Genomic DNA, 128,616 nt, shown 5'->3' with positions numbered 1-128,616 from the left:
CACATAGTGTTGGAACTAAGAAACGCAGTCTGCCTACAGAGCGATTTATTGTTAGACACTCTGTTCCATTGGCCACTTTAAAATGGACTGTGAAGGGAAGGTGGGTGTTTCATAGTGTCCTGCAGACATCTCTTTGCATGAAGATTGGTGAATATTTATTATTTATCTCATGTATTTATTGTCTTTTTTAATTCAATTAGATTTACCATTGGAGTTTTTTCAGTTTGGTGCAGAAAGTAAGAATTTCGGGGCATATTTACATTGTAAAATGCCTGTCAATGAACTCATTATAATTCTTGGAAATCTTTAATACTTTGTCCAGTGACAAGGATTCTTTTGCAAAGATCAACTGGTTACCTCCAACATTCATACCATTGCACAATTTACAGAGCGCAGGGTTACAAGGAATTAGCTCCAAGAAACGGCGAGTGTTCAAGTGGGAGGGGTTCATTCATGAGCCTGATGGCTGCAGGGAAGGCACTGTCTTTAAGCCTGTTGGTATGTGATTTCACACTTTTGAGCAGTCTCCACAATGGGAGGAGAGAGAAGAGAGAGTATCTGGGTTGGGATGGATCCTTCAGTGTGTTGTAGGGTGAAGGAGGATCTGTTTTGAGGGGAGTCACTTGATGGAGTCGTGGCTGGTCGAGTGGAACCAGCCCTCTCCAGAGAAAAGAAAAAAAAGTTTGAAAAAACAGAGCTCAATAAACATAAAATACAGGAAGAGAAAGATAAAGTTTCAGAGAAGAGACAGAAGATGGGACCCAAAAGAGAAATCATAAGAATAACAGAGAAAAGGGAAGAAGGAAAATCACTGAAGAAGAAAGAAGAAGGCCTTACCTGCACATTGGAGCAGAGAGCCACCGTGGAGAAGAGCGGCCGATCTCTGATGTTCGTGAGTCCCCAGAGGAGTGATGTCCTCCTGACCGTCGGACTTCAAAAATGGCTCTCAGAGCCAAGAAGAGGTGTTCAACTGCACCTGCGCGAAGAGTTGCACGTGCGCCGTGAGCAAGTTAAAGAAAAGGTGAATGCCAGTGGGAGGGGGACTCAGCTGAGGAGCAGCCAGCTGAGAGATGCCCAGTCTCAGGGCGTTCAGCTGGGGGAAGCAAACAAGAAAGAAGAGTGGTGAGAAAGAGAATGAAGGGCAGGAAGAGGATGAGCGGCAACGGGGCGACCGGCAGGGGGACAACCTGCAGCAGGGGGCTCAGCAGTGGGTCGACCTGCAGTGGGACCCCCATCAACAGGTCGACCTGCAGCAGGAGGCCCAACAATAGGAGACACAGCACCTGGAGGCCCAGCAAGGATACAGAAGAAGCTCACCAGAGAAGGATGAAGATACACAGATACAGAGAAGAGAAGAAGATGACACAGAAGAAGAGGAAGAAGACCAAGAATTTCAAAGGAAAGAAGGTAAATAGAAGGACAAAGTTTAGATAAAGCCTTTTTCAAAGAACGTGAGGTCATTAAAAGAATGTCTATCCATTAGAATTTAGTTCAATTAAAAGAAAAATGAAAAGAGCTGAAGACAGAATGCAAAGCTTAGAGTTGGTCATGACTGAAATTGGGAAAAGAGTAGAAAATGTGGAGGAACGAGAAATGGAGATAACTGATTTAAGAGGGAAGTTGGAAGAGAGCAAAAAAAAAAATTAAAGAGACACAAGATTTAGTCACAAAAATTGACGTATTGGAAAACTACAGTAGGCGAAACAACATAAAAATAGTGGGTCTGAAAGGAGGGAAAGAAGGGTCAGATATGAAGGAATCTATAAAAGGATGGATCCCGAAGGTGCTGGGAACGACAGATTCACATGAAGAAATAGAAATCGAAAGGGCACATGGAACGCTAGTACTGGAACCGCCACCACATCAAAAACCGAGATCCAAATTGGTAACATTTCTAAGATAGACGACAAGAGAGAACATACTGGAGCAGGAAAGAAAGAAGGTTAGAGAAGACAATAAGCCATTGGAACATAAGGGACAAAAAATATTTTTTTTTCCTGGTCATAAGCTTCGAACTTTTAAAGAAGAGGAAGAAATTCAACACGGTGAAAACAATCTTATGGAAGAAAGGGTATAACTTTATATGAAGACATCCAGCAGTACTCAAAGTATTTATTCCTGGTGAACGGAATAGACTGTTCTCGGACCCAAAGAAAGCCCAAGAATTTGCTGATCATTTGCAGGACAGGAGAAGAGGAGGAGGAGTGACAAGAATGAAGACCAGCAAGAAAATATACAAAAATATAAAGATAATATATAAAGATTTAAAGATGGATAAGAGAAGGGGGAAAAAAAGAGAGAGAGAGAGCTTTGTTATGTGTATAGGAAAATAGTGTTCTATGGGGGGGCTGTGGGGTGAGAATAATGGTCACTGCGAAATCAGTTGACACTTGCGAGTAAGTTTGCAAACTGAATGGAAAGGGGAGTTGTGGTTGCCGTCAAGGGACAAGGGGCAATCCAAGGAGGGGAGGTTCATTTGGGGTTAAAGGGTTATTGCTTGTGGGGATTGTTGGGGTATTTCATGTCTTAAGTGCGTTGTCATATACTGAGATTAAAAAGGAAAACTTAAAAAAAGAGTCATGGAAAAAAGGGGATGGAGGTGGTGAAGAGGCGGGAAAGAGTGAAAATAAAGATATAAGATGGCCACGTTGGACTATAGGACTATAAACATTAATGGAATATATAACCAAGTTTAAGTGTATCCCATTGGGAAAAAAAAAATCTCATATAATTTAAAAGACAAAGTTCTAATGATTGGGGAAACCTGGGAACCATCTATGGAACATAACAGAAAGAGCAGGCCTTGGACCACCACCACCTAAAATGATAAGAAGATAAACACGATCAGATTTAATGTGAATAAGTAGATGATACGACTTTTTTGTCTGTATTCCTTTTGTAAAAGATATTGTTTTATTGTATTTTATATGTTCAATATTTACTGTTTTTGGAGGGGGGTGGGAAGGGGGAAGGGAGGGATGGGGGAAAAAGAGAAAATGTCACTGTGAATATTTAAAGAGATGCATCTGTAAATATATTGGTTGATATGGTTAGTGCGATAAATAAAGAATTACAACAAAAAGGAGGATCTGTTTTTAAAAACCATATAACCATTTACAGGACAGAAACAGGCCAGTTTGGCCCTTCTAGTCCATGCCAAACATCTTCTCCCACCTTGTCCCACTGACCTGCATCTGGCCCATAAACCTCCACACCTCTCCCGTCCATATACATATCCAACCTTTCCTTAAATATTAACATCGATCTCGCTTCTACCACCACTGCTGGAAGTTCATTCCATACCCCCCCCCCCCCACCCTCTGCATGAAGAAATTCCCCCTCATATTTTCCCCTAAACTTTTCCCCTTCTACACTCAATCTGAGGCCTCTTGTTTGAATCTCCCCCACTCTCACTGGAAAAAGCCCTGTCCAAATTGACTCGATCCGTCCCCCTTATAACTTTAAATACCTCTATCAAAACATCCCTCAACCTTCTATGCTCCAGGGAATAAAGTCCCTGTTTAAACTTTCCCTGTAACTCAAACCCTGAAACCCAGGCAACATTATCGTAAACCTCCTCTGCACTCTCTCTATACTGTTTATATCCTTCCTGTAATTCCCAAGACTGTGTTATATGGCGAGCTCTCCACTGGCCACCATGACAGAGGTGCACCAAAGAAGAGGTATAAGGACTGCCTAAAGAAATCTCTTGGTGCCTACCACATTGACCACCGCCAGTGGGCTGATATCGCCTCAAACCGTGCATCTTGGCGCCTCACAGTTTGGCGGGCAGCAACCTCCTTTGAAGAAAACCGCAGAGCCCACCTCACTGACAAAAGACAAAGGAGGAAAAACCCAACACCCAACCCCAACCAACCAATTTTCCCTTGCAACCGTTGCAACTGTGCCTGCCTGTCTCGCATCGGACATGTCACCCACAAACGAGCCTGCAGCTGACGTGGACATTACCCCTCCATAAATCTTCGTCCGCGAAGCCAAGCCAAAGAAGAAAAAAGAAAAAAAAAAAATTCGGCCACCAAAACTGCACACAATATCCAAATTTGGCCTCACCAATGCCTTAGACAATATCAACGTAACATCCCAACTCCTGTGTTCTACACTCTCATTTATGAAGCCAACGTACTAAATGCCTTCTTCACCACCCCGTCCACATGCGGTTCAACGTTCAGAGTATTATGCTCCGTGACTCCTAAATCCCTTTGTTCCACTGCACTCCTCAATTGTCGACCATTTAACGTGTCTGTCCTATTTTGATTAACCATATAACCGTTTACAGTGTGGAAACAGGCCATGTCGGCCCTTCAAATCCACAGCACTAGCTCCCCTCTCCCACTCTCTGCCCATAACCCTCCAACCCCCTCACCTCCATGTGCACATCCAACCATCTCTTCAATGACAGAAGGGACCCTGACGCTACTATCTCTTTTGGAAGATCATTCCATTCTGCCATCCTCTAATATTTCTCCTAGTTTTCCCCCCTTACTCATGCCCTCTTGTTCCAACCTCCCCTGCCCTCAGGGGAAAGAGTCTATGTATGTCTAGTCTATCTATTCCCTTCTGTCATTTAAGAGAAGGTTGGATGTGTACATGGAGTTGAGGGGGTTGGAGCGGAAGGGTTGAGCAAGTGGAGTTGTTGAAGTGAACTGGTGCAGACTTGAAGGGCCAACATGGCCTGTTTCCACACTGTAAACGGTTATATGGTTAAGTATAATTATTAATTACTACATTATTTTAGATCTCTAGTCTTTTGTGTGCATTAATTTCCTTTGTGGGCTGGCTGCAAAACGTGAACATATGCACAGCTTAGAGGAAACTGCTAACAAGCCAAAATGAGTTTTTTGAGGTGATAAAGGTTATTGATGATGGTCGGGTGGTAGATATTGGGTCTAGAGATTTTAGTAAGGCATTCAACAAAGCTCCCCCATGGTGGACTTGTTCAGAGAGTCATTGGGCATCAGACCCATGGAACCTTGTCTCTGAGGATTCAGAATTGGCTTGGCTGTAGAAGACTGAGGATAGTAGGAAATGGAATGTTTTCTGCCTGGAGGTCAGTTGTGCCATATGGATCTGTTCTGGAACCCTTCCTATTGATGATTTTTATTAATTACCTCGATGAAGAAGTAGAGGATGGGTCTGTAAGTCTGTAGATGACACAGGGTTGGAGGAGTCGTGCATGGTGTAGAAGGCTGTCATAGGATATAATAAGATATAGACAGGATACAGAAGTTGGGCAGGGAACTGGAAGAAGGTGTTCAGTCCAGATAAGTGAGGGGTGATGCTCTTTGGAAAGTCGAACTTGAAGAATGATTAAATGGTTAATGGCAGGATTTAAACAGTATGGAAGAACCGAGGGATCTTAGGGTTCAGGTCCATAGGATCTCTCAAGGTCACCATCCAGGTTGATAGGGTGATTAAAAAGGACTATGGTGTGCTGGCCTTTATTATTCAGGGGATTTAATTCATGTCATGAGGTCATATTGCAGCTCTACAAATCTCTGGCGAGACCACACTTGGAGTATTGTATTCAGTTCTGGTCACCTCATTACAGGAAGGATGTGGAAGCTACAGAGAGGGAGCAGAGGAGATTCACCAGGATGTTGCCTGGATTGGAGAAAGTGTCTTATGAGGCAAGGTTAGCAGAACTGGGTCTTTTCACTTTGGACCATAGAAGTATGAGAGGAGACTTAATAGAGGTCTACAAGATTCTGAGAAGCATAGATATGGTGGACATCCAGCACCTGTTTCCCAGGGCAGGATCAGCAAACACCAGAGAAATGTATTTAAAATGAGGGGAGGGAAGTTTCAAAGAGATGTCAGGTGTTTTTTTGACGCAGAAGAGTAGTGAGTGCCTGGAATGCATTGCCAGGCGGAGGCTGGAACAAGAGGGACATTCAGGAGACTTTTAGACAGGCACATAGATTTAAGAAAAATAAGAGGGTCATGGGTGTGTGATTGTTAAGTAGGTTTATGTAGGTCACACATCGTGGGGTGAAATGTTCTAGGTTCTATTTTCCACAGTTGGGAGGTCAGGGTTCGATGAGTGTACCAGACACTCCACGACCTCTCTCAACAACCTCCTCCTGGGTGGGGTCTTCCCAGCTAAGATGGTGGAAAGTAGGTTAAGCCTTTGTCGGAGTGTTTAATTGGTTGTACTTATTTTCTATCCAGAATGATTATGGAATTTATTATGGGAAAGTTAGATGGTTAATTATCACATTGATAAAATTTAATGATCTAAACAAATATTGTTAAATAAACAAATATTAGGTTTTTGATTTGCATTTATATTTAATGTGTGATCTGTGTATGATGTTGTTTGTTCTATTAGCCAACTGTATGTAGGATTTATATGTTAAACTCTAAATGTATTATGTGATAATAATGGGATATTTATCTCTCAATAAAAATATTTTAAAAAGTAGGTTGACCACACCTCTCACAGGAGTTCCCAACCTTCCCTCTCCCTCCTCACACTCATCTGTTCACCTTCCCTCTGAACCAAATCTCCAGAGGAACCTCATGCTAACATCAACCCCTAAGTAATCTCCACACCCCTCCTCTTTAAACCCCCAGTGATCCAGTCTCCACACCCCTCTTCTTTAAACCCCCAGTGATCCAGTCTCCACACCCCCCTCTTTAAATCCCCAGTGATCCAGTCCCCACACCCCTCCTCTTTAAACCCCCAGTGATCCAGTCCCCACACCTCTCCAGGTTGGAGAATAGTATAGTGTAGTTGGTATAGGTGAGTGACCAATGGTCAGCACTTGCTCAATGACTGAATGGCCTGTTTCTTTGCTGGCCATCAAGGCCAGTTCCTGCCTGAAGCAGTCGTGCTCAAGTTAATGTTTGTCTCCTCAAGCAACCGTCAAACTACTTAAAAACTTTTATTAAATGCAAATATTTCGATGCTGTTGATTAAAATTGGGCAGGAAGGAACGTTTCTGACAACACAAGGCATCGAATACCAAACATTTTCCAGTTAATCACGCGAAGAATTTACAGCAAACCTGCCCCATATCTGCACAGCAGAAGGCATGTGTTAAGAGTTTGAAGTTTCCAATAGTCATGCAGGTGATTTGTTCCAACACCACATGGCGTGGGGCCAGTGACTGACGCAGAGACAAGAGTGCAATGAACCTTCAATCACAGCCTGTTGGAAGGGGAGGAGAGCGGACTGCCCCCTCTAAGGGTGTGCTCCATATTCCCCAACATCATCACCCTGTCTAGCGGACTTCTCCTAGTCCTGCTGCTCCCTGGTTACAGGATGATGTCCCAGCCAGCGATCACGAGGACCACATGGCATTGTGGAACAGTGGGTACTGCCACTGTCTCCCAGCTCCAGGGACATGGGTTTGATCCCCTTCAAAGGCGCTATCTGTGTGAAGATTGCATGTTGTCGCTGTGACTGCATTGGGTTCAATCCCCATCTCTAGTGCTGACTGTGTGGAGTTTGCATGTTCTCACCATAACTGTGTGGGTTTCCAATAGGGGCTCCAGCTAACTCCCATGTCCCACACGTGTGTGGGTGAGGGGGAAGATCTGGGGTGGGGGAGGATCTGGGGTGGGGATGAGAATCTGGGGTGGGGGGAGAAGCTGAGGTGAGGGAGAATCTGGAAGGGCGGCTGGAGGGAAAGATGCAGAATAAAATACATGGAGGAATGGAATGCTGTCAAAGTTGCCATGGACTCGATGGGCTGAATATGCCTGTAAGATTTAAGGAAAATAGTAAAAATGTTCCCCCCCACCCACACAGAGGGAGGGGGTGTCCTGAAACTCACCCCCATTCCCCGCAGAGCCCAGGCCAGAAGGACATCATCAGAATGGCAGCAGTGGTGAAACGTTGTACTCTCCTCCCAGACAAACATGTCTCAGACACCCCCATCTCACTCAGACCCCTCCCCGGTCTCAGCCAGACCCCCTGTCTCAGACACCCCCCTCAGCCAGAACCCCCGTGTCAGTCAGACGCCCCCCCCATCTCAGACACCTCCCGTCTCAGTCAGTCACTCCGCATCTCAGATACCCCCATCTCAGATGACCCCCATCGAGAAACATGCGTCTTGGACAGGACCCCACCCCCCGGACAGAACCCCTCCTTGGACAGACCCCCCTCCCCTCGCCTCGGACAGATCTGTCTTGGACAGACCCCTCTCATGGCACCACTGAACTGAAGACAATACTCTGGGGCATTTTTCTGGAGCCAGTGCGGACAGCACTGCAACCATCAGTACCCTCTTGCATAGCCGACAAAATAGGACCTGCGCCTTGCTCCAAGACTTCCCAAAGTCTCTCCACGTACAGATGTTTGTTTATGCGTGACTTGAGTACATTAAGGGTTAAGGAATGGTATGAGAACCACTGCTTGACATTGCCGGTGCTATGTGACTGTGGAGAAGCTCCAGGTTAGTGACCCTCTTCCTTCTCCCAGTTCGTCTTTCTCAGAATCTTCATCAGGGTCTTGCTCATGAAGTATGGCCTTTCCTCCGAGCCGTCGTTCCTTTCCAAGTCTTCCACTGCGGACAGGACGTACAGGGGTGACTCCCACACAGTTTACACTGCGTTTCTCAGCGTACCCCAACTGCGTTCCTCAGCGTATCTTGACTGCTCACCCACCCTCCCCACCACGGTTACGATCTCGACCTCCTGTGTTGCCTGTGTGGTGTCTGCACGCTCTCCCTGTGACAACATGGGTTTCTCCCCAGGGGGGCTTGATTCCCTCCCACATCCCACAGATCTGTGGGGGGGAGGTGATGGGAATTTGGGGAGAATGGGTGACAGAGGGTATCCTTCTGAGGGGATGGGATTGCTTTGTGATGTAGTAAAGACTTGATGGGTCGAATGGCCTCCTTCGACGTCACATGGAAATTGTGTAAAACTGATAACGCAGGTTCCCTGCTGCCAGACTCACAACTTTCTTAGCCATTCAATGTTATTGAAACAACCCTGTAGACCAGTGAAGAACATCAGAGAGACTGGAGGGGGAGGTGGGGTGTTGTGGGGGGGGATTGTCAGGAGGGGTGAATGTTCATGGAGTGAATGAGGGGGTACTTGTATAATGATGTGTGTTGTGGTTGGAGATGGGATATGTGTGTTCTCGAGATCCATCTATCCTTGCTGGGATGTTCCAGTTCCTGCTCCCACTCACAGCCCTGAATGCTCCAAGTATCTGCACCCACCTAATGCACTGGAGCCTCACTGTCTTGACTGGTGTATGAGGACGCTGGGATGTTGGAAGCAGGTGCAGACCCCTTGGTTCCCCACCGTCCCGCCCTGTGGCCTTAGAACATCACGGACACTGCATCTCCTTTGCGGGACCACAGCCAGGAGTCCCACCCTCACCTCAGTACTGGGACAGCACGGACCTACAATCCCACATGTGGTTGTCCGGAGAAGCGACCGTGCCCTTCTCCCCACCCCCCTGTGTTCCCCTCCCGTGCTACACTGGAGCTTCCTCAGGGGGCAGGGGATGGATGGGCGGGCACAGGGGCTGCAGCAGGTGCTATCCATTGGCTTTCCGCACGGTCTGCTCCTGGCGGCACAGGATGCGGTGCAGGTCCGGAGACATGAAGTAGGGCTTGCTCACTGAGCCATCGTTCCGTTCCAGGTCTTCACCTTGGGAGGCAGCAGCAGGGCGGCAAGAGAAGGGGCGAGAGTGGAAGAGATAGGGTGGGGGAGAGAGAGGAAGGGGTCGAGGTGAGGAGATAGGAGGTGGGATAGGAGGAGGTGGGATAGGAGGAGGAGAGATAGAAGGGGAGAGAGAAAAGAGGGGGAGAGGAAGATGGGGAGAGGAGGGAGAAACAGGAGGGGAGAGAGAGGGAGGGGAAGAAGAAGGAGGAGAGAGGAAGGGGAGAAAGGAGGGAGAAGATAGCAAGGGAAGAGATGAAGGGAGATACGAGGTGGGGAGGGAAAAGATAGAAGCAGAAAGAGGGGGAAAGGGGAGAGATAGGGGGAGAGGAGTGTGAGAGTGGGGGGAAAGAGATGAGGGGAAAGGAGGGGATGAGGGAGAGAGGAGGAAGAGGCGATAAGGTGGAAGGTGGGGAGGGTAGAGATTGGACGAGATTGGAGGGGAGTAATGGCAGAGACAAAGGGAGAGAGATGGGAGCCGGAGGAGGGGAAAGAGTGAAAGGGTGGGAGAGGTGGGGAGGAGAAATAGCAGAACAAGGAGAATGGTGGGAAAGAGGAGAGAGAGCTAAGAGGGGAGGGGCGAGGAGGGTGGACAGAGAGGGAGGGAAGAGGGGGGGTGAGGAAGATGGATGGGATGGGGAGGAAAGGGAGAAAGGGGAGGAGGGTGGGAGAGGGGGAGAGCAGGAATTGCATGAGGGGGAAGGGAAGGGGGGGGTGCAACGAAATAAAATAAAATTGAAAGAGAGATGGCGAAATGAGGAGGGGGGTGACCAGAGATAAGCATTGGAAGGATTTAGTCGGCAGATTTGAAACGAACTCCTTGCACAAAACAACAGTAAAGGAGGGCAGGCAGTGTTACTGAAGGGGTCAGGGCCGAGCATAAGGTGGGTGGGGGTCACACCTCCACCCATCGGGAAGAGGAGACTGACCCACAGAGACCCCCACTGCCTGGCAGCTCCTCGAGGACTACAGGTGTCAGGACACAATGCCAGCAGGTGTTCCTCAGTCACAGCCACAGCTGGCAGAGAGGGCCCGGGGAGGGGGTGGGGGGGGCAACCAGAGGGTCCATGATCAGTCAGAGGGGCAGTTGGTCAGCAGGGAGGTGCCTGGTGGGTTAAGGGGGGGGGGGTTCAGTGGGTCAGAAGATTAGGGGGTCATTGGGACAGGGGGTCAAGGGGATCAGTGTTTGGGGAGGATCAGTGGTGTTGGAAGGACTTGGGGGACAGTCTCCAGGGAAGCCCATTGACCCTGGGGTTGGAGCTGTGATCCAGCCGTCATCCAGTTGGTGTGTGCAGTGCCTTTGGGGGAGGTCATTTACCCAGCGCTTCAGCCACCCTCCCCACAAGCACCTCCCTCCCCACAATCACGTCCCCCAACCCTCATGAGGACAGAGTAAGTCACAGCCCAGCACTCAGCTGAGCCTCAATAATTTAACCCCCCCAGCCTGGGGTAGGGCCACTAGTACGCCCGGAGTCAGAATGGGAGTGTGCCCAGGGTAGGGCTGGCAGGGTGCCCGGGGTCGGGATGGCAGGGTGCCAGCGTCAGAAGGCAGGGTGCCCGGGATCGGGACGGCAATGTGCCCAGGCTCGGGAGAGCAGGGCGCCCAGGCTCGGGACAGCAGGGTGCCCAGAGTTGGGCTGACAGAGTGCCTGGGGTCAGGACAGCATGGTGCCTGGGCTCGGGATGGCAGGGTGCCCAGGCTCGGGCCAGTGGCCGGAGAGAGGTGTGACCCCAGGTAATCTGTCGAGGGTTATAGGTGTACTCACAGAAGCAGAGGAACAGAGTGTCCACACACATTGCATACACACTGAAGAAGCCGTGTGCAATCAAGTAGGAGCCAAATATCACTGTCTGAGGGAAGGAGAACAGTCAGTCAGGGTCTGTAGGACCAGGAGTAGCGGAAAGCCCACCCTCAGTCGTCGGTTGGCCCAACATCAACACCAATCCAATTCCCAGCCCTTGGGTCCACCACCTCCTCGACCTGGTCATCCAAGGTGCCCCCGACCCCCTGCCGCTGTTACACACCATGATCCACCAATAGAGGTGAGGCTGCTATTCTCTCCCTCGACCCTGATATCCTGGCAGAGGCTGAGCTCTGACTGGCCACTGAGCAAGCAAGGGCACCTCCTGGTCCCGCCTCCCAAGCCCTATAGCAGGTTTATGGCATTTGCTGCTTGTAGTTATGTTTACAGAGTCATATAGCACAGAAACCAACCCTTCGGCCCATCGTGTCCCTGCTGCCCATCAACATCAGTCCCATTTCCCCTGCAGTAGGATCCTATCCTCAGTACTTGGTCTGTTCTTGTCTGTCAATAACTCTGAACCCTCCACCTCCCCTGCAGTGAGTTTCAGATGTTGACCATGGTCTGTGGAGAACTCTCCCCTCAATGGGAGGAATGCTCTCTCCCTGTCAGGTCACTCCTTCACCCCAGCCTCTCTCCCCATAACGTCCAGTTTCTACCCGCCTACACTGACGTGATGGACAAGGGGGCTGGTCCACGAAGTACGAACCGCCAGAGGGACCCAGTAATAGTTCAACGACGGTGCTTCCCCTGCCACGATGGTTATCCGGCGTGTGAAGAAGAAAAATGCCAGGACTCCTGTGAACAGAGGAAACGTAAACTGTTAATGGAAGGAAGGTCGGTACCTGACAGACGTTTGCAGTGGGAACAATGGATTTGCAGGTAGGTTGTGCACACTCCATACACAGTCTGTATAGTTCATACAGAGTCCACACACTGTACACACTCCATACACAGTCTGTATAGTTCATACACAGTCCACACACTGTACACACTCCATACACAGTCTGTATAGTTCATACAGAGTCCACACACTGTACACACTCCATACACAGTCTGTATAGTTCATACAGAGTCCACACACTGTACACACTCCATACACAGTCTGTATAGTTCATACAGAGTCCACACACTGTACACACTCCATACACAGTCTGTATAGTTCATACAGAGTCCACACACTGTACACACTCCATACACAGTCTGTATAGTTCATACAGAGTCCACACACTGTACACACTCCATACACAGTCTGTATAGTTCATACAGAGTCCACACACTGTACACACTCCATACACAGTCTGTATAGTTCATACAGAGTCCACACACTGTACACACTCCATACACAGTCTGTATAGTTCATACAGAGTCCACACACTGTACACACTCCATACACAGTCTGTATAGTTCATACAGAGTCCACACACTGTACACACTCCATACACAGTCTGTATAGTTCATACAGAGTCCACACACTGTACACACTCCATACACAGTCTGTATAGTTCATACAGAGTCCACACACTGTACACACTCCATACACAGTCTGTATAGTTCATACAGAGTCCACACACTGTACACACTCCATACACAGTCTGTATAGTTCATACAGAGTCCACACACTGTACACACTCCATACACAGTCTGTATAGTTCATTCAGAGTCCACACACTGTACACACTCCATACACAGTCTGTATAGTTCATACAGAGTCCACACACTGTACACACTCCATACACAGTCTGTATAGTTCATACAGAGTCCACACACTGTACACACTCCATACACAGTCTGTATAGTTCATACAGAGTCCACACACTGTACACACTCCATACACAGTCTGTATAGTTCATTCAGAGTCCACACACTGTACACACTCCATACACAGTCTGTATAGTTCATACAGAGTCCACACACTGTACACACTCCATACACAGTCTGTATAGTTCATACAGAGTCCACACACTGTACACACTCCATACACAGTCTGTATAGTTCATACAGAGTCCACACACTGTACACACTCCATACACAGTCTGTATAGTTCATTCGGAGTCCACACACTGTACACACTCCATACACAGTCTGTATAGTTCATACAGAGTCCACACACTGTACACACTCCATACACAGTCTGTATAGTTCATTCTGAGTCCACACACTGTACACACTCCATACACAGTCTGTATAGTTCATTCAGAGTCCACACACTGTACACACTCCACACACAGTCTGTATAGTTCATACACAGTCCACACACTGTACACACTCCATACACAGTCTGTATAGTTCATACACAGTCCACACACTGTACACACTCCATACACAGTCTGTATAGTTCATACACAGTCCACACACTGTACACACTCCATACACAGTCTGTATAGTTCATACAGAGTCCACACACTGTACACACTCCATACACAGTCTGTATAGTTCATACAGAGTCCACACACTGTACACACTCCATACACAGTCTGTATAGTTCATTCAGAGTCCACACACTGTACACACTCCATACACAGTCTGTATAGTTCATACAGAGTCCACACACTGTACACACTCCATACACAGTCTGTATAGTTCATACACAGTCCACACACTGTACACACTCCATACACAGTCTGTATAGTTCATACAGAGTCCACACACTGTACACACTCCATACACAGTCTGTATAGTTCATACAGAGTCCACACACTGTACACACTCCATACACAGTCTGTATAGTTCATACAGAGTCCACACACTGTACACACTCCATACACAGTCTGTATAGTTCATACAGAGTCCACACACTGTACACACTCCATACACAGTCTGTATAGTTCATTCAGAGTCCACACACTGTACACACTCCATACACAGTCTGTATAGTTCATTCAGAGTCCACACACTGTACACACTCATACACAGTCTGTATAGTTCATACAGAGTCCACACACTGTACACACTCCATACACAGTCTGTATAGTTCATTCAGAGTCCACACACTGTACACACTCCATACACAGTCTGTATAGTTCATACAGAGTCCACACACTGTACACACTCCATACACAGTCTGTATAGTTCATACAGAGTCCACACACTGTACACACTCCATACACAGTCTGTATAGTTCATACAGAGTCCACACACTGTACACACTCCATACACAGTCTGTATAGTTCATACTGAGTCCACACACTGTACACACTCCATACACAGTCTGTATAGTTCATTCAGAGTCCACACACTGTACACACTCCATACACAGTCTGTATAGTTCATTCAGAGTCCACACACTGTACACACTCATACACAGTCTGTATAGTTCATTCAGAGTCCACACACTGTACACACTCCATACACAGTCTGTATAGTTCATACAGAGTCCACACACTGTACACACTCCATACACAGTCTGTATAGTTCATACAGAGTCCACACACTGTACACACTCCATACACAGTCTGTATAGTTCATACAGAGTCCACACACTGTACACACTCCATACACAGTCTGTATAGTTCATACAGAGTCCACACACTGTACACACTCCATACACAGTCTGTATAGTTCATACAGAGTCCACACACTGTACACACTCCATACACAGTCTGTATAGTTCATACAGAGTCCACACACTGTACACACTCCATACACAGTCTGTATAGTTCATACAGAGTCCACACACTGTACACACTCCATACACAGTCTGTATAGTTCATACAGAGTCCACACACTGTACACACTCCATACACAGTCTGTATAGTTCATTCAGAGTCCACACACTGTACACACTCCATACACAGTCTGTATAGTTCATACAGTGTCCACACACTGTACACACTCCATACACAGTCTGTATAGTTCATACAGAGTCCACACACTGTACACACTCCATACACAGTCTGTATAGTTCATACAGAGTCCACACACTGTACACACTCCATACACAGTCTGTATAGTTCATTCAGAGTCCACACACTGTACACACTCCATACACAGTCTGTATAGTTCATACAGAGTCCACACACTGTACACACTCCATACACAGTCTGTATAGTTCATTCAGAGTCCACACACTGTACACACTCCATACACAGTCTGTATAGTTCATTCAGAGTCCACACACTGTACACACTCCATACACAGTCTGTATAGTTCATACAGAGTCCACACACTGTACACACTCCATACACAGTCTGTATAGTTCATACAGAGTCCACACACTGTACACACTCCATACACAGTCTGTATAGTTCATACACAGTCCACACACTGTACACACTCCATACACAGTCTGTATAGTTCATACAGAGTCCACACACTGTACACACTCCATACACAGTCTGTATAGTTCATACAGAGTCCACACACTGTACACACTCCATACACATGCTGTATAGTTCATTCCGAGTCCACACACTGTACACACTCCATACACAGTCTGTATAGTTCATACAGAGTCCACACACTGTACACACTCCATACACAGTCTGTATAGTTCATACACAGTCCACACACTGTACACACTCCATACACAGTCTGTATAGTTCATACAGAGTCCACACACTGTACACACTCCATACACAGTCTGTATAGTTCATACAGAGTCCACACACTGTACACACTCCATACACAGTCTGTATAGTTCATACAGAGTCCACACACTGTACACACTCCATACACAGTCTGTATAGTTCATTCAGAGTCCACACACTGTACACACTCCATACACAGTCTGTATAGTTCATTCAGAGTCCACACACTGTACACACTCATACACAGTCTGTATAGTTCATTCAGAGTCCACACACTGTACACACTCCATACACAGTCTGTATAGTTCATACAGAGTCCACACACTGTACATACTCCATACACAGTCTGTATAGTTCATACAGAGTCCACACACTGTACACACTCCATACACAGTCTGTATAGTTCATACAGAGTCCACACACTGTACACACTCCATACACAGTCTGTATAGTTCATACAGAGTCCACACACTGTACACACTCCATACACAGTCTGTATAGTTCATACAGAGTCCACACACTGTACACACTCCATACACAGTCTGTATAGTTCATACAGAGTCCACACACTGTACACACTCCATACACAGTCTGTATAGTTCATACAGAGTCCACACACTGTACACTCTCCATACACAGTCTGTATAGTTCATACAGAGTCCACACACTGTACACACTCCATACACAGTCTGTATAGTTCATTCAGAGTCCACACACTGTACACACTCCATACACAGTCTGTATAGTTCATACAGAGTCCACACACTGTACACACTCCATACACAGTCTGTATAGTTCATACAGAGTCCACACACTGTACACACTCCATACACAGTCTGTATAGTTCATACAGAGTCCACACACTGTACACACTCCATACACAGTCTGTATAGTTCATTCAGAGTCCACACACTGTACACACTCCATACACAGTCTGTATAGTTCATACAGAGTCCACACACTGTACACACTCCATACACAGTCTGTATAGTTCATTCAGAGTCCACACACTGTACACACTCCATACACAGTCTGTATAGTTCATACAGAGTCCACACACTGTACACACTCCATACACAGTCTGTATAGTTCATACAGAGTCCACACACTGTACACACTCCATACACAGTCTGTATAGTTCATACAGAGTCCACACACTGTACACACTCCATACACAGTCTGTATAGTTCATACACAGTCCACACACTGTACACACTCCATACACAGTCTGTATAGTTCATACAGAGTCCACACACTGTACACACTCCATACACAGTCTGTATAGTTCATTCAGAGTCCACACACTGTACACACTCATACACAGTCTGTATAGTTCATACAGAGTCCACACACTGTACACACTCCATACACAGTCTGTATAGTTCATTCAGAGTCCACACACTGTACACACTCCATACACAGTCTGTATAGTTCATACAGTGTCCACACACTGTACACACTCCATACACAGTCTGTATAGTTCATACAGAGTCCACACACTGTACACACTCCATACACAGTCTGTATAGTTCATACAGAGTCCACACACTGTACACACTCATACACAGTCTGTACATATTTCATACACAGCTTATATACACTTTTCACAGTTTGTATAATTCATACACAGTCTGTACACAGTCAGAATGCTGTCTGTACACAGTTGGAATGCTGTTTGTACACAGTCTGTACACAATCAGAATGCTGTTTGTACACAGTCAGAATGCTGCTTGTACGCAGTCTGTACACAAACAGAATGCTGCTTGTACACAGTTGGAATGATGTTTGTACACAGTCAGAATGCAGTTTGTACACAGTATGTACAGTATGTACACAGTCTGTACACAGTCAGAATGCTGATTGTACACAGTCAGAATGCTGCTTGTACACAGTCTGTACTCACACAGAATGCTGCTTGTACACAGTTGGAATGCTGTATGTACACAGTCAGAATGCAGTTTGTACACAGTATGTACAGTCTGTACACAGTCAGAATACTGTTTGTACACAGTCAGAATGCTGTTTGTACACAGTCAGAATGCAGTTTGTACACAGTATGTACAGTATGTACACAGTCTGTACACAGTCAGAATGCTGTTTGTACACAGTCAGAATGCTGCTTGTACACAGTCGGAATGCTGTTTGTACACAGTCAAAATGCTGTTTGTACACAGTCAGAATGCTGCTTGTACACAGTCAGAATGCTGTTTGTACACAGTCAGAATGCTGCTTGTACACAGTCAGAATGTTGTTTGTACACAGTCGGAATGCTGCTTGGACACAGTCAGTATGCTGTTTGTACACAGTCGGAATGCTGTTTGTACACAGTCAGAATGCTGCTTGTACACAGTCGGAATGCTGCTTGGACACAGTCTGTACAGAGTCTGAATGCTGTTTGTACACAAGGCCCTGCATTGGACCCACTGCAACTGAGCCTCATTAAAGCAAATGACGAAATGCTGGTTACAGAGGCGGGTTGGTAGGAGCACGTTGAAGTTGCTGAGGGCCGGGGAAATTATGCCAGAGCTCGGGGTACTCCAGCTGCAGGAGGAACAGTGGGTTGCAGAGGTGAGGGGAGGGATGGGGCAAGAGATGCTGGGTCATCCACTGATAGGGAACGGTTTCACCAGGAACCAGTCGGAGGAGGGGAAGAAGGGTCTCAACTCAAACCCCTTCTGGCCATTCCTCTTCCCAGATGCTGCCCGACCCTCGTTTATTTGTTGAACTAGGGAACTGGAGTGATTGTGGGAGAGTGGAATGTGTGTGGGGAGTAGAGGCTGACTGCAGGCTCTACAAAGCACTCATGCTGTCTAATACAGCCTCCTCCAGTGCTGTGTCAGTCCTTGACACCGTGGAATGCCTTTCTAGGAGAATTTGAGGAATTCTATGTGGTTAATGTGATTTAGGAGAATTAATGAGAGATTGCAGTGACATATGGACTTACCCACACCCCCAACAATCAAAAGCTTGCCCAGAAACAGCAGGAAGTCTGTCACTTTATCCAGTACTGCAACCCTGCAAGGAAATCAAACACTCGATTCAGGAATCAAAGCAGAAGTGTGCTGTTCCACAGATCTCCGAAACCATAACAATCCCACAGCCAGGTGCAGACTACTGTCCAAGTATTCCAGGTCTGTGAGTGTATGATGAGATGGTGTGGAGGAAGCTTCACTGTGTCTGACCCCAGGAGGGTGTGATGGGATGGTGAGGAGGGAGCTTCTCTTTGTGTCTTACCCTGGGAGTGTGTGATGGGACGGTGTGGAGGGAGCTTCACTCTGTGCCTGACCCTGGGAGTGTGTGATGGGATGGTGTGGAAGGTAATTCACTGGTTGGGGTTACAGGTGTAGGAAGGGTGAGATGGAATTTGTTTAAACATGAGGACGACGGGCAGGGGCACAGCGTTGGTGCCTGTCCTGTTGGTGACAATCTGGTGCAAGCTCTGGCTCCATCCTGGGCCTCCATCTGGATGTTCTACATTCACTAATCCATCTTTTGTAGAGGATTCCCGCGGATGATTCCCACTGGCAAGTGCCTCCACCCACACATACGGCTGACAATGCACCCTCTGTGTAGTTTATGATCGATGAAGGCAGGGCGGGTGGATACAGTTCACCTGGGATTTAGATATTGGACAAGGTCCTGCAAGGAGATCTGGTGCATGGTGCAGAAGCGAAGGTGCAGGGGATCTGACGCATGCAGAGGCATCGAATCCAGAACTGACTTGGTGAGAGGGTAGAGGAGGAGTGTCCGGGATCAGTGGTGTGGCATAGGGATCAGGGCTGGGACCCTGTGTATGTGGTATATAAGAATGACGGATGTGAGGAAGTTTGATTAGCATGTCTGTGGATGTCACACATGTTGGGCAGTGTGGGTGGAGGGGAAGTTGGGCAAAGTTTACAGCCGGATATGGATTCGATGGGAATTTTGGCAGAGTGGTGGCAGATGCAATTTGATCCCAGCTGGGAAAGTGATGTGTTTTGGGAAGTCCTATCAAGGTTGGTGAATAACAGTAAGTGGTCGAGCACCAAGGAATACTGATGAACAAATGCACCTTGGGGTGCAAGTCCATCATTGCCTGGGGAAGAAGGGATATAGCCTGCATGTATCAGGACACAGAATACAGAAGACCATCAGACACAAGAGCAGTAATAGGCCATTCATCCCATCGAGTCTGCCCTGCCTTTGAATCATGAGTTGATCTCTTTTTCCACTCAGCCCCACTGCCTGACCTTCTCCCCATATCCTTTGACACCCTGACTATTCAAGAATTTATCAATCTCTTCCTTGAATACACCCAATGACCCAGCCTCCACAACGGCCCATGGCAACAAAAAATTTCACAGATTCACCCCCCTCTGGCTGAAGAAATTCTTCCACATCTCTGTTCTAAACGCCCTTCAATCCTGAAGTTGTGGCCTCTTGTCCTAGACTCTCCCACAGTGAGAAAACAACCTTTCAACATCTACTCTCTCCACGCTTTTCAACATTCAAAATGTTTCAATGAAATCCCCCCTCATTCTCCTAAATTCCAACGAGTCCAGGCCAAGAGCCGTCAAACTCTCCTTTTGTATATGTAATGTTTGTATGTGTTAGATCTGGTTATGTTTCGTTAGATTCTACTTGTGCAATCAGATACTGTAACAATAAAATTGATTTTTCATTCCCAGAATCATCCTTGTGAACCTCCTCTGAACGTCAGCATATCCTTTCTGAAATGAAGAGCTCAAAACTACCCACAATCCTCCACATGAGGTCTCTTCAGGGCCTTATAAAGCCTCAGCATCACATCCCTGCTCTTAGATTCCATTCCTCTTGAAGTGAACACCAGTCTGCACTGGTGGGACAGTTTGCATCTGAACTGGAGGGGGATTAATATCCTTGCAGGAAGGTTTACGAGTACTGCTCTGGTAAGTTTAAACTAGACTTGCAGGGGGAGGGGAACCAGAGTGCTAGAGCAGATAGAGGAGTGGAGGAGGGAAAAGTTGATGTGAAAATTGCATGTACCATTAGAAGTCGATGAGTTGAACGTGTGGAAATGTTCTCAGGTGCAGCTATCTCAATGCAGGGAGGGTTGTAGGAAAGGCAGACGAGCTTAGAGCATGGATTGGCTCATGGAATTATGACATTGTGGGCATTATTGAAACTTGTTGCAGGAGGGGCAGGACTGGCAGCTCAGTGTTCCGGGCTTCCGTTGGCTGAGACGTGATCGAATAGGGGGGATGAAAGGGGAAGGAGTGGCATTGCTCATCAGGGAAAATAACACAGCTGTGCTCAGAGGGGTTGTATTATAGACCCCCCAATAATCAACGAGAATTGGAGAGTAAATCTGTAGAGAGGTAGCAGACCGATAAAAGAAGCAGAAAGTTGTGATAGTCAGGGATTTTAACTTTCCACATGTTGATTGGGACTCCCACACTGTAAAAGGGCTGGATGCTTGGAGTTTGTCAAATGTGTTCAGGAAAGTTTTCTAAATCAATATATAGAGGTTCCAACTAGAGAGAGTGCAAAACTGGATCTCCTATTGGGGAACGAGACAGGACAGGTGACAGACGTAGGTGTAGGGGAACATTTTGGGTCCACTGATCATAATGCCATTAGTTTCGTTAATTATGGAGAAGGATGGGTGTGGGCCTCAGGTTGAGATTCTAAATTGGAGAAAGGTCAATTTTGAGGAAATGAGAAAGGATCTAGAATGTGTGGATTGGGAGAAGTTGTTTTCGGTCAAGGATATGCGAGGAAAGTGGAGGACTTTAGAGGTGAAATTTTGAGAGAACAAGTTTATATGTTCCTGTCAGGATTAAAGGCAAATTTAGCAGGCAGAGGGAACCTTGGTTTTGGAGGGATATTGGGGATATCGGAAGAAGAGAGAGGTGTATAACAGGTAAAGGGAACATGGAGAAAATGAGGTACTAGAGAATAAAAAATGCAAGAAAAACCTGAAGAAGGAAATCAGGAGGGTAAAGAAGACACGAGGTTGCTTTGGCAGAGAATGTGAAGGAAAATCCTAAGGGTTTCTAGAGGTAGATTAAGAGCAAAAGGATAGTAAGGGAGAAAATTGGTCCCCCTGAAGGTCAGAGTGGTCGGCTTTGTATGGAGACAGAAGAGATTGGGGAGATCTTAAATATTTTTTCATCACTATTCACTCAGGAAACAGGCACAGAGTCGTGGGAAGTAAGGAAAACAAGCAGTGAGGTCATGGAACCTGTACAGATTAAAGGGGAGGGAGTGCTCGCTATCTTAAAGCAAATAATAATGGTGGATAAATCCCCAGGGTCTGACAAGATATTCCCTCAGATCTTGAAGGAAGCTGGTGTAGAAACTGCAGGGGTTCTGGCAGAAATATTTAAAATATCCTTAGCCACGGGTGTGGTGAAGGAGGTTAGAAGGGTAGCTCACATTGTTCTGTTGTTTAAAAAAGGCTCCAAAAATAATCCAGCAAATTATGGAAGGAATAAGTTATTGGAAGGTGTTCTAAGAGTTTGGATATTTGGATAGGCAAGGATTGATTAGGGATAGTCAACATGACTTTGTGTGTGGTAGGTCATGTTTAATTAATCTTGTAGAGTTTTTCGACGAGTTTACAAGGAAAGTTGATGAAGGAAAGACTGTGGATGTTGTCTACATGGACCTTTGACAAGATCCCACATGGGAGGTTAGTTCAGAACGTTCAATCACTCTCTGTTCATGGTGAGGACTGCAAAATGGGAGATGGAATTTAATGCAGATACATGTGAGATGTTGCAATTTTGAAAGACCAACCAAAGAAGGATGTACATAGTGAATGGTCAGGCACTGAGGAGTGCGGTAAAACAGAGGGATTTGGGAATATAGATACACAATTCCCTGAAGTTGGGATGTGATGGTAAAATTGTACAAGATATCGGAGATACCAAATTTGGAGTAATGTGTGCAGTTTTGGTCACCGAACTACAGGAAAGATATCAATAAGATGGAAAGAGTGCAGAGAAGATTTACTAGGATGTTGCCCAGACTTCAGGAACTGAGTTACATAGAAACATAGAAGATAGGAGCTGGAGTAGGTCATTCGACCCTTCGAGCCTGCTCCACCATTCAACGAGATCATGGCTGATCTTAAAGTTCAGTACCCCGTCCCCGCCTTCTCTCCGTAACCTTTAATACCCTTATACAGGGAAAGGTTAAACAGATTTATTCCCTGGAGTGTGGAATAATGAGGGGAGATTTGATCAAGGTATTTAAAATTATGAGGGGTATAGACAGAGTTAATGTAGGTCGGCTTTTCCCACTGAGGGTCGGTGAGATACAAACCAGAGGACATGAGTTAAGGGTGAAAGGGGAAAAGTTTAGGGGGAATATGAGGGGGAACTTCTTCACACATAGAGTGGTGTAAGTGTGAACAAAATGTTCTAGCTGAAATTATGAAGTTTTCACATTTAAGAAAAATTTGGACAGGTACATGGATGGGAGAAGTATGGAGGTCTATGGATTGGCTGTAGGTCAGTGGAACTGGGCAAAAAAATAGTTTGGAACAGAAGAGCTGAATGGCCTGTTTCTGTGCTGTTTTCTCTGTTTCTCACTGACTCTGTGAGCAATTCACATGGAATGAATCTCCCAGTCCCCTCTCCCCTGTACCTTGTCCTGCCTTTCCCCAAGGACTGGCTCTCTCCTTGGGGGTTCCCTTGTCCTTCCTCTCCAGGCCCTGCCTGTGGGCCACGTTTCCGCTCGTACCCAGGATAAGGACTTCGTGGAACTGTGGTTGGACGTACAACTGTGCACCCGTGTCTGATGGGACATCTCACCACCCTGTCAAATCCCGAGAGGCCTCCTGTTTCCATCCCCTGCAGTGCCAAGTGACAGCATTCCCAAAGGGAAGTGTTTCAGTTCCCAAGGACAGGAGGTCGAGTGGGAATTTGTGCCAGATCTCACCTCACCACATTCCTCATCAGTAGAAAGAAAGCTTCCTTGGCCGAAGTACAGAAGTTTTTACCATATATGGCAATCTGCAATGGAAGGAACATTCATTGATAGAGATCAGTTGCATAGCAGAGAAAAGCCCTTCGTCCCTGCTGATCCTCACCCACCAATTCACACTGACCTCACTCTATTCCCTCCATATTCCCATCACCTGTCCCATATTCTCCCCTTCACCAATATACTGGGGGCAATTAACCCACTGACTCACATGTCTGGGGAGCATGGAACCGGGATCACAGGGAGAACGTGCAACCTCCACACAGACAGTGCCAGAAGTCGGGGTAGAACCCAGTCTCTAGGCTTTGAGGCAGCAGCACTACCTGCTGCACCTCTATGCCGTGACATCAAGTCTTTGCAACTTCAAACAGCTCTACGTTGTAGGTGAGGTCTCTGTTGTAATGTAGAGAGCAGCAAAATATCTCATTTAAGGCTGTGTGGTGCAGGGGTTACAGACGCTGCCTTCCTCAGAGCAGGGTTCTCAGTAATACACCACCCACAGTACCCCCCTCCCTCAGTACCACCTCCCTCAGTACCTGCTCCCTCAGTATCACCTCCCTCAGTACTCCTCCCTCAGTACCATCTCCCTCAGTACCTCCTCCCTCAGTACCTCCTCCCTCAGTATCACCTCCCTCAGTACCTCCTCCCTCAGTAAAGTCCTATGCATTTGGGCTTTGTGTTGTGTGTGAAGTGGGAGTGAACCGAGTCTATATTCTGGGGTTGGGGCATAATCCCCCCCTCGAGCTTCTCGAGCTGGTGTGGTCAGTGCTGGTTAAGTGACCATGTCAGCCCTGAAATGCCACCAATCGCTCATGACTCACCATTATATACGCGTTTCTGTTCAGAAGCTTGATGAATTTCTCCAAACACCAGAAGCAGCACTTGAGACAGCACAGCAGGAACTTGGCAAACTGGTTCTGTGCCCCTGCAGAAGGATTCAGAACCAATGATCGTTGAGTGATGTGTCTGTAGCCCTTTCATGCCAGGCCTCTGCCTGGAGGCTGGCTATAAGTATGGAAGGAAAACATAAACTTACCTTCCAGACAGCAGCCCTAAAAGGCTGCTCCAGCATCTCATTCTTGTTGAGTGGAACCTCGTAGCACCCTCCGGACCCAATGGAGGTGGGGCGACTGGTGCCGTGGCACCACCCATCAAAATACGTGGCAGAGCAATGGCCGTCTTCTCGACCCATAATCCCCCACGCAGCTGGAACCGCTCTGAGCTCCCAGAACATCTCCAGCTGAGGGGGATTATAGGTCGGGAAGACGGCCATTGCTCTGCCGCGTTTTCAGCCACAAAGAGTGGCCCCGAAGCCCAGAGCGGCTGGTGAGGCTGTCGTAGCCTGCACCGGCTGCCCCCTGATGGCCCCCACCGGCCGCCCCTGTCTTGAGGGGGTCATGGAGAGGGGTGAGAGAGAGAGAGAGAGAGGAGGGGGAATTGGGTCACGGACTGACAGCTTCATCGCCATGTCATCAGTCCACCCCTAGCCATTCACTTGCATCAGCTGTACATTCACATGAGGATTATCCTTCCCTGAGAGGGATTGCAGTCAGCATCTTGGAGCCGGCCACGGCACATTCGTAGAGGTCAGTCTCCCAACATAAGGGTGGAGAATATCCTCCTGTAGTCGGGCTTCTTCACTGCATGAAAGAGGCTTGTGAGTCATCTTTGAACCCACCATCTACCTGCAAGGGTAGCGGGGCAGTGGGACAGCCCTTGCTCTCTGGAGGGTCCCTCCAACTTGTCCACCATCCTTCCATTTTCACTCTGGGATGTGGGCTTCCCAGGCGGAGCCAGCATTTTAACTGCCCCCAAGAAGGGGGTGAGAGCTGCTTTACTGATCCTTGGTGTGAGGGTGTCCCCCTCAGTGAGGTCAGGACCAATCTTCATGTCCCAACTGTGTGAGGATGTTCCAGGATGGGGACATAGTGATGATGAAGGAATGAGGAGACGTTTCCCAGACAGGATGGGGTGTGACTTATTAGAATATCCGGGGGTGGGAACTCCATGTCCATGCTGCCCTGCTCCTTCCAGCTGGTGGGGGTGGGGATTTGGAAGGTACTGCCTCAGGGATCTCGGGGAGTTGCTGCAGTATATCCTGTCAACAGGAAATAGCTCATCATTCTTTCACCATCGCTGGCTCTGAATCCCCTCCCCAGCAGCCCCTCCCCAGATAGACATCTCTCGGTGGTGTGAACTGATATCAGCGACTGCCCAAGGTCCATGATACAGTCCACCCTCATGGTAGTCATTGATTGGAGGGGTGAACGACCAACGACAGGGCACTGGCAGAGGACTCTTGGCTCGTACCCACTACACCTCATCACTGACAACCATTTCCCACCTCATCACCAAGCCCTCCATCAAGGAGAGCTCACTATGTCCCCACTAAAGGAGAAATCCTCCTCTACAGGTCCCCACTGTGGGAGGGGACCCTCCCCTACAGGTCCTCACAATGGGAAGAAGTCCTGTGTTCACATTAAGAGGAGGGTGCTTCACATTCCCAGAATTTCATGAGAGAAAGGGATCCTCACATTCTGACCATATTCCCAAACGTCTCTCAGCGAGTGACTCTCTCTCGTGGGAGGGGAGCTGTGTTTCCCCGATACCTGTCCAGGGAGAGAGGGCTGGATGGACAACGATCCCCGACTCACCCTTCAGTTTATTGTCCAGATACTCCAGAACGACTCTGATCATCTGGACCAGGGCGAGGATCAGTGAGCCGAGGGCCAGCGAACCCGTGTGGTACCTGGAGCACACAGTCAGATGCACAATCACCGTTCCACGTCCGGCACTGCCGAGGTCTCCTCACCCCATTCCCTCCAGCACTCACTCTGTTCAGCCTCGACCAATCACTCTGGCCTAGACCTCAACAGAATCCCACATCCAGAACCTTCATCCTTCACCCTTCACCTGGACCTTCACCTGGGGTCATGTTCCACCTGGGGTCTTGCTCCATCATTCACTGTGATCATGGCTGATCTTCTCCAGACCTCACCTCCTCTTCTGTCCCAGTCTCCCATCCCCCTCAATTCCCCTATCTCTCAATCCTCACACACCTCCTCTTTAAATCCTGTGATTCAGTCTCCACACCCCTCCTCTTTAAATCCCATGATCCAGTCAGCACACCCCTCCTCTTTAAATCTCCCAGTGATCTAGTCTCCACTCCCCTCCTCTTTAAGTCCCGTGATCCAGTCTCCACACTCCTCCTCTTTAAACCTCCAGTGATCCAGTCTCCATTCCCCTCATCTTTAAATTTCCAGTGATCCAGTCTCTACTCCCCCCATCTTTCAATCCCCCAGTGATCCAGTCTCCACTCCCCTCATCTTTAAATTCCCCCAGTGATCCAGTCCCCACACCCTCCTCTTTAAATCCCCCAGTAATCCAGTCTCCACTCCCCTCCTCTTTAAATCCCATGATCCAGTCTCCACACCCCTCCTCTTTAAATCCCCAGTGATCCAGAAGGAGGAAACAGGAGCCCCTGGGTGAACGCCACACAGTTATAGCTTGAGCGTGTTCCACACGGACAGCACCTGAGACCGGATTTGAACCCGTGTCACTGGACTGAGGGGCAGTGGCTCTACCTACTGTGCCAGGGCACTACACTTTTTGTTGCAAACAATGGGATGGTGCTATGCCATTTTCTGGATGACACACATCAGGGACCAGAGCCGTGAGGGTGGGACGCCTGGTGCTTCACCTCAGGGAGCGTGCGAAGGAGGCGAAGAGTGGGTACGATGGCATGTCTGCCGGCTTCTTGAAGGCCCAGTAGTAGGAGGCGAAAGCGCCAGCCAAGGTGCACTGTCCCAGAGCGATGGCAAAGTTCACCAGCCACAGGAAGACAAAGAGGTTGCAGATCTGGAGGATGAAGATGTACTTGTGGTAAACGGTTTCTCCGCCGTAGAAAGCAAAGGCACATTGTGCGCCAGGGCACAGCCTGATGACGTTGCTGGTGTTGAAGATCTGTTGGAGGCAGGGAGAAAGCATTGGTGTCAGATTCCTTAGTGCCACAAAGACCCACCCTGTCCTGCCCCATGGCACACAGCCAGCATCCACTGCTTGCCTTGTGCCAAGCCCATGCTGTGATCTGCCTCCTGTGGAGACTGCTTTGTCAAGCATTCAGGAGCTGACCGCACACCATGGAGGACTCAAGTCTCCTGGAGTGCCAATGCAACCTCACTCTGACCCCTCTCCCTCCCCACATCACCCATCCCTGACTCTTCTCGACTTTCATCCAGTTTGCATTAATGACCTGGGGAAGCTACCGTTGACAAATGTTCTCTGCACACAGAGGGAGGGGAGCCAGGGTCCATGGGGCAGAGGGATCTTGGCTGCAAGTCTATAGCTGTCTGGGAGAGGCCACCCAGGTAGAGTAGGTGGTGAGGGGCTACAGGATTGGGTTCAGACATTGGGCAGTCACGGCGAGGCCACATGCAGGGTATTGTGAGCCCTCTGGCCACCCATCACAGGAAAGATGTTGAGGGCATGGAGAGAGTGCAGGAGAGGTTCATTTACCATTATAGGACAGTACAGCAAAGGCCCTTCGGCCCTCAGGATCTCACCAGAGATTTGTAGAGTTGCAACATGACCTCTCTACTCCTGAACTCAGTCTCCCAGATAAGAGAGGTTGAGTGATGCGAAGAGGTTGGACAACGGGTTGATTTTTCCGGAGAGTGGTAGGCTAAAGGGAGGCTTGTTGGTGGGTTATCAAATTGTGAAAGGATTGGATGAGGTTGATAGAACCTTTTGCTCAGGGTGGGAATGTCAAACGCTGGATGGAACAGTTTCAGGTGAGGGGGAGAGTTCAAAGGAGAGTTACGAGGTGTCTTTATTCAGAGTGGTGGGTGTGTGGAACCAACTGACAGGGAAGGTTTAAGAACACCCCCTCCTCTGGACCTTGGGGGATGTGGTCAGGCCCTGGTGGTCAATCCTGGACCCTGGAGGATGTGACCAGGACCCATGTGGTAGGTCCTAGACTCTGAGGATGTGATTGGACCCTGGGGGATGTGACCAGGCCCTGGGTGGTCAGTCTTGGACCTTGGAGAATGTAACCAGGACCCATGTGGCCAGTCTTGGACCCTGAGGATGTGACTGGACAGGGGACGTGGCCAGGCCCTGGGTGGTCAGTCCTGGACCTTGGAGGATGTGACCAGGACCCATGTGGCCAGTCCTGGACCCTGAGGATGTGATTGGACCCTGGGGGATGTGACCAGGCCCTGGGTGGTCAGTCTTGGACCTTGGAGAATGTAACCAGGACCCATGTGGCCAGTCTTGGACACTGAGGATGTGACTGGACAGGGGGGATGTGGTCAGGCCCTGGGTGGTCAGTCCTGGACCTTGGAGGATGTGACCAGGACCCATGTGGCCAGTCCTGGACCCCGAGGATGTGACTGGACTGGGGGATGTGACCAGGCCCTGGGTGGTCAGGCTTGGACCTTGGAGAATGTAACCAGGACCCATGTGGCCAGTCTTGGACCCTGAGGATGTGACTGGACAGGGGGACGTGGCCAGGCCCTGGGTGGTCAGTCCTGGACCTTGGAGGATGTGACCAGGACCCATGTGGCCAGTCCTGGACCCTGAGGATGTGACTGGACTGGGGGACGTGGCCAGGCCCTGGGTGGTCAGTCTTGGACCTTGGAGAATGTGACCAGGACCCATGTGGCCAGTCTTGGACCCTGAGGATGTGACTGGACTGGGGGATGTGACCAGGCCCTGGGTGGTCAGTCTTGGACCTTGGAGAATGTGACCAGGACCCATGTGGCCAGTCTTGGACCCTGAGGATGTGACTGGACTGGGGGATGTGACCAGGCCCTGGGTGGTCAGTCCTGGACCTTGGAGGATGTGACCAGGACCCATGTGGCCAGTCCTGGCCCCTGAGGATGTGATTGGATCCTGGGGGATGTGACCAGGCCCTGGGTGGTCAGTCCTGGACCTTGGAGGATGTGACCAGGACACATGTGGCCAGTCCTAGTCCCTGAGGATGTGACTGGACTGGGGGATGTGACCAGGCCCTGGGTGGTCAGTCCTGGACCTTGGAGGATGTGACCAGGTCCCGTGTGGCCAGTCCTGGACCCTGAGGATGTGACTGGACTGGGGAACGTGGCCAGTCCTGCTGGATTGTGATGGAGTGTTCAGACCTCCCATCACAAGCAGAGTGGAGATCATCTGCCCTCTGATCCAGGTTGGGCTTCCTGATGACTGCAGCCTCTCTGCTGGCTATATGGTACAGTCATGGTTCGCACTTACCTGGGGATTGCACGTTGTATTTGCATATTTACAGTGACTCTGTGGGGCCAGGACCTTGTACACTCCCTCCCCAGAGGTAGAGAGGAATCTGAAGGGTTGTGTTAAAGAAAGCTTTGCTTTGCCTCACCCTACATGTGGCAGCAGAGTTTGAGTTGTGAGGTACAGAGGTCTCTGATGGTGAACACTCACAACTCGAACCTACAAGCAGGCCGTTTGGCCCCTCAAATCTGTGCTGGTCACCATTGTCTCCCCTCATTCTCTCTCCCCACACCCCTGCACATTGCTCCCTCTCCCAGTATTTCTCCAACTCGTTCCACAGGTTGAATCCGCCTCCTCCATCCTCTCAGGCAACCAGCTGGGGAGATGGTCTGCTCTCCCCTCTGCTCAGCCCACCCCCTTTCATTCTACCTCCTCCTCCCATTGCCCAGTCTCGGTTCTTCACGCAGGACGATTTTTGAACACCCCCTATAGTAAATCTCCCTCCTCCCCTCCACCGCCACCCCTTCTTCAGTCTCCCCACGATTTCAATCCCACACCCCTAGGCTGTCCAATTAAATCTCCTCCCTGATACAACTTGCTCATTTCAACTGGCTTCCTCCGGAGCTGTTAAATGGAAGGTTACGTTGATAGGGCAGCCATTTGCTGCCTGGTTCTGATCATTAGGGTTTCCGACCTCCTGTTCTCTGAAAGGATACATGGCTGTAACTGCCCAGTAGCAGATGCAGATGGCAAGGAGCATGAAGGTGATGATGGGGTAGAAGAGGGTAGACATGATACATCCAATGGCTCTGAGGACAAGAGAAACAAGATAAGATGAAGCAGATCCCATTCACTGTCTCAATGATGAGAGAGCGCTCAGCACAAGCCCAGGCTTTTCATCCTCTGCAATCCATGCTGGTCCCTCTCCTCTTCCCCCATCACCCCCAGTTCTATTTGTCCAGCTGCCACTGTACTGTTACTCCTCCAACCTCCCCTTCATCTCTTCACACCAGTCCTTCCCATAACTCTTCCTGCTCTGCACCCCAAACCTTCCCCTCCTTCACAGAACATTACAGCACAGTACAGACCCATATAAAGCCACATAGCAATCCAAACCTTCACCACCTCACACCCATAACCATCTGCCTGTCTGAGTCTTTTACATGTCCCTATTGTACCAGCCTCTATCACCATTTCCAGCAAGACATTCCTGGCCCCCATAACTCTCTGTGTAAAAACAACCTACCCTTGATGTCTCCCCTAAACCTCCCTCCCTTCACTTTGTACACACGTCCTCTGGAGCTTCCTGATACTGCCCTGGGAAGCAGGCGCTGGTTATCCACCCCATCTAAGCCTCTCAGAATCTTATGGACCTTTATTAAGTCACGCTCCATGAGAGTGGGTTCTACTTTCCCCCATTCCTTGGGGTAAGAGGTATTTCTCGAATTTCAGATCAGATATTTACAAAGAACTGACTCTGAGTTTTAAATCTTGAGAGTTTTAAATCTTGAGAGTTTTTAAAAATCTTTTTAAATCCAGAGTATTATGACCCACCTTGGCCCATGATTGAACACAAAGACAGTCTCAGATAAAACAAAGTTTAACTCAATGCGGGGCAGAGGGTAGTGCCATAGCCTCAGCGTCAGAGACCAGGGTTCAATTCTGACCTCTGGTGCTGTCTGTGTGGAGTTTGCATGTTCTCCCTGCGACCACATAGGTTTCCTCTGGGGGCTCTGCTTACCTCCCACATCCCACAAATGTGCGGGTCGGTGGGCTAATTGTCCCCAGTTGTGTAGGTGAGGTGGAGAATCTGGGGAGAGTCGATGGGAGCGTGTGGGGAAAATTCATTGGGACCAGTGGAAAGGGATCAGCATAGACTCGATAGGCCAAAGGGCCTGCCAGTATATTAACAGGATCTATTGGAAAGTGTAGTGTAGAGGGAACTGAGCTGAGATGAACTGGGTCAAACTGAGGCCACAATATTTGGATGACACTGCAGAAGGTATAACTTACAAAATCATCCAGGACTTTGGACAGACGACTTTGTTGTGATCCACAATGGAGCAGGAAGTGAGTTTAATTTTAAATGTAGACATACAGCATGGTATCAGGCCCTTTCGGCCCACAAACAATTATACCCAATTAGCCTACAATCCCCAGTAAGTTTTGGTGGGAGGAAACAGGAGCCCTCGGGGAAAACCCATACAGACACAGGGAGGACGTACAAACACCTTACAGACAGCATGGGATTGGTACCCGGATCACTGGTACTGTAATAGGGTCATGCGGAAACCCACACAGACACGGGGAGAACATACAGACATGGGGAGAACGTACAAACACCTTACAGACAGTGCAGGAATGGTACCCGGGTCACTGGTACTATAATAGGGTCTTGCGGAAACCCACACAGACACGGGGAAAATGTACAGACATGGGGAGAACGTACAAACACCTTACAGACAGTACAGGAATGGTACCTGGATCACAGGTACTGTAATAGGGTCATGCGGAAACCCACACAGACACGGGGAAAATGTACAGACACAGGGAGAACGTACAGACACGGGGAGAACGTACAAACACCTTACAGACAGTGCAGGAATGATACCCGGGTCACTGGTACTGTAATAGGGTCATGCGGAAACCCACACAGACACAGGGAGAATGTACAGACACAGGGAGAACATACAAACACGGGGAGAATGTACAAACATCTTACAGACTGCGTGGGCTTGGTACCTGGGTCACTGGTACTGTAATAGGGTCATGCGGAAACCCACACAGACACAGGGAGAATGTACAGACACAGGGAGAACATACAAACACGGGGAGAATGTACAAACATCTTACAGACTGCGTGGGCTTGGTACCTGGGTCACTGGTACTATAATAGGGTCTTGCGGAAACCCACACAGACACGGGGAAAATGTACAGACATGGGGAGAACGTACAAACACCTTACAGACAGTACAGGAATGGTACCTGGATCACAGGTACTGTAATAGGGTCATGCGGAAACCCACACAGACACGGGGAAAATGTACAGACATGGGGAGAACGTACAAACACCTTACAGACAGTACAGGAATGGTACCTGGATCACAGGTACTGTAATAGGGTCATGCGGAAACCCACACAGACACGGGGAGAATGTACAGACAAGGGGAGAACATACAAACACCTTACCGACAGTGCAGGAATGGTACCCGGATCACTGGTACTGTAATAGGGTCACGCGGAAACCCACGCAGACACGGGGAGAATGTACAGACACGGGGAGAACGTACAAACACCTTACAGACAGTGCAGGAATGGTACCCGGGTCACTGGTACTGTAATAGGGTCACGCGGAAACCCACACAGACACGGGGAGAACGTACAGACATGGGGAGAACGTACAAACACCTTACAGACAGTGCAGGAATGGTACCCGGGTCACTGGTACTGTAATAGGGTCACGCGGAAACCCACACAGACATGGGGAGAAAGTACCAACACCTTACAGACAGTACAGGAATGGTACCCGGATTACTGGTACTGTAATAGGGTCACGTGTGGAAACCCACACAGACACAGGGAGAACGTACAGACGTGGGGAGAATGTACAAACACCTTACACACAGCGCGGGATTGGTACCCGGGTCACTGGTACTGTAATAGGGTCACGAGGAAACCCACACAGACACAGGGAGAACGTACAAACACCTTATAGACAGTGCAGGAATGGTACCCGGGTCACTGGTACTGTAATAGGGTCACGTGTGGAAACCCACACAGACACAGGGAAAATGTACAGACACAGGGAGAATGTACAGACACGGGGAGAACGTACAAACACCTTACAGACAGTGCAGGAATGGTACCCGGGTCACTAATACTGTAATATGGTCATGCGGAAACCCACACAGACATGGGGAGAACGTACAGACATGGGGAGAACGTACAAACACCTTACAGACAGTACAGGAATGGTACACGGGTCGCTGGTACTGTAATAGGGTCATGCGGAAACCACACAGACACAGGGAGAACGTACAGACATGGGGAGAATGTACAAACACCTTACAGACAGCGCGAGATTGGTACCCGGGTCACTGGTACTGTAATAGGGTCACGAGGAAACCCACACAGACACAGGGAGAACGTACAAACACCTTATAGACAGTGCAGGAATGGTACCCGGGTCACTGGTAATATAATAGGGTCACGCAGAAACCCACACAGACACAGGGAGAATGTACAGACACGGGGAGAACGTACAGACACGGAGAGAACGTACAAACACCTTACAGACATTGCAGGAATAGTACCCGGGTGACTGGTACAGTACAAGGGTCACATGTGGAAACCCACATAGACATAGAGAGAATGTACAGACACAGGGAGAACATACAAACACGGGGAGAATGTACAAACACCTTACAGACTGCGTGGGATTGGTACCCGGGTCACTGGTACTGTGATAGGGTCATGCGGAAACCCACACAGACATGGGGAGAATGTACAGACGTGGGGAGAACGTACAAACACCTTACAGACAGTGCAGGAATGGTACCCAGGTCACTGGTACTGTAATAGGGTCACGCGGAAACACACACAGACACGGGGAGAACGTACAGACATGGGGAGAATGTACAAACACCTTACAAACAGTGCAGGAATGGTACCCGGGTCACTGGTACTATAATAGGGTCATGCGGAAACCCACACAGACATGGGGAAAATGTACAGACACGGGGAGAATGTACAAACACCTTACAGACAGTGCAGGAATGATTCCTGGATCACTGGTACTGTAACAGGGTCACGCGGAAACCCACACAGACATGGGGAGAACATACAGACATGGGGAGAACGTACAAACACCTTACAGACAGTGCAGGAAAGGTACCCGGGTCACTGGTACTATAATAGGGTCATGCGGAAACCCACACAGACATGGGGAGAATGTACAGACATGGGGAGAACGTACAAACACCTTACAGACAGTGCAGGAATGGTACCCGGGTCACTGGTACTGTAATAGGGTCACGCGGAATCCCACACAGACATGGGGAGAATGTACAGACATGGGGAGAACGTACAAACACCTTACAGATAGTGCTGGAATGGTACCCGGGTCACTGGTACTGTAATAGGGTCACGCGGAATCCCACACAGACATGGGGAGAATGTACAAACACCTTACAGACAGTACAGGAATGGTACCCGGATGACTAGTACTGTAATAGGGTCACGTGTTGAAACCCACACAGACACAGGGAGAATGTACAGACACGGGGAGAATGTAGAAACACCTTACAGACAGCGCGGGATTGGTACCCGGGTCACTGGTACTGTAATAGGGTCACGCGGAAACCCACACAGACACAGGGAAAATGTACAGACACAGGGAGAACGTACAGACACGGGGAGAACGTACAAACACCTTACAGACAGTGCAGGAATGATACCCGGGTCACTGGTACTGTAATAGGGTCATGCGGAAACCCACACAGACACAGGGAGAATGTACAGACACAGGGAGAACATACAAACACGGGGAGAATGTACAAACATCTTACAGACTGCGTGGGCTTGGTACCTGGGTCACTGGTACTGTAATAGGGTCATGCGGAAACCCACACAGACACAGGGAGAATGTACAGACACAGGGAGAACATACAAACACGGGGAGAATGTACAAACATCTTACAGACTGCGTGGGCTTGGTACCTGGGTCACTGGTACTGTAATAGGGTCATGCGGAAACCCACACAGACACAGGGAGAATGTACAGACACAGGGAGAACATACAAACACGGGGAGAATGTACAAACATCTTACAGACTGCGTGGGCTTGGTACCTGGGTCACTGGTACTGTAATAGGGTCATGCGGAAACCCACACAGACATGGGGAGAACGTACAGACATGGGGAGAACGTACAAACACCTTACAGACAGTGCAGAAATGGTACCTGGGTCACTGGTAGTGTAATTGGGTCACGTGGAAACCCACACAGACACAGGGAGAACATACAAACACTTTACAGACAGCGCGGGATTGGTACCAGGTCACTGGCGCTATAACTGTGCCACCTGAATTTGTTTGAGCTTGACTCCTGGAGCTGGTGATCTGAGGCGACTGTGCACACACTTACTTGCTCCCTTCCCTGAGGAGTGCGATGGCGATAGAAATTCTTTTCCGTAGGAAAATCAGCATCAGGAGAAGTGCGAGCTCCAGGATGCAGAGTACAATCACTGAAAAACAGCAGGACCACGTGGCAGGTTAAACTGGAACGTCGCAGGTGCTGCAGAAAAACTCAGCAGGTCAGGCACCATAAAACTGACAAAGGGGCCAAGCCCAAAAAGTTGGTTAGCCATGACTTCCTCGGGATGTTGCGTGACCTGCTGAGTTTCTCCAGCACAGTTGTGTGTTGTACCATAGGAACATAGGAAGTAGGAACAGGAGTAGGCCAAAAATGGCCCATCGAGCCTGCTTCGCCATTCAATACGATCATGGCTGATCCACCATGTGGCAAGAAAGGAACTGTGAGAGAACAGGGTCAGGAGTTCTCCTTCAGTCACCTTGGGGGAGGACCTGGACAGCTTGGAGAGTCTCTGCTCCTCTCGATGTGTTCCACTGCTGGTTCAGCTGTTCAATTACCAGCTTGATAAAGCAGAGATGTTCAAATCCTGCGAAAGTAGTGGTGGGATTTCATTCAAATTCAGAATCAGAATTTATTGTCATGAACAAGACATGAAATTCGGTGTTTCCCAGCAGTGTCATAGTCCAAACATTCATATTATAACCATCTTATGACATTCTATAAATAAAAACAATAGCAGTGCATGAAAAGTGAGGCAGTGTCTTGGGTTCATTGATTATTCAGGAATCTGATGGCAGCAGGGAAGAATCTGTCCTTGTGCTACTGAGTGCTCGTCCTTAGGCTCCTGTACCTTTTCCCCCAGATCTCCATCACCTCTCCCCAGACCTCCTCCACCTCTTACCAGATCTCCAACATCTCTCCAAGGATCTCCTACACCTCTTCCCAGATATCCAAAACCTCTCCCCCAGTTCACCAACACCTCTTACCCAAATCTCCAACATCTCTTCCCCAAATCTCCAACACCTCTTCCCCAGATCTCCAACACCTCTTCCCCAGATCTCCAACACATCTTCCCAGATTTCCAGCACCTCTCCCCCAGTTCGCCAACACCTCTTCCCCGGATCTCCTACACCCCCAGATCTCCAACACATCCCAGATTTCCAGCACCTCTCCCCAGATCTCCAATACCTCTCCCCAAGTTTGCCAACACCTCTTCCCCAGATCTCCAACACCTCTTCCCCAGAACTCCTACACCTCTTCTCCAGATTTCCAACACCTCTTCCCCAGATCTCCAACACCTCTTCCCCAGATCTCCAACACCTCTTCCCCAGAACTCCTACACCTCTTCTCCAGATTTCCAACACCTCTTCCCCAGATCTCCAACACCTCTCCCCAGATCCCCAATGCCTCACCCCTAAATCTCTAACACCTTTCCCCAGATAGAACATAGAACATTACACCACAGTTCAGGCCCTTCATCCCTTGATGATGTGCTGATCTATAGATTCTTTGCTAAAGATGTACTAAACCCTCCATATCCCATAACCTATTTTCTTTTCATCCATGTGCCTGTCTTAGAATCTCTTAAATGCCTCCCATGTTGCCTCCCCCATCATCCCTAGGAATGCATTCCAGGCCCCCACAACTCTGTGTAAAAAAACCTACCCCTGACATCTCCCTTAAACTTCTCTCCCTTCACTTTGTACTCATATCCTCTAGTGTTTGCTAATCCTGCCTTGGGAAACAGGCGCTGACTGTTCACCATGTCTATGTCTCCCAGAATCTTGTAGATCTCTATCAAGTCTCCTCTCATCTTTTTACACTCCAAAGAGAAAAGTCCAAGCTCTGCTAAACTTGCCTCATAAGACTGGTTTTCCAATCCAGGTAACATCCTGGTAAATCTCCTCTGCCCCCTCTCCGTAGCTTCCACATCCTTCCTGTAATGAGTTGACCAGAACCAAACACAATATTCCAAGTGTAGTCTCACCAGAGATTTGTAGAGTTTACCATAACCTCTCTACTCTTGAACTCAATACTCCAGGCCTTATTAACTATCTTATCAACCTGTGCAGTGACCTTGAGAGATGTAGATCTTCAACATCTCTTCCCAGATCACCAACTCCACTCCCTAAATTTCCAACCCCACTTCCCAGATCTGCAACACCTCACACCCAGTTCTCAACACATCTCCCTGAGAACTCCAACACCTCTTCCCCAGATCTCCAACACCACTTCCCCAGTTCAGCAACACCTCTTCCCCAGATCTCCAACACCACTTCCCCAGTTCAGCAACACCTCTTCCCCAGATCTCCAACACCACTTCCCCAGTTCAGCAACACCTCTTCCCCAGATCTCCAACACCTCTTCCCCAGATCTCCAACATCTCTCCCTAAATCTCACCTCACCCAAGAACCTTTAATATCTGCAATTCAAGCCGCATTAGCTCAAACTACTCTAATACCCCAACCCAAGTTTCAGTCTTCCAACTTAAACTCCATTACCCTAAACCAAACTCCAACACCTACCACCCAAAACCAATATCCCAATCGTCCAAACACCTAAGCTCAACTCCCAACAAACCCAATCTCAGTATCCCCAGTTTCTAATGCTCCAGCTGAAGCTCCCAACATCACATCCAAAACCTGCTATCGCATCAATACACCTTGCACCAATGCTCAGTGCACCCTATTGTCCTAAACCCAAGCACAATATTCACAACCCAAACTATTGAACTTAAACCCAACTCAAACGTATCTTAAATCAAATCCCCACAACCCCAAACAGATTGGAAAAGAACATATCTAAATGTATTCTGTGATTCACAATAGCCCAACCCCTTCATACTTTAACCCTTCCCCAATACATCATAACCAGACCCCACCCTAATACACCCAACCCAAAGCAAATAAACAATAAGCCAAAGACTCGTGCACATTATCCCTGCACCTTTTACACCTAAGCCAAGCCTCAAGACATGCCAACTCATTCCATTACACCATAATCCCAATATCCCAACACACCAACCTTAATCTCACCTTAACCTGAACCCACTGTAGACCCAATACCTCAACCCAAACCCCAATACAGCAGCTCAAACCCCATTACCCTCAATACCCCAAACAAAGCCCCAAACTTCCCAACACAAACCCTGCTAACCAACCCCAAGCCCCAATACTCCTTTCCCAATCCCTAATGCCCCATTCCAAACTCCAAATCATCCTGACCTGGGCAAGGGAGGACTGGATGATTGGGTGAGGGAGGGGTAGGTAGATGGAGGGCAGTCTGGGAAGTGTATGATATGAGGGTACTTTGGGGTTGGGCTGAAGTGGTTCGGGGGTTAGGTTAGGGATCATTGGGGATGAATAAGAATGCTTATAGCCCCTCAATGCACGTCATTCCCAAACCCAATGTATTGTGATCCAACATTGCCAATACAACTCAATTCCCAATGCAGCCTGAACCAATCCCTATTCACTCTATCTCAACTCCCTCTGCACCCCAGTAGCTCCCTGATGTCACTCTTCCTACCCTAACAAGTGCTGGAGGTGGTCCACCAACCTAGGGATATCTGGGTTGAGTCTGTGTCAACGAGCCAGAATCAAGGCAGACTTACTGAATGCCAGCCAGGTCTGCCGGAGCTGCAGGTACACCCTGAGGTCCGTCTGGAAACCGATGTCATAGATGGGAATGTCGCTGCCGGGCTTCCCCTTCAGGCTGCTGTATTCCCAGTAACAGTGCCAGATGCCTGAAACACAGAATGAGGGGCTCAGACGGCAAGCCGTAGACAATCAAGCCCGACTTCCCCACAGCCACAGGACTCTCTGTGGCACAGGGTGATGTGATTAGCTCAATGCTATTGCAGTGCCAATGACCTGGGTTTGAATCCCACACTGTCTGTTTATGTTCTCCCTGTGTCTGTGTGGGTTTCCTCCAGGTGCTCTGGTTTCCTCCCACCCTTCAAAACAAATGGGGTTTGTAGGTTTATTTGTCACATGGGTGTAAATGAGCAGCACAGAATCAGGGGCCAAAAAGGCCTGTATCTCTAAATTTAAAAAAAATATTTATTATCTATCTATCTTGTGTGTTTATTGTCTCATTTTAGTTCAGTTTAGTTTTGTGCAAAATGAGGGGAGATTTGATCGAGGGATTTAAAATGATGAGGGGGGACAGACAGAGTAAATGTAGACGGGCTTTTTCCACTGAGGGTAAGTGAGATACAAACCAGAGGACATGGGTTAAGGGTGAAAGGGGAAATGTTTAGGGGGAACTTCTTCACGCAGTGAGTGGTGGGAGTGTGGAACGAGCTGCCAGCTGAAGTGGTGAAAGTGGGCTCATTTTTAACATTTAAGAAGAATTTCGACAGGTCCATGAATGGGAGAGGGATGGAGGGCTAGGGACTGGGTGCAGGTCAGTGGGACTAGGGAAAAAAAATGGTTTGGCACAGACTAGAAGGGCCAAAGGGGCCTGCTTCTGTGCTGTAATGTTCTATGGTTCTAAACACTTCAAATGTGGTCAGAGTCACTCCAGGTATGAAGTCAGAGCCAGTCCAGATGTGGTCAGAGTCACTCCAGGGGGGTGAAGTCAAAGTCAGACCGAGGTGGAGTAAGTTTTTGACAATGAGGGTATCAGGGAGCCCTGAGTGAACCAGGTCAATGAGACTCAGGAGAAAACTCTCTGATCCCAACATAAAGGGGGTCACTGTGGTGGTTGGAGTGAGTATTTTTGCCCCAGAACATCTCTGCAGGAGCTCTTTTGGGCCCATGTCCTGCAACCAACCATCTCCTGCTGCTTCACCAGTGAACCATCCTTCAGTCGTAAGGTCAGGAGGGGGGGTGTTCACTGATGAGTTCACCATTCATGACTCCTCCGAGAATGAAGCAGTCCACATCTCATAACACAAGTCTATATCAAGGCCAGAGCTGTTCAGTGGAAGTAACGTAGACACCAGACAAGGTGCAACGGGAGGAAATGTTGCTCTCACCCTCTGATGTTCACCATCCCTGAATCCCCCACTGCCGATACCATGGGCTCACTATTAACCAGTAAAAACACAGAGATGCTGGAGGAACTCGCCAGTCTCACTGCATCCATAGAAGGTAAAGATATATTACCAACGTTTCGGGCCTGAGCCCTTCCTCACGGTATGTTGGTGAAATATATTTACTACCCATGGACACTGCAAGATCTGCTGAGTTCCTTCAGCATTTCTGTGTTTGTTCTACAATCACAGCGTCTGCAGACTTTTGTGTTTCTCAGTATTCACCAGAAATGGGACTGGAGTAGCCCACACACACAAGAGCAACTCAGAGGCTGGGGGGTCCTGCAGTGGGTAACTCAATTCCTAACACCCCAAAGCACTTCCACTCAGAGGCTGGGGCACTCGCAGAACGTTTTGATGTTCAAAAGACATTTGAGCAGAGAAGAGCTTTGAGGAACATGAGCCAAATGCAGGCAAGTGCAACTATCCCAGAATGCCAATGTGGTCAGCATGGACATGCAGGGCTGACAGGCCTGTCCTGTGCTGTAAAACTATCAGCCTGTGACTCTGGGCCAAGGGAAGTAGTCATTCCTCTCCATCCCGTCTTGGCCTCTCATCATTTTATAGCCATCATTCAAAACCTCTCCTCGCAATGGTAAACTCCAGTCTGGTCCTGTAAAAGAGTCTTTGACCAGAAGTGTTTCTCCTTCCATGGACGCTGCCTGACCCCGGGAGCATTACCAACGTTTTGATTTTGGACTTGTGGCCACTTTTGGTCAATGCTCCTGATCAGATGTAAAGTTTGGAGGCAGAATTGACCTCATCCTGGAGCTCAAAGGGTGGCCACAGAGTGAACATCACAGGCTCCCTGCTAACCCAATGCTTCACATTAATTATTACCAGCGGTGAATAAACCAACAGTGTGAAAGGCCAAAGGGTTTTCATCCTGTCAACCTGTAAGCTGCAGTCACCCAGCGATAATATTGAGGATGTAAACTGGTTAAACTTCTCCGTGGTTATTTAGAACATGGAACAATACAGTACAGTACCGGCCCTTCAGCCCTCAATGTTGTGCCGACCTATATATTCCTACCCAAAAAAGTACTAAACCCTCCCTATCCCGTAACCCTCTATTCTTCTTCCATCCACGTGCCTGTATAAGTGTCTTTTAAATGCCCGTAATGGTCCAGCCTCCGCCACCATCCCCAGCAAGGCATTCCAGGCCCCCACAATTCTGTGTGTATAAAAACTTCCCCGTGACGTCTCCCCTAAACCTCCCTCCCTTTACCTTGTAAACATGTCCTCTGGTTTGGCTGATTCTGTCCTGGGAAACAGGTGCTGGCCGTCCACCCTATCTATGGCTCTCAGAATCCTGTACACCTCTATTAAGTCTCCTCTTATCCTTCCATATTCCAAAGAGAAAAGTCCCAGCTCTGCCTCAATCCAGGCAACATTCTGGTAAATCTCCTCTGCCCCCTCTCTGCAGCATCCACAACCTCCTGTAATCTGCTTGGGAACATTGCCTGCTCTCTGCACAACCTGGCACTAAATGTTGCTCACAGGGGCAGCTCAAGGCTGGGTGCTCAATTCCTTCCAAACCCACAATTGCATCACCAGATTCAGCAATAATCAAGGTATTCGCTGACAACACCAGCACTGTTGGCCAACTTACAGGAAAGGATGAGTCAGATGACAGGATGGAGAATGAGAACCTGGCTGTGGGGCTATAGCAACATCTTGCTCTCCACGTCACCAAGAGCAAGGAGCTGACCGCAGAAGCTGTGGAAACCACACCGAATGATTGCATCACAGCCCGGTGTGGAACTTGGGTGCCCAAGAACATAGAAATTTGTAAAAAGAGGCAAACCTTGCCAGATCTATCATGGCCAAATTTGGAGCATTGTGTGCAGTTTTGGTCACTGAACTATAACCATATAACCATATAACCACTTACAGCACAGAACAGGCCAGTTCGGCCCTACTAGTCCATGCCGTAACAAATCCCCACCCTCCTAGTCCCACTGACCAGCACCCGGTCCATACCCCTCTAGTCCCCTCCTATCCATGTAACGATCCAGTCTTTCCTTAAATGTAACCAATGATCCCGCCTCAACCACGTCTATCCGAAGCTCATTCCACATCCCCACCACCCTCTGCGTAAAGAAATTTCCCCTCATGTTCCCCTTATAATTTTCCCCCTTCAATCTTAAACCATGTCCTCTAGTTTGAATCTCCTCCTTAATTGAAAAAGCCTATCCACATTTACTCTGTTTGTCCCTTTTAAAATCTTAAAAACCTCTATCAAGTCCCCTCTCAATCTTCTACACTCCAGAGAAAAAAGCCCCAGTCTGCACAACCTTTCCCTGTAACTCAGACCCTGAAATCCTGTCAACATTCTCGTGAACCTTCTATAACCATATAACCACTTACAGCACAGAACAGGCCAGTTCGGCCCTACTAGTCCATGCCGTAACAAATCCCCACCCTTCTAGTCCCACTGACCAGCACCCGGTCCATACCCCTCCAGTCCTCTCCTCTCCATGTAACGATCCAGTCTTTCCTTAAATGTAACCAATGATCCCGCCTCGACCACGTCTGCCGGAAGCTCATTCCACATCCCCACCACCCTCTGCGTAAAGAAATTTCCCCTCATGTTCCCCTTATAATTTTTCCCCTTCAATCTTAAACCATGTCCTCTCGTTTGAATCTCCCCCTTTCTTAATTGAAAAAGCCTATCCACGTTTACTCTGTCTGTCCCTTTTAAAATCTTAAACACCTCGATCAAGTCCCCTCTCAATCTTCTACGCTCCAGAGAAAAAAGCCCCAGTCTGCACAACATTTCCCTGTAACTCAGACCCTGAAATCCTGTCAACATTCTCGTGAACCTTCTCTGCACGCTCTCTATTTTGTTTATATCTTTCCTATAATTTGGTGACCAAAACTGTACACAGTACTCCAAATTTGGCCTCGCCAATGCCTTGTACAATTTCATCATAACCTCCCTACTCTTGAATTCAATACTCCGATTTATGAAGGCCAACATTCCAAATGCCTTCTTCACCACACCATCTACCTGAGTATCAGCCTTGAGGGAACTATTTACCACAACTCCTAAATCCCTTTGTTGCTCTGCACATCTCAATAGCCGACCATTTAATGCATAGGACCTATTTAGATTTTCCTTTCCAAAATTTAACACCTCACACTTATCTGTATTAAATTCCATCAGCCATTTCTCAGCCCACACCTCCAGCCTTCCTAAATCACCTTTTAATCTACGGTAATCTTCCTCACTGTCCACAACACCACCAATCTTTGTATCATCCACAAACTTGCTTATCCAATTCTCCACCCCTTCATCCAGATCGTTAATATATATAACAAATAATAGTGGACCCAGGACCGATCCCTGAGGAACTCCACTAGTCACTGGCCTCCAATTGGACAAACAATTTTCTACCACTACTCTCTGACACCTCCCATCCAACCATTGCTGAATCCATTGCACTACCTCCTTATTTATACCTAATGCCTCCACCTTTTTTCCTAACCTCCTGTGGGGAACTTTGTCAAAAGCTTTACTAAAGTCTAAATAGATAACATCCACAGCTTTCCCTTCATCAACCTTTTTTGTAACCCCCTCGAAAAACTCAATCAGGTTTGTCAAGCATGATCTACCCCTGACAAAACCATGCTGATTACTCCCTATCAATCCCTGTACCTCCAAATATTTGTAAATACCATCCCTCAGAACACTTTCCATCAACTTACCCAGCACAGACGTCAGACTCATGGGCCTATAATTCCCAGGTTTATATTTGGACCCTTTCTTAAACAGGAAAGATCTCAATAAAATAGAAAGAGGGCAGAGAAGATTGACTAGGATGTTGCCCGGACTTCAGGAACTGAGTTACAGGGAAAGGTTAAACAGGTACGGACTTTAATCCCTGGAATGTAGAAGAATGAGAGGAGATTTGATCAAGTGATTTAAAATTATGAGGGGCAAAGACAGAGTAAATGTTGACAGGCTTTTTTCACTGAGGGTGGGTGAGATACAAACCAGAGGACATGGATTAAGGGTGAAAAGGGAAAAGTTTAGGGGGAACTTCTTCACACAGAGAGTGGGGGTGGGGGGGGGGTGTGGAATGAGCTGGCAGCTGAAGAGGTGAATGTGGGCTTAATTTGAACATTTAAGAAGAATTTGGGTCCCAGCTCTGTTAATCTTGTCCCATAAGACATTTTCCAATCTAGGCAACATCCTGGAAAATCTCCTCTGCACCCTCTCCATAGCCTACACATTCTTCCTGTAATGAGGTGACCAGAAATGAACACAATACTCTTAAGTGTGGTCTCACCACACATGACCTCTCTACTCCTGAACTCAATGCCCCTATTAATGAAGCCCAACATCCCATAGACTTTCTTAACTATCCTATCAACCTATGCGGTGACCTTGAGGGATGTATGGATTTGGACCCCAAGGTCCCCTTGTTCATCCACACTCTTAAGAAACTGACCATTAACCCTGTGCTCAGCCTTCTGGTTTGTCCTTCCAAAATACATCACCTCACACTTATCCAGATTGAACTCCATCTGTCACTTTTCCACCCAACTCTACATCCTGTCTATATCCTGTTGTAACCTTCAACAACCAGCTCCATCCACAACTCCTCCAACCTTCTTACTGACCCATCTAATTAGTTACTGATTAATGCTCCCCTACCCTGGGGAAGGATTGTGACCTTTCATCTTGACCCATATCTATCGTGCCTTGGGAGAAGAGTTGGAGATGCCCACATCCAGGTCCGTAGACATGTCCCCTCACACTTGGGTCCCGCACAGGTGGATGGGAAAGTCCGGAGTAGGTCAGTCTCCAACCGCCTGCATGACCTCTTGTACATGGATACATACGGCAAACCGGCAGGTGGACGCACCGTATCCAATCACCGTGATCACCGCGAAGATGACGAACCAGAAGAGAACGCCAGCAGTGAACCGCAGCAGGAGGATGAAGACCAAGCTCAATACCATGGCGATGACCAGGCCTCTGGGGACAGACACAAGCATGTGATTGGCCAGCCCTCCACACACCACAGGCCTGTACACACCACAGGCCTGCACACGCCACAGGCCTGCACACACAACGGGCCTGCATGCACCATGGGCTTGCACACAACACAGGTCTACACACACCACAGGCCTGCATGCACCATAAGCCTATGCTCACCATGGACCTGCACACACAATGGGCCTGCACGCACCACAGGCCTACGCACTCCATGGACCTGCACACACAACAGGCCTGCACACACGGTACAGCATGCATCACAGGCCTGCACACACCACAGGCTAGCACACATGGCCCAGCATGCATCACAGGCTTGCATGCACCATGGGTCTGCATACACCACAGGCCTACACACATGGCCCAGCATGCACCACAGGCCTGCACACACCATGGGCCTGCAAGCATCACCTCCAAAAATGCTCCACAAAAAAGCCTGCCCTGGTACACCCACAAACCCAGAAGCAGTACCACCATCAGAGATAGCAGTCCCTTCCAACACCAGTCACTGGGGTCACACCCAGCTGGACCAGCAGTGAAAGGAAGCACCCCTCAGTACTGCGCCTCCCACAGTACGCATGTTTAAGCTATACCACTGTGATGCTGGAATGTTCCGGACTCTCTCGCCAGTACTCACATTAGAATCCAGAACCAGGAGTTGGTGTAGTCTTCAAATATCTTCATCCCAACCTCACGAGCATCCAGCACGTGATTTATTCCCCTGCAATACATTGAGGGTAGATTAGACCCTCACTAGTCCTGAGCAGAAACATTTCCCAAAGCTTCAGAGACAGCTCAGAGTGAGTGGCAAGGGTTAATACAGTCTCCATGTACAAAGCAGGGCATTAGATGTGGTTCAGCAAGATTACGTTATGGTCAACGCCAGAAGCCAGTACATACTCTCCCACCCCCCTCACACCAAGCTCATAATTTACTTTAACCTGCTAGCAATAGCCTACATGCTTTTTTTGCCTTTTTGAAGGTAAATCGATATTGCCCCTTTATTATTCTTTAACCCAATGTTACTGGTATGATATTCGTTTAAATTCAGGCTTTTCACACAAAACATAACTGAAACATGATTATCTCCGTCACTGGTGTCAAACCCTCGGGGAGCCAAATGTTCCCAGAGACCCTCCACACTGCCCCCATCTCCAGGGATACACAGCCACACAGGTGTCCTCAGAAGAGGGGCAGGCAGTCAACCTGAGCTGAACCCTTGACTGCCCGCTGCCTGGGTCCATGGATGGCCATCCTGGCCGTGCCCAGTACCAGGCCGACGAGTACAACTGTCAACCAACCCTCCCTCCCCCACACTGGGTGCCCAAAGATCAGGGGCAGGGACTGAAATGCAGCCAGAACTTGAGGAGCAACACCTTCAAACACACGAGCAGGGTCTGCACCCTCACACACTCCATATCCCTGTGAAACACAGTCTCAACCAAACCGCTGAAGTGAAAGATGGCTGGTGAGTCTGTGAATCGACTCAACTCATGACGAGACCCACCGCCTTCTCATTTTGTAGGCACATCATGGATTTTCCCTCCATTTTCACACTCACTGTAATGGCCGGGGTCCCATCGCTCCCCACTGTTGCCTCCGTACATTTTCCAACTGTGATAGTTGGGGACAAGGAGCAAGACCACATTCTCATCTTCCAGAGAAAGAATTTCTGACCACAGGGGTCATTGACGTCACCAGCCCAGCGCAACTCCTGTAGGGCCCAGGTCCCAGGTGCCAGAAGATTGGAGAGTTGCTCATGTTGTCCTGTTGTTAAAAAAGGCTCCAAAAATAAGCCAAGTAATTATACGTCGGTGAGCCTGACGTTAGAATAGTAGGTAAATTATTAGAATGAGTTCTGAGAGATAGGATATATAAGTATTTGGACAGCTATTGGGCTGATTAAGGACAGTCAGCATGGCTTTGTGCGTGGTTGGTTGTGTTTAACAAATCTTGTAGAGTTTTTCGAGGTGGTTACCAAGAAGATAGATGAAGGAAAGGCTGTGGATGTTGTCTACATGGACTTTAGTAAAGTCTACGACAAGGTCCCACATGGGAGGTTAGTTCAGAAGGTTAAGACACTAGGTATCCATGGTAAACTGGATTCAAAATGGGCTTGGTGGAAGAAAACAGAGAGTGGTGGTGGATGATGCTTCTCAGACTGGAGGCCTGTGACTAGTGGTGCCTCAGGGATCGGTGCTGGGACCATTGTTGTTTGTCGTCTATATCAATGATCTGGATGATAATGTGGGAAATTAGATCAGCAAGTTTGTTGATTACACAAAGATTGGAGGTGTCGTGGACAACGAGGAAGATTTTCAAAGCTAGCAGAGCGATCTGGACCAACTGGGAAAATGGGCCAAAAAATGGCAGATGGAGTTTAATGTATACAAGTGTGAGGTGATGCATTTTGGAAGGGCAAACCAAGGTAGGAAAATAAATGGACAGGTACTGAGGAGTGCGGAGGAGCAAAGAGACCTGGGAATACAGGTACATTGTTCCCTGAAGATGGTGTCGCATGTGGACAGGGTTGTAAAGAAAGCTTTTGGCATCTTAGCCTTTATAAATCAAAGTATTGAGTACAGGAGTTGGGATGTTATGTTGAAGTTGTGTAAGAAATTGGTGAGGCCAAATTTGGAATATTGTGCGCAGTTTTGGTCACCGAACAACAGGAAGGATATCAGTAAGATTGAAAGAGTGCAGAGAAGATTTTCTAGGATGTTGCCGGGTCTTCAGGAGTTGAGTTACAGGGAAAGGTTAAACAGATTAGGACTTTATTCCATGGAGTGAAGAAGAATGAGGGGAGATTTGATAGAGGTTTACATGATTATGAGGGGTATAGACAGAGTGGATGCAAGTAGGCTTTTTTCACTCAGATTGGGGGAGATAAATACAAGGGGTCATAGTTTTACGCTGAAAGTGGAAAGGTTTAGAGAGAACATTAGGAGAAAGAGGTGGGAGTGTGGAATGAGCTGCCTTCTGATGTGGTGTAAGTGGACTCGATCTTACGTTTTAAGAATAACTTGGATAGATACATGGACGGGAGAGGTCTGGAGGGTTATGGAATGGGATCAGGTGAAATGGGACTAATGGAGAGGTAGTTGGCACAGACTAGAAGGACCAAATGGCTTGTTTTCTGTGCTGTAGCGTTCTATGGATCTATGGAAGACGGGTCTGGGATATTTATGAAAAACAAACCAACTAAGCCAATTGTCCACCACAGGAGAGGGCAAGTCTCATGTGCTAACACAGTCCTCCTCAGACCCCACCATCCCGTATTCCCCACGTGGAAACGAAAGTCCACGATGCAGGTCCTTTATCCGGACAGTGAGACAGCAGAGCAATGAACAAAAATCCCTGGATGCTTCATGAACTGGCTCCCTAGCAAAACACCAATGGCTCCCAAACTCCTCGAGGGTGAGGCCAAGGCTCCCAGGCCTTTAAGATACTATTGAAAAGTCATTAACAACCGACCACTGAGTTAATCAGTGATGAACCGGTGGTGGAGTCACCGATGTTCAACTTTTAATGAGAAAATTAGGTGAAAGATAGTAGTTTCACGGTGGAGTAAACCCACCCTGGAAAACTGCCAGCTGATTCCTGGAACTGCGTAGTTGGAGAGAGCAGAGTTTTATTCACAAGCAGCGGACTTCTGAACAACAAGTCTGGCCGAGTCCCACACCTCACACACAAAACCTACTTTCATTCAAATTCTAGTTGACCTGTTAAATCATTTATCTTTCTCCATCTTCCCAGCGGTGGAGACCGGACTTCTGCCCTGCCGCTGCCACCATGTGAGGATCAATGTGAGATCGTACTTCCCACCTGTCCTTCGTTCAGATCAGCCCAGTGCGGGGGGAGGGGGAAACATCATCACTTCACTGGCAGATACCTCAGGACTTTGTGCATCCTGGACCAACTCAACTCAACATACCAGAGGCTCTGCTCTGCATCTCACTCCCCTCCCATACGCCATGCAGTCCCACCAACACTTTGTAGATTGGGGATACAAGCACAGCTGCTATCAGACTCCAGAGTGAACCTCACCTGGTAAAATGACGCTGTCTTTAGGTACTTAGATACCAATGGATCTCTCTCTGTATCTCAGCATTTAGAACCAGAGAACATTACAGCATATAAACATCCCCCTTCGGCCCTTTAAGTCTGTGCCAAACCATTATTCTCCTTAGACCCACTGACCTGCACCCAGTCCATATCCCTCCATACCCTTCCCATCCACATACCTGTCCAAATTCTTCTTAAATGTTAAAATTGAGCCCCCATTCACCACTTCAACTGGCAGATTGTTCCACACCCCCATCACTCGTGAAGAAGATCCCCTTCATGTTCTCCCTAAACTTTCCCCCTTTCATCCTTAACCCATGTCCTTTGGTTTATATCTCACCCACCCTCAGTGGAAAAAGCTGACCTACATTTATTCTGTCTGTCCCCCTCATAATTTTAAATACCTCCATCAAATCTCCCCTCATTCTTCTACGATTCAGGGAATAAAGTCCTAACCTGTGACTCGGTTCCTGAAGTCCGGGCAACATCCCAGTAAATTTCTCTGCACTCTTTCTATCTTATTGATATCTTTCCTGTAGTTCGGTGACCAGAACTGCACACAATTCTCCAAATTTGGCTTCACCAATGTCTTAAACAACTTTACCATAACATCCCAACTCCTGAACTCAGTACTGTGATTTATGAAGGCCAAGATGCCAAAAGCTCTCTTTACCCTGAGACGCCACTTTCAGTTTCTGGACTGTGTCTTGCTTGTACTCTGTATGGGATGTCGAGCTAGACTGCATGCAAAACAAACTTTATCACTGCACCTTGGCATATTCACAATAAATGAACTTGATCCTGAGTAGTATCAGTGATTCCCCAATACCACTTTCTCATTGACCTCTCCATCCTGTCGACCTGTATGGTCACTTACAGAGACCACCAGTACTCTGAAGTTTCCCTGCCCATGACACACCGGATCCGGGGCCCTATCATTCACTGGATAAGTCTTGCTTTAGTTTAAGAACTAAAATGAAGACTGGAAATGTGCACAGTGATCCAGGTTTTCCTGAAACAATAGAGTAAAACCCTGTTATCCAGCACCTATGGTGATTGGTAGATATCGGATAAGTGAATTTTCCGGTTGCTTGAGATTGCGTGTTGTGTGATTGACCAATTAATGATGAAGCATGTCGATTTTAAAGTTTGTATTTTTTTACCTATTTATTTCTTGTGATTATTTTCCGGTTGCTTGAATTCCGGGTAACAGGGGTTACATGGATACAGAGGTTAGGAATCCTGCAGTGAGGGACCCACATCCCCACTCCCCAAAGTCCATGCACCAACGACAGGTCAGGAGTGTGAGTACAAGTTGGAAGCAGCTGTCATTGGGTAGGTCCACATCTGTCATGTGGGAGATGCTTGAAGAGCAGCTGGTCAGAAAGCAGGACTACACCCATATCCCAAAGAGGAACAAAGATGAATAGCAAGGTTTGGGAAACTTGGATGATGAAGACTGGAGGTGTTGTGGACGGTGAAGAAGGTTTTCAAAGCTGCAGAGGAATCTGGACCAGCTGGGAAAATGGGCTGCAAAATGGCAGATGGAGTTTAATGCAGACAAGAGTGAGGTATTTCATTTTGGAAGGACAAACCAAGAAAGGACGAACACGGTGAATGGTTGGGCAATGAGGAGTGTGGGAGAACAGAGGGATCTGGGAATACAGATACATAATTCCCTGAAAGTGGTATCACAGGTGTAGAGGGTTGTAAAGAGAGCTTTTGACATATTGGCCTTCATAAATCAAAGAAATGAGTACAGAAGTTGAGATGTTATGGTAAAGTTGTATAAGACATTGGTGTGAGGCCATATTTGGAGTATTGTGTGCAGTTTTGGTCACTGAACTACAGGAAAGATATCAATAAGATAGCAGAGAAGATTTACTAGGATGTTGCCCGGACTCCAAGAACTGAGTTACAGGGAAAGGTTAAACAGGTACGGACTTTATTCCCTGGATCATAGAAAAATGAGGGAGATTTGATAGAGGTAATTAAAATTATGAGGGGGACAGAGAGTAAATGTAGGTCGGCTTTTTCCACTGAGGGAGGGTGAGATACAAACAAGAGGACATGGGTTTAGGGTGAAAGGGAAAAAGTTTAGGGGCAACATGAAGGGGAACTTCACACAGAGAGTGGTAGGAGAGTGGAATGAGCTGCCAGCTGAAATGGTGAAAGTGGGTTGGGTTTCCATATTTAAGAGAAGATCGGACAGGGACATGGATGGGATGCGTATGAGTGCAGATCGGTGGGCCAAGGCAGAACAGTAGTTTGGCACGGACAAGTAGGGCCAAAGGGGACTGTTTCTGTGCTGTAACATTCTGTGGTTCTGCATGTTGGAAATTCAAAGTGTGAAAGGAGGCAGGTGTTTGATTCAGGAAATCATACAAGCCATTAAGGACAATTGCTCAAACTGGTAATTAGGAGGCCAAAAGGGGCCATAAAATGCCTGCAGTAGTTGGATTAAGGAAAATTGGGAATAGGGGTAGGGCTACTCGAGGACAATGAGGGAATTTATGCTGGAGCCATAGGAAGTGGCTGAGGTACTAGATGAGGCATGTGCATCAGTGTTCACCAAGGAGGACAAGGGGTCAGTGAGGTGAGGGAGGGAGAGGGTGATATTCTAGGGCATGAGGAAGAACTGCTGGGCCAACTGAAGGATATTGAGGTGATGAAGTCTCCAGGGTCTGATGAGATCTCTTCCCCAGTTATTGGGTAGACAAGAGGGAAGATACCTGAGGCCTGGATAGTGATCTTTGTATCCCCCAGAAAGCTGGAAAGTATCCAATGTTGGTTTTTCTTTGTTTAAGAACAGCCATAGAGAATGCCCAGCCATAGAGACTGCCCAGCCATAGAGACTGCCCAGCCATAGAGACTGCCCAGCCATAGAGACTGCCCAGCCATAGAGAATGCCCAGCCATAGAGAAAGCCCAGCCATAGAGAAAGGCCAGCCATAGAGAATGCCTGGCCATAGAGAATGCCCGGCCATAGAGAATGCCCGGCCATAGAGAATGCCCAGCCTTAGAGAATGTCCGGCCTTAGAGCATGCCCGGCCTTAGAGAAAGCCCGGCCGTAGAGAAAGCCCGGCCGTAGAGAAAGCCCGGCCGTAGAGAATGCCCGGCCGTAGAGAATGCCCGGCCGTAGAGAATGCCCGGCCGTAGAGAAAGCCCGGCCGTAGAGAATGCCCGGCCGTAGAGAATGCCCGGCCATAGAGAATGCCCGGCCGTAGAGAATGCCCGGCCGTAGAGAATGCCCGGCCGTAGAGAATGCCAGGCCGTAGAGAATTCCCAGCCAAGTATCAGCTGGGCTTACACCAGTCAGAGGGAATTTCTGGATACGATTCTTAGGGGTGTGATTCACTAGCATCTAGAAAAGCATGAACTTATTTGGGTAAATGAGCATGGCTCTGTGTCAGGCAGGTCCTGTCCCACCAACTTGACTGTGCTTTTGAAGAGGTGACATGATTGACGAGGGCAGAAGGTGTTGTCCACATGGCATTCAATGAGGTGACTGCTCTTCCAGATTAACTGGAACACGGAAGTGTGCAAATGTGTGATTGTAGTAAATACACCGAGGAGCTGGAGGAGCTCAGCCGGTCTTTTCTGCATCTAGAGGAGACAAAGATATATTGCCGATGTTTCTGCTTATTAAAGTGTTCAGGTCCAAAATGGTGGCAGTAGGTCTTTGTCCTCTGGACACTGCAAGATGGGCTGAGTTCCTCCAGCATCTCGGTGTGTTTTTACTATTTCCAGAAGATTAAGGCATGCAGAATCCACGATGACCTTGTGGATTGGATTCTAAATGAAAGGCACAGTAGTGATGGAGAGGTATTATTCTGAAGGGAGTTCTGAGACCAGTGGGATCGGTGCTGGAACCTCAGTCACTTATGGCATATCTCAGTGATTTGGACAGAAATGGGGATTGGCTCATTCGTAAGTTTGCAGACAAAATTTGGCAGAGTGGAGGGGAAGATTCCCAAAGGATACAGCAGAATATAAAGTTAAACGCAATCTGCTCGACCCACTGAGTACTGGAAGACCGCTTCAGATACCGGCTGCTGCCGTCTCCTGAGTGTTTCCCGCAAAATATAAATCAGTTGGGTGGAGAAATGGCAGATGGAGTTTACTCCACACAAGTGTTGTACTTTGGGAGGTCAAATATAAGAGGGAAGTGACCATCAATGGAAGGACCACCAAGTCCTTTGAAGGCTTTTGGATACATCTCCTTGAAAGTAGTAAGGAAGGTGGATGTGGGTTGGGGCACCGACTACCAAGATCGAGAGTCTTGTAGCAGCTGTATTAAACTCTGCTTAGGCCACATTTGCAGTTTGACTTGCGTCCTACAGGATAGAGACTTTGGAGATGGTGTCAAAGAGGTTTCCCAGGTTGGAGGGTATGAGGTGAAAGGAGAGGTTGAACAAATGGGTCATATTCTCCAGAGCATCGGAAGCTGGGGAGATAGAAGTTTATAAAATTATGCGAGGCAGTGATGGGGGGCAGTCATTACTTACTCCAGGATGGAATTGTCAAATTATACAGGACAAGGGAAAGTTCAAAGGAGATTTGCAAATCAGGATTTTATGCAGAGAGTGGTGGTTGCAAGGGGAGGTGGTGGAACCAGATACAATAGTGATGTTTTAAAAGGCATTTAAAGACATCCATAAACGGGCAGGAGATGAATGGAGAGAGATCATGTGCAGGCAGGAAGATGATAAACTGACATCATCGTTACACAGTCACCTGCAGACAGATATTTAATGCCCCCTCATCAATATAAGAGATGTGAAATGTACACGGTGCTCCCCGTCTGATACAGAGATAGGACTGTACATGGTGATCCCTGTGTAATACAGAGACGGGACTGAGCCTGGTGCTTCCCATGTGATATAGTGACAGGACCGGTCACGGCACTCCCATGTGATACAGTGACAAGACCGTGCATGGTGCTCCCTGTGCACAAACAACATGCTCATAACTTTTATATAAACCATATAGAACCACAGTGGAAGGTTGAATAAACGATTTACAAGGATCAGCCCACAGTATAAATGAGATTGCATTGTTTACCAATGACTTCATAGGCTGGTGCTGTTTTCTCAAGGGTGGAGAAGGCTTTTGGATTATGAAAGGTCTGCCAGGGAAATAGAGGAAATATTTTCCAGCTCTTCTCCCTCCAGGGATAAGGCCTGGTGCCCTCCACACAGTCCCAGAAGGTTTGGCAACTGATTTGGTGTGGACATGATGTTCATCAACATGATGTAAATCACTTAGAATATTGTGTTCAGTTCACCTCTTTACAGGAAAGATGTGGAAGGAATGCAGAGGGTGCAGAGGATGTTGTCTGGATTGGAGAACCTGTCTTATGAGGCAAGGTTGGCAGAGCTGGGGTTTTCTCTTTGGAGCGTAGAATAATAAGAGGAGACTTGATTGAGGTCTACAAGATTCTGAGAGTCATATATAGGGTGGACGGCCATCACCTGTTTCCCAGGGCAGGAATAGTCAACCACTGCTTCAATCTCTGCTGAATGAGATCCCAAATACACAGTCAGTGGCAGGATATGTCTTGCCCTGAGGATGAATGAACCAGATTACCACCACAACCGAACAGCTGACCTGTCAGAACCAGGAAAAACACATCGAGATGCTGGAGGAACTCGGCTGGTCTCGCAGCGTCCACAGGAGGTAAAGATGTTTCGGGCCTGAGCCCCTCCTCAAGATGTGAGTGAGAAGTGTCAGGGTTCGGAGTAATGACTGGGAGAGAAAGGGGGAAGAATGGCAGGGGAAGGAGTACAGACCAACAGACATGTGTACAAAGTGAAGGGGAGGAAGTTTAGGGGAGGTGTCAGGGATAAGTTTTTATACACAGAGAGAGTTGTGGGGCCCTGCAAGGCTTTGCCAGGGATGGTGGTGGAGGCTGGAACATTAGGGGCATTTAAGAGAATCTTAGACAGGCACATGGATGGAAGAAAAATAGCGGGTTACGGGGTGGGGAGGGTTTAGTACTTTTTTGGTAGGAATACATGGGTCGGCACCACATCGTGGGCTGAAGGGCCTGTACTGAGCCATCATGTTTCCTGACCACGTGCTGCTTTGTGAATGAACAGTGTTACAGACAGAGCAGCAGCCCACATGCACATCAGCCGATTGCAAGTTTAGGGACTTTAAGCAAAACCTGCTGGATCTGTGTTGGATGGTGTTCACTTTGCTGTAAAGAAAAAGACTCATTATCACACACAAAATAAGACCAACCCCCCACCATGGTTTTTAACCTTGGCCACTTGAACAAACAATTGATTAAACAGAAGCCAAAGCGGTTGAGACCTACTGGTTTCCAGGGGCCTATTCTATTGATCTACACGCTCATCGATCCATTGAGATACGAGTTCGAATCCCACTGTGGACATTAATTACATTGATTGTTTGTAAGTTATGTAACACGGCTGGATTGTAAAAGACCCATCTGGCTCACGAGTGTTTTCTGGCCCTCAGCAACATTGTCACCTCTTCGCTGCCTTCTCGGGGGCAAAGAAGGAGTTGGTCACAGCTGCCTGCCGTGCACGAGGTGTTCACCCCCCCCCCCCCCCCACCCAGTAATGTGGAGCCCAACAAATTCAAGGAAGGAAAAATATGAGCAGTTCCAAAAGTGAATTTTGAGGTGAACGTTATTCATGCCAATGTCCATATGTGAAGGGAGGCATCCCCTTGTATCCCACTGAGGAGATGTGGTTCATTCATGGCACACTGTTGTTAGTATCTGAGTATCCACACCCAGAACAGAGATGAGTTTGTAATTGTGTTCCCTGTCAGCCAGGCACTGCCCTGTGGCGGGTGACTGGTGGAATTTATAGAACGTAGAACAGAGCCACACAGTCCAGGCCTTTCGGCCCACAATATTGTGCCAGCCAGTGTAAATCGACTCCACAACAACCTAACCCTTCCTAACCACACACCCATAACATCCTGTTTTTCTTCAAAGCAAGGTTGCGTCCATTATACATCTCATTCAGGTGGCACGGTTAGTGCATCGGTTAGTGCAACGCTGTCACTGCACCAGCATTCGAATCCCACGCTGTCTCTAAGGAGTTTGTACGTTTTCCCCGTGTCTGCGTGAGTTTTCCCGGAGGACTCTAGTTTCCTCCTACTGTTCAAAACATACTGGGGGTTGTAGGTCCATCAGGTGTAATTCGGCAGCAAGGGCTCGTGGGCCGGAAGGACCTGTTACCGAGCTGTATGTGTAAATGTAATTTTTTTATAATTTAAAAATTACCCTGAACATACACAGAAAGTTCATCAGGTCAGTGCTTTGTTGACGTGGCACAGATGCGAGGAGATTCAAACTTGACATCAGAATCAGGGAACTCCCTGCACACAGACCAGGGCCTTTGTCAACCACTGCTTCAATCTCTGCTGAATGAGATCCCAAATACACAGTCAGTGGCAGGATATGTCTTGCACTGAGGATGAATGAACCAGATTACCACCACAACCGAACAGCTGACCTGTCAGAACCAGGAAAAACACATCGAGATGCTGGAGGAACTCGGCCGGTCTCGCAGCGTCCACAGGAGGTAAAGATGTTTCGGGCCTGAGCCCCTCCTCAAGATGTGAGTGAGAAGTGTCAGGGTTTGGAGTAATGACTGGGAGAGAAAGGGGGAAGAATGGCAGGGGAAGGAGTACAGACCAACAGACAGAAGGTGTTCATTGGATATGACAAGTGGAAAGGTGAGAATTGATTTTGGCTCTGTGAAAGGAAACAGGGAAAGGGGGTAGAGAAAGAGAGAGAACAAAAGGAAAGGAAACAGGGGAAGAAGATGGGAAAGTTCTGGCTAACAGTCATGATGCGGGGCGGTACATCACAGTCAGGCGCCCCTTCGTTCAATGTTAAATCCATGGACTCGTGAGATTCAGTGTCCAGGTCTCTCCAGCAGCTCTTGCTCAACTGGAGGAGAAAGGAGGCTGATGCAGGACAACACTGTCAGCTGCTACTTCCCCTCCCAGTACACACCATTCTCCCTGGTAAAGATCTCACCATTCCTTCACTGTCACTGGGTCTAAACCCTGGGGTCTGTCCCCACCGGCACCCTGAGAGTCTCTTTTCCAGAACTGCAGAGGATCTTGAACACTCCCAAGTTCTCAAGTGAGGGATGAATATGCATTCACACGGCTCCCTGTGAACATCACTGGTCACAGACACTGAATAGAGGTCCACAAGATTCTGAGAGGCATAGATAGGGTGGACGGCCAGCGCCTGTTTCCCAGGGCAGGATCAGCAAACACCAGGGGACATGTGTACAAAGTGAAGGGAGGGAAGTTTAAGGCAGACGTCAGGGTAAGTTTTTTACACCGAGAGTTGTGGGGGCCTGGAATGTCTTGCCAGAGGTGGGGGTGGAAACTGGAACATTAGGGGCATTTAAGAGACTCTTAGACACATGGATGGAAGAAAAATAGAGGGTTACAGGGTTTGTTTTTTTTTGGTAGGAATATATAGGTTGGCACAACATCAAGGGCAATAGAGCCATAGAACACTGCAGCACAGAACAAGGCCCCTTCGGTCCCTCTAGTCCCACTGACCTGCCCTCATTCTATTCTCCAGGGAATAAAGTCTAACCTGTTTAACCTTTCCCATAACTCAGTTCCTGAAGTCTGGGCAACATCCTAGTAAATCCTAGTCGACAATGGTCTATGTTCAAACTTCAGTCATGATTAGGACTCGGAATGAAGTCTAGTCCTGCACAGCCAATCACGTGGACTGTGCCAACTACCTCACGCTGAGCCAACAGGTTCCATGCCAGACTTTGGTGGCTCAGGCAAAGACTCTCCCTCCCCCAATTCCAATGTCCGGTCCCTTTTCCCGCCTCTGCAACTAGTTTTTCTCCTCACCACATTCCCCCCACCCAAACAAGGACCGGGTCCTCACTTCCCTACAGCCCCACCCCGTGCACGGCCTCCAGCCAAATGCAGACTCACTTGGCCGCGTCCCTCAGCTCAGTGACATTCCGGGTCTTCCCAAGCCCATCGCGGAAGGTGGTTTTGTTGGCCACGGTCAGGATCCCGTTCCGGGTGGTGAAGTCTGGGAAACATCGACGGAGAACTAGGGAGGGAAGGGGAGACAGAGGTCACAGAGAGGCAGATGGGAGATATTCAGCTGTAGGCCCACACAGCCCTACACCCACACCCCAGGGCCTCCACTGCTGAGGGCTCCTCACTCCCCCAGGGCCTTCTTCCCCACCAGTGCCCCCATGGCCCTATGACCTCCCCAGAGCACATCCCCCACCAAGAACCCATAGCCCCATGTCCCCCCCCCCCAGTGCTCTCATCCCCTTCACCTAGAACCCCCATGGCCCTCAGGGCCACCCAACCTTTCCAGGTCTCAATCATCAACCCCCCGACCCTCACCCCATGGCCCCTCACATCCCTCCCAGGCCCCTTCAACCTCCAGAAACCGCAGGGCCTCCCAGGGTCCCTCCACACTCCAGGGCCTCACATCCTCACAGGATCTTCACACACCCCCAGGGCCTTTATTCCCAGAGACCCCCACATCCCCCACAGGGTCTTCATCCACTTGGAGCCCACTGTTGCCTCCAGAGCACTCATGGCCCTCAAGATACCCCAACCTCCAAGGCCCTACACCCCGCTCTAAGGTCCTGACATCCCCCCAAACTTCCCCCCGGGACCCATCACCCCTGAGAGCCCCTCAACTTCAAGGGCTCTACCAACCAGGGCCCCTACCCTTTAGCTGGAAGCCCTCTCCCAAAGCCAGAGCCTGGAAGCAAGGAGACCTCCAACCCTACACCCACACCCAGGCTCCCCAGCATCGTTGCCCAATCCCTCTCGTGGACTGTCTATGGGAGAATCAGAAACAATCCTGGTACGTACACGGTCGACTGGGGATGATCATTGACGGGCAGTCTTCATCTCGCATCACCTGGGCAGCAGACTGCAGTGAGAGGGGAAACAGGAGGTTAAAGCAATGCCAGTCCTTCTCTGCATGTTTGAGAGAACAGAATTATCCTCCACTCCTGGGGTGTGGGCTTCCCAGCTGAGCCAACGTTTAATTGCCTGTGAGAAGTGGGTGGGAGCTTCCTTCCTGAACCTTGACATAAGGGTGTCCCCGCAGTGAGGTGAGGACCACCCTGTGGGAGGGAGCCAGGGGGGGCCCTGGTCTTTCCATTGGGTGGGGATGTGAAAGATGCTGCCTCAGGGAACTTGGGGAGTCGCAGCAGTTCCTGTAGATGGGACAGACTGCTGCCCCTGTGTGCGGGAGGGGGAGTGGGTGTGGGTGAGGGAGTGGGTGGCTGTTGTGTTGAAGGGAAAAGTTTGGTGAGTCTGGACACAGGCTGAATGCAGAAATAATCTTTATTGAAACACGTAAGGGGATCACAACGGAGATAACACACGTGAATATTCCCGATCACACAATCCAGTTACATCAGACTTAACATGACCAACACCCAGCAACAGTTTATACAGTTCCTTGTCTAACATGGGCACGGCTCAGATGCTGTCTACAACTACAGCAGTATACCACACTCCCCCCATCCTGAGGGAGTGAACAAGTCACCAACCTCCAAAGTTATCCACAGCAGGGTTCGTCTCAGGGCCAAAGAGCAAAAGAGGAAGAGCTACTGCACATGGTGGATGTTATAGTGCAGTGAGCTGCAGGATCCAGCCCAGGTAATCACCAGGTGAGTTAAAGGGGCCAGTGGTCAGGTGTACACTAATGGGTGGGCAGAGTCAACCTTGATTGGCAGGTGATGCGACATAGAACTAGGTTCCAGGCGGAGGTCACATGACCCTCCACATTCCGCACTACAAGGGCCTATCAAGTGGCTGCTGTGTCCTGGATGGTATTGAACTCCTCAAGTGTTGGAGCTGCCCTCAGCCAGGCGACTCAGGAGACATTTCTGATGTATCGTTGGAGGGTGGAGTTTGGAGAGTGGGGAGATGTCACTTACTGCAGGATCCCTGGCCCTGACCTGCTCCTGTGACCACATCCTCGACTTAGAGAGGGTCAAAGTATCAGGTTCCAACCTGCAAATGGTGGAGGGCTCATCCATTCTCCTCTCACCCCTTTCCCCGTATCACCTTGGGATCAGAGTTCCCATCTCTGTCACACCAGGAGCACCGTACACAGTTCCAAGTCTATAATCTGCAAGACCTTTATAGACTGTACATGAAAGTCAGAAGTTGGTGCATGAGGAAAATCTAGGGTTGTGTGAAAATGGAGAAAGGTAGAACAGTTCTGGTGGGGCCAGGGCTGCTCAAGGGTTGTCAGCTGGGTACGGGAGAGGACTGCGAAGAACTGATCTGTGATGATGAATACGGTTCCAGTTGGAATTTCCATCACCAAGGAGGCAGAAGGAATAAGGGACCATCACTAATGGAGCAGCTGCGAGCATGACTGAGGTAGGGGAAGTAGGTGAGGAGGCAGGCAGGGGTATTGCAGGGTGGGGCAGGGTTATCGTGGGCTGGGGCAGGGTTATATCAGGAGATGGGGATGGGGAATGGGTATCACAGGGGTGGGGGATTGGGCAGGGGTATCGTGGGATGGGGCAGGGGTATCGCAGGGTGGGGAAAGGGTATTGCGGGGTGGGGCAGGGGTATCACAGCATGGGGCAGGAGTACTGTGGGGTGGGGCAGGAGTAACGTGAGGTGGGGCAGGGTAGGCACACCTCTGGACCAAAACCACCAGCTGTGGCCAGAGGGTTGAGCAGCCTGTGGCTGGGCAGAGCTCGTGATACTGGTTGGACTCACCTTTCGGGGGCTGTTGAAGCCCGGCTTGCAGAACTGGCGATAATACTCCCAATAGGTTCTGTTCACTCGGAAGGGGGATCTGACGTTGATGAAGGTGGCAAATCGATCCGGGCACCTCTCCACGCAAAGCTGTGGGGACAAAACTGAGGAGGTTCACACCTGAGGAAGCTGGATCCCTCGATGGGGCAGGACAGGGGAAGGGGGAGAGGGAGGATGAAGTAGAGGGGATTGATGGGGGAGGGGCAGGACCTGGGTAGGGGCACACTGTCCAACTTGTAGCTCACCTGTGTTGTCGGACACTGGAGACTGGTCAGCACGACCGGGCTGGCGCACTTCAGGATATTGAAGTAGAATAAAATTGTCTTGTTCCTGTCAGGGGAGAAACAATCCTCAGAACCGGGTGGACACGTCCCCCGACACTTCTTCCTGTAACCCATGTACCCTATCGCACGCCCCAACCCCTTCCCGTATACCCCTGACCGTTCCCCACACCCTCCTGATCCACCCACATCTCCCATAATCTCCTGCATCCCCTCCCATTGCCACATCCCCCCCACACCTCCTCCAGCAAATCCCCACACCCCATTCCCCAACCTCTCACCTGATGCTGAGATCACCCCAATCCCTACCCCCTCACATATGATCCTGAGACCATCCCACACCCCCCCTACACTGGATCCCAAGGTACCCCCCCACCACACCCGATGCTGAGACCAACCCCACTCGGCCTCCTCTGATAGGCAGAGGTAATCACTCACTCATTGGCGCTCCCCTTCTGCCCACAAAATTGGCCTCGGCTGTCCGTGGGGTACACCACTTTCTTTGGATCTCCATGGACCCAGGCTGAGAAGACAGGACACACAGAGAGTCAGTGGCCCTCACCGTCAGAGACCCCTCCCCTCCCTTGCCAAGGCAGGGGCACATGGTACCGATACCCCTCACATACACCATGAGTGGCCCTGAGTCTCCAAAACAGCTGCTCCTCAGGTTCTGGCTGCATTTCAGCCCCACACTCCTGATCGACTGTCATCCGGTGCGGGATGGGGGTGGGGGAGGGGGTGGGGTGTCGTTTGGGGGATCTCTCGGACCTTTTGCTCCTGGGCCTGGCCAAATGGCCATTCATGGGTCCAGGAAGCAGACACTCAAGGGTTTGGTCCAAGCTGACTGCCTGCCCTCTCCAGGGGGTTTCATCCATGCTTACGTGTCCCTGGAGGAGCACGTGGTATCCATGGGTAAGATGGGGCATTTCTGGGACCAGTGAGCATCACAGGAGGACACGAGAGAGTGCTGAACCGTGCTGACTGTGTTATTATTTAAATGAGTAAGGAATGTGTAACAGAAATACTGCAATATTGTGTTACTGTCAATTCCTGTAACCTCCTTTGTAAAAGGGAAAAAGAGTGTGGCCCTGAATCCTTCAGGAGCGAACACATCAGCAGCGCCTCATCTCGATACCCAACTCAAACAGTGCAGTGTGGAGCTGGTCCTTTTCTCTCCCCAGGAACATGGCAGGGAGTGGTGAACGTTGTCAAGGAGGGAGCACAGGCCAGACAGAGCAGATGAGGAGGGGAGATCCCACCACAGGAAACGGTGTCTGGGTGGAAGAGACGAGGGCAGATCCCACCACAGGGAACAGTGTCTGGGTGGAACAGACAAGGGCAGATCCCACAAAAGGGAAAGGTGTCTGTGTGGAACAGACGGGGGCAGATCCCACAACAGGGGACGGTGTCTGGGTGAAATAGACGGTGATAGATCCTACAATAGGGAACGGTGTCTGGGTGGAGCAGGAGAGAGGAGATCCGACAACAGGGAACAGTGTCTGGGTGAAAGATACGGGGCAGATCCCACCACAGGGAATAATGTCTGGGTAGAAAAGACAAGGGCAGGTCCCACCACAGGGAACGGTGTCTGGGTGGAACAGACGGGGGCAGATCCCACAACAGGGAACAATATCTGGGTGGAACAGATGGGGGGAGATCCCACCACGTGGAACGGTATCTGGGTGGAACAGGAGAGGGGAGATCCCACAACAGGGAACTGTGTCCGAGTGGAGCAGGAGAAGGGAGATCCGACCACAGGGAACGTTGTCTGGGTGGAACATACGGAGGCAGATCCCACCACAGGGAATGGTGTCTGGGTGGAACAGACAGTTGCAGATTCCACAACAGGGAAGGGTGTCTTAGTGGAACTGATGGGGACAGATCCCATCACAGGGAACGGTGTCCGGGTGGAACAGACTGGGTCAGATTCCACAACAGGGAACGGTGTCCTGGTGGAGCAGGAGAGGGGAGATCCCACAACGTGAGCAGGAAAATATGTCTCTATCCCTCGAGGTCTTCCTCATTCACTGTGATCATGGCTGTCCCTGTCTCAACCTGCTTCCTTCCAGCCCAAAGACCAATTTGCAGTTGAGGAGCAGAGAACCCCACAGGTCACTGCTCTCTACAAGAAGAAACCTCTCCTTATCTCAACCTTAAAGAATGTAGAGATGCAGCATGGTTACAGGCCTTCCAGCCCACAGGCCTGTATTGCACTGCACAGGCCAGAGGCCTGCCCACAGCATGGTGACAGGCCTTCCAGCCCACAGGCCTGCATTGCACTGCACAGGCCACAGGCCTGCCCACAGCATGGTGACAGGCCTTCCAGCCCACAGGCCTGCATTGCACTGCACAGGCCTCAGGCCTGCCCACAGCATGGTGACAGGCCTTCCAGCCCACAGGTCTGCATTACCCAAATACCCTCTTGTGACCAATGAACCTACTGTCCAGGAACTAGTTTGGGATGTGGGCGGAAACCAGAGCCCTGGGGAAAGTCCACACCGATACAGGGGGATAGCCATGTTGACACCATCCACAGAGGAAAGGGCTCACACTCTCCCCTCTCACTGATGTAGGTGCCTGCCCGTCAGAGGAACAGAAGCAGACCACCATCCAGGCGTTGAGCAGGAGCCTAGCCACTCCACAGGAGGGAGAGGGCCATCCTCAAGTCTCACTATGCCCATGGGAACGTCAGAATGGTACTCTGCCAGAATTAACCTGGGATCAATCCCTCAGGCATCCCTGGGAGATCCGTGCCAGGATTGGAGTTGACAACCCTTCCATTTCCATCACTGCCACTCAACAGCACCCTCACTCTACACAGCAGGATGAATGTCAGAGATAGAAGGAGTGTTCACAGGACTTGGGGCTTCAGCCAACCAATCACATCGTGATTCATCAGCAAGAACAAGTAAACGTGAAGTGGGCATAAGCAGAATGACCATTGTTGGTGAAACAAGAGTGGAGTGGGGTGGAGAGGGAGTTGGCCAGTGTGGGAGTGGGCCAGAGTGGGTGTCAGCCAGTGGTGGAGTGGGCCAGAGTGGGTGTCGGTCAGTGTTGGAGTGGACCAGAGTGGGTGTCGGCCAGTGTTAGAGTGGGCCAGAGTTGGAGTGGGCCAGAGTGGAAATGGGCCAGTGTTGGAGTGGGCCAGTTTTGGAGTGGGCCAGTGTTGGAGTGGGTGTCGCCAGAGCGGGAGTGGGCTAGTTTTGGAGTGGGAGTGAGCCAGAGTGGGAGTGGGCCAGTGGGAGTGAGCCAGTGTTGGAGTAGGCCAGAGTGGGAGTGGGCCAGTGTTGGAGTGGGCCAGAGTGGGAGTGAGCCAGTGTTGGAGTGAGCCAGTATTGGAGTGGGCCAGAGTAGGAGTGAGCCAGTTTTGGAGTTGGCCAGAGTGGGAGTGAGCCAGTGTTGGAGTGAGCCAGTATTGGAGTGGGCCAGAGTAGGAGTGAGCCAGTGCTGGAGTGGGCCAAAGTGGAAGTGAGCTAGTGTTGGAGTGGGCCAGTGTTGGAGTGGACCAGTGTTGGAGTGGGCCAGAGTGGGAGTGGGCCAGAGTGGGAGTGGGCCAGAGTGGGAGTGGGCCAGAGTGGGAGTGGGCCAGTGTTGGAATGGGCCAGTGGGAGTGGGCCAGAGTGGGAGTGGGCCAGAGTGGGAGTGGGCCAGAGTGGGAGTGGTGAGCTGAGGTTCTGTAAAGTAGGTTTAGGTAGTTAGGAAAGAAGCTGAAGAGCACAACCTTTGAGGTGGTCATCACTGGATTACTCCTGGTGCCACAAGCTCCAGAAGGTCAGAACAGGAATATCATGCAGACAAAAAAGTGACTGGGAATATGGTGTAGGGGGCTGAGTTTCAATTTCTTGGATAATTTAAACCTTTTCTGGGGAACATTGAACACTACAGCACAGTACAGGCCCTTCATACATTAATCGGACCCATATATTTCTTCCAAAAAAAGTACTAAACCCTTCCTACCCCATAACCCTTCATTTCTCTTTCATCCATGTATCTGAGAGTCTCCTGTTTTTTTTAAATTTTATTTTTTATGTCAAAACATATACATTATTTATCCATAACATAAGAATAATAAAAACTATGACACAAAACTAATACAGTTTTTATATACTTTCTCCACCTCCACCCACCCCCACCCTTCCAAAAAAAGTGCAAAAAAGGAAAAGGGAAAAAAAAAATTGTGTCTAATAAACCTATATCTTTTAATTAATTATTTGGAGTTTACTTAACTAATTAGAGCGGGTTGGATGGGGCCATGGTGGATGCTGCAGGCAAAGTCGTAGCAATAAAATCCATGTAGGGTTTCCATATCCTATCAAATTTTTCTGGTTGATTTCATAAATTATATATTATTCTCTCTAATGGTATACAATTGAATATTTCCATTCGCCATCTATTCAACCCCACAATATCACCCGATTTCCATGTTACAACTATAGATTTATTTGCTATTTGTTACACTTAAAAACTTCTTTTAATAAATATCTAACTTCACTGGGAAATATCTCCCAATAAAAATACTCTGGGATCCTTCAAAATTTGCGTCTTCAAAACTTGTCCCAATAAAATACTTGTATCCTTCCAAAACGTATCTACCTTTTCACATTGCCAGACTGCATACATGAAAGATCCTACTTCTTTATTACATCTAAAACATTGATCAGACAATTCAAATGAAGTGCATGTAATTTGTATGGAGTACAATATAATTGATGTTAAAAAAAATTAAATAGTACCATTTGATATTTAACATTAATTATATTAGTTACACTTTCATAGCATAATTTTGACCCTACTTCTTCTTGAATCTGTGTATTTAAATCTTTTTCCCATCTGGATTTAGATTTGAATAAATCCTTTTTCTGAGTAGTCTCTTGGAATTTGATATACATATTAGTAATGAATCTTTCAATAAACATATCGTCATTAGATATTCAAATGGACTTTGTTCCGGTAATTTAATATTCCCCCCTAACTTTCTTTTTTAATATGATTTGTTGATAATAAGAAAAAATAGTGTTATGTGGTAAATTAAACTTAATTTTCAATTGGTCAAAAGTAAAAAAAAATGGATCCCAAAAAGCAATCTCATTTTTTTTATTCCACAATTATATCAAACATCAAAATAACGATTATTAACTGTAAAAGGAATTAAAAGGTTTTGATTTACTATCATTTTAGCCAACTGATAATTCTTCATTCCTCTTTCTACATTAACTCCATTCCATACTTTAAGCTTCAAAACTAGTGTAACAGATTTTCCTTTTAATAATCCCTCATGCCATTTATATAAAATGTGTTCAGATTTACGTTCTCCTATTTTACTCATTTCGATTTGCGCCCATGCTATCTTTTCATCGGTCTGATAACAAGAAGACAAAAATCTAAGTTGAGCTGCTTCCTAGTAATTTTTAAAATTAGGCAATCGAAATCACCCTTGATCAAATTTCCAAGTTAATTTTTCCAGTGCCATCCGAGGTGTTTAATCTTCTTTACACTTTTATTTAAATCCTGAAAAAACATTATTGGTACAGCAATTGGTAAGGACTGAAAAAGGTATTGTATTCTAGGAAAGATATTCATCGTCACACAATTAATCCTTTCTTTTAAAGAAACTGGAAAATCCTTCAATTTGAATAAATCTTCTTTAATTTTCCTCAATAAAGATATGTAATTTAATTTAAATAAATTAGTTAAATTCTTATCCATATTAATTCCTAAATATTTAATTGCACCAGTCTTCCATTTAAATTTTGTCCTTTTCTTAACTTGAACCTAGTCTGTCTCGATCATTGGCATCACTTCACTTTTATCAATATTTACTTTGTAACCTGATACTAACCCATACTCTGCCAATCGATCATTTATTTTATTAATGAGCTTTCAGGGTTTGTAAGATATAGTATTACATCATCTGCTAAAAGACTGATTTTGTGCTCTTTATCATTTATCTTAAAGCCCTTAATCTCATCATCACTTCTAACCACCTCATCTAAAGGTTCTATAGCTAACGCAAATAAAAAAGGAAATAATGGATAACCTTGTTTAGATGATCTTTCCAACAAAAACGATTTTGATATTTGTCTATTTGTAATCACTTTGGCCTTTGGAGAATTATATAATGCTCTTATCCAATTTATAATACTTGTCGGAATTTCAAAAACCTTCAGCACTTTAAATAAATAGTCCCATTCTAATCTATCAAACACCTTTTCTGCATCTAAAGCTAAAGCCATTGATGATATTTTTCTTTTCTGAGCCATATCTATTAAACTTAAAAATCTAACAATATTATCTGCTGATCTTCTATTTTTAATAAAACCTGTTTGGTCCATATTAATCAATTTAGGTAAACATTTAGCTAATGTATTACTTTGAACAATATTTTATAATCAGTATCCAATAGTGAAATGGGTCTATATGAAGATGGAAGCAAAGGGTCCTTCCCTTTTTTTTGGAATAACTGTTATTAACGTAGTTTTAAACGACTCACATAAGTCCCAAAGATCTTCCAGTTGATCTAACAACCCCATAAATATCTTTAAATTCTTTATAAAACTCTGGAGAGAAACCATCCTCCCCTGGAACCTTATTGTTTGGGAATGACATCAATATGTCATATAATTCTGTAACTGTAAATGGATTTGTTAATTCAGTCTTTTCTATGTTTAACTGTGGTAAAATAATTTTGGACAAATATTCGTCTATTTTATCCACATCTTTCAAAGCTTCTGATTTGTACAATTTATTATAAAACTTCATAAACACATCATTAATACCTTGTGTTTTATAAGTAAGATGTCCCGAATCTTCTTTTGCTACTATTGTCCTCGATACTTGTTCAGTTTTCAATTGCCATGCTAAAACTTTATGAGCTCTATCTCCCAATTTATAATATTTTTGTCAGGTCCGTCTTATATCCCTCTCTATTCTATATTTTTCTTTGTTCATCATTCCCTCGATGTTTGCAATTCTTTTTCCATCTTTATTATTTCCTTTTCCAAAGACTTAACTTCAGACATGTATTTTTTTTAACCTTAGCCATATAACTTATTATTTGTCTGTTTAAATAAGCCTTTAGGAATCCCATACCACAAACTTATTAGTTACAGAATGTTCATTCAGGTCCACAAAGGTTTTATCTGTTGCCTGATAAATTCACAAAAATCTTTCCTTTTTCAGCAATGCTGCATTAAACATCCATCTATAACTTATATTTTGTTCCTCCTCCATTAAAACTGAGATAACTAAAGGTGAATGGTCAGACAATATCCTCGTCTGATATTAAATACTATGAACTCTTGTCTGGGGTTGAGAGGCAATTTTAAAGCATATCTATATAGGAATATGTATTATACCTATAAGAATAAAATGAATAATCTCTAATATCTGGATGCATCCTCCAACTATTTCATTCATAAAATTTTTCACATCTTTTGTTACCTTATTTTTAACCATAATTCCTCCTGATCTATCCAACTTGGAATCAAAGGTAAAATTAAAGTCTCTTCCCATAATTATTTTTCCTTTTGCATTAGCTTTTATATATTAATATCACTACTCCTCTAGATATTTAGAATTAAATGAAGAGAATACCCCCCTACCCAATCTCTCTTTAATTTCATATGTTCTATTTCTGTTAAATGAGTTTCTTGTATAAAAGCCACATCTACTTTAAATTTTTTCATATAGTTCAATAACCTTTTCCTCTTTATCAGATTCTGAATTCCATTAATATTAATACTAATAAATGACAATTTCCCTACCATTAGACATCAAAATTAAAACCTATATCCATCCAGCATCCTAAGAGTCTCTTAAATGCCTCCACCACCATCCCTGGCAAGGCATTCTAGGCACCCACAACTCTCTGTGTAAACAATTTACCCTTGATGTCTCCCCTAAACTTCCCCCCTTCACTTTGTACACATGTCCACTGGTATTTGCTATTCCTGCCCTGGGAAACAGGTGCTGGATGTCCACCCTATCTATGCCTCTCATAATCTTGTCGACCTCTATTAAGTCTCCTCTTATCCTTCTATGATCCAAAGTGAAAAGTCCCAGCTCTGCTAACCTTGCCTCATAGGACTTGTTTCCCAATTCAGGCAACATCCTGGTAAATCTCCTCTGCACTCTCTCTATAGCTTCCACATCCTTCTTGTAATGAGGTAACCAGAACTGAACACAATAATCCAAGTGTGGTCTTACCAGTTTTTAGTAGAGTTGCAACATGAACTCTCAACTCCTGAACTCAATTCCCCCATTAATGAAACCCTACATCCCATAGGACTTCTTAACTATTCTATCGTCCCTCTGTTCATCCACACCCTTAAGTAACTGACCATTAACCCTGTACCCAGCTTTCTGGTTTGTCCTTCCAATATGCATCACCTCACACTTAACCAGATTGAACTCCATCTGCCACTTTTCTGCCCAACTCTGCATCCTGTCTATATCCTCTTATAACCTTCAACAACTTTCAGCTCCATCCACAACTCCTCCAACCTTTGTGTCATCTGCAAATTTACTGACCCATCCTTCCAACTCTTCATCCAGGTCATTTATAAAAATAACAAAGAACAGGGGTTCCAGAACAGATCCTTGCGGCACTCCACTAGTCACCAACCTCCAGGCAGAATACTTTCCTTCCACAACTACTCTCCGCTTTCTTCCTACAAGCCAAGGGTGATTTGTACAAGTGGGACGGTTGGACCTGGACCCAAGGGAAACCAATATCCTGGCAGGGAGGTTTGCAAATGCTGTTTGGTTTGGGGGTGGGTGTTAAACTTGATTGGCAGGGAGGGGGAGGGGTGGGAACAAAAGTGAAGGGGCAGTTAGTGCACAAGTAGAGACAGCCAGTAGGGAGTTTATGTAGAAGGACAGGCAGTTAAGGCACAATTACAGGCATTGGGATGAGATGCAATGCAACAGGGACAGAGTAAAAAAAAAGTAAATACAGGGCCAAAGGTTTTATATTTAAATGCACACATCACAAGAAATAAAGTAGATGACCTTGTAAGACAGCTACAGATTGGCAGGTCCCATCATAGAGTCATGGCTAGAGGATGGGTATCATTGGGTGCTGAATGTCCAAAGGTGCATGGTGTATCGAACAGGCAGGCAGGTAAACAGAGGGTGGGGGGGGGTGGCATGGTGCTGTTGGTAAGGAATAACATTAACATTGGATCAGAAGAAAAAGATCAGATATCAATCTGAAGATTCAGTTAAGAAATGGCAAGGGTAAAAAGGCTCTGTTGCTCTTATGGACAAACCTCCAAACAATAGTTGTGACGTGGACAAGATTGCAACCGCAGATAGAAAAGACCTGTTAGAAGGGCAATATTATGGTGGTCACGGGGGATTTTAACATGCAAATAGATTAGGAAAACCAGGTTGGGACTGGATCTCAAGGGAGCAAATTTGTAGAAAGCCTATGAGGTTTTTTTTAAAGCAGCCTGTTGATGAGGCCATGAGAGGATCGGCTGTACTGGGCTGGGTGATGTGTAATGCACCTGAGGTGATGAGAGAGTTTAGAGTAGAGGAACCATGAGGGAGCTGCGATCACAATGTGATCGAGTTCAATTTGAGATTTAACAAGGAGAAAAGTCAGATGTTGGTATTTCAGTGGAGTAAAGGGGATTACAGTGACATGAGAGAGGAAATGACCAAAGTCAATTGGAAGGAGGCACGAGTAGGGAAAGGGGGCACGAGTAGGGAAAGGGGCAGAGCAGCAAGGGGTGGAGTTTCCGCTGAAATGGGGAAGGTGCAGGATAAATACAGACTAGAAAGGTATAATTGCAAAATGAAATGAATGGCTTTGCGGCCAAGTTTGTGAATGATACAAAGGGAGGTGGAGGTGCAGGAAGTGCTGAGGAAACATGGAGGCTGCAGAAGGACTTAGACAGTTAAGGAGAATGGGCAGGGAAGTGGCAAATGAAATATAATGTTGGAAAGTGGACATCATGCACTTGGGTAGAAAAAATAAACTAAATAGGGAGAAAATTGAAAATTCCCAAATGCAAAGGGACCTGGGAGTCCTCGTGCAGGACGGCCTGAAGGTAAACTTGAAGGTTGAGTGGGTGGTGAACAAGGCAAATGTAATACTGGCGTTCACTTCAAGAGGAATGGAGGAAAAAATAACATATAATTTAAAAAATAAAGTCACATTATTTGAACAAATTTGGGAACCGTACATGGAACATAACAGAGAAGTCCTACCGCAGACCTCCACCCCCTAAAATGATAGAAGGAGAAGAAGACGAAATGAACTGACCCAGTGTGTAAAAGTAGATGACACGATTTTCTTATTTATTTTCATTGTGTGATGAGATTGTTTAATGGGTTTATTGTATTGTATATGTTGAACGTTTAGTGGGTGGGGAGGGGGGTGGGAGGGAGGGAGGGAAGGGAGGGGGGGAAAGGGGAGAAAATGACACTGTATATTCAAGAGGGAATGTTTGTGAGTATTTTGTTCATAGTGTGAAAAATTTTTAAAAATTAAAAAAAAAAGAGAAATAGAATCTAAGAGCAGGGATGTGATGTTGGGGGTTTCTAAGGCCCTGGTGAGACCTCATGTGGAGAATTGTGAGCAGTTTTGGGCTCCTCATTTAAGAAAAGATGTGCTGATGTTGGGGAGGGTTCAGAGGAGGTTCACAAGGTTGATTCAGGGAATGAAAGGAAGAGCGTTTGACGGCTCTTGGCCTGTACTCGTTGCGATTTAGGAAAATGTAACATTGCGAATGTTGAAAGGCACAGACGGAGTAGATGTAGAAAGGTTGTTTCCCCACGGTGGGAGAGACCAGGACAAGAGGGCACAACTTCAGGAATGAAGGACGTCCACTTAGAACAGAGATGTGGAGGAATTTCTTCAGCCAGAGGGTGGTAAATCTGTGGAATTTGTTGCCAAAGGTGGTTGTGGAGGCCAGGTCATTGGGTGTATTTAAGGCAGAGATTGATAGGTTCTTGATTAGCCAGGGCATCAAAGGTTATGGGGAGAAGGCTAGGCAGTGGGGCTGAGTGTGGAAATGGATCAGTTCATGATTAAATGGTGAGGCAGAATTGATGGGCTGAATGGCCTATTTCTGTTCCTGGATCTTATGGTTCTTTAACCTGTCAGTCTGTTTACAGAAGAACCCTCTTCCCTCTCCCAGATGTTTGAGACAGATAAATGTCGAAGGTTTAATCGCCTTGAAGTGACACTGCATTTCTAGACAGACTGGAGATTTGAATGGAGGAACACGGGAGTAGGGGAGGCCACACATACCCTCTTGTTCAATATGAATTGCCCTGGGCCAGTTCTCTGATCTTCTGGATTTAATCTACTTCGTATCTCCCCATTGCTTCCCCATCTGTGGGACTGAGGATAAAGCATCGTACTCACCAACCACTCCCAGGGCAATGTAACCGAGGATCACCAGGACAAATAACACACAGCACAGAACATCCGTGCAATGCCTGAGGAGAGAGGCAAAGGTTCAGTCAGAGCACAGTGGAGTGAGTGGAGCCCAGGGCTCTTGGAGTGAGCTGTGGATTGTGTGACCGGCCGGCGTCAGTGTTCCTGACCTGTTCCATATCCACACACAATACACAGCAGGTGGAATTAATACCTTACCTGTTTAATAAGTACGCCACAGAGGAAGTAAAGTGAACACCAAGACCTCTGTAGTAAAGAGTACGGGAACCCAAGCATCAGCATTGAAGTTCAGAGGGCAGCCCCTGGGAGAGAGAACCCATGGCTGTGAGACCATACTGGAGGGGATCGGAAACTGGATGAGGTCACAGTTAAATGAGGTAATAGAGACGGGGAAGCACAGAATGGAGGCAGTTAGATCCAGGGAAGGTGTGGACCCAGGGAAGGTGTGGACCCAGAGAAGGTGTGGACCCAGGGAAGGTGTAGACCCAGGGAAGGTGTGGACCCAGGGATGGTGTAGACCCAGGGATGGTGTAGACCCAGGGATAGTGTGGACCCAGGGAAGATGTAGACCCAGGGAAGGTGTGGACCCAGGGATGGTGTAGACCCAGGGATGGTGTAGACCCAGGGAAGGTGTGGACCCAGGGAATGTGTGGACCCAAGGAAGGTTTGCTAAAAGCAAAACATGGGAAGAATCATACGATTGGGGAGGAACTGATTAAACCTGCAATATCATTGTTTCTCAAAAGGATGAGAAAGATGTCTGAGCAATGCCATTGAGTAATAGAACTGTCTGCAACAGAATAGATGACATGGGTCAAGATGTTGAAAAACAGCTTATTGAGAAGTTGAAATTACAAAAGTTCTCAGTACAACTGGATGAATCTGCCATACGGGACAGTGAGGCTCTGTTATTGGCATATGTGAGATATATTGATCAGGAAGAGCTTCAAGGAGAGACGTTATTTTGTGAATCATGAGAAACAACCACTACGACTGTTGAATCTACAGCAAGCTCAAAAATTATTTGGATGAAAATGAAATAGCAAAAGGAAACATTGTATCTTGTGCTGCAGATAGTGGACCTGCTATGATGAGTTTTAAAAAAACAGGATGTGAACAGGATGTGAATGAGAACGTCTGTTTAAGCAGTTTTGTGTCGATAAAAATGCAGAACATGAGATTATTGCTTCACACTGAAGTAAGGTGGTTGTCAAAGGGAAACTGCTTCAAAGGGTTTATGGCACTATTTGATCACTTAGTGAGTTTTTGAAGGACAAACCTGAAATGAAGCTCTTGCTAACAACAGATGACAAAGCTGATGTGAGTGACTTTTTTTTTTTTTTTTTTTTTTTTTTTTTTTAAATTTTTTTATTTTTCACACCATAAATCACATTAGCCATGATATACACTATTTCTTTTCACACATATACAGTGACTTTTTCTCCCCCCCCCCCTTTCCTCCCAAACCACCCCCCCACCCCCCCCTCTCATCCATTTTAGGTATACAATCTAGGTTGCATTAAGCCAGTCAGACAATGTTGTCATTCAACCAAATTACACCAGAAATTCTACTGAGTCCATTCTTTTCTTTCCTTCTCCTTCCATCAACTTAGGTAATGTTTGTCCCCGGTAGGTTTTTGCTATTGTATTTAATGTAAGGCTCCTATACTTGTTCGAATATTTCAATGTTATTTCTTAACCAATATGTTATTTTTTCTAATGGAATACATTTATTCATTTAAATTTGGTAGTTTCTTCCTTTTAATTTGGTTATGTATTCCATTAATATTTAAAGACATATAGTTCAGCGTAGCCCTTTTATATTTTGTTTATCTTCTCTTTCCGTTTTTCCATCATTACCTTTCCTCCTTTTCCATTTCTGTTTTCTTATTTTCAACTCTTTATAAGACAACATTCCTACAACATCTAACATTTTCCTTATTCTCCTATTTCTATCTTATTTATCCCCAATCTCCCCTTCACCTCCTGAGTTGTCCTATTTCCCTTGTCGGACAACCACATTGATGTGAGTGACTTGATGGACATTTTTGAGAAACTAAGTACATTGAACAAGTAAATCCAAGGACCAAATATGACACTCGTTGATTTGGATTCAAGACACTTCTAGAATTATGCCAAAGGAATATTTCTGGAAGAAATTTCAATCAATTCTATTGGTTGAATAAGTGTGAGGTGACTAATGCTGCTACAAACATCATGGTTGATTATTTGAAAATGTTGGTTACCAACTTCAATGATAGATTTTGTGATTTAAAGGCAATGGATTTTCCCTCTTGGTGAACTCAGCCATTGCTGGTGGACTTATCTGAAGTTCCAGTGCAATTCCAAAAGGAGTTATCTGAGTTGCCACATGATGAATCTGTTAAAACTCTTCAAACTGAAAGGAACCATGATGTGGCTGTCTAACAAGATCAAAAAGGAATACCCAAACTTGACAACTTTAGCAAGGGAACTATTGATACATTTTCCATCGTCTTATTTAGAACGGTCAACCAGTTTACCTATCTCGGCTGCACCATTTCTTCGGATGCAAGGATCGACAACGAGATAGACAACAGACTCGCCAAGGCAAATAGCGCCTTTGGAAGATTACACAAAAGAGTCTGGAAAAACAACCAACTGAAAAACCTCACAAAGATTAGCGTATACAGAGCCGTTGTCATACCCACACTCCTGTTCGGCTCCGAATCATGGGTTCTCTACTGGCATCACCTACGGCTCCTAGAACGCTTCCACCAGTGTTGTCTCCGTTCCATCCTCAACATTCATTGGAGCGACTTCATCACCAACATCGAAGTACTCGAGATGGCAGAGGCCGACAGCATGGAATCCACGCTGCTGAAGATCCAACTGCGCTGGGTAGGTCACGTCTCCAAAATGGAGGACCAAGATCTTGTTCTATGGTGAGCTCTCCACTGGCCACCGAGACAGAGGTGCACCAAAGAAGAGGTACAAGGACTGCCTAAAGAAATCTCTTGGTGCTTGCCACATTGACCACCGCCAGTGGGCTCAAACCATGCATCTTGGCACCTCACAGTTCGGCGGGCAGCTACCTCCTTTGAAGAAGACCGCAGAGCCCACCTCACTGACAAAAGGCAAAGGAGGAAAAACCCAACCCACCAATTTTCCCTTGCATCCACTGCAACCGTGTCTGCCTGTCCCACATCGGACTTGTCAGCCACAAACGAGCCTGCAGCTGACGTGGACATTACCCCTCCATTTAATCTTCGTCCGCAAAGCCAAGCCAAAGAAGATTTAGTAGAATGTGGCTTCAGTGCTGTTAGTGACTTCCTACAAGCTCAGAGAAACCGGCTGGAAATCATAAAATGTGGAGATTTAAGATTGAAACTAACAAAATTAGTCCTTCAAATCAAAAAAATCTGCAGCCAGGTCAGGGGCAAGGTTCCCACTGATGTGTCGACAATTGTTGAATGTGTGTTTGAGATGGTTGACATATTGAAGAAGTAGTTGAATATGAAATATGTGTTCCAGTGCATTCCTGACCTTAATTGCATTGAAATACACTTGCAGTAAATGATTTAATTAAAACTACTTTTGAATATATAACTTTTTACCGCTAATGGTGGAAAATATGATTAAAAAAAAAATTAAAATGGAGCCTAAGGCAAAAAAGGCTGAGGAGCACTGGTGTAGACCCAGGGACGGTGTAGACCCAGGGAGGGATGCAGTCCCAGAGGGTGTGTACCCAGGGAGGGGTGTAGACCCAGGGAGGGGTGTAGACCCAGGGAGGGGTGTAGTCCCAGGGAGGGGTGTAGTCCCAGAGGGTGTGTACCCAGGGAGGGGTGTAGACCCAGGGAGGGGTGTAGACCCAGGGAGGGGTGTAGACCCAGGGAGGGGTGTAGACCCAGGGATGGATGCAGTCCCAGGGAGGGGTGTAGACCCAGGGAGGGGTGTAGACCCAGGGAGGGGTGTAGACCCAGGGATGGGTGTAATCCCAGGGAGGGGTGTAGACCCAGGGAGGGGTGTAATCCCAGAGGGTGTGTACCCAGGGAGGGGTGTAGAACCAGGGACGGTGTAGACCCAGGGAGGGGTGTAGTCCCAGGGAGGGGTGTAGTCCCAGGGAGGGGTGTAGTCCCAGGGAGGGGTGTAGACCCAGGGAAGAGTGTATACGCAGGGATGGGTGTGTACGCAGGGAGGGGTGTAGTCCCAGGGAGGGGAGTAGACCCAGGGAGGAGTGTATACGCAGGGATGGGTGTGTACGCAGGGAGGGGTGTAGTCCCAGGGAGGGGTGTAGACCCAGAGAGGAGTGTATACGCAGGGATGGGTGTGCACGCAGGGAGGGTGTAGACCCAGGGAGGGGTTTAGACCATGATGGTGTTCAACTGGAAGAAAGTGTTGGACCATTTGGCCCATGTCTTTCTGTAGCTTTCTTATCCATGTCGCAGTCTAAATGTCTTTTAAATATCATCGTCACGAAATATTCGAACAAATATGGGAGCCTTACATTAAACACAATAGCGAAAACCTACCGGGGACAATCACTACCTAAGTTAACGGAAGGAAAAGGAAATGAAAAGAATGGACTCAGTGGAATTTCTGGTGTATTTTTATTGAATGACAACATTGTCTGACAGGTTTAATGTATCCTAGAGTTTATACCTTAAATGGACGGGAGGGGGGAGGTAGGGAGGGTGGGATGGGAGGAGGGGGGGGGAGAAAATGGCACTGTATATGTGTGAAAAGGAAAAAGTGTGTATCATGGTTAATGCGATTTATGGTGTGAAAAATAAAAAATAAAAAATAAAAAATCATCGTCACCACCTTGACCACTTTCTCTGGCAGCTCATTCCACACACTCTCTCCGTGAAAATCATGCCCCCCATATCCCTTTTAAATCTTTCCCTGCCTTGGTAAACCTATCCCTTTAAGTTTTTAACTCCTCTACCCTCGGGAAATGATGACGATTCACCTTATCTACGCTCTTTCTATTGTATAAACATCTGTATGGTACCATTTTTTATGAGAAGGATTATGTGTGTGTGTGTGTGTGTGTGTGTGTGTGTGTGTGTGTGTGTGTGTGTGTGTGTGTGTGTGTGTGTGTGTGTGTGTGTGTGAGATTGCCCAGTTGAAGAAGATTGCAGTGGTCTCGATGGACTGTGAAACCTCTATGGGAGGGGGTGTGGAATGTTTGGCTGGTCACCTATGAGAGTGTGTGTGTGTGACATACATGTATTAGACATATGTTAAATGAGTGCTTTGATATGTTTCCTAAGGCGTGATGTTGAGCCACTGGAACATTTAATTGAGGACTGACTGCAGATAATTATTGGTCACCTATTAAATGGAAATGTAAGAAAGTAGAAAGTAGAGCAGGGAGCTGAGAGTTTGAAGGAGGACTACAAGGAGTGTAGAAGGAATCTTAAGAAAGAAATTAGAAAGGCCAAAAAAAGGCACGAAGAGGCTTTGGCTGACAGAGTAAAGATAAATCCAAAGGGTTTCTATAAGTACATTAAAAGTAAAAGATTAGTGAGAGATAAAATTGGACCCCTTGTAGATAGCGAGGGTAGGCTGAGTGAGAAGTCAGAGGAAATTGGGGAAATTTTGAATGATTTCTTTGCCTCGGTATTCACTAGGGAAAAAAATATTGAACCAGTTGAAGTAAAGGAAAATAGTGGGGAGGTCATGAAGCATATAAGGATAACCGAGGAGGTAGTGATGGCTGTGTTGAAAAAGATAAAAGTGGATAAATCTCCGGGACCGGACAAAATATTCCCAAGGACACTCAGGGAGGCTTGTGGACAGATAGTGGGGCCATTAACAGAGATATTTAGGATGTCACTGGCCACAGGGGTAGTGCCAGAGGATTGGAGGGTGGCGCATGTGGTTCTGCTGTTTAAGAAAGGGTCCAAATATAAACCTGGGAATTATAGGCCCGTGAGTCTGACGTCTGTGGTGGGCAAGTTGATGGAAAGTGTTCTGAGGGATGCTATTTACAAATATTTGGAGGTACAGGGATTGCTAGGGAGTAATCAGCATGGTTTTGTCAGGGGTAGATCATGCTTGACAAACCTGATTGAGTTCTTCGAGGGGGTTACAAAAAATGTTGATGAAGGGAAAGCTGTGGATGTTGTCTATTTGGACTTTAGTAAAGCTTTTGACAAAGTTCCCCACAGAAGGTTGGAAAAAAAGGTGGAGGCATTAGGTATAAATAAGGAGGTAGTGCAATGGATTCAGCAATGGTTGGATGGGAGGTGTCAGAGAGTAGTGGTGGAAAATTGTTTGTCTAATTGGAGGCCGGTGACTAGTGGAGTTCCTCAGGGATCGGTCCTAGGTCCACTATTGTTTGTTATATATATTAACGATCTGGAAGTAGGGGTGGAGAATTGGATAAGCAAGTTTGTGGATGACACAAAGATTGGTGGTGTTGTGGACAGTGAGGTAGATTACCGTAGATTAAAAGGTGATTTAGGAAAGCTGGAGGTGTGGGCTGAGAAATGGCTGATGGAATTTAATACAGATAAATGTGAGGTGCTACATTTTGGAAAGGCAAATTTAAATAGGTCATATGCATTAAATGGTAGACAATTGAGGCGTGAAGAGCAACAAAGGGATTTAGGAGTTGTGGTAAATTGTACCCTCAAGGCTGATACTCAGGTAGATGGTGTGGTGAAGAAGGCATTTGGAATGTTGGCCTTCATAAATCGGAGTATTGAATTCAAGAGTAGGGAGGTTATGATGAAATTGTACAAGGCATTGGCGAGGCCAAATTTGGAGTACTGTGTACAGTTTTGGTCACCAAATTATAGGAAAGATATAAACAAAATAGAGAGAGTGCAGAGAAGGTTCACGAGAATGTTGACAGGATTTCAAGGTTTGAGTTACAGGGAAAGGTTGTGCAGACTAGGGCTTTTTTCTCTGGAGCGTAGAAGATTGAGAGGGGACTTGATAGAGGTGTTTAAGATTTTAAAAGGGACAGACAGAGTAAACGTGGATAGGCTTTTTCAATTAAAAGTGGGGGAGATTCAAACTAGAGGGCATGGTTTAAGATTGAAGGGGGAAAATTATAAGGGGAACATGAGGGGAAATTTCTTTACGCAGAGGGTGGTGGGGATGTGGAATGAGCTTCCGGCAGACGTGTTCGAGGCGGGATCATTGGTTATAATTAAGGAAAGACTGGATCGTTACATGGATAAGAGGGGACTAGAGGGGTATGGACCGGGTGCTGGTCAGTGGGACTAGGAGGGTGGGGATTTGTTACGGCATGGACTAGTAGGGCCGAACTGGCCTGTTCTGTGCTGTAAGTGGTTATATGGTTATATGGTTATATGGTTAAGATAAAGAACAGATGTTTAACCTTAGTTTGGCATTAAATTCAAAATCTGTGGGAACTTTTAAAATAGCGTCTTAATCCTGGAACCAGAGAACATGACAACACAGAAATTGCACAGACCATGCTGAAATATTTATTCCACCGAGTCCAACTGACCTACACCCAAACCATGCCCTCCATATCCCTCCCACCCACAAATCTATCCAATCTTCCACACACTCACCAGTCTCTCTGTGAAGATGTTCCCCCTCATGTTACCCTTAAACATTTCACCTTTCACCCTAAAGCCATATCCTCCAGTTCTTGTCTCACCCAATATTGTCTCAGTGGAAAAAGCCAACCTACATTTACTCTGTCTGTCCCCCTCATAATTTTAAATACCTTGATCAAATCTCCCTTATTCTTCTAAGCTCCAGGGAATAAAGTCCTAACCTGTTTAATCTTTCCCTGTAACTCAGTTCCTGAAGTCCAGGCAACATCCTAGTAAATCTTTTCTGCTCTTTCTATCTTATTGTATCTTTCCTGTAGTTCAGTGACTAAAACTGCACATAATGCTCCAAATGTGGCCTCACCAATGTCTTAACAACTTTACCATAACATCCCAATTCCTGTTCTCAATACTGTGATTTATGAAGGCCAATATGTCAAAAGATCTCTTTATAACCCTATCCACTTGTGACACCACTTTCAGGGAATTGTGTATCTGTAGTCCCAGATTCCTCTGTTCTCCCGCACTCCTCATTGCCCAACCATACACCGTGTACGTCCTTTCTTGTTTGTCCTTCCAAAATGCAACACTTCAGACTTGTCTGCATTAAATTCCATCTGCCATTTTGCAGCCCATTTTCCAGCTGGTCCAGATCCCTCTGCAGCTTTGAAAACCTTCCTCATTGTCCATAACACATCCAATCTTAGTGTCATCTGCAAACTTGCTAATCCACTTTTCCCACATTATCATCCAGATCATTGATACAGATGACAGACAACAATGGTCTCAGCACTGATCCCTAAGCCACACCTCTCATCACAAGCCTCCAGTTGGAGAGGCAACCATCTTCCACTTCTCTCTGGCTTCTCCCATAAAACCAATTTCGAATCCAGTTCACTACTTCACCATAAATTCCTAGTGTTTGAACCTTCCTGACTAACCTCCCATTTGGGACCTTGTCAAAGGCCTTACTAAAGTCCATTTAGACAACATCCACAGCCTTTCCTTCATCTACTTTCCTCATGGTAACCTCACCGAAAATCTCCATAAGACTGGCATGCAGAAAGTCCTGCCCCCTCTCCGTAGCTTCCACATCCTTTCTGTAATGAGGTAACCAGAACTGAACACAATTCTGTAAGTTTGGTCTCAGCAGGATACAAGAAAAATAGAGAGTTATGAGGGAGGGAAGGAATAGGTCAGTGGTTCCCAACCAGTGGGCTATGGCCCAGGTGGGCCACAACGTTTTCCCATATTTGTTCTTTAAAATTGTTCAATAAAATACTTTAAATTAGATAAAGATGTGTTTCCTATGGAGCTGCCCTTGACTTGAAAACATTGCTCAGTCATTGCCACTAGTGGGTCATGGCATGTTAGGCCAGATGCCAGGAGGATCTCAGACCAAAAGAGATTAAGAACCACTGGACTAGATGGTTGTGGAGTAGATTTTCACTGGTCAGCACAGCCTGTACTGTGCTGGAATGTTCTGTGTTCTTTAAGACAAGACACAGTGCAGAATAGAGTTACAGAGAGACATGATTATGGAGTAGGATTAGGCCTCAGTACTAGCTTTGTTTCAATTCACTCTGTCAGAGAAAGCAAGAACCACAAATTTGATTCAAATGTGATTGACGTCAAAATAGTCTTTGTGTGAGTTTTCAAAAGTCAAAAAACCAGCACAGAGGAGTTAATTTATTCCCCCATCAGGATCCACAATGCTGGAAATGTCAGCAGTGTGAAGTGAAGCGTACCCACTCACAGGCCCTTTGTTCTGCTCTGAGCAGAGTTTAACTTGTGGAAACTGGGACCAACTTCGACCACAGCCGTCTGAGCAACAAAAGGGTTAGAAACGGAAAATGGTCAAACTCCCACTGAATCCAGAGAGATTGGGATGTTTCTGGGATAAAATTTGCCAACTGATCTTCATCTCATTTTGAACTGGGAACAGAGTCTTGAAAGGTGATCATTACATCCCTTGGAGCAGTGTTGTTCCCGTCCATCAAAACGAAGCAACACTCTACAAGGAGGCTGCTGTATGCGATGCTCATGAGAGTTGCAACTGGTGGTGGAAGTGGAGTGGATGGTGAGGGACAGGTCTCCAATACACTGATGCTTCACACAAAGTGTGTGTGTGTGTGTGTGTGTGTGTGTGTGTGTGTGTGTGTGTGTGTGTGTGTGTGTGTGTGTGTGAGAGAGAGAGAGAGAGAGAGAGAGGGGGGGGGGAGAGAAAGAGAGAGGGGGGGAGAGAAAGAGAGAGAGAGAGAGGGAGGGAGAGAAAGAGAGGGGGGGGAGAGAAAGAGAGAGAGAGAGAGAGCCCACATATGCCTATCTGCGAGTGTGTACATTCATGTATGGGTGTACATGCTACAGACTAGATTTCCACAATGGCCATGTTTGTGTGTACACTCGTATGTGTATTTGTGTTCACATGAGGACACACATGTATGTGTGTAGATGCTACAGCTGAGTGTTCCACAATGTGTGTGTGTGTGTATGGGTGTGTGTTTGTGTGTGTGTGTGTGTGTGTGTGTTTGTGTGTGTGTGTGTGTGTGTGGGGTGTGTGTGTGTGTATGGGTGTGTGTGTGTGTGTTTGTGTGTGTGTGTGGGTGTGTGGCTGTGTGTGTGTGTGTGTGTGTGTGTGTGTGTGTGTGTGTGTGTGTGGGGTGCCATTTGGCCAACAGCCTATACTGACCATCAAACAGCCACTAACATAGCACTTACCCACTCAATATGGAATCATAGAAAGGTACGGCCCTTCGGCCCAACTCATCCATGCTGACTGAGATATGTATCTACACCACTCCCATATGCCACATTAGGCCCATGTGCTTCCACCCCGTTACTTCCCAGGTACCTATGCAAATGTCATTGACACCCTGGAGTTTGTTCAGACTCCAGCATCTCTTCTGCAGCTCATTCCATGTACCACCACCCTCTTTGTGGAAACGTTACCACTCAGGTCCTTGTTAAACTTCACCCCTCTCAGTGGAGTCCAGTTCAAGATTCTGCTCTCTGTCCCATCTATAACCCCTCATTAATTATAAATCTTGAAAGGTGACCCCTCCACCAGTGAGAATAGTTCATCCCACCCAATCACTCATTCGAACTAACACCCTCCATTCCAAGACACATCTGGTGAGTCTCTTCTGCACTCTCTCCTTAGCCACCACACCCCTTTCCTATAGTGTGGAGACCGGAACTGTGCACAGCATTCCATATTAAAATTCTGACCAATGTTGTACATACTTGCAACATGATGCCCCGACTTTTAAGCTCAAAAGAACATAGAAAACTACAGCACAGTGCAGGCCTTTCAGCCCTTGATGCTGTGCCAACACATATATTTCTTTAAAAAATCCTAAACCCTCTCTACCCTGTAACCCTCTATTTTATTTTCATCCATGTGCCTGTCTCAGAGTGTCTTAAATGGCCCCAGTATTCCAGACTCCTCCACCACCCCTGGAAAGGAATTCCAGGCACCCAGAACTCTCTGTGTAAACAAACTTATCCTTGACGTCTCCCCTAAACTTCCCCCCTTCACTTTGTACATGTGTCCTCTGGTGTTTGCTGATCCTGCCTTGGGAAACAGGTGCTGGCCATCCACCCTATCTATGCCTCCCATAATCTTGTAGACCTTGATTAAGTCTCCTCTCATCCTTCTACACACCAAATAAAAAATCCCCAGCTCTGCTAACCTTGCTTCATAAGACTTATTTTCCAATCCAGGCAACATCCTGGTAAATCTCTGCACTCTCTCCAGAGCTTCCACATCCTTCCTGTAATGAGGTGACCAGAAATGAACACAATACTCTAAGTATGGTCTCACCAGAGATTTGTAGAGTATAACATGGCCTCTCGACCCAATCCCTCTATTAGTGAAACCCAGCATCCCATTGGCCTTCTTAACTCTCCTTTCAACCTGTGCAGCGACTTTGAGGGATGTATGGATATGGACCCAAAGGTCCCTCTGTTCATCCACACTCCAAAGTAACCAACCATTAAATCTGTACTCTGGCAGAAATATTTAAAATGTCCTTAGCCATGGGTGAGGTGCCTGAGGTGTGAAGAGCAGATCATGTTGCTCCATTGTTTATAGAAGGGTCCAAAATTAACACTGGAAATTATAGGACAGTGAGCCTGATGTCATTTGTAATTAAAATATTGGAAGTTGATCTAAGAGATCAGATAGAAACTTATTTGGATAGTCAGGAACTGATTAGAGATAGTCAACATGGTTTTCTTGTAGAGTTTTTCGATGAGGAAAAATAGACAAGGGAAAGTCTGCAGATGTTGTCTACATAGACTTTTGTAAGGCCTTTGTCAAGGTCCCACATAGGAGATTAGTCAGGAAGGTTTAGACGCTGGGTATTCATGGTGAAGTAGTGAACTGGATTCAAAATTGGCTTTGTGGGAGAAGCCAGAGCAGTGGTGGATGATGCTTCTCAGATTGGAGGCCTGTGTGTAGTGGTGCCTCAGGGATCGGTGCAGGGACCATTGTTGTTTGTCATCTATATCAATGACCTGGATGATAATGTGGTAAATTGGATCAGCAAGTTTGCAGATGACACTAAGATTGGTGATGTTGTGGACAGTGATGAAGGTTTTCAAGGCTTGGGGAGGGATCTGGACCAGCTGGAGAAATTGGATAAAAAATGGCAGATGGAATTTAATGAGGTGTTGCATTTTGGAAAGACAAACCAAGAAAGGACGTACATGGTAAATGGTTGGGCACTGAGGGGTGCAGGAGGACAGAGGGATCTGGGAATACAGATACATAATTCCCTGAAAGTGGTGTCATAGGTGGGCAGGGTTGGAAAGAGAGCTTTTGGCATATTGGCCTTCATAAATCAAGTATTGAGTACAGGAGTTGGGATGTTATGGTAAAGTTGTATAAGACTTTGGTGAGGCCAAATTTGCAGAATTATGTGCAGTTTTGATCACTTAACTACAGGAAAGATATCAATAAGATAGAGAGAATGCAGAGAAGATTTACTAGGATGTTGCCTGGACTTTAGGAACTGAGTTCCTGAGTTCAGGAAAGGTTAAACAGGTTAGGACTTTATTCCCTGAGGCGTAGAAGAATGAGGGGAGATTTCACTGCACACATCCTACCTGGATTAAACTCTGCCCAGTTCTCCATCTGATCCATGTGGCACTGTAACCTTGGACAACCTTCTTCGCCATCTACAACCCCACTGATCCAACTTACTGATCAGCCACTCTCATTTTCATGTAAGTTGTTCATATCCATTCTCACTGCTTCTTGTGAACATCACTGGTCACAGACACTGAATAGAGGTCTACAAAATTATGAGAGGCACAGATAGAGTGGAAGGCCAGTGCCTTTTATGCCAGGGCAGGATCAGCAAACACCAAGGGACACGTATACAAAGTGAAGGGAGGGAAGTTTAGGGGAGAGTTGTGGGGGCCCAGAATGCCTTGCCAGGGATGGTGGTGGAGGCTGGAATATTAGGGCCATTTAAGAAACTCTTAGGCACATGGATGGATGAAAAATAGAGGGTTACGGGGTAGGGAGGGTTTTGTACTTTTTAAAGTAATATATGGGCTGGTTCAACATGGAGGGCAGAAGGGCCTGTACTGTGCTGTAATGTTCCGTGTTCTATGACACACCCCACCTCCCCCACCCTCCTCCTCCTTCAGATCCAGTGTGCCAGCACACCCCAGTTCCCTGGTACCAACCTCCTGGGCCAGCCAACGATGTGGGACTGAAGTGCGTGTAAACCATGTCCACTGTTCTCTTTCAACAGTTTTCCAAATCACCCTGTCTAAAAGGCCCCATCAGATTGGTGAGCGAACAAACCAGGCTCACTCCTCCTGATCAATCTCGGCCTTTCCAAGTTAATCTGTCGCCAACAACCCCCCCGCCACGGGCCTTTCGGCCCACCATTCCTGCTGACCAGCAAGCATCCACTGACCCCATTCTCCCTACACTTTCTATCCCTTCACCCGCACACAATGAGGGACAATTAACCCACTGATATGCATGACTGTGAGATGCGGCAGGAAACCAGAACCACAGGCGGTCACAGGAGAATGTGCAAACTCCACACAGACACCGCCAGACGTCTGAATTGAATCCGAGTGCCCGGGGCTGTGAGATAGTGGGAACACCTGTGTCTGTGAAGAGAGAAATGTGGAGGATCTGCGTGTGCTCAGAAGACCAAGGATGAACATGTATGTTACATTCTAAATGTAGTATTACATGACAATAATGTAACGTTCACCCTGAAGGAGTGGCCCAGTGAAAAGGCAGCCACTGTTTGCCCAGTCTTACATCACAGCTCAGGGCCTGGCTGGGTCAGCATTCTCCATTCATAACTTTCACTGAACAAAGTGAAAATGAGGATATAACAGCTTTGCTTCCCTGAAGGACATCAGTGAACCCAACAGTGTTTCCACGAACCAATCACTCCACAATCTCTGGGATTGAGGGCAGATTTAGATCTAGATTTCAGTAGTGATGAATTTAAATGGGCTGTGAGCATCCAAAGCCAGGACTCGGTACCTCTAGATCATGAGAAACCAGGACAGAAGAGCCTGCCTCATGCAGAGCAGACCGTGCCTCCCTCTAGACACTGTTCAGGTGTACTCCCCTTAACTCTGGGAGGTGGCCAACACCCCTCTGCACACAGCCCAGCCTGACTGTAGAACCACAGAACATACAGAAAACAGGACCTTCTGCCCTTATCTGTGCCCACTTATAATTCTGCCTCACCCATATCCCTCCATACCCATCCATGGACCTGTCCAAATTCTTCTTAAATGTTAAGATTGAGCCTAAATTCACCACTTCAGCTGGCAGCTTGTTCCACACTCCCACCACTCTCTATGTTAAATTCCCCCTCATGTTCCCCCTGAACCTTTCCCCTTTCACCCTTAACCCATGTCCTCTGGATGTATCTCACCCACCCTCAGTGGAAAAAGCCTGTCTACATTTACTCTGTCTGTCCCCCTCATAATTTTAAATACCTTGATCAAATCTCCCCTCATTCTTCTACACTCCAGGGAATAAAGTCTTAACTGGTTTAACCTTTCCCTGTAACTCAGTTCCTGAAGTCCAGACAACATCCTAGTAAATCTTCTCTGCACTCTCTCTATCTCATTGATATCTTTCCTGTAGTTCGGTGACCAAAATTGCACACCATAACGTCCCAACCCCTGTACTCAATACTGTGATTTTGCCAACATGCCAAAAGCTCTCTTTACAACCCTCTCCATTTGTGATGCCACTTTCAGGGAATTATGTATCTGTATTCCCAGATCCCTCTGTTCTCCCGCACACCTCAGTGCCCGACCATTCACCGTGTACGTCCTTTCTTGGTTTGTCCTTCCAAAATGCAACACCTCACACTTGTCTGCATGAAATTCCATCTGACATTTTTCAGCCCATTTTTCCAGCTGGTCCAGATCCCTCTGCAGCTTTGAAAATCTTCTTCACCATCCACAACACATCCAATCTTAGTGTCATCTATAAACTTACTGATCCGGACCAACCATCCATCACCTCCAACATTCCTAACCACCAGCACTGTCACACAGTCCTCGAATTCTGAATCCTCGTCCCTTGCTGGGAAGGAATGGGGCAGATGCATCAGAACTTATTGCATCCACTCTTTGCATCCCGAGATGTTTACACCTACCACTCGAAATCTGATCCTCAGGCACACCTCAGGCACAAACATGCTCAAAATCCTCTGTAACCCCCTCCTGTCCCATGCACCCCTCCCATTCTATGTAGCTCCCTCTGGTCCCTAACACCACTCCCCATCTTTGTAACCCCTTCTGGACCCCTACACCCCTCCCCATCTCTGTAACCCCCCCCTCTGGTTCCCTACACCCCTCCCTGTCTCTGTAACCCCCTAAGGTCCCCTACACCCCTCCCTGTCTCTGTAACTCCCCCTCTGGTCCCCTACACCTCTCCCTGTTTCCGTAACTCCCTCCGGTTCCCAACACCCCTCCCTGTCTCTGTAACCCCCTACGGTCCCCTACACCCCTCCCTGTCTCTGTAACTCCCCCTCTGGTCCCCTACACCTCTCCCTGTCTCTGTAACCCCCTACGGTCCCCTACACCTCTCCCTGTCTCTGTAACTCCCCCTCTGGTCCCCTACACCTCTCCCTGTCTCTGTAACCCTCCTCTGGTCCCCTACACCTCTCCCTGTTTCTGTAACTCCCTCCGGTTCCCAACACCCCTCCTTGTCTCTGTAACCCCCTCTGGCCCACTACATCCTCCTTGTCTCTGTACCCCCTCACTCTCTCTGTAACCCTCACCAATCCCTACACCCCTCTCTCTCTTTTTAACCCCTTCCAATCCCTGCTCCCCTCCCCATCTCTGTCCACCCCTATAGTCCTCTACACGCTGCCCCCCCCAACTCCCCTCTGCCCCTTCCTATATATCAGGATCATCCCCACCTCTCCCCACTGGTGCCGTCAGCAGCCTGGTTTTCAGTTCTCTCAGTTCTGGGTAAACCATGGGACATTGCGCGGCTGGTCTCGACACCCTGATGGTTTCGTCAGTGAGGGGTGGTATGCTGGTCAGCAGACGGAAAAGCTGTCAGCTCACCTGTTATGAATGGGCCCCTTAAACGTCGGGTCAAATTTCCGGGGTTCCCCTGAAAGAGAATGAAAATGAATTTAATCCATTTAAATCCCTCACTGCAATCGAAGGATCACACAAACGAGTGCTAGAGGGGTTTGCCGCCCATCGTGACTGTGCCCCTGTTTATTAACTAAAGTTTATTTAAATGACAACTTTCCAAAACACAAACTATACACGGAACATCTGAACACATTATTTACACTGGTGGAAATTGGCGATAAGCGGTCAATCAATCCCTCCCCTCCGGTACATACACTTTACATATTATGATCTCGTTGTCTACAACATGCGATCCCCTGGGGGCTTCACCGTTCTCAGAACTTGTCCGCCAACCCCGCGTATAGCCCACGCTCCAACACCTCACGGGTCCGGATGTAACCTTGAGGGGCGAGCAGGCAGTCAGCTCTCCCCACACCCTTGACTGCCACTCCCGCACACCTCAGTGCCCGACCATACACAGTGTAGGTCCTTTCTTGGTTGGTCCTTCCAAAATGCAACACCTCACACTTGTCTGCAGTAAATTCCATCTCCCATTTTTCAGTCCATTTTTCCAGCTGGTCCAGATCCCTCTGCAGCTTTGAAAACCTTCTTCACCGTCCACAACACGTCCAATCTTAGCGTTATCTGTAAACTGACTGATCCGGACCAAGCGTCCACCACCTCCAACATTCCCAACCACCACCACTGTCACACAGACCTCGAATGCTGAATCCTCATCCCTTGCTGGGAAGGAGTGGGCCAGATGCATCCACTCTGCCTCGACCCGTGTTTGGCCAAGCCCAGCTCAACCCACAAGCAGATCCTCTGCACCCGTCGATCAGGAGAATGGGGATGATGTGCAGCCAGAACTCGAGGAGAAACCCCTTCGGGTCGATGTGCAACCTCACACACTCCACGGATACATGTGACTGTGCCCCTCTCAGAGTGAGACCCTCCCTCTCTGTCCCACCCACAGGGTGAGACCCCCCTCAATCCCAGCCACAGGGTGAACTTCAGTCTCACCCACGGGGTATGACCCCCCCCCCCCCCCAACGGGATGACAGACTCAGATTTCCACCACATTTTCATGCCCCTGTCCTCGTTCTCAGGGATCGGTGGGGTCGCATTTCCCCTGTGACAAGGGCATCGTTCCTCGGGTACAAAGGTGGTCGCTGTGTGACCCACTCTGTTGACTTACCCATGCTCTGTACACGGTACCGAGATCCAACTGGTGCCCATCCCTCTGCTCCCCCTCCAGCTTCAAAACAGCTCCCGATAGGACCTTCACCCAGACCCCCACCCTGGCCACCACTCGATCTGTCTGCACCGTAACTGTGTCATTGATCAGTTATTTATTCTTTCTTTCCAAACTGCGGTGATGTCAAGCTTTACTGTCATGTAATGGAACAGAACGTGTAATATTACACAAAATTGCCTTCGACCTGCCATAAGAATCGCCATCAGTGTCCCCCGGCGCCCCTTCGACCCCTTCAGGGTCACTGAGCTCCCGCAGCCCCCGTTCGATCCATCGGGAACCCGAGCTCCAGATCAGCGCCCTCTCGAATCCCGGTTCCCACCAGCAGCCCTGTCGTGCCCCGACCCCCAGTCGCCCTCAGCCTGTGTGGGACCCTCAGCCGCTGAGCCCCCCACGGGTCCGCCGCCGTGGACACCGTCCTGTCGGGTCGACTCCTTCCCAACGGGTGTCCAGTGCCGGTCCGCTGCTCGCCCAGAGTCTGCAACCCTTCGCGGTCGCTGCCGGCCACAGACCCCGCAGCCACAGACCCCGTCGGCTCCTCTCTCAGGCCGTCTAGGACTGGGCGGTTGAACAGGGGAGCACTGCCTCTCCGCTCTCTGCTCTCCCGGGTCCGCGCCGGCGGCAGGTGCAACACTTCGGGCCGTCGCTTTTGGGTCGTTTACATAGAACACGCCTGTGCGTCTGCAGCAGGTCAGGATTGTCGCGGGCACTCGTGTACATGACAGCAAACATTGCAAAGTTGCTCCTGGTTGGTGCTGTCAGCAGCCTGGCACCAAACTATCTTCTCAGTGGAAGGACACAGGGAGATGGCAATCGGTGACCAAACCACAGCAACTTGGAGGAGGAGTATTTATAGTAAAAAGGGTCATTCAGCCCATTGGGTCTCCTCACTCCCATTCCCACACTATATTGGCCTGGAGCCCAGGAATATAATTTTTCCCATTGAATCCTTCAGATTCTCCCCCTCACCCGTGCCACCCAATTCACCTACATCCCCCAGAAAGTTTTGAACTCCTCGCAGACAGCGCGGGATTCAAAACCAGGTCGCTGGCGCTACAGTAGCCATGTCATCCTGGGGGTGGAGATCAAGTGGACTATCCCCCAAGGCAGAGGTGTCTGAAATCCAAAGCACATGTTCAGGGTGATGGGGTAAGGTTCAGAGGAGTTGGGAGGTGGAATACCCTCCTCCTGCCATCGCTTGATGAGGGGAAAAACTTTGGTTCTATATCTTTATCTCTACTACCTAGTGCCCTGTGTGACCTGCTGAGTTTCTCTACAGGGCTGAGGGGCCTAGAATCTGGAACTCCTTGAGGGGGAAGTGGGGGCAGAGATTTTCCCCAGCATTTAACAAAGGGAGGGGTGGGGAGTCTTTGAGGGATGGAGCCAGAGTTGAGCATGAATTCAATGGGCTGAAGGGCCAGTGTCTGAGCTGTATGAAGTTATGAGTCCTTGACTTTGCTGACCTTTCAGTCCTCCCACTGGTTGCCCCACTGTAACTGGACAACCCAACCCATGCAGCTCTCGGTGTCTTCCTGCACATGAAGGGGTTAAAGCAGGCCTGCCTGAGTCCACCATGTAGGGAGGAGACCCCCATCCGTGGGCACGAAGAAGCAGTGCCAGACACTCACCATGTTTGCCATAGTAGTGTGCCTCTTCCCTCGCCATGGCGACTCTGAGCTCCGTCCCTGCCGCCGTATCTGCACCACTTCCTCAAGCACAGTGCACAGCGCAGATTAATGATTAAACAGAGAGAGGGAGGGCACTACTCCCACAAGGGTTGCGAAAGAAGGCTGTGGCCTGGGCTGTGGAGACTGGAGTTTGGCCAGTTCAACAATGAGCAGGGAAGGTTTGTCCTCGCCCCACACCAAGGACATGCCATCCAGCTTGAAGCCAAGGCCTTCACTTCAACCCTGGCTCAATGTGGGATGTTGAAACCCTGGTCAACTCTGCCCAACACAAACACAAACTCAGTTTCAAACCCTAGGTTCTGGTCCCTCCCCCAGTCCCACAAAGGCTCTCAGTCCCAGCCAGAACCACTGAACCCCAATATCACTAAATCTTCCCTCACCCTCCCCACCCTTCCCTGCTCTTTAACCCACTCTGGTCCCCTACACCCCTCCCCATCTCTGTAACCCCCCCCCAACCCCTATACCCCTCCCTGTCTGTGTCACCCCCTCCGGTCCCCTACACCCCTCCCTGTCTCTGTCACCCCCTCTGGCCCCCTGCATACCTCCCCATCTCAGTAACCCCACTTCTGGTCCCCTGCTCTCCTCCCTTTCTCTGTATCCCCCTCCAGTCCCTGACACCCCTCCCTGTCTCTGTAACCCCATCCAATCCCCACACATCTGACAGCACATTCCCCAAATCCACTACCCTGGTATGGATGTTGCCCCTCAGTTCCCTTCCAAGGGAAGTTCTCCCCTCTCCCCATCAGCCTGTGCCCTCTTGTTTTAGACTCCCTGTCCCTGTGGAAAATACTATGTCCATTCTCCTTACCTCTGCTTCTGCCAATTTAGTAAACCTCTCTATAGTCCCACCGCAGTCTCCAATGGGACCACGAATACCATGGAAAGGTATTTGGGATTGATTCAAGAGGACCAGTTTGGAGGGATAGGAGCAAGTAGGACAAGCTCAAGTAGGCACTTTGGTCAGTCTGGACATGTTGGGCCAAAGGGCCTGATTCTGTGCTGTACAATTCCATGATATCATGACAGAGGATCTTCCCAGGATGTTGGGCTGGAGCAGAACAAGGGGACACTGGGGAGGCTGGGGGATCTTCCCCGGTGGAGACTGAGGGCCTGTTGGGGCTGAGGAGTTATAATGGAGGGGGGCTGATGGAGAGGGGTGATGGAGGGGGGGTGATGGAGGGGGTGATTGATGGAGGGGGGTGATGGAGGGGGGTGATGGAGGGGGGTAATGGAGGTGGGGATGGAGGGGGGATGGACGGGGAGGGAGGAGGGGGGAGATGGAGTGGGTGATGTGCAGGGGGTTATGAAAAGCATGGACAGGCTCAGTAGCAGGAAGCATTCCTCGGTGTCAGAGTTGATGAAGGTGGGAACAGGACAGGTTTATGAAGGGGTGGGGGGGGGGGCAAAGAGGTTCAGAGGGGATCTGAGGAAGACATTTTCCCAGGGGCTGGGATCTGGAATGTGCTGACTGAGGGAGAGGGGGAAGCAAAAATCACCCCTCATCCTCCTGCGCTCCAAGGAATAAAGCCCAGCCTGCTCCACCTCTCCCTCTTGCTCAAGCCCCCGAGTCCTAGCAACCTCGTCATAAACCTTCCGTGCAGCTTGACGACCTCTCCCCCTGCCCAGTGAGGTTCAGGTTCCCAGCGTGCTGGTGAAGCCCTGGCAGCTGCTCTGCTGACTCAGGCTGGGGGTGGTTTCACACAAAGCACAGCCAATCCTGCTCTGAGAACCGAGCCAAGCGTGAGAGGCGAGGACTGAATCTCACACAGTCTGCCTCTGGTCTCCCTGCCAAACCCTGTCGCTCAGAGAGGGAGGCTATTCGGCCCCTTTCCAGTGAGCCATCCCATCAGATCCCATTCCCCAGAGCCCCAGTATGAGGGGATTGGATCCTCCTCCTATTCACTGTGCACTTTTCCCTTGTATTCAACCTCCCAATGTGTAACACCCCACAGATTGAACTACCTGTGGTTTGAATAGTCTTCTGATAGGACAAACTTCTCTCTGTTCTCGGTCCAGACCTGTCCACCTTATGGTAGAACATAGAACATTACAGCGCAGACACAGGGCCCTGCAGCCCATGGTGTTGTGCTGACCTATATAAACCAAGAATCTTTGAGCACTACAGCACAGGCCCTTTGGCCCATCTAGTTTGTGCCAAACTATTTTTCTGCCTAGTCCCACTATTTTCACCTAGTTCATATCCCTCCATATCCCTCTCATCCTTGGACCTGTCCAAATTCTTCTTAAATGTTAATATTGAGCCCACATTCACCACTTCAGCTGGCAGCTCATTCCACACTCCCACCACTCTCTGTGTGAAGATTTCCCCCTCATGTTCCCCCTAAACTTTTCCTCTTTCACCCTTAAACCATGTCCTGAAGTCCGGGCAACATCCTAGTAAATCTTCTCTGCACTCTTTCTATCTTATTGACATCTTTCCTCTAGTTAGTTCAGTGGTTCTCAACCTTTTTTTTTCAATTCACATCCCACTATGTCATAGGTGCTCTGTGATTAGTAAGGGGTTGCTTAAGATGGTTTGTGAGTGGAAAGAAAAAGTTTGAAAACCCCTGTTTTAATCGTCCCTCATTGACTCGTTATGTGCAGGGTTTCAGAACTCCAAAGGAAATGGGCCAATGACCATTTTTCTCAAGCAAATTATATCACATTGGGTCTAGAGCAGTGATTCTCAACCTTCCCTTCCCACTCACATCCCACCTTAAGCATCCCTTACTAATCACAGAGCACCGATGGCAGGGGGATTACTTAAGGTGGGATGTAAGTGGAAAGATAAAGGTTGAGAACCACTGAGTTCGGTGACCAAAACTGCACACAATTCTCCAAATTTGGCCTCACCCATGTCTTATACAACTTTACCAATAACATCCCAACTCCTGGACTCAATACTTTGATTTATGAAGGCCAAGATGCCAAAAGCTCTCTTCACAACCCTGTTTACCTGTTACATCACTATAAGGGAATTATGTATCTGTATTCCCAGATCCCTCTCCGTGCCTGACCATTTACCATTTCACTGTGTGTACGTCCTTTATTGGTTTGTCCTTCCAAAATACAACATCCCCCAATTGAATGCATTCCAAAAATCCATTTACATCACATCCACTTCCGTGCCTTCCTCAATTTATTTTGTCACCACCTTGAAAAACTCAGTTAGACTCAAAAAGCACAACTGCCCCTCACAAAGACATGCTGACTACCCTGAGAAGACTTTGCTGCTCTAAATATTCATAAATTCTGTCACCTGGTATCCTCTCCAATAGTCTGCCCACCACTGTCTTAAGGCCCACGGGTGTAGAGTGTGCTCCAACACATGAACCTGCTCTACACAGACCTCTCATTCACCATGGTCCCCTTCCCAAGTGAATGCTGAAGCAAAGTATTCACTGAGGACCTCCCCAACCTCTTTTGCCTCTCCCCCCATTTATTTATTTATTTATGTTTATATAGGAGTTGGGAGGTGATGTTGAGATTATATAAGACGTTGGTGCGGCCTAATTTGGAGTTCTGTGTGCAGTTCTGGTCGCCTAATTATAGGAAGGATATAAACAGAGTGGAGAGAGTGCAGAGAAGGTTTACCAGAATGTTACCTGGGTTTAAGCATCTAGAGTATAGGGAGAGATTGGACAGATTAGGTCTTTATTCTTTGGAGCGTAGAAGGTTGAGAGGGGATTTGATAGAGGTATTTAAGGTTATGAAAGGGATAGACAGAGTGGATGTTGATAGACTATTTCCGTTAAGAGTAGGAGAGATTGAAACAAGAGGACATGAGTTAAGAATTAAGGGGCAGAGGTTTAGAGGTAACATGAGGGGGAACTTCTTTACTCAGAGAGTGGTAGCCGTGTGGAATGAGCTTCCGGGAGAAATAGTGGCGGCGGAGTCAATTGTATTATTTAAGAAAAGGTTGGACAGGTATATGGATGAGAAGAAGATGGAGGGTTATGGGCATTGTGCAGGGAGGTGGGACTAGAAAGGGGTGTTTGGTTCGGTGCGGACTAGAAGGGCCTAATGGCCTGTTTCCGTGCTGTAATTGTTATGTTTATGTTATCTTATTAAAAAAATTAGACGTACAGCGCAATAATCGACCATTTCGGCTCACGAGTCCGTGCCACTCAATCACATCCAATTAACCTACAACCCCCGGTACATTTCGAACGGCAGGAGGAAATCGGAGCCCCCGGGGAAAACCCATGCAGATACCGGGAGAACGTTACAAACTCCTTACAGACAGTGCGGGATTCGAACCCTTAGCACTGTAACAGTGTTGTGCTAAACCTGCTGCTCTCTGATTGGTTCTACCCTAACTCTTGTCATCATATGTCCAGAACATCTCAGGGTTTTTCTTTGTCTGACTTGCCAAGCCTTCTCAAGCCCCCTTCTAATGCTCTGAAGCCCTTTCCTAAGTTCCTTCCTGCCGACCATAACATTCTCACGCATCCCTCCTGACTTTTCTTTCCTCCACCTTATATATGCGTCCATCTTCCTCTTGACGAGCTGTCAACCTGACTCCTTTACCCTACCATCTTTTCCCTGTGCATGTGGTTCCCTAAACATCCTCCACATTCCCACTGTGCATTTCCCCAAGTACATCTGTACCCAGTGAACTCTCTCCTGTTCCTGCCTCATCCTGATTGCAGCAAAGCACAATGGATGATCAATGACTGCAGCTCTCAGTAGATCATGGTGCATCTGTGACTCACACTGATGGATCAGATGATGCTGATCCATCTCAGCAGATCCTGATGGATCCAACCTTTGGAGGATGCAGTCTCTGCTGCCATCACAGGAATGATGGGGGGAGATGCCTTACTGGCCCAACAAGTCCTGAGTATTTCTGGTCGAGGTGAGGTGTGTTCCAAGTCCTTGAGGTGGGGGCGGGGTGAACTCACAACACCCCAGGTGCTTCTCAACCAATGAAAGCCAGTTACCTATATACAAAGTGCAGCAGCCAATTCCTGCAGAGAAAGATCCCACGAGAGAAGTCACCAGATACTTCTGAGGGATATGGATGTCAATGGGAATCCCAGCAGATTTTGTCCGGCTACAATTCCTGTTGGAATGAGGGAACTGGGAGGGGAGAGACACCATTGGGTCTGGAGTCACATACCGAGCCCACGGATCTCTCCCCTCCCCAGAGGCAGTGAGAGCACCAGGTTTACATAAATGTGGTCGATTCATGTTGTCAACATTCCACTTTTATTTAAATTCCCAGCTGCAAAGGGACCCACTGTCCCTGGAGCAGAAGGATCTGTCTGCAGCTCAGCTGCCTGCCACACTGCAGATCACCTCACACTTCCGCAATTGTAAACCCTGCACAACATGTACTGGTTATCAGGGATAGAACCTCACCCAACACCAGACTCCCTGGACCAACCTCCTCCTCCCAACACCCAGGCAGCGGGGAAGGAAGGGCGTGCATTTCCACTGTGCCTCTCACAGATTAAACGTGGAGCACAGAGCTGGAATGGAGGAATGGCAGCAGCTAATCAGTAGTTAACCCCACCCCCACCACACCCTCCACACAGACAGTGACGGAGATGGGGATTGAACCCAGGGCTCTGGAGCAGCGAGACAGGAGTCTGCCTCAACATCTGGGGACTGGTGTGAGTGGGGAGCTGAGTCCCCCACACACACACACAAACACACACACACACAAACACACACACACACACACACACACACACACACACACACACGCACACACACACACATCAGCAGGTGTCTCACTGCTCGACATGATAGGACACAGAGGCCTGGTCGACTCAGTCACCCCCACCTCTCAGAGCGAGAGGGGAATTCAGCAGATGTTTCTGAGACCTGCTACTCACACCCGCTTAGTCACTCCCTGACAGTTGTGTGAGAGGAAAGGGTCATGTGTAACCATGCCACTGCCTCATAGCCTCAGAGACCTTGGTTCAATCCCAACCCCCAGTGCTGTATATGTGGAGTTTGCATATTCTCCCTGTGACCGTGTAGGGGCTCCGGTTTCCTCCCACATCCCACAGACATGTGGGTCAGTGGGTTAATTGTCCCATGAGTGAGGGGGAGGGGGCGATGATGGGAATGTCCAAGGAATAAAGTGGTCATAAAATGGGGAGAGTGATGGTCAATACAGACTCAATGGGGTGAAGGGCCTATGTCTGAGCTGTAGCTCTCCAAAATGTTCACTTTTCCATCACCTGGAAAAACCCCAGGGGTTTAATCAAACAAAGTCTCATCCACAAGTCCAGATGGCTTTCCACTAGAACTGGGAGGCACACTGAAGATTCAGTGGGGTAGATTTAGGACTGAGATGAGGAGGATCTGCTTCTTCCAAGGGGTGGCGAATCTGTGGGAATTTCTGCCCAAGATAGCAGTAGTAGCTGCCTCATTAAATGTATTTAAGGCACAGATAGACAGGTCTTTGGGGAAATTAAAATACTGGGGAACGTGCGGGTAGGTGGAGTGAATCGATGGCCACATCAGCCATGATCTTATTGAAGAGCAAAGAAGATTGGACAGGCCAGATGGCCGACTCCTTCTCCAATTTCTTACATTCTTCTGTCCCCCATTGAATACTGACTTGGACAGTTGGCAACTTCCTCCTGAATTATTCCCAAAAGCAGTGACATTAGCCACCCCTCAATCTGCACCTTCACTTTCTTCAGAGCGTAACAGTTCTAAACCTCCCCTTCACTGGCACATCCAACAAGAACTGCACAGCAACCCTGACAGGACAGCCCCTTCAGTCCAACTTCTTCATACCGTCCATGATGTTCGTCTATGCCAATCCCGTCTGCCTATATCAGGTCCCTGCAACCTCCTGATCTAATGACCCCTTCACTGAGATGTCCTCAACTGCTGTAATGGCAGCTCTGGCACTGGTGCAGAGCTGGCAGAGAGGGGAGTGGAGACACAGCGCTGCTCTGAAGAGTTCAACTGCCAGCCCTAAAGCCAGTAGCTCCGTACAGACGTTAAATGGCCTGTTAGAGTTGGCAGTGAATGGAAGTAAATTCCTGCGACTGTGGGGACGCCCAAGATGACGGTGTCTGTGCTCGGCAGTGACCACAAGGGGTTGCAGTCTCCGGGGAACCAGCAGACTGGTGTAGGGCACCAGAAACAGGGTGAGCACCACCTCCCCCCCCTTTTGAGAAAGAGGAGCAGAGGAGACAACCCTAAAGGACGGTGACCACGTCGGCAGACCAGCGAAGGGCTTAGCGACTGAGGGACCCGCATGGGCTGCAGGTGACGTGGTTAGGGGACCTGCACATGCTGCTGGAGACGGGCTCATGGGAACCAGATATAGGAGCCAGGATTTGAGAGGGTGCTGAGGGCAAGAAGGGCTCCTGAAGGGCTTTGGGTGCTGAAGGCTTCCTGATCAGGTCAGGGGTTTGGTCCTGCAGCTCAGGCGCCGATGGATTGAATGGGAGTCCGAGCGGCTGCAGAGGCTGCGGGAGGTGAATCCACGGACACTCAGTGACTCTGAAGGGACTCTCCTTTGCTTCTCTTTCTCTCGTACTAAGGGGCACCAAGTGACACTAATGGCGACTCTTTGTCTGCCTTACGGCAGGAAGAAGGCGATTTCATGTAATATTACACGTTCTATACCATTACATGACAATAAAGGAATGTTGAATCTCTACATCGGAGTTCTCCCCATTGAGGCTGTGGCAGTCAGTGAGTCAGAGGGATGCAAGAACATCAGAAATAGTAGCAGGAGCCGGCCATTCGGCCCATTGAGCCTGCTCCACCATTCAATGTAATCATGGCTCATTTCCACCTACCTGTCTTTTCCCCATATCCCTTCATTCCCCAACTATGTTAAAATCTATCCAAATTTTTGGAGGCGGTCGCCTCCACTACTTCAATGGGCAGTAAATTCCACAGATTCACCCCCCACCCGGGAAAAGCAGTTCCTCCTCATCTCCATCCTAAATCTGCTCCCCTGGATTTTGAGGCAATGTCCCTAGTTCTGGTCTTCCCCACCAATGGGAAGAACTCACCTACCTCTATCTTATCCATGCCTTTCATAAATTTACATGTTTCTACCTGATCCCCTCACATTCTTCCGCAAGAGATCCCATCTCCCCACCCATTGAGTGAAGCTGCTCCTCTTTTCCAACACTTTCTATCGCAAGGGTTGGGCGTTAGAAAAGGAGAAGTTTTGCGACGCAGTGTGGGTTTTGGTTCCCTTATTTATGAAATTAGCAGGAAAGGTTCACCAGGCCATGTGTAGCATTGAACAGCCCTAAAGGAGAAAGGAGAAGATCACAGTTGGAAGGCAATCTCAGTAATGGGTGCACACTCAGGGAGGGTGAATGGCCTTAAAGCCTGATTTGAACCAGGCAGAACCTGACAACCAACCAATAAACAGCAGGAAGAGTTTGAAGCTTTTTTTCTGTCTGGAATCGTGGAATGAGGCTCTCTCTGCCACCCCACCTCTGCAAATGTAGGAGGTGGTCTCCTCGAAGTGCAGGAGTTCAGAAGAGAGGGAATAGAAGGTTCCAAATCCAGAGGGCACAAAGGGCAGATTCAGAACGATCCCTGCAGATCTGGGACCATTTGCCTGGAAGATTCAACGAGAACTTGTGAAGAGATGGGGAGAAACACCACGGAGGGACCTTGGCACGGAGGGTAATGTCTCCCAGCACCAGGCTCCATCCTGGCCTCCGGTGCTGCCTGTGTGAAGTTTTCTTGTTCTCTGTCTGAATGCAGTTTCACAGAAGATAAAACAGCCCCGCACAGGAACAGGCCCTTTGGCCTGTGCTGAACATGATGTTCAAATCTAACTGAAACACTGTCACTTGCACTCGATCCACACCCATCCATCCCCCTCAGGTCCATGTGTTTATCAAGAAGCCTCTTAAACATTTGTTAGATCTGCTTCCACCACTACCCCCAGCAGCCCATTCCAGGCTGGGTAAAACACGTACCCCCTCATATCGCCCTTACATGCCCCCTCCTCACTTTAAACACGTGTGACACTTTTACCCTGGGGGAAAAATTCTGACTTTCCATTCCATCAATGCCTCTCATAATTTTATATGACAGACAAATACAAACTCCGTGTAATGTTGCCCTGACTTTGTAACATACCAATAAGTTGAATCTTAAATCTTGAATAAACCTCTCTCAGGTCTGCCCTCAGCTTCCCACACTCTAGAGAAAACAACCCAAGTTGGTCCAACCTCCCCCCATAACTCATCCCCTAATCCAGGCAACATCCTGGGGAACCTCTTCTGTCCCCTTTCCAAAGCCTTCCTGTAATCGGGTGACCAGAACCATGTGCAGCCAAACCAATGCCACATGGCCTCCTTCTAGAGCAGGGATGTGATGTTGAGGCTTTTCAGGCCCCGGTGAGAATTGTGAGCAGTTTTGGGCTCCTCATTTAAGAAAGGATATGCTGATGTTGGAGAGGTTTCAGAGGAGGTTCACAAGGATGATTCCGGGAATGAAAGGGTTATCGTGTTACGGAACAGCTGAAATCCAGTACAACCTGGAAATCCCTGTTCTTCATGCAGCCAGGAAGGTATGACCTCATGCCTTCCCAAAATACAATTGTCAATAACTTGGCAGTGTCATTGATGAGAAATCGGTGTTGTTGTTGACTAGAAAGGTGTGACATCATTTGCCAGAAAGAATGTAATCCAATCACATAAAAATGGTGGTGAAAGAGGCCATTCTCCCCATTGTTTCCATGCTGGCCATAAAACCATAGAATCATAGAACACTACAGCACAGAGAACAGGCCATTCAGACTTATCACTCTGTGCCAAAACATCATTCCTCTCGTCCCATTGAACTGTTCCCATCCCATAACCCTCCAGACCTCTCCCATCCATGTATCTATACAATTTATTCTTAAAACGCAAGAACGAGCCCACATTTACCACATCAGATGGCAGCTCATTCCATACTCCCACCACTCTCTGTGAAGAACTTTCCCCTAATGTTCCCCCTAAACCTTTCCTCTTTCACCCTAAAGCCATGTCCTCTCCTATTTATCTCCCCTAATCTAAATGGAAAGTACCTATTCACATTTACTCTGTCCGAACCCCTCATAATTATGTAAACCTCTATCAAATCTCCCCTCATACTTCTACGCTCCAAGGAATAAGGACCTAACCTGTTTAATCTTTCCCTGTAACTCAACTCCTGAAGATACGGCAACATCCTAGTAAATCTTCTCTGCACTCTTTCAATCTTATTGATATCTTTCCTGTAGTTCAGTGACCAAAACTGCACACAATCCTCCAAATTTGGCCTCACCAATGTCTTCAACAACCTCACCAGAACATCCCAACTCCTGCACTCAATTCTTTGATTTATGAAGGCCAAGATGCCAAAAGCTCTCTTCACAACCCTGTCCACCTGTGACATCACTTTCAGGGAATTATGTATCTGTATTCCCTGATCCCTCCATTCTACTGCACACCTCAGTGCTCGACCATTCACCGTGTACGTCATTTCTTGGTTGGTCCTTCCAAATTGCAACACCTCACACTTGTCTACCTCTCCCTTTATACATGCGTTATAGTTTTGCTGGTCCATTTGCATTCCCTGGATTGGTGTTCTGGGTTGGGACTATGTTTCGACAGTAATACACTGGACTGAAACACAAGGCCTCTCATGGCTGAGCTTTGTTCTTGTGATGCAGTTTGGGGACTGAAGCCAGCTACATTTTTCTGGACAAGTCCCCTTTCAATATAAGGTGGTTGTCAAACCATCTTATCAACATATTGGAAAAGCCCTCACCCTTGGTTATTCATGGTCTCAGCACGAGAGGGTGGGAGGGGCAGGCGATCAGCCCACAGGCCCTTTGGCCCATCCGTGCTGACCCTTAAACATCCATGTACACAAACCCTATAATAATCCCATTCCCATCACCTCCTTCCCACCCACACATTGACTCACATGTTTGGGGGGTGTGGGAGGAAACCAGAGCCCCCGGGGGAATCCACACAGTCATAGGGAAAACGGGCAAACTCCACACAGACAGGACTGGAGGTCAGGATTGAATCCACAAGGTCACAGCGAGAATGTGCAAACTCCACACAGACAGCTCTGTAGGTCAGGATTGAGCCCCACAGACACAGGAAGAACATGCCACACAGATGGCACCCAAGGTCAGTATCGAACCAGCATGGTCACAGGGAGCACAGCACCAGGATAGGGGGAAATGGAAAATCTGGGGCTCCTCAACCCACCAGCTTGACTCAAGAGAATGATTCCTTCAATGGACAAAGTCTTATTCAACTGCAGAGTCTCTCAGCACATGGAGAAGTTCTTGCCCATCCTTCCTGGGTGAAACAGCCTCGAATTCAATCCCCCCCTCCTCCCTCAGCCCCATTTTGTTTAAAAAGTTAGTCCGCTCCCTTTGCACAGCTCTTGTTGAATCTGCTCCCACCTGAGAGACGGGCTGTGAGTCCCAGATAACTCAACACCCTCCCACCTTTGCCCTTCTGCCCTGTGTCCTCGGCTAACCCATCCCCTGCTCCAGCAGCCTCCACCTTCGTCCATCTCCTTCAAACTCATCCTGATTTTGAGTGCCTTCACCACCTCTCCTGCAACCTCTTCAACTCAGAGGAGAACCTCTCATCCCATCTCCCCACACCCTTGGTCCTTCTACCCTGGACCATGTCCCACACCAAGGGAGGGGCACCTGGCAGCTCAGTCACATCCCCTCCCTCTGCAGCTCAGCCAGGGGGTTACAAAGGCTGAAGAAGAGCCTCTGCATCAGACCTCACTGCCTCGGCCAAAGTGGCACAGACTCTGGGAAACAGCTTCCATGTTGGTGAATCGATTGGGAAGTGGGAAGGGGCTGTGGGACTGCAGAAACAATCTCCCTGTGAGAGAGGGAGAGAGAGAGAGAGTGAGAGAGAGAGAGAGAGAGAGAGAGAGAGGGACAGAGAGAGGGAGAGAGAGAGAGAGGGACAGAGAGAGGGAGAGAGAGAGAGTGAGAGAGAACAGGTTAACAAGAGCAACAAAGCGGGTCACCTGAGTCCTGGGTCTCCCTCCCCCCCAACTCCCCACTGCCCATTTTCGTGATCTACTGGGATACTAGTTTAAAGAGACCTTTTAAAATCATTCAAAGGGGAGAGAGGGAGCGAGAGAATGAAAGAAGGAGAGAAGCGAGAAACATTCTCCAAACAACTTCCACTTTTAAAATAAAACTGAAAATGGATTTTCTTTGGCATAGTCACTGTAGAAGTGATCAAATAGCCACTGCACAAAACACATCTGTACCCCCCATGGTGCAGGTCTACTGATGGACAACCCCATTCACTGCTCCCAGTGGGATAAGGAGACAGGAACTGTGCTCCCAGTATGATACAGACACTGTGCTGCTTGTATAGTTAAACCTCCACCACTTTTCAATTCAATCCCTTTGCGTCATTCATGATTGTCACTTTGGTTTGCCAGTTATTTGGGTCACCATCTGAAATGGTGTCAGACAGGTGTACAGCACAGGAACTGGCCCTTGCACCCAAATTACACTGGACAACCATTTGTTTCAAAAGGTTCGCTTCCTGGGAATTATGACAGACAACTTCAAGCTAAACACAAAGATAATTTAGATTTGCCATATCATGTAGGAAGATGGATAAACATTAAATTAACCTTGATTGAATTTAGCATGTTTAATCACATAATAATGCTGAGACATTGCGTTTTGCCACTGATTGTTGTTTGTACTCAGCATCTGATGCCTCTCATGTCAGTGTCCAACAATAGTCGGCCAGCATGGATGTATTCCCATTGCCCTGATACGTTTACCATAGTCACAATGTCCTGGTGAAACATTTCAACGTACTTGTCAGGGACTGCACCAAGACTTTCAATGACATGTTGGACTTCATGGATTTGAATGCTTGAAGTAGACCTAAAATTTGACAGGAAATCACACAAGTAGGTTCGGTCGAAAAAAAGGTACGTGATGTGAAAATTTTGAGGTGACTTTCATGATTAGAAGCTCAAAATCCATAAACTGCACCCAAACATGTTCAGGAAAGCAAAACCTTGGTTGACCAGTGTTAACTGTAACTCAGACAAAACGTGCTATTATCTGAAACTCAGACATAACCTGCTGTTTTCTGTAACTCAGACATAACCTGTTGTTTTCTGTAACTCAGACATAACCTGTTGTTTTCTGTAACTCAGACATAACCTGTTGTTTTCTGTAACACAGACATAACCTGCTGTTTTCTGAAACTCAGACATAACCTGCTGTTTTCTGTAACTCAGACATAACCTGCTGTTTTCTGTAACTCAGACATAACCTGCTGAAAAAAATTACGGGGCGATTTAGAGCATTGGAAAGATTTACCACTAACACTAATAGGAAGGATAAACTGTATTAAAATGAACATTTTCCCAAGGATACTATACCTATTTCAGGCATTGCCAATACACTTGACAGAGAAATTCTTCAAGGAGTTAAAGAAAATAATAAGAAAATTTTTATGGAAAGGGGGGAAATTGAGGATGGCACAAGATAAATTAACAGAATGGTATAAACAAGGACGCTTACAATTGCCAAACTTTAAAAATTATTATAGAGCCGCACAATTAAGATACCTATCAGATTTTTATCAAACAAGGGAAAAGCCAGATTGGACTAGATTAGAACTAGATAAAATAGGGGAAAAGATACCTGAACACATATTATATAAATGGGATGAAAAATTGGTACAACGTAGGAGTTCTCCAGTATTACATAATCTGCTCAATATTTGGAAGAAGATTCATATAGAAAGGAATAAAACAAATTACCAATTAACAAAACTAATAATAACGCAAAATCAGTTACTCCCTTTTACAATAGATAACCTTTCCTTTAGAGAATGGGAGAAAAAAGGGATCAAAAGAATAGAAAATTGTTTTTCAGGAAATAGATTATTATCCTTTCAACAAATGAAGGATAAATAAAATATAACTCAAGATACAGTGTTGGCATATTATCAATTGAGATCCTACTTGAAGAACAAATTAGGAAGCAGTCTGAGGTTACCAGAGGGAAGTAACTTTGAATATGTGATTACAGATACAAAGATAATCAAAAGATTTAAAACAAATATGTATATTAAGCTGCAAGAAAAGGAGAATGAGGAAACAAATGGTAAAACTAAACAAAAATGGGAACAAGATTTAAATATAAGGATAAAGAAGGAAACATGGGAGAAGTTATGCTCTGAAACGATGAGAAATAAAATAATTACGAGGTTACGTATGATACAATATAACTGGATACACAGGCTATACATTACACCTCAAAAGTTAAATAAATGGGACCCAACAGTATCTGACAGATGTTTTCGTTGTAAAAAAGAAATGGAAACAACAATTCATGCAATCTGGACATGTGAGAAAGTAGAAAAATTTTGGGAAGATCTAAACCAGATATTAAATAAAATTACAGAAAACAATATACCAAAATACCCAGAGATCTTCCTCCTAAGTAACATAAAAAATAAAGAATTTGGACTTGATTTGGATGGTGCACAAAAAAGATTTGTTAAGATAGCTCTAGCCGTAGCAAAAAAATATATTATGTCAACCTGGAAATTGGAAGATAATTTGAGAATACAACAATGGTATATAGAAATGAATAAATGTATTCCATTAGAAAAAAATAACATATAATTTAATAAATAATATTGAAATATTTGAACAAATATGGGAGCCTTACATGAAACACAATAGAGAAAACCTACCGGGGACATCTACCACCTAAATGAACGAAAGGAGAAGGAAATGAAAAGAATTGAATCAGTGGAATTTCTTGTTTATTTTTATTGAATGACAACATTGTTTGACTGGTTTAATGTGTCTTAGATTTTGTACTTTAAATGAATGGGGGGGAGGTAGGGAGGGTGGGGAGAAAATTACACTGTATATATTTGAAAAGGAAAATGTATGTATCTTGGTCAATGTGGTTTATGGTGTAAAAATAAAAAATAAAAAAAAACTCAGACATAACCTGCTGTTTTCTGTAACTCAGACATAACCTGTTGTTTTCTGTAACTAAGACATAACCTGTTGTTCTCTGTAACTCAGACATAACCTGTTGTTTTCTGTAACTCAGACATAACCTGTTGTTTTCTGTAACTCAGACATAACCTGTTGTTCTCTGTAACTAAGACATAACCTGTTGTTCTCTGTAACTCAGACATAACCTGTTGTTTTCTGTAACTCAGACATAACCTGTTGTTTTCTGTAACTCAGACATAACATGTTGTTTTCTGTAACTCAGACATAACCTGTTGTTTTCTGTAACTCAGACATAACCTGCTGTTTTCTGTAACTCAGACATAACCTGTTGTTTTCTGTAACTCAGACATAACCTGCTGTTTTCTGTAACTCAGACATAACCTGCTGTTTTCTGTAACTCAGGCATAACCTGCTGTTTTCTGTAACTCAGACATAACCTGCTGTTTTCTGTAACTCAGACATAACCTGCTGTTTTCTGTAACTCAGACATAAACTGTTGTTTTCTGTAACTCAGACATAACCTGCTGTTTTCTGTAACTCAGACATAACCTGTTGTTTTCTGTAACTAAGACATAACCTGTTGTTCTCTGTAACTCAGACATAACCTGTTGTTTTCTGTAACTCAGACATAACCTGTTGTTCTCTGTAACACAGACATAACCTGTTGTTCTCTGTAACTAAGACATAACCTGTTGTTCTCTGTAACTCAGACATAACCTGTTGTTCTCTGTAACTCAGACATAACCTGTTGTTTTCTGTAACTCAGACATAACCTGTTGTTTTCTGTAACTCAGACATAACCTGTTGTTTTCTGTAACACAGATATAACCTGTTGTTTTCTGTAACTCAGACATAACCTGTTGTTTTCTGTAACACAGATATAACCTGCTGTTTTCTGTAACACAGACATAACCTGTTGTTTTCTGTAACTCAGACATAACCTGCTGTTTTCTGTAACACAGACATAACCTGCTGTTTTCTGTAACTCAGACATAACCTGCTGTTTTCTGTAACTCAGACATAACCTGCTGTTTTCTGTAACTCAGACATAACCTGTTGTTTTCTGTAACTCAGACATAACCTGCTGTTTTCTGTAACTCAGACATAACCTGCTGTTTTCTGTAACTCAGACATAACCTGTTGTTTTCTGTAACTCAGACATAACCTGCTGTTTTCTGTAACTAAGACATAACCTGTTGTTTTCTGTAACTCAGACATAACCTGCTGTTTTCTGTAACTCAGACATAACCTGCTGTTTTCTGTAACTCAGACATAACCTGCTGTTTTCTGTAACTCAGACATAACCTGCTGTTTTCTGTAACTCAGACATAACCTGTTGTTTTCTGTAACTCAGACATAACCTGCTGTTTTCTGTAACTCAGACATAACCTGCTGTTTTCTGTAACTCAGACATAACCTGCTGTTTTCTGTAACTCAGACATAACCTGTTGTTTTCTGTAACACAGATATAACCTGTTGTTTTCTGTAACTCAGACATAACCTGTTGTTTTCTGTAACTCAGACATAACCTGCTGTTTTCTGTGACTCAGACATAACCTGTTGTTTTCTGTAACTCAGACATAACCTGCTGTTTTCTGTGACTCAGACATAACCTGCTGTTTTCTGTGACTCAGACATAACCTGTTTATTTCTGTAACTCAGACATAACCTGTTGTTTTCTGTAACTCAGACATAACCTGCTGTTTTCTGTGACTCAGACATAACCTGTTGTTTTCTGTAACTCAGACATAACCTGTTGTTTTCTGTAACACAGATATAACCTGCTGTTTTCTGTAACACAGACATAACCTGCTGTTTTCTGTAACTCAGACATAACCTGTTGTTTTCTGTAACTCAGACATAACCTGCTGTTTTCTGTAACTCAGACATAACCTGTTGTTTTCTGTAACTCAGACATAACATGTTGTTTTCTGTAACTCAGACATAACATGTTGTTTTCTGTAACACAGACATAACATGTTGTTTTCTGTAACACAGACATAACATGTTGTTTTCTGTAACACAGACATAACCTGTTGTTTTCTGTAACTCAGACATAATCTGCTGTTTTCTGTAACTCAGACATAACCTGTTGTTTTCTGTAACTCAGACATAACCTGTTGTTTTCTGTAACACAGACATAACATGTTGTTTTCTGTAACACAGACATAACATGTTGTTTTCTGTAACTCAGACATAATCTGCTGTTTTCTGTAACTCAGACATAACCTGTTGTTTTCTGTAACTCAGACATAAGATGTTGTTTTCTGTAACTCAGACATAACATGTTGTTTTCTGTAACACAGACATAACCTGCTGTTTTCTGTGACTCAGACATAACCTGTTGTTTTCTGTAACTCAGACATAACCTGTTGTTTTCTGTAACTCAGACATAACCTGTTGTTTTCTGTAACTCAGACATAACCTGCAGTTTTCTGTAACTCAGACATAACCTGTTGTTTTCTGTAACTCAGACATAACCTGTTGTTTTCTGTAACTCAGACATAACATGTTGTTTTCTGTAACTCAGACATAACATGTTGTTTTCTGTAACTCAGACATAACATGTTGTTTTCTGTAACTCAGACATAACCTGCTGTTTTCTGTAACTCAGACATAACCTGTTGTTTTCTGTAACTCAGACATAACCTGTTGTTTTCTGTAACTCAGACATAACCTGCTGTTTTCTGTAACTCAGACATAACCTGCTGTTTTCTGTAACTCAGACATAACCTGCTGTTTTCTGTAACTCAGACATAACCTGCTGTTTTCTGTAACTCAGACATAACCTGCTGTTTTCTGTAACTCAGACATAACCTGTTGTTTTCTGTAACTCAGACATAACCTGTTGTTTTCTGTAACTCAGACATAACCTGCTGTTTTCTGTAACTCAGACATAACCTGCTGTTTTCTGTAACTCAGACATAACCTGCTGTTTTCTGTAACTCAGACATAACCTGTTGTTTTCTGTAACACAGATATAACCTGTTGTTTTCTGTAACTCAGACATAACCTGTTGTTCTCTGTAACTCAGACATAACCTGTTGTTTTCTGTAACTCAGACATAACCTGTTGTTTTCTGTAACTTAGACATAACCTGCTGTTTTCTGTAACACAGATATAACCTGTTGTTCTCTGTAACTCAGACATAACCTGTTGTTTTCTGTAACTCAGACATAACCTGTTGTTTTCTGTAACTCAGACATAACCTGTTGTTTTCTGTAACACAGATATAACCTGTTGTTTTCTGTAACACAGATATAACCTGTTGTTTTCTGTAACTCAGACATAACCTGCTGTTTTCTGTAACTCAGACATAACCTGCTGTTTTCTGTAACACAGATATAACCTGCTGTTTTCTGTAACTCAGACATAACCTGCTGTTTTCTGTAACTCAGACATAACCTGCTGTTTTCTGTAACTCAGACATAACCTGCTGTTTTCTGTAACTCAGACATAACCTGCTGTTTTCTGTAACTCAGACATGACCTGCTGTTTTCTGTAACTCAGACATAACCTGCTGTTTTCTGTAACTCAGACATAACCTGTTGTTTTCTGTAACTCAGACACAACCTGTTGTTTTCTGTAACTCAGACATAACCTGCTGTTTTCTGTAACTCAGACATAACCTGCTGTTTTCTGTAACTCAGACATAACCTGCTGTTTTCTGTAACTCAGACATAACCTGCTGTTTTCTGTAACACAGACATAACCTGTTGTTTTCTGTAACTCAGACATAACCTGCTGTTTTCTGTAACTCAGACATAACCTGCTGTTTTCTGTAACTCAGACATAACCTGTTGTTTTCTGAAACTCAGACATAACCTGCTGTTTTCTGTAACAGACATAACCTGTTGTTTTCTGTAACTCAGACATAACCTGTTGTTTTCTGTAACTCAGACATAACCTGCTGTTTTCTGTAACACAGACATAACCTGTTGTTTTCTGTAACTCAGACATAACCTGCTGTTTTCTGTAACTCAGACATAACCTGCTGATTTCTGTAACTCAGACATAACCTGCTGTTTTCTGTAACTCAGACATAACCTGTTGTTTTCTGTAACTCAGACATAACCTGTTGTTTTCTGTAACTCAGACATAACCTGCTGTTTTCAGTAACTCAGACATAACCTGTTGTTTTGTGTAACTCAGACATAACCTGTTGTTTTCTGTAACTCAGACATAACCTGCTGTTTTCTGTAACTCAAACATAACCTGCTGTTTTCTGTAACTCAGACATAACCTGTTGTTTTCTGTAACTCAGATATAACCAGCTGTTTTCTGTAACTCAGACATAACCTGCTGTTTTCTGTAACTCAGACATAACCTGCTGTTTTCTGTAACTCAGACATAACCTGTTGTTTTCTGTAACTCAGACATAACCTGTTGTTTTCTGTAACTCAGACATAACCTGTTGTTTTCTGTAACTCAGACATAACCTGTTGTTTTCTGTAACTCAGACATTACCTGTTGTTTTCTGTAACTCAGACATAACCTGTTGTTTTCTGAAACTCAGACATAACCTGTTGTTTTCTGTAACTCAGACATTACCTGTTGTTTTCTGTAACTCAGACATTACCTGTTGTTTTCTGTAACTCAGACATAACCTGTTGTTTTCTGTAACTCAGACATTACCTGTTGTTTTCTGTAACTCAGACATTACCTGTTGTTTTCTGTAAATCAGACATAACCTGCTGTTTTCTGTAACTCAGACATAACCTGTTGTTTTCTGTAACTCAGACATAACCTGTTGTTTTCTGAAACTCAGACATAACCTGTTGTTTTCTGTAACTCAGACATTACCTGTTGTTTTCTGTAACTCAGACATAACCTGTTGTTTTCTGTAACTCAGACATAACCTGCTGTTTTCTGTAACTCAGACATAACCTGCTGTTTTCTGTAACTCAGACATAACCTGTTGTTTTCTGTAACTCAGACACAACCTGCTGTTTTCTGTAACTCAGACATAACCTGTTGTTTTCTGTAACTCAGACATAACCTGTTGTTTTCTGTAACTCAGACATTACCTGTTGTTTTCTGTAACTCAGACATAACCTGCTGTTTTCTGTAACTCAGACATAACCTGTTGTTTTCTGTAACTCAGACATAACCTGCTGTTTTCTGTAACTCAGACATAACCTGCTGTTTTCTGTAACTCAGACATAACCTGCTGTTTTCTGTAACTCAGACATAACCTGCTGTTTTCTGTAACTCAGACATAACCTGTTGTTTTCTGTAACTCAGACATAACCTGTTGTTTTCTGTAACTCAGACATAACCTGCTGTTTTCTGTAACTCAGACATAACCTGCTGTTTTCTGTAACTCAGACATAACCTGTTGTTTTCTGTAACTCAGACATAACCTGTTGTTTTCTGTAACTCAGACATAACCTGTTGTTTTCTGTAACTTAGACATAACCTGCTGTTTTCTGTAACTCAGACATAACCTGCTGTTTTCTGTAACTCAGACATAACCTGTTGTTCTCTGTAACTCAGACATAACCTGTTGTTTTCTGTAACTCAGACATAACCTGTTGTTTTCTGTAACTCAGACATAACCTGTTGTTTTCTGTAACTTAGACATAACCTGCTGTTTTCTGTAACTCAGACATAACCTGCTGTTTTCTGTAACTCAGACATAACCTGTTGTTCTCTGTAACTCAGACATAACCTGTTGTTTTCTGTAACTCAGACATAACCTGCTGTTTTCTGTAACTCAGACATAACCTGTTGTTTTCTGTAACTCAGACATAACCTGCCGTTTTCTGTAACTCAGACATAACCTGCCGTTTTCTGTAACTCAGACATAACCTGCTGTTTTCTGTAACTCAGACATAACCTGTTGTTTTCTGTAACTCAGACATAACCTGTTGTTTTCAGTACCTCAGACATAACCTGCTGTTTTGTGTAACTCAGACATAACCTGCTGTTTTCTGTAACTCAGACATAACCTGCTGTTTTCTGTAACTCAGACATAACCTGCTGTTTTCTGTAACTCAGACATTACCTGTTGTTTTCTGTAACTCAGACATTACCTGTTGTTTTCTGTAACTCAGACATAACCTGCTGTTTTCTGTAACTCAGACATAACCTGTTGTTTTCTGTAACTCAGACATAACCTGCTGTTTTCTGTAACTCAGACATTACCTGTTGTTTTCTGTAACTCAGACATAACCTGTTGTTTTCTGAAACTCAGACATAACCTGTTGTTTTCTGTAACTCAGACATTACCTGTTGTTTTCTGTAACTCAGACATAACCTGTTGTTTTCTGTAACTCAGACATAACCTGCTGTTTTCTGTAACTCAGACATAACCTGCTGTTTTCTGTAACTCAGACATAACCTGTTGTTTTCTGTAACTCAGACACAACCTGCTGTTTTCTGTAACTCAGACATAACCTGCTGTTTTCTGTAACTCAGACATTACCTGTTGTTTTCTGTAACTCAGACATTACCTGTTGTTTTCTGTAACTCAGACATAACCTGCTGTTTTCTGTAACTCAGACATAACCTGTTGTTTTCTGTAACTCAGACATAACCTGCTGTTTTCTGTAACTCAGACATAACCTGTTGTTTTCTGTAACTCAGACATAACCTGTTGTTTTCTGAAACTCAGACATAACCTGTTGTTTTCTGTAACTCAGACATTACCTGTTGTTTTCTGTAACTCAGACATAACCTGTTGTTTTCTGTAACTCAGACATAACCTGCTGTTTTCTGTAACTCAGACATAACCTGCTGTTTTCTGTAACTCAGACATAACCTGTTGTTTTCTGTAACTCAGACACAACCTGCTGTTTTCTGTAACTCAGACATAACCTGTTGTTTTCTGTAACTCAGACATAACCTGTTGTTTTCTGTAACTCAGACATTACCTGTTGTTTTCTGTAACTCAGACATAACCTGCTGTTTTCTGTAACTCAGACATAACCTGTTGTTTTCTGTAACTCAGACATAACCTGCTGTTTTCTGTAACTCAGACATAACCTGCTGTTTTCTGTAACTCAGACATAACCTGCTGTTTTCTGTAACTCAGACATAACCTGCTGTTTTCTGTAACTCAGACATAAACTGTTGTTTTCTGTAACTCAGACATAACCTGTTGTTTTCTGTAACTCAGACATAACCTGCTGTTTTCTGTAACTCAGACATAACCTGTTGTTTTCTGTAACTCAGACATAACCTGTTGTTTTCTGTAGCTCAGACATAACCTGTTGTTTTCTGTGACTCAGACATAACCTGTTGTTTTCTGTGACTCAGACATAACCTGTTGTTTTCTGTAACACAGACATAACCTGCTGTTTTCTGTAACTCAGACATAACCTGCTGTTTTCTGTAACACAGACATAACCTGCTGTTTTCTGTAACTCAGACATAACCTGCTGTTTTCTGTAACTCAGACATAACCTGTTGTTTTCTGTAACTCAGACATAACCTGCTGTTTTCTGTAACTCAGACATAACCTGCTGTTTTCTGTAACTCAGATATAACCTGTTGTTTTCTGTAACTCAGACATAACCTGCTGTTTTCTGTGACTCAGACATAACCTGTTGTTTTCTGTAACTCAGACATAACCTGTTGTTTTCTGTAACTCAGACATAACCTGCTGTTTTCTGTAACTCAGACATAACCTGCTGTTTTATGTAACTCAGACATAACATGTTGTTTTCTGTAACTCAGACATAACCTTCTGTTTTCTGTAACTCAGACATAACCTGTTGTTTTCTGTAACTCAGACATAACCTGCTGTTTTCTGTAACTCAGACATAACCTGTTGTTTTCTGTAACTCAGACATAACCTGCTGTTTTCTGTAACTCAGACATAACCAGTTGTTTTCTGTAACTCAGACATAACCTGCTGTTTTCTGTAACTCAGACATAACCTGTTGTTTTCTGTAACTCAGACATAACCTGTTGTGTTCTGTAACTCAGACATAACCTGTTGTTTTCTGTAACTCAGACAAAACCTGCTGTTTTCTGTAACTCAGACATAACCTGTTGTTTTCTGTAACTCAGACATAACCTGCTGTTTTCTGTAACTCAGACATAACCTGCTGAAAAAAATTACGGGGCGATTTAGAGCATTGGAAAGATTTACCACTAACACTAATAGGAAGGATAAACTGTATTAAAATGAACATTTTCCCAAGGATACTATACCTATTTCAGGCATTGCCAATACACTTGACAGAGAAATTCTTCAAGGAGTTAAAGAAAATAATAAGAAAATTTTTATGGAAAGGGGGGAAATTGAGGATGGCACAAGATAAATTAACAGAATGGTATAAACAAGGACGCTTACAATTGCCAAACTTTAAAAATTATTATAGAGCCGCACAATTAAGATACCTATCAGATTTTTATCAAACAAGGGAAAAGCCAGATTGGACTAGATTAGAACTAGATAAAATAGGGGAAAAGATACCTGAACACATATTATATAAATGGGATGAAAAATTGGTACAACGTAGGAGTTCTCCAGTATTACATAATCTGCTCAATATTTGGAAGAAGATTCATATAGAAAGGAATAAAACAAATTACCAATTAACAAAACTAATAATAACGCAAAATCAGTTACTCCCTTTTACAATAGATAACCTTTCCTTTAGAGAATGGGAGAAAAAAGGGATCAAAAGAATAGAAAATTGTTTTTCAGGAAATAGATTATTATCCTTTCAACAAATGAAGGATAAATAAAATATAACTCAAGATACAGTGTTGGCATATTATCAATTGAGATCCTACTTGAAGAACAAATTAGGAAGCAGTCTGAGGTTACCAGAGGGAAGTAACTTTGAATATGTGATTACAGATACAAAGATAATCAAAAGATTTAAAACAAATATGTATATTAAGCTGCAAGAAAAGGAGAATGAGGAAACAAATGGTAAAACTAAACAAAAATGGGAACAAGATTTAAATATAAGGATAAAGAAGGAAACATGGGAGAAGTTATGCTCTGAAACGATGAGAAATAAAATAATTACGAGGTTACGTATGATACAATATAACTGGATACACAGGCTATACATTACACCTCAAAAGTTAAATAAATGGGACCCAACAGTATCTGACAGATGTTTTCGTTGTAAAAAAGAAATGGAAACAACAATTCATGCAATCTGGACATGTGAGAAAGTAGAAAAATTTTGGGAAGATCTAAACCAGATATTAAATAAAATTACAGAAAACAATATACCAAAATACCCAGAGATCTTCCTCCTAAGTAACATAAAAAATAAAGAATTTGGACTTGATTTGGATGGTGCACAAAAAAGATTTGTTAAGATAGCTCTAGCCGTAGCAAAAAAATATATTATGTCAACCTGGAAATTGGAAGATAATTTGAGAATACAACAATGGTATATAGAAATGAATAAATGTATTCCATTAGAAAAAAATAACATATAATTTAATAAATAATATTGAAATATTTGAACAAATATGGGAGCCTTACATGAAACACAATAGAGAAAACCTACCGGGGACATCTACCACCTAAATGAACGAAAGGAGAAGGAAATGAAAAGAATTGAATCAGTGGAATTTCTTGTTTATTTTTATTGAATGACAACATTGTTTGACTGGTTTAATGTGTCTTAGATTTTGTACTTTAAATGAATGGGGGGGAGGTAGGGAGGGTGGGGAGAAAATTACACTGTATATATTTGAAAAGGAAAATGTATGTATCTTGGTCAATGTGGTTTATGGTGTAAAAATAAAAAATAAAAAAAAACTCAGACATAACCTGCTGTTTTCTGTAACTCAGACATAACCTGTTGTTTTCTGTAACTAAGACATAACCTGTTGTTCTCTGTAACTCAGACATAACCTGTTGTTTTCTGTAACTCAGACATAACCTGTTGTTTTCTGTAACTCAGACATAACCTGTTGTTCTCTGTAACTAAGACATAACCTGTTGTTCTCTGTAACTCAGACATAACCTGTTGTTTTCTGTAACTCAGACATAACCTGTTGTTTTCTGTAACTCAGACATAACATGTTGTTTTCTGTAACTCAGACATAACCTGTTGTTTTCTGTAACTCAGACATAACCTGCTGTTTTCTGTAACTCAGACATAACCTGTTGTTTTCTGTAACTCAGACATAACCTGCTGTTTTCTGTAACTCAGACATAACCTGCTGTTTTCTGTAACTCAGGCATAACCTGCTGTTTTCTGTAACTCAGACATAACCTGCTGTTTTCTGTAACTCAGACATAACCTGCTGTTTTCTGTAACTCAGACATAACCTGTTGTTTTCTGTAACTCAGACATAACCTGCTGTTTTCTGTAACTCAGACATAACCTGTTGTTTTCTGTAACTAAGACATAACCTGTTGTTCTCTGTAACTCAGACATAACCTGTTGTTTTCTGTAACTCAGACATAACCTGTTGTTCTCTGTAACACAGACATAACCTGTTGTTCTCTGTAACTAAGACATAACCTGTTGTTCTCTGTAACTCAGACATAACCTGTTGTTCTCTGTAACTCAGACATAACCTGTTGTTTTCTGTAACTCAGACATAACCTGTTGTTTTCTGTAACTCAGACATAACCTGTTGTTTTCTGTAACACAGATATAACCTGTTGTTTTCTGTAACTCAGACATAACCTGTTGTTTTCTGTAACACAGATATAACCTGCTGTTTTCTGTAACACAGACATAACCTGTTGTTTTCTGTAACTCAGACATAACCTGCTGTTTTCTGTAACACAGACATAACCTGCTGTTTTCTGTAACTCAGACATAACCTGCTGTTTTCTGTAACTCAGACATAACCTGCTGTTTTCTGTAACTCAGACATAACCTGTTGTTTTCTGTAACTCAGACATAACCTGCTGTTTTCTGTAACTCAGACATAACCTGCTGTTTTCTGTAACTCAGACATAACCTGTTGTTTTCTGTAACTCAGACATAACCTGCTGTTTTCTGTAACTAAGACATAACCTGTTGTTTTCTGTAACTCAGACATAACCTGCTGTTTTCTGTAACTCAGACATAACCTGCTGTTTTCTGTAACTCAGACATAACCTGCTGTTTTCTGTAACTCAGACATAACCTGCTGTTTTCTGTAACTCAGACATAACCTGTTGTTTTCTGTAACTCAGACATAACCTGCTGTTTTCTGTAACTCAGACATAACCTGCTGTTTTCTGTAACTCAGACATAACCTGCTGTTTTCTGTAACTCAGACATAACCTGTTGTTTTCTGTAACACAGATATAACCTGTTGTTTTCTGTAACTCAGACATAACCTGTTGTTTTCTGTAACTCAGACATAACCTGCTGTTTTCTGTGACTCAGACATAACCTGTTGTTTTCTGTAACTCAGACATAACCTGCTGTTTTCTGTGACTCAGACATAACCTGCTGTTTTCTGTGACTCAGACATAACCTGTTTATTTCTGTAACTCAGACATAACCTGTTGTTTTCTGTAACTCAGACATAACCTGCTGTTTTCTGTGACTCAGACATAACCTGTTGTTTTCTGTAACTCAGACATAACCTGTTGTTTTCTGTAACACAGATATAACCTGCTGTTTTCTGTAACACAGACATAACCTGCTGTTTTCTGTAACTCAGACATAACCTGTTGTTTTCTGTAACTCAGACATAACCTGCTGTTTTCTGTAACTCAGACATAACCTGTTGTTTTCTGTAACTCAGACATAACATGTTGTTTTCTGTAACTCAGACATAACATGTTGTTTTCTGTAACACAGACATAACATGTTGTTTTCTGTAACACAGACATAACATGTTGTTTTCTGTAACACAGACATAACCTGTTGTTTTCTGTAACTCAGACATAATCTGCTGTTTTCTGTAACTCAGACATAACCTGTTGTTTTCTGTAACTCAGACATAACCTGTTGTTTTCTGTAACACAGACATAACATGTTGTTTTCTGTAACACAGACATAACATGTTGTTTTCTGTAACTCAGACATAATCTGCTGTTTTCTGTAACTCAGACATAACCTGTTGTTTTCTGTAACTCAGACATAAGATGTTGTTTTCTGTAACTCAGACATAACATGTTGTTTTCTGTAACACAGACATAACCTGCTGTTTTCTGTGACTCAGACATAACCTGTTGTTTTCTGTAACTCAGACATAACCTGTTGTTTTCTGTAACTCAGACATAACCTGTTGTTTTCTGTAACTCAGACATAACCTGCAGTTTTCTGTAACTCAGACATAACCTGTTGTTTTCTGTAACTCAGACATAACCTGTTGTTTTCTGTAACTCAGACATAACATGTTGTTTTCTGTAACTCAGACATAACATGTTGTTTTCTGTAACTCAGACATAACATGTTGTTTTCTGTAACTCAGACATAACCTGCTGTTTTCTGTAACTCAGACATAACCTGTTGTTTTCTGTAACTCAGACATAACCTGTTGTTTTCTGTAACTCAGACATAACCTGCTGTTTTCTGTAACTCAGACATAACCTGCTGTTTTCTGTAACTCAGACATAACCTGCTGTTTTCTGTAACTCAGACATAACCTGCTGTTTTCTGTAACTCAGACATAACCTGCTGTTTTCTGTAACTCAGACATAACCTGTTGTTTTCTGTAACTCAGACATAACCTGTTGTTTTCTGTAACTCAGACATAACCTGCTGTTTTCTGTAACTCAGACATAACCTGCTGTTTTCTGTAACTCAGACATAACCTGCTGTTTTCTGTAACTCAGACATAACCTGTTGTTTTCTGTAACACAGATATAACCTGTTGTTTTCTGTAACTCAGACATAACCTGTTGTTCTCTGTAACTCAGACATAACCTGTTGTTTTCTGTAACTCAGACATAACCTGTTGTTTTCTGTAACTTAGACATAACCTGCTGTTTTCTGTAACACAGATATAACCTGTTGTTCTCTGTAACTCAGACATAACCTGTTGTTTTCTGTAACTCAGACATAACCTGTTGTTTTCTGTAACTCAGACATAACCTGTTGTTTTCTGTAACACAGATATAACCTGTTGTTTTCTGTAACACAGATATAACCTGTTGTTTTCTGTAACTCAGACATAACCTGCTGTTTTCTGTAACTCAGACATAACCTGCTGTTTTCTGTAACACAGATATAACCTGCTGTTTTCTGTAACTCAGACATAACCTGCTGTTTTCTGTAACTCAGACATAACCTGCTGTTTTCTGTAACTCAGACATAACCTGCTGTTTTCTGTAACTCAGACATAACCTGCTGTTTTCTGTAACTCAGACATGACCTGCTGTTTTCTGTAACTCAGACATAACCTGCTGTTTTCTGTAACTCAGACATAACCTGTTGTTTTCTGTAACTCAGACACAACCTGTTGTTTTCTGTAACTCAGACATAACCTGCTGTTTTCTGTAACTCAGACATAACCTGCTGTTTTCTGTAACTCAGACATAACCTGCTGTTTTCTGTAACTCAGACATAACCTGCTGTTTTCTGTAACACAGACATAACCTGTTGTTTTCTGTAACTCAGACATAACCTGCTGTTTTCTGTAACTCAGACATAACCTGCTGTTTTCTGTAACTCAGACATAACCTGTTGTTTTCTGAAACTCAGACATAACCTGCTGTTTTCTGTAACAGACATAACCTGTTGTTTTCTGTAACTCAGACATAACCTGTTGTTTTCTGTAACTCAGACATAACCTGCTGTTTTCTGTAACACAGACATAACCTGTTGTTTTCTGTAACTCAGACATAACCTGCTGTTTTCTGTAACTCAGACATAACCTGCTGATTTCTGTAACTCAGACATAACCTGCTGTTTTCTGTAACTCAGACATAACCTGTTGTTTTCTGTAACTCAGACATAACCTGTTGTTTTCTGTAACTCAGACATAACCTGCTGTTTTCTGTAACTCAGACATAACCTGTTGTTTTTTGTAACTCAGACATAACCTGTTGTTTTCTGTAACTCAGACATAACCTGCTGTTTTCTGTAACTCAAACATAACCTGCTGTTTTCTGTAACTCAGACATAACCTGTTGTTTTCTGTAACTCAGATATAACCAGCTGTTTTCTGTAACTCAGACATAACCTGCTGTTTTCTGTAACTCAGACATAACCTGCTGTTTTCTGTAACTCAGACATAACCTGTTGTTTTCTGTAACTCAGACATAACCTGTTGTTTTCTGTAACTCAGACATAACCTGTTGTTTTCTGTAACTCAGACATAACCTGTTGTTTTCTGTAACTCAGACATTACCTGTTGTTTTCTGTAACTCAGACATAACCTGTTGTTTTCTGAAACTCAGACATAACCTGTTGTTTTCTGTAACTCAGACATTACCTGTTGTTTTCTGTAACTCAGACATTACCTGTTGTTTTCTGTAACTCAGACATAACCTGTTGTTTTCTGTAACTCAGACATTACCTGTTGTTTTCTGTAACTCAGACATTACCTGTTGTTTTCTGTAAATCAGACATAACCTGCTGTTTTCTGTAACTCAGACATAACCTGTTGTTTTCTGTAACTCAGACATAACCTGTTGTTTTCTGAAACTCAGACATAACCTGTTGTTTTCTGTAACTCAGACATTACCTGTTGTTTTCTGTAACTCAGACATAACCTGTTGTTTTCTGTAACTCAGACATAACCTGCTGTTTTCTGTAACTCAGACATAACCTGCTGTTTTCTGTAACTCAGACATAACCTGTTGTTTTCTGTAACTCAGACACAACCTGCTGTTTTCTGTAACTCAGACATAACCTGTTGTTTTCTGTAACTCAGACATAACCTGTTGTTTTCTGTAACTCAGACATTACCTGTTGTTTTCTGTAACTCAGACATAACCTGCTGTTTTCTGTAACTCAGACATAACCTGTTGTTTTCTGTAACTCAGACATAACCTGCTGTTTTCTGTAACTCAGACATAACCTGCTGTTTTCTGTAACTCAGACATAACCTGCTGTTTTCTGTAACTCAGACATAACCTGCTGTTTTCTGTAACTCAGACATAACCTGTTGTTTTCTGTAACTCAGACATAACCTGTTGTTTTCTGTAACTCAGACATAACCTGCTGTTTTCTGTAACTCAGACATAACCTGCTGTTTTCTGTAACTCAGACATAACCTGTTGTTTTCTGTAACTCAGACATAACCTGTTGTTTTCTGTAACTCAGACATAACCTGTTGTTTTCTGTAACTTAGACATAACCTGCTGTTTTCTGTAACTCAGACATAACCTGCTGTTTTCTGTAACTCAGACATAACCTGTTGTTCTCTGTAACTCAGACATAACCTGTTGTTTTCTGTAACTCAGACATAACCTGTTGTTTTCTGTAACTCAGACATAACCTGTTGTTTCCTGTAACTTAGACATAACCTGCTGTTTTCTGTAACTCAGACATAACCTGCTGTTTTCTGTAACTCAGACATAACCTGTTGTTCTCTGTAACTCAGACATAACCTGTTGTTTTCTGTAACTCAGACATAACCTGCTGTTTTCTGTAACTCAGACATAACCTGTTGTTTTCTGTAACTCAGACATAACCTGCCGTTTTCTGTAACTCAGACATAACCTGCCGTTTTCTGTAACTCAGACATAACCTGCTGTTTTCTGTAACTCAGACATAACCTGTTGTTTTCTGTAACTCAGACATAACCTGTTGTTTTCAGTACCTCAGACATAACCTGCTGTTTTGTGTAACTCAGACATAACCTGCTGTTTTCTGTAACTCAGACATAACCTGCTGTTTTCTGTAACTCAGACATAACCTGCTGTTTTCTGTAACTCAGACATTACCTGTTGTTTTCTGTAACTCAGACATTACCTGTTGTTTTCTGTAACTCAGACATAACCTGCTGTTTTCTGTAACTCAGACATAACCTGTTGTTTTCTGTAACTCAGACATAACCTGCTGTTTTCTGTAACTCAGACATAACCTGTTGTTTTCTGTAACTCAGACATAACCTGTTGTTTTCTGAAACTCAGACATAACCTGTTGTTTTCTGTAACTCAGACATTACCTGTTGTTTTCTGTAACTCAGACATAACCTGTTGTTTTCTGTAACTCAGACATAACCTGCTGTTTTCTGTAACTCAGACATAACCTGCTGTTTTCTGTAACTCAGACATAACCTGTTGTTTTCTGTAACTCAGACACAACCTGCTGTTTTCTGTAACTCAGACATAACCTGCTGTTTTCTGTAACTCAGACATTACCTGTTGTTTTCTGTAACTCAGACATTACCTGTTGTTTTCTGTAACTCAGACATAACCTGCTGTTTTCTGTAACTCAGACATAACCTGTTGTTTTCTGTAACTCAGACATAACCTGCTGTTTTCTGTAACTCAGACATAACCTGTTGTTTTCTGTAACTCAGACATAACCTGTTGTTTTCTGAAACTCAGACATAACCTGTTGTTTTCTGTAACTCAGACATTACCTGTTGTTTTCTGTAACTCAGACATAACCTGTTGTTTTCTGTAACTCAGACATAACCTGCTGTTTTCTGTAACTCAGACATAACCTGCTGTTTTCTGTAACTCAGACATAACCTGTTGTTTTCTGTAACTCAGACACAACCTGCTGTTTTCTGTAACTCAGACATAACCTGTTGTTTTCTGTAACTCAGACATAACCTGTTGTTTTCTGTAACTCAGACATTACCTGTTGTTTTCTGTAACTCAGACATAACCTGCTGTTTTCTGTAACTCAGACATAACCTGTTGTTTTCTGTAACTCAGACATAACCTGCTGTTTTCTGTAACTCAGACATAACCTGCTGTTTTCTGTAACTCAGACATAACCTGCTGTTTTCTGTAACTCAGACATAACCTGCTGTTTTCTGTAACTCAGACATAAACTGTTGTTTTCTGTAACTCAGACATAACCTGTTGTTTTCTGTAACTCAGACATAACCTGCTGTTTTCTGTAACTCAGACATAACCTGTTGTTTTCTGTAACTCAGACATAACCTGTTGTTTTCTGTAGCTCAGACATAACCTGTTGTTTTCTGTGACTCAGACATAACCTGTTGTTTTCTGTGACTCAGACATAACCTGTTGTTTTCTGTAACACAGACATAACCTGCTGTTTTCTGTAACTCAGACATAACCTGCTGTTTTCTGTAACACAGACATAACCTGCTGTTTTCTGTAACTCAGACATAACCTGCTGTTTTCTGTAACTCAGACATAACCTGTTGTTTTCTGTAACTCAGACATAACCTGCTGTTTTCTGTAACTCAGACATAACCTGCTGTTTTCTGTAACTCAGATATAACCTGTTGTTTTCTGTAACTCAGACATAACCTGCTGTTTTCTGTGACTCAGACATAACCTGTTGTTTTCTGTAACTCAGACATAACCTGTTGTTTTCTGTAACTCAGACATAACCTGCTGTTTTCTGTAACTCAGACATAACCTGCTGTTTTATGTAACTCAGACATAACATGTTGTTTTCTGTAACTCAGACATAACCTTCTGTTTTCTGTAACTCAGACATAACCTGTTGTTTTCTGTAACTCAGACATAACCTGCTGTTTTCTGTAACTCAGACATAACCTGTTGTTTTCTGTAACTCAGACATAACCTGCTGTTTTCTGTAACTCAGACATAACCAGTTGTTTTCTGTAACTCAGACATAACCTGCTGTTTTCTGTAACTCAGACATAACCTGTTGTTTTCTGTAACTCAGACATAACCTGTTGTGTTCTGTAACTCAGACATAACCTGTTGTTTTCTGTAACTCAGACAAAACCTGCTGTTTTCTGTAACTCAGACATAACCTGTTGTTTTCTGTAACTCAGACATAACCTGTTGTGTTCTGTAACTCAGACATAACCTGTTGTGTTCTGTAACTCAGACATAACCTGCTGTTTTCTGTAACTCAGACATAACCTGTTGTTTTCTGTAACTCAGACATAACCTGTTGTGTTCTGTAACTCAGACATAACCTGTTGTTTTCTGTAACTCAGACAAAACCTGGTGTTTTCTGTAACTCAGACATAACCTGTTGTTTTCTGTAACTCAGACAAAACCTGTTGTTTTCTGTAACTCAGACATAACCTGCTGTTTTCTGTAACTCAGACATAACCTGCTGTTTTCTGTAACACGGACATAACCTGCTGTTTTCTGTAACTCAGACATAACCTGCTGTTTTCTGTAACTCAGACATAACCTGTTGTTTTCTGTAACGCAGACAAAACCCGCTGTTTTCTGTAACTCAGACATAACCTGTTGTTTTCTGTAACTCAGACATAACCTGTTGCTTTCTGTAACTCAGACATAACCTGCTGTTTTCTGTAACTCAGACATAACCTGTTGTTTTCTGTAACTCAGACATAACCTGCTGTTTTCTGTAACTCAGACATAACCTGCTGTTTTCTGTAACTCAGACATAACCTGTTGTTTTCTGTAACTCAGACATAACCTGTTGTTTTCTGTAACTCAGACATAACCTGTTGTTTTCTGTAACTTAGACATAACCTGCTGTTTTCTGTAACTCAGACATAACCTGCTGTTTTCTGTAACTCAGACATAACCTGTTGTTCTCTGTAACTCAGACATAACCTGTTGTTTTCTGTAACTCAGACATAACCTGTTGTTTTCTGTAACTCAGACATAACCTGTTGTTTTCTGTAACTTAGACATAACCTGCTGTTTTCTGTAACTCAGACATAACCTGCTGTTTTCTGTAACTCAGACATAACCTGTTGTTCTCTGTAACTCAGACATAACCTGTTGTTTTCTGTAACTCAGACATAACCTGCTGTTTTCTGTAACTCAGACATAACCTGTTGTTTTCTGTAACTCAGACATAACCTGCCGTTTTCTGTAACTCAGACATAACCTGCCGTTTTCTGTAACTCAGACATAACCTGCTGTTTTCTGTAACTCAGACATAACCTGTTGTTTTCTGTAACTCAGACATAACCTGTTGTTTTCAGTACCTCAGACATAACCTGCTGTTTTGTGTAACTCAGACATAACCTGCTGTTTTCTGTAACTCAGACATAACCTGCTGTTTTCTGTAACTCAGACATAACCTGCTGTTTTCTGTAACTCAGACATAACCTGCTGTTTTCTGTAACTCAGACATAACCTGTTGTTTTCTGTAACTCAGACATAACCTGCTGTTTTCTGTAACTCAGACATAACCTGCTGTTTTCTGTAACTCAGACATAACCTGCTGTTTTCTGTAACTCAGACATAACCTGTTGTTTTCTGTAACTCAGACATAACCTGTTGTTTTCTGTAACTCAGACATAACCTGTTGTTTTCTGTAACTCAGACATAACCTGTTGTTTTCTGTAACTCAGACATTACCTGTTGTTTTCTGTAACTCAGACATAACCTGTTGTTTTCTGAAACTCAGACATAACCTGTTGTTTTCTGTAACTCAGACATTACCTGTTGTTTTCTGTAACTCAGACATTACCTGTTGTTTTCTGTAACTCAGACATAACCTGTTGTTTTCTGTAACTCAGACATTACCTGTTGTTTTCTGTAACTCAGACATTACCTGTTGTTTTCTGTAACTCAGACATAACCTGCTGTTTTCTGTAACTCAGACATAACCTGTTGTTTTCTGTAACGCAGACAAAACCCGCTGTTTTCTGTAACTCAGACATAACCTGTTGTTTTCTGTAACTCAGACATAACCTGTTGCTTTCTGTAACTCAGACATAACCTGCTGTTTTCTGTAACTCAGACATAACCTGTTGTTTTCTGTAACTCAGACATAACCTGCTGTTTTCTGTAACTCAGACATAACCTGCTGTTTTCTGTAACTCAGACATAACCTGTTGTTTTCTGTAACTCAGACATAACCTGTTGTTTTCTGTAACTCAGACATAACCTGTTGTTTTCTGTAACTTAGACATAACCTGCTGTTTTCTGTAACTCAGACATAACCTGCTGTTTTCTGTAACTCAGACATAACCTGTTGTTCTCTGTAACTCAGACATAACCTGTTGTTTTCTGTAACTCAGACATAACCTGTTGTTTTCTGTAACTCAGACATAACCTGTTGTTTTCTGTAACTTAGACATAACCTGCTGTTTTCTGTAACTCAGACATAACCTGCTGTTTTCTGTAACTCAGACATAACCTGTTGTTCTCTGTAACTCAGACATAACCTGTTGTTTTCTGTAACTCAGACATAACCTGCTGTTTTCTGTAACTCAGACATAACCTGTTGTTTTCTGTAACTCAGACATAACCTGCCGTTTTCTGTAACTCAGACATAACCTGCCGTTTTCTGTAACTCAGACATAACCTGCTGTTTTCTGTAACTCAGACATAACCTGTTGTTTTCTGTAACTCAGACATAACCTGTTGTTTTCAGTACCTCAGACATAACCTGCTGTTTTGTGTAACTCAGACATAACCTGCTGTTTTCTGTAACTCAGACATAACCTGCTGTTTTCTGTAACTCAGACATAACCTGCTGTTTTCTGTAACTCAGACATAACCTGCTGTTTTCTGTAACTCAGACATAACCTGTTGTTTTCTGTAACTCAGACATAACCTGCTGTTTTCTGTAACTCAGACATAACCTGCTGTTTTCTGTAACTCAGACATAACCTGCTGTTTTCTGTAACTCAGACATAACCTGTTGTTTTCTGTAACTCAGACATAACCTGTTGTTTTCTGTAACTCAGACATAACCTGTTGTTTTCTGTAACTCAGACATAACCTGTTGTTTTCTGTAACTCAGACATTACCTGTTGTTTTCTGTAACTCAGACATAACCTGTTGTTTTCTGAAACTCAGA

At 45.7% G+C, this 128,616-nt stretch overlaps 1 protein-coding gene across 2 annotated transcripts; it reads right to left on the bottom strand.

Annotated features, from left to right (window-relative positions):
- Positions 1–8,127: 8,127 nt before the first annotated feature.
- On the bottom strand, positions 8,128–92,933 carry LOC138764083 (choline transporter-like protein 5). 2 transcript variants are annotated; one of them, XM_069939410.1, is made up of 22 exons: positions 92,825–92,933; positions 89,927–89,975; positions 73,797–73,870; positions 62,858–62,942; positions 62,384–62,468; positions 62,100–62,228; positions 60,222–60,282; positions 59,313–59,436; positions 46,922–47,005; positions 46,154–46,266; positions 39,855–39,986; positions 36,293–36,392; positions 30,865–30,957; positions 30,170–30,257; positions 27,624–27,886; positions 26,578–26,672; positions 24,745–24,848; positions 23,879–23,952; positions 18,918–18,988; positions 12,154–12,242; positions 11,409–11,493; positions 8,128–8,531 (listed from the first exon to the last, which is right to left on the bottom strand). In XM_069939410.1, exons 1-22 carry the CDS (start codon positions 92,859–92,861, stop codon positions 8,422–8,424), a joined length of 2,145 nt encoding a protein of 714 aa, XP_069795511.1. In that variant the 5' UTR covers positions 92,862–92,933; the 3' UTR covers positions 8,128–8,421. The 2 variants fall into 2 exon arrangements, with proteins under 2 accessions (XP_069795511.1, XP_069795510.1); XM_069939409.1 differs by having other exon boundaries at positions 8,445–9,630.
- Positions 92,934–128,616: the final 35,683 nt, after the last annotated feature.

This window comes from Narcine bancroftii, chromosome 5 (genome assembly GCF_036971445.1).
Source record: "Narcine bancroftii isolate sNarBan1 chromosome 5, sNarBan1.hap1, whole genome shotgun sequence".
NCBI lineage: Eukaryota > Metazoa > Chordata > Chondrichthyes > Torpediniformes > Narcinidae > Narcine > Narcine bancroftii.
The sequence above is the reverse complement of the archived record's forward strand: the minus strand, read 5'-3'. Positions and strand labels throughout refer to the sequence as shown.

Coding starts and splice junctions, on each gene's coding strand:
- LOC138764083 (XM_069939409.1), bottom strand. CDS start 92,861: ATGGCGAGGGAAGAGGCACACTACTATGGCAAACATG. Junction 89,976..92,824: donor ACACTACTATGGCAAACATG/GTGAGTGTCTGG, acceptor ATTCTCTTTCAG/GGGAACCCCGGAAATTTGAC. Junction 30,258..30,864: donor TACTGGGCAGTTACAGCCAT/GTATCCTTTCAG, acceptor ACAACCCTTCAG/ATTCCTCTCTACCTCTGGGG.